The following is a 144179-nucleotide window of genomic DNA, read 5'->3' as shown; positions in this document are numbered from 1 at the left end:
AATTAGGGAAAAAAAAAACCAAACAAGCAAATTTAAAAAACCCCACCATCCTTCTTAAAATTGCTGTGCAGAAAATAAGAACCTTCTAACAGCAAGCAGAACTAATCTTAGGATGACTTTGTTGCAGTAGGCTGTACTCAAGACTAACCCTGAGGATCACTCAGAATCTGCAGTGAAGTCTAAATGTAGTTGCCAGCTGGCTGGGCAAGATGGACTCTTACTAGCCACACAGAGACTCTTTACAGCAACTCGCTGGAGGCAGCATTGACTACTTATATGCTTCTAGATGCAGGTTGGATGGCTGATGCTGACTTATAATGTTTCATTTGAGCACTGTTCCAGTGTGGTCTATCTGCCTGGTCCTGCAGATCAGGGAGTGCTCTTGCAGATAGTCTCCACATCTAAGTAACTTGCATTCTCCCAGTGGACACCTCCCATGATTGGATTTAGCATCCTCCACTGACACACCATAACCTGAGTCTGTAGATACTCAGTGCACCACACAGGGCTCATGCATTTAACTCAACCTTTTGGGTGTTTAATTATGAGGTACAGCAAGGAGAGAGTGCTTTTACTGGAGCTGTTTCCATTTCGTTAGTAGAACCCTAATGTTTTCCAGAATCATATAAGCAAATTGGAACCTAACATTTTATTTGATTAAAACAGAAATCTGAACAGCCTGAAGATAAAATCTTAGCCAGACTGCTCAAAATTATTTGGTTTTTAAATTTAAAAAAAAAAAAACAACAAAAAAAAAAACACCACACCAAAACAAAAATCACTTTACTGCAAAATAGGCATGAGGGAAAAAAAGGTAATTTTGTTAACTCTTCAAGGTTTTAGCCTTGTCATACAAAATACGGATGCAAGCAGGACACTTGTTCAAAGCTTTCCAGTATGCTCAAAGAAACCTAGTCTGCTGAAATCTTCAATGACAGTTTCCTAGACAATTCAGGATCAGCATTCCTTCCTGCTCTTTTTCAAGCTGACAGCTGTTTCTGATAAAGTATCATACTTGCCTTCCTAGAAATCCTGCTTCCCTTGCCTTCCTGTGTCTTTTCTACCTCTGCAATTGCTATGTCTTCTTATTTCTCTTCAGGTTTGTGAGCATCCCTCATGCTCTGCTCTTGTTCCTCTTACCTGTATTGAATCTTATCAGCAAAATTATTCAACTAATAATTCAATGGATCTGCTTATCCTCTTCAGACCATTACACTCCTGTCCAAATGAATACCTTAGCCTGTCTCTCTGACATCTCTTTACTCATGCTGACCCTTCTGTTCAAGATCAATACAGCAAGAATTAAAGTCTTAATAATTTCTCCCTGAGTGCTCACTTCATATTATTTACTCAATAAGGATGGACTGCACCATTTTTCGCATCCTTCAGGTTCATGATTTAGGTATCATTTTCACCTGTGGGCACTCCCTTTTGAGCTCTATTGAAGTCTTGTAGATTTTTCTCCTGTATGATATCTAAAAGCTTTTCTCACCATTCACAAATTCTGGACACATCCTAATTCTTAGCCTCCCAGTCACTACAGTGCATTGCTACCTGGTGTTCTCACTGGCCTGTAATGTAGCTTTGCCCTCCGTGTGTCCACACAAAACATGCTGCCAAGATCCCTTTTTCTGCCCAGCATTTTAACTTGAAACTTTCTCTTGACCTCTCTCTGCCTCTCCCTCCTGTCCCCTTACTTCATTCATCCACTCAAACATGGATAAATACTTTGGTGTTAGTAGCAGATCAGTCATAGCCTGTCTGTCCCCCATGCTGAAAATGTCAACCTTCACCTTATTAATTAATTATGTGAGTCTAATCATTTGCCTGCTCAAGTCAAAGAAGCACCTTTGTGCTGTTTCCAAAGTCATCCTCCCTATGCTTGCGAGGGACTCCAAGAAAACATCCCCAGAGTTACTCTTGTCTGGCCTTGTATCACTCTGAAGTTTTCTGCTTTGATGTAGTGCCCACAAAATGGTGTCAAAGTGCAGTGCCAAGACCACTGCCTTGCACACTGGCTCTCCTGGAGCCTTTGTACTCCCTTTCCTACCAGTTGTTTCTTGCCAGCCTCTTCAGGATGATCATGGCTAGGGCATCTACACCCTAAGATAAAACAAAACCATTACTACCCATGCTTATTGAAAATCCCACAAAGGTGGTGATTCTCCTCCCCCTCCAAACCTCCCAAGCTTTGGTCTCTAAAACATTCATCTGCTCAGAAGTCATGGTAATCTAGTGCTCATTACCAATCATGGGATAAACTCAGAGAAGGCAGAGATTATACATTCGTATCTCCTGTGCAGGTACAACAACATTATTCATTGTTAATGAATTAATTAAAAACCTAAAGGTAGAAAAGACTTATGAAAAGCTCTCTCTATACATTACCCGTAGGAGTACGTTTGAACACAGGATCATATGTTGTAGGTGGACAGGCAAAGAACAGAAGGCAGTTGACTTGGCCAAGATTCCCTTGTGTCCACTTAACTACTGTTGCAGTAATTTGTTTTCCTACTTCATAGTTCAATCTCCTCCTGCTTATTTGGTGTCATAAAAATCCAGCAACTGTGGCAATTTGCACAATTGCATGCTATAGCTTGTGTTCACATACCACAAATTCAGCATTCTGGATTCATTCATGACTCAGATTGGAGGGGAAAATAGCTTGGGATGGCACAAGCCCTTGATTAAAGCTTTAGGGCCAAATCAACAACAGCTGAGGATCCAGCCCATATGGCCTGAGATCTTTAGCTGTGTAAAGGCTGCAGGAATGGGCCCAAATAGCTTTGGTAATTAGCAACTATCGTATAAAATAGATTGAAAGTCTTTGGCAAGGAGTGTGTATTGAGTAACATTTGAAAATTATTCATAGCATATTATATACTTCTTTAGAGATAAAACTCAATGGCATAACAATATTTTAGAAGGGGCAACTGTAGTCTATTACACATCCAAGAACAGGCAAACACTTTCTGGGATCAATCAGTATTTTACAGCTACCTTTAGACAATGTTATGAAGGGAAGATGCGACCTGGGATCTGATCCTACAAGCAGTTCTGCCTCTGCAGAAGCACCCTGGCACCTGCTGGCATGTCTTTAGCCCCATGTGTGGAGAACTAATGTTCTTGGGTAGGAGTTGCATGTCACCCTGTATTCCTCAGTGCCTTGGTCACTCAAGAACAACCACAACAACACCTAGGGATGCCCACGGAAGCAGGACTCAGCCTGCTCCTATCTGGATGCACCAATTTTCACACCATGTGGAGCAGTAAACAATAACAACTATTAATCACCCTCGTGTAGCCGTAAGAGCTCTTTCCACAGATTACAGTAAGCAAGCATGCAGAGGGGAATAAATCATATTTCATGCAAACTCTGAGGAATGGCATGTTAGAAAACCACTCCTGATAAAAATCTAATGAAAATGTAAAACGTCTCAGTGCAGTCTCCTGGGTAGAGTCAAAATCATATTAAATCATTGAGAGACAGCGGTCAGGGATTTCAATGCGAATCAAGAGACAGTTTTCCCAGTATGAGCTTGTTAACCTGATATAAAGACATGATACTGATTTGATGGCTTTGCCTCTTTCACTGTTTCTTTCATGCAGCCTATTTTTAATTTAATAATCTTTCATTAATTTAGTTAAAGGCTTTATTAACCAGAACAAAATCTTTATTATTTTTTCTAAAAGCAAATGCTGTTGAAGTGCTGAGAGCATAATCCAGCATAAGGAGTAGTACAAGCAATGCAAGTTTGTTGTCATTGCATTTGCAGGAGTTTTTCAAAAATACTAAAGTGATTAAAGCCACTCTCCCACTCATTTTTAGAGTAATCTGTGACTGGATTTTAATACTTTTGAAATCAGCCCTCTTGCTAAGACACCATGATCCAGTGATCTCAGGATGTTGTCAGTAACAATAACCATTTTTACATGTTCATTAGGATTTACCTGCTGGTGGCTTTATGAAAGGTGGTGGAATTAATGGGACAATAATAGGTACATTCCCATGATCCTTCGACCCTGCTGGTGAGTCTGATAGTCCATTTCCTGTGGCAAGCCCTGGGTAGCTTGGGTTTATATTGTACGGTGAAATAACACTGTCCTCAGGTAATTTTGGTTTTGGCAAAGAATTTTCTGTAAAACACAAAGAACACATTGTACAGTATGACACATAAATTTCTTAAATGGCCCTACATACTTTCAGCAATCTCTTCATTAAATTACTAACCCCAATACAAGAATAGTGCACAAAAATCCAGGTATTTTCCCTTTTAAAGAAATTGATACTTTCCAGTAATCTTCAGAAGTGGTCCATTCTTTTTTCAAAATCAAACTCAGGCTTTCTTTTTGCAGAAGGTAAAAGGTGGGATTATTTTGTCATGCTAGCCTTAGTATGCCTGATATAGTCAATGGTATCTTATTCTTGTACTTCATTTCTACTGTTTGCATGGTGGTCACAGTGTGCTGTGACTTCACCAGTACAAGGAGCATAAACTGAAGAACAAAATAATTCCAATTCTCTATAAATAATACGAGTAGTAATAATGAAAGGAATTTAAAGAAAGGAACAAAATATTGAAATCACAGCAAAGTGTACACAAAATGATGGCAGTTATTGTTCTAATTCTTTAATCCCAAATCACCTCAGGATTCTTATTTGCTCTAATATATCTCAGCCATGGGACTCCCTCTTCTTCCATGTCTCAGAACACAAAATGTGCTTTTTCACCATCCCAAAAACTGCATACACCAAAATTTTCTTCCTATCATAGGCATTCAATATTTGTGGTACATAAAATGTATGATTTGTATCATGTGCCTACTAAAAACGTACGTACAAATTTCATCAAACTTAGACTGGAGTCAGTAATCATTCAGTAAAAGATGTATTTATTAAAACAGAAATAAATTAAGTGCATTACTACACAGGCACAAGTTTCTTCAAAGGTAGCTTAATGACATTACGTTTTCAATGAAAAATAAATATTGATCACCAGTGTTGTTATAGTACTAACAAGCTGCAAACATTCAAAAAAAAACGATTAGGTTGTTTCACCTTACCTCTAATTTCTTCCCCTTTTTTCTAGCCATCTGTCCCTCATCACTGGTCTCTCTGGTGTCAGTACTCATTGCAACACTCACTGAACACAGTGCTGCTGCTAGCTATCAGAAAGAAAACCCCAACATTTCTGCCCACGAACACAGTGAAAAGTAGCACTCCAAGTGGATAAAAACTGCTGGAATCTCCATTCTTTACCTCACCTTTGAGGAATTCCTATTGGATAAGTAAAGATGCAGCAATTTTCTACTTTTCTCCTTACTCTGATGACAAGCCCCTATCCACCCCGAGACTGAGAAGTCAGAAGGCAAAACCTTAATGATCAAACAAGCCAAAAGGCTCTCACCCTTTACATTTTGAATCACAAAGATTCAGTAATTTCTCAAAAAATTTCATCTATGCAAAATTTCTACCATAATGCAGAAGACAGTACAGTACAAACATAGGTGAGAAGCCTTTTGTGATCATTCACACTTGTTCCTACATGTGTGACTATTCCAGTTTAAAATCTTTCAGTATTTTGAAAAGTTGTAGACCAACCAGGCTTAGTAGGTGAAGCAGAAGGGTTCTTTAAGGCCACCCTGGTAAGTACTCCTTCCTTTCTCCAGTTGTGAGTAATTTATTGATATCACAGGCACATGGCTTTCAACTGACACATCAAAGGCATTATTTGTGAAGATATATATCAATATATAACAATATATCAATAGACCAACAGCAAATTTGTTAAGTGACTTTTCTCATAGCCTATGGGCTTTCCTGTACCACAAGGTACTCTCAGGTATTTTTATGTAAAGCAACCAAGACACAATCAGCAGAACATGCTTCACAATCAACACCAATCAGACAGGTTGAGCTATTAATCCTTCTTTACATGAACACAGAAACACAAAGTCTCGTTACCTTTGAGAACAGAAATGTGCTGGCGGCTTTCCCCATCTGCTGAGTAGTTCCTGAATTCAATATCTTCTCCATCTTTCAGTTCTACCTTATCATAACCATACCAGCCAAGGAGCTCATTCATAGTGTTTTCAGCAAAGTTCTGAAAGAGAAAAATTACCTACTTATTTATGTAATCAATAACCATTTGGAAGGAAGGGAGGACTGCATAAATCGAACCATATCTGTGCTACATGAGGAAGTGTCAGGTTTGGCCCACCTCCTCAAAGACTAATGTTCATTTCATAACTCAAGTGCATAAAGTGAAACACATTTAAATCTCCAACTGGCACATGTAATTATGACAGAGACTCATATGTCTGTAATTTAAAGAAAATGAAAAGGAGAGTTATTTATGACTTTTGCTCTGACATTCAATGTCAGAAATACTTTAACATACATTCCTCACACAAACTTCTCTGTGTTGCCATAAAATATTTAAGAGTGCAGCAAGAGAATAACAGAAAACCAGGATTTTTTTTCCAGCCAGCAGTTAATCAATCTTACTGCGTTACAGTCTTTTCAGCTGGAGCAGGTCACTGACACAATTACAGTTCCTTGAGGTGCCCATGAACCAAATCAAATAAAATCACAGCAGACGTTTTTTCTCAGTTATAAGCCCTTGCATAGTCGAAGCACTTAAAGATTCTTCACTGTGAAAGCATTCTACCATCATTTTTCATATAAATGTTTCTTATATTTGTTTAAGAAAACCTTTCCCAATTTTGCCGTATTTATTTTCAAACCAATTTCCAAGCAGCTGAGTGGTTACATTTTATGTTTGTATGGAAATGTAAAGTATGGAACATGACTGTCATAACCCTCAATTTCTATTAAAAATATGTTCTCTAGGTCATGAGGCAAAAATATTTCTGTAGAAAATGCTCATTACTGGGCCAGAAGATTTAGTGGAGTAAGTTAAGAAATCTGCAGCCAGGCAACAAAGCTTTCTGAAACCAAATAGTACCACAGAGCTCCACAGATTACAGATTTAGGAAACTACCAAAGGAAACCAGCCAACGAATTATTGCAATGGCAAAGATCAGGTTAAAGCAGTATGACAACTATAAGTTGAAACAAAAAAGACACACACAGAGCCTTTCTATTTGGTTTTTGCAATTTTTTTTATTAACGCTCTTCTATAACAAATTCCAAACTTCATATTCCTCCAAGATCTTGACATCTAAATTAATTCTTCTGATAAGCACTGCCTCCCAGGACTCTGGCAAAGGAATAAGGAGAATACAACACCAATTCAAAACAAATGGTGAATGTCAAATTTGCAGGTTGCCAGATTTTGTCTAGTAACTGCCCTAGCTTAATTTTTGAGTGGGAGAAAGTCTAATGATAGAACACAGCAATTCTCCAGTCATTTAAACAAATAAATAAAATTAATCAGATGATAATTGCTTTTGAATTCAAAGCTACAGCAGCCGCTGTATCCCAGAACCTCGGAGCACTGCACTGCTCCTGGCTCATTCATCACACCAGATTACATAGGTGTTCCTGTCACTCAAGGAGCGCTGTAAAGCAGCTATAAGCAATAAACACAAGCAATTTGTACTCTTCCAAGAGTATCATCTGTGCAATTATGCTACAAACACATTTCATGAAAAGAAAACCCAAAACAAAACCCCAGAGCAGACCCCTAAAGCATCCATTTCCATTTTTAATTTTCCCCTCTGCATTTTCACCTTATCATCTGATGGAAGTCAAAATTCTGTGGCTGTCCTGTGCAGCCCCAGATTGCTGAAAAATATTCCATCATCCCACCTCTGCTTCTAGACTCAGCATTACAAGTATGATATGTGAATTAGGCCACTACTACAGTTTTCAATGAGTAAAATGCAGTGCAAATGTGGCTAACAACTACCTAGATGATTTGAATGATGCAGTGCTGTTTTAAATACTAGCAAAATGAAAAAATTTTCTAAAAGTAGTTTTTCATTGGTGTTTTTGTTTGTTTGTTTTTTAGCTTTTTAGAAAACTTCTCTCCTAACATTCAAGAGGTCCAATGCACCAACCCTGTTTGTAACCCATAGGAAACCAATAACAAAATGACCTGGACCCGGGGAGTCAGATCTCACCACTGCAGCACACCCAAAATGACCTGAAAGGGCCCATGGTGGTCCAAAGATCTGCCAGCTTCCCCTGTTTTGCTAAATTTCAACTATGAAGACACAGCCCTAGAGACTAATCTAGCAAGGTAGAGACCAATAGACAAAGTCTTACCAATTTAAACCCCATGCAACCAAATTAATCGAGTAGCTCTAAATTTGCCTCCTGTGGATGCTTTGTGCTCTATTTGCACTGCTGATCAACTCAGACAATGAATAATTTCCAATTACTTGTCAAGGAATACATAAGCAAGGCTGTACATATGTTTGTTTTTTCCTGAAAATTCATACATGCATCTGTCTCTTCGAAATGTAGTCAAAATGATGGCTGGGTTTATAATGGCACAAAATTTAAGTACCTTTCATGTCTCATTTAAACTATCCATGATAAGTGATGCACCAAAATGAACACTCATACTGACAAAAAATACATTGGATTTCAAAATCACTCATCATAGAGATCTGACTCTCTTATTAAGTAGTAAATCAATTGTATCTTTTCTACTAACTTCAATACGAGTACAATGAGGTTGCATGCCAGCAATAACAAAAGTAAGCACCTTTTTACACTGATTTCCCAAAAAAGGGTGGCTTGGATTTAAAAAAAATATATATAAAAGAAGAAAACAATTAAGGCACTCTCTTCCATAATTTATCTTACCTACTACAATGATGCAAGTCACCCTTAATACCATTCTCTCAGTGACTAACAGCCAGAGCTCCATTACACCACACTTTATTCACAGCAAACGGAAAGCATGACCCCATCCTTAGCAAGCTGAGTGTCAAACCTGAGAAATGTTTTTTTCCACACTGGCTCTATTGCATAGATGGGTATCCAAAGAATATCACCTTCTCTCAGACTCCTGACTACAACATCCATTTGCAGAGATGTCTAACACCCTGACAGTTGAGATCATGCTGAAGCTACTGCCCTGAAGCTGACCACTATTAATTCATTGTTTTCATGTATTTCCCCTTCTTCCATTTCAGTGATAGACACAAAACACATGGATTCAAGACATGGTAACAAGATGAGAATTGTAAAGACCAATGTGGTGGCAATAGTCGAAACACAAATGATTAGATAATTTTTCTCTGTGTGAATGCAGGGAATGGGGGGAAAGAAGAAAATGAAAAAAAAAAAAGTAAGACAATGACCAGTCCTTGGTGAAGCTGAGGAAAGAAAGAAAACATGTTAATATACAACCTGTACATGCAGAGCAGAACATCACTGAAAGATATACAACTCTCAAAGGCTTAGAGAAAGGAAGGGTGATGATTGTAACTCTGAGGCTTAAGAAAAGCAGGAATGGGGACTCAAAATTGGAGCAGGAAAGCAGAAGCAGCAGTGATCAAGCAAGCTAACCAGGAGTCAGAGGAATTGCAAGATAATAGACCTGCCAAAGCCCAAGGAGGAGATGTGAAGGCAGGTGTGGATGACCAGATGGAGGATGTGCAAGGAGCTGCAATTCAAAGCTTCAGCAGGAACAGGACAGCAGAGGCATTAAGGTAGTCCATGCCTATTTTCAGACTCATTCCCCAAAAGGATGTGGAGTGTCTGCAGGATGAGGCTACCACCCCAACCCCACAGCTGTGCCAAAGGGCTGGGATGATCTGAAAGACTAGCACAGAGAGAAACCTTACTCATAATCAATAAAATCTCAGGTCAGCAATCACACTGCTAAGCTGGGACCCTTAGCCCAAAAGGAGGCCCCCTGCAGGGACCCACAGATTTCATTGCAAATGTACAGCATGGAGCCTAACTTCAGCCAGGTGCAGAGGCAATGCTCAGTCCCCTGCGCAAAAACAGACACCAAGCCCTGGTGCCACCCACAGTGTGGGTCAACATCAGAGCTGAGAAGAAAACCACAGAAATCCTGTTCCACATCCTTCCATGCTCATTCTGCCATGCCATGCACCAAGCAGACAAGCTTTTGAGACCACAGTGGAAACACCAGTCCCCTCTGCAGCTGCCAGTGCACCCAGACAGTTGGTTAACATCCCACAGGAGCCAAACCTCCTGCTCTTCCCTAGCTGAAAGAGCACCATTACAGCTGCTGACTGCCTGAGCACTCACTACGGCTGCGGCACAACCAGCTCACGTCTGCCAAAGAAATCAGCCCGAAAACAGTCCAGTGACCCCACTCACACACCACAGCCAAAGCCCTTCCTTCCCAGTAGATGGCAATTCAGCTTTTGCCCACTGCTAAGTCCCAAAGCACTTATCATCACTGTGGGGCAATGAGTAATTTGTGTGTTTTAACTGTATGATTTCTCTGTTCTTGTACTACTTCCCTCCTGGAAGAGCCAGGATAACTAACTGTTATGTTCATTGGTATTTCTACTTGAATTTACTCCCTATTCCCCTGAAAGATGAAGAAGAGTGTGTTGACTTGCTAGACTGCAGTTTCCCTCCTTTCTGAGTCTGACTTAAATGTTAGGCAGTAAAAACATAATCACGTTTATTCCCACTTTAGGATTCATTTCATCATAACAATACATGTACAGTTTGATTTTTTTTACATTACAATGTATCATTTCCCCAAATCTTTGCTATTTAATACATTCTCAAGTTATGCCATGCGTGTCTTTCCATCTTAGATCTCTTGACTTTCCTCCTCTATGAAACTTATTCACAGGGGGCAAGGCCTGGCTTCACTGAATGAGGCCTGGCAAACATGGAGGCAGGAAACACAGGGGAGCATGAGTCTGTCAGACTCATTTTCTTCTAGGTTTTACTGCTGAATGTTTATTTCAGATCTGGGAGGAAGCATAGTGGCTCCACTCCATTTCCTTGCCTGCATAACCCACTCAGTGCAGAGCTCCACAAACTCACTTTTCACTTTCACTGCATCAAGGAAATAAAAATGTTTCTACAGGCACTATGCAAACTTGGATCTTTTTTCCCAGGCCTCACATTCTTTGCTTGTTTATGCCATACTGAAATCTGTGATTAGACCTTTACACTATCAGAAAGCACAATTCCATTATGCTTTACTTTCCTTTGTCCTCTCATGTATGTTTGGCTCTGTATAACCCAATTTGTTTGGGGAAGCACTATTTCGGCAGTGCCCTGCCAGGTGAGGCTCCCTGTGCAGACAGGCAACCGCTCTGCAGCCATCCCATAAAACTTCCATGCATACTCCACAGAAAAACCTTGGTCTCCTGAAATAATGCAATTGATAAAGTCTGTCTGCTTTTCCACTTTCCCAAAGATATTTTTTTGCTTTTCAAGAGAGAAGGGAGGAGTTTCCTTGAAATCTTCCGAGTGCTCTGAACAAACTGGCTTGCTCCAGGCACAGGGCTGCTACGCCTGCTTCACTGCTTTCCCCCTTCTGACAGTAGTACTTTCAAATGCCAAACAGGGACTATTTAAACACTAAACTGAAAGATATTCTGATGAGTTTACTATTCAATGATAACAGATGGGGCTGCCCTAAGCTCTAGGCACCAGGAACAAAGCCCAGTTTTAGATACAAATTAGTTATTGAGAATATTTATGGACAGCAAACTCCTTGGGCACATGAAGCAGCCCTGTGGAATTACAACACAAATTAATTGCTTACCTTCCAACTGCTAGAGACACATGGATACATTGCCTCATCTGTACGGGAGAACTTCCAGTGCAATTCAGTACTGGATGTAATCTCACCTCACAGCATTGCAGAGCACCTAGCTATTCCTCCTGAGCAGCACTGCTTCCTGGCAGCAGGATGGCAGCTGGAAATAAGGCAAGGAGGGATCGATGGGGGATCCACCACTGTGCCTAGACAACTGCTTTCATCAATTTTATAGATATTTTGGTCTTAAAACAGTAGTAGATTCCCTGATGACAAAAGGTTTGGATTTATGAGGTGTTCTGTTATTCACCAGCAAATGAAAATGGCACCAAACTGAATTTCAGAATAACCATTTTCCTCCAAGGCACGAGGTGAATGCTACCTCTGGAAGAAAAACTTATCTGGAAGAAAGTCTTATCCGAAGGAGGACAAAAGAAAAAACAACTAGAAAATACAAAAGAGTGGCTGTAAAGGTCACAGTGTAACAAAACAGTTCCTCATGAATATATTTTTCATTGAAACGTAATATCAGAAAACTGTGCAGAGTCATGTACTTTTTGCATACAACATTGTATCAAATTAAAATTTGTTATAACCATCGTGTACATTAGGTTAGCGATAACAAAAACGTAACTCAATATCTGGCATAAGGAAAGAGCGAGCAACATGAATATCCATCCAGTCATGCTAAAACCAAGCTGTGACACTACTGTTGGAAAACACTAAAGCAAGCAGTTAGGTGTTGTGACCCTTCTCGAGTAAATATCTGACTGTATCAAACATCAAATCTCAAAGGAAGTCTCTGTGATGAGGTAATATTATTGCTCATTCATAGTGCCTTGGATTTACTGTACTTAAAATAGACACTTGTACCAATGGCCTTTTTATTATCCAAAGTGTGTGGGGGGGGGGGGGGGGAAGAAATCACATATACACCAGTCCTTTTTCTTTCTGCTAGCAAAGGGATGCAATTTGATCCAACGTGGGCTGAAACCTGAGTAGGTCACTGTACACCATGATAAAATTCCCTAACCCCTGAGCCAAATTTCCCTGAGGGGGCCCTCCTACTTCTCCTTTACTTTCCAAGCTGACTTTTCCATTCCCTCTCTCGTCTTTTCCTCCCCTTCATCTCTTTCATTTCCCCTACCTTAAAGCCTTGATATCTGATCTGCTGCTGATACTCAGGTTACAGTTTTTACAGCTTAGGCTGTCTATTGCTGTATACATTCCTTTCTTTCTGCTCTGCTGTGATTACTTACCAGAGCTTATTTTACACTGGTCCAGATGAAAGCAGTTCAGATGAAGGGAAACAGCCAGCCTGTTTGAACATTACAGATACAAACCTACACAAGGGCACATTGTGCTCCCTCTGTCATTTCACTGCAAACATTTTGCACACTGTAACCAATTTGTTACATTATTGTATTCTCTGGGTTTATTAAGAACAACTAGACATCTTAGTTCATCAGTAAAGAAAAAGGGTAAATGATCACCACAGGATTTTAACTTTCTCAACCAGTCAAAAATTCAAACTACTTCCTCCTCCCTCTTTTTCCCCTTCTTAGATGATAGCAGCCAACAGCCCTACTAAAAATGCATAGCACATATAACATAGTTTATGCTGAAAGGTGGGCTGTGGAAGGTTCTGCCATCAGCTGTCTCACTCTCAACCAGAAATTACACGGGTTCAAAATGTCCTTTCTACACACCTTTAGTTTTCAAGTCAGCTGAAATCTCGGGGTTCCTAACCTTAAGCAGTTAGCCATGATTAAAAAAGAGAAACTCTCTACATTAAGGTTAATGCTAGCGCTTAACACCAAAGCATTAGTTTAAAATTGTGTAATTTTTCTCCTTCACACAATGTTGTTTTTGTTTCTTCCTCACCCTTTCAGACAAACATCTGTTATACTGTAGAAGAACAACTATCTCCCAAACCGCTGAGTGTGCCTGCAGCCAAAGTAAACAAAACAAACCCAGAGGATCCAGCACAGTCAGCCTTTATATCCAGCCAGGATAACATTTCACATGTTTTGATTAAAATTAGCTAATTTGTAATTCTAGAACCTATGAAACTTAAAAGCTGCAATCCATATAGATCGCATTAGGCGATGCTCTGAGGGGCCAATGCCCTGTACTACAGACCTCTGCAGTCCTCAAAACTATGTGGGATTACAATGAGCAATGACTCTCTGGTGGCTGCACAGAGCCCTCTCCGAAAATAGGATGTGTCACATATCTCACAAAGAAAGCGGGAGCTCCTCTGGACTTGAAGCTACTACAGTTTGTTTCCAAAGAGATGCACCGACACATTATTTTGTTTGTGCCCCTAATACTACTCTTGCCCACATTTACACTTGAAGTGCACGCAGAACCATGTACATGCTCATTACACAGGCAGCAAGAACAAGAATGCCTGCCTTGGGCAGGGGCACCTAACCGAAATTAGTGGTGTGCAAAAGAGGGGACAGGGGAGGGGATGGCACATTCCCGTTTAATTTTATATGGGGAGATCAATATTCCAGAAAGCAAAGATATTTTCGCTAGGCATCATGCATATTTATACACTCGCCTATACAGTATACATACTATGTGAACGAGTGACATTTTCCAGGCAGTCTTCCACTTATAATCAGCCTTTTAATAAATGACATATTCAAATTAAATCTCAGCAATTTTATCTTGTAGCCAGACTATGCTGTTTTAGTCACTTTATCTGCGCATTCAACAACAAGTTCAGCTGAAGTCTAGCAATACATTGTTACCAACTTTGGGGAATTAGAGACATCAAACAAACAGACAGGGAACAGACATGGAGCACAGGCGCAAAAAATAGGACCGGTCCAGCCTGGAACAGCGACCTAATGATAAAAGAAGTTCCAAAATCGCGCGTTTGTGCCACCGCAGCCATCCAACATTTGGAGCGGCCGCCAGAGCACAGCTGGAGTGGCACCGGTTCCTATCAAGCAGGACAGCTCTCCGCGCGTAAATACACTTCCATCAAAAGCAGCCCTCGGACAAGCCACCTTCCAGCGACACCTCTGCGCTGCCGCGAGCCGCGGAGCGAAGCGGTGCAGCAGGGGAGGAGGCGAAAGGGGCAAGGAGAGAAAAGGGGTCTCGCGCTGAAGCGCCAGGCTGATGCGCGGCTCAGACCGCAACGTTTCACTTTGACAATTTAATTACACAGTTGCAGCTGGCTACTGAAAAAGGACAGAAATACAGTGTTTAAATACAGTGTTTAAAACAGATCCCTTTCTTTCCTAACTTTAAGGGCTTCGCAGCTACCTGAGGGGTGGCTATAGAAAGAAAGAGGGGGAAAAAAAAAAGGCTCATCATTGGCACCCGAGGAGCTTAAAAGCCGAACGAGAGAGTTATTTTTAAAAAATAAATAAGCTGGTCAATGAACAGGATTTGCAGCCTGTGAATTCGTCTCTGTTTGCAGCCCAGGAGGCGGAGTTGAGACACATTCAGTGCATCCTACAAAAAAAAAAAAATGACAAGAGATCCTTTCTTATTTCATCTCCATGCTCGGAGGCGGGGGTTGCGGGGGGGGACCCCGGTCCCGTCCCCATCACAAGCACCTACCTTCATCTCCTCGTTGATCTCCCGCTTCACCGGGTGAGCCGGCTTCCTACTCCTTTTATTTTCGGGAGGTCTTCCTTCTTTCTCCATTTCTGCCATTTTTTGCGCCTACTTGGTGGTGGTGGTGGTGGAGATGAAATGGCTGCTGGTGCTCTGGGGGGGCCGGGAGGGGCGCGGGGGGGCGGCGGCGGCGGCTCTCAGTGGTGGCAGGCGGCGCCGCGGAGGGCCCGGGGGGAGCGCGGCGGCGGCGGCGGGCGGGCGGGGGGCGCGGGCGGGCAGGGGCGCGGGTGCCCCGGCGAGTCAGCCATCTTCTGCCTCGCCGCCGGCCCGCATGGGAGCGGCGGGGCGGGCGGGCGGGAGGCAGCGCGGAGCGAGCCGGCCCCGCGCCTGCTGTGGCGCTGCTGGCGGGCTGCCGCGGAGGGGGCGGCGGAGGGAAGGGGGAGGCCGGCCCCGGACCGCCGGCGGGCGGGGCTTGCCGGCACCGAATCGGCCGCCGCTGCCCGCCATGGGAGCCGGGGAGGGGGGAGGCGCCGAGCACCGGGCGGAGCGGAGCGCGGCGGAGAGGAGGGGCGGTGCACACCCGCCCCCGCCCCCAGCCCGGGATGGGGAGGGGGGTCCGGTGCCCCCCACGAACGCCCGAGGGATCCACTCGGCCTGTGCCCCCCTCGCAGCCAACTCGTCCCGTCCCGACCGCTCCTGTCCCGTCCGGTCCCGTCCCGTCCCCGCCGCTTTCAGCCGAGGCTCTTCCCCTGATCACTCCTGGTTTTCCCTTTATCTGCGGCGGGGAGGTGCGGATGAATGGTTTGGTGGGACGCGCTTCAGCGAGGAGGTGCCGGATTACAGCACACACTGTGGGCGATACATTGATTATTCCTAGGCTCTGCTTTCCCGCTTTCCCTGGCAGTCCCTGATTACTCGATACAACACATTACGGCACGGGGGTGTCCATTGTTCCGATAGTCAAAATTGTAATCGTACGGGGTTTCTCATTACGACTGCGGTACACCTTAAAATGATACTGTTTTATATAAAAACACCCAAACCCACAGTCGAAAGCTAAACTGCGTTCTGTGTGGGCATGAGTAAGCTCTCCATAAGAATCTCTGTTTAGCCTGTCAAAGACAAGTTCAGTTTGCGTGCAACAATGTTTAATTTACATTCTCTGTTTCCGAAGCTTTAAGTCAATGGCACTTTTTAGCATGAAAAGTTGAGCACAACTTTGTTCGTTTCGTTACTAAAATGAGCCTTGCCTGCCTGCCTGTCAGAGCGATTTCTAGAGTCACGGGGCACATTTTCCCCCGTGACTTTGAGAATAAGAAGAAACGAGGATTTTGCACAGTCTCAGCAGTTAGAGCATCGAGCATCAAAAGATGAGATAGCAACCAGACTGAGCCTGTAATATCCTAGAGCACATCCGCAGTAGTAAGGTCACGGCCGCTGCAAGGCGAAGGTGCTGCCACTCCCCTCGCTGCCTAAAAGAATCAGGCAGATACTGGAAACAACCCAGCCCTGATCGTTTGTTTTTCGCAGAGCAGCGGGACCTCGCAGAGACCCTCGAGAAGGCTCTGCTGACAGCAAAGAGTTGCAGGAGTTCAACTGCAGCAGGGCTCGTGCTGTGGGCTCGGTCCATTCTGCGTACCCCAAGAACACAAGGTCTGGGCTCAAACCCACCAAGCAGCAAGCATGAGAAGAAAGCAAGGTTTTGTTGTTTTTTTTTTTTTTTTTTTACTTGCTTGTAGTATTTTAAAATACAGTGATTTCTCAAACTTGTGGAAACTTTTGACTACAGGTAACCTTCAAAGGATGGTGCTTAGTAGCAAGGTTTCCCTCCTCCTGTGCCTCACCACCACTACCACCAGCAGCAGCCTCACCTCTATGTTTTCCTTACCATATTCTATTACAAACAAATCAGTACAGTTGAGCTCTCATTAAGTACAGGAGATATTCCCAGAATCTCAGTGTATTCTTTCACACAATAAGAACAAGACAGACAGCACAAGGGGAAGTTGCTTTGAAACACAGCCTCACATAGCTCTTTGAAACCTTTGGCTGGAAAAAGCCAGCCAACCTCAGACAACTATTCTGCTTTGAGCAGCCACCACCTTGCTGATACATTAAGTCATTCTAATGAAAAAGACAAAACTAGTTATTGCATTAGACATATGGCTAGTTTCTCTTTAGAGAGGATGGAAGAATTTTAAGGAAAACCTTAAAATTTCTTGCTAGAGTATTGCCTCAAATGGTTCTTGTTCAGTGAAACATCAGAGGACTACTTCTCAACACTTACTATGTGTATTGTAATAAAGCCCTACACTGTTTCATTAAGCACTGCATAAATTTAACGAGTTTGAGTTGACAATCTGACAAAAAGATTAATCTCGAACTCCCAGCATAAACAGAACTTCCTTTAATGTTGGAAGATACTTTGCAGAAGGTATTTGCAAGCCTAGGTGATGTGACTACAGCAGGTTACAGTGAGTAGACCAGAATGAATTTTCTTCAGGATCAAGTCTGTCATTCCAGTTCTCCTGACTAGCATCTGAAGGTTTGGCTGCAAATTGAAGCACTTCCCACCCCTTTTGCTACCAGTTCTGAATGCTGATTCTCACTTCTTGATCACCAAAAGCATTCAGCTGGGGTTTTTTCACAGTATTTTTCTGAATACTTTTGAATGGAGACATGAACTTATTTCTCCTGACAGTAGGCTCATTTTCTCAGCTACTTCTGGTAAGCTCTTTAAAAAGAACCTCCAGTCCCCCAGTACCTTGTCAACCACCAGATGAAAGCCACAGTCTTAAAACATACTCTGTTTTTCTCAGTATTTAATGTAGGACCAGGACAGATACAAAAGTTCTACCTCTCTGTGCCCTAATAATAATATCTCCATCTGACAGCAGGTTATTTCTGCAACTGTCACGATTCCTACTTTTCTAGAGCTGTTATTACCTTTATATATTGCATATTATTACACTGCATATTCTTGGGAAGTTGTTCTTCTAGTGGCAGCATATGGAGGACCATCAACTGTCAACACAGAAGTTCATGCATTTAGAGTGCTCAGATGTTATCTGACATACATCGGAGGTACTGAAATAAGTTTTGGAAACCATCTAATTATTCTACTTGTTACTGAGCGTGAGGGAATGACTAACAAAAAGGAACACTTTCAGGTTTTAGTGGTAACTCGTGAATTCATAAGGGGAGGCAGAATATCAGAATCTATGGAAGCCACACATTTGTCAGCCATACAGTGGCATTGATCTGAACATCTCCAAAAAGTTATGAGAAAATAAATCTGCTATTTACATGACAGGCACTCTAACATTAAACACATTTACTGAACTCTGGCAGCACCACATATTTTTTGTATAAAAACCTGTATTTTTGGTAAAGAATCCTGGTTCTGTAGTTCTCGATATAGATTCTGCAAACACCTTATACAGGTGAATAAAGGTGACATATTGGATGAATAGAACTGCTCAGACTTATTTTAAGAAACAGAGATACAAGGGTATGTGGTATCTGTAAGCAGCTTGAAGCCAAAGATGAAACCCTGATTGTGTGGGAATCAGTGAAGAGTTTACTCCTGCATTTAATGAGACCAAATTCCTTGTGAAATTTCCAAGGCGATTTAAAATCAATCTATTAGAGTGTGCTCTAACTACAGTGCAGTAGAGAAAGTCTCTTGCTGTCATGATGGTTCAAGGGCTTGAAGCTGCTTGGTTTTTTGGTCACTTTTAAAACTGAGATGAAACTATGGGATTCTGCCTTTAGGTGGTCTCTAAGTCATGACAAGAACCTGGGCTTTTACTTCCATTGCTCAAGCACATGCTCTAAACACAAGGCTCCATGTTTTACCAAGCTCCTTATTTTTGTTTTATCACAGATTTGCTTCCAGCTCTGAATTTGCACTTGGATTTGCAAGCACAGTAATGTGGACTTCTGAAAAATAAGTATAATTCATAAAAGTACATGCTCAAATGAGTTGCTGAAAATAAATCACCCCAGGTTTAATTTATATTCTATTGTTCATAGTCCTATTTATTAATGTTTAAATGTTTTAAAAGGGGACCTATCCACATACCAGAGCTGCTTTTTAGGTAAAAGAAACACTTTGCTCCAAGTACTTTATTTTGGCCTTTATTAATGCATAAGTCTCTTTAATATTATTAATGAGCTATTTCTTCTCTGTTTTTTCCTGCTGGGGGGAATGAGATAAACAAGCAGGCCTGATTTTTCCAGCTGCTAAATATGTAAGCAGCACGACGGCTTCAAAGCGAAAGGTTTTAGAAGGCAACAGCAACAAGCGAACTGGGGGCAGTCTGGAAACAACGTGCCGGTTTTCAGAGGCAAAATCGGGACAAGCGGGATCATCCCCGGAGCCGCGGTGCTGCCCGGCGGGAAGTGGGGACGGCGGGCGGGCGAAGGGGTCGCGGCCCCGCCGCCCCCGGCCCGAGGAGCGGCATCCCCGCCCGGCGGCTGCGGCGAGAGCTCCCCCTCCTGTCCCGCTCCTTCCCAGCACGGTGGGAAACGCATCATGGAGCCTCGGACACCGAATCGTGTTTAAACACCAGTCTGCGTGCGATTATGCACGTATAAACCCACACGTCCACCCACACACACAGGAGCAAAGCTGAAGGTAAAAAGGGATGCTGTTGTCTCTTTTTTTCCCCCCAAGTAACAGCCCCAGACGTCGCAGGCCAAAGTAAAGGTGAGGCTCGTAACTGGGTTCTCTTAATATTGCCGATAATTTACCTTATTATTCCCTGCTTGCCAAGGTGTTGTCAGCTCTCCATCAGGTTGCTTGGTAATGCCAGTCACCGTGGAAAACATATGTCTATGCAGTCTTTCACCTGTATCCGAGGGGAAGCCATAATAAACAGCAATTTAAATTCAGGTATTTGGTTTGCTGAAGTGTTTAATTAAACAAAGAAATTCATTATGTGAGTTCACAGAAAAGTTCCATTACGTTGGTTTATTTTTTTTTTTTTTGGTTTGACTTGAAGTGGAAATGTTCCTCTGACTTTTTGTTTGGCACGCTAAGATGATAGATTATTTATGCCATCAGAAGCAAATGAATGCAGTGAATAATTAAAATATTGGCTCACAATATATTTTTTTAATAAGTAGACAGCCGTTTTCATAAACATGGAAAACATATATATGAGTTCTCTCTTGCTTCAGTTCCACCCAAACCCCACTTCCACTTCAGTGATGTTTTTTCACCCATACCTTGGAGAAGGGGTACATTCCACTCGTTCCTGAGCTTGGACGAACGCCCACAGCTTTACTTGCACACAGTAGTGTCTGTAGATTCCTTTCTGCTGTGGATACTAATCTCAATCCAGAGCTTCCTTAGACGATTAGAGGCTGTTCTGCAAAACATCAAGAGGTAGCTTTTGCAAAGCAGGCTCAGTATGGCAGTTGAAATGGGAGTAGTGGCGGCTTTCCAAATACAAAGGTCTGGAAATGTTTGGAGATATTTTAACATTGATGAATATGATTTTTTTTCTGCTTTAGGATATCAGTGTCAAATCTGTATGAATGGCAAGAGAGTGCCTTAACACTGTTAATGCTTCTTGAAACTTCTGGCAAAAAGGGAGAAACTTTATTTAACTTATTAAATTATTAATAACAATTGCTTTTTTGGCCTGAATCCTCACATGATTTGATAAACAGAAAGAAAAGTTAACTTGTTTCTATGATTCTTTGTTAAATACTTCCAAGTGTCCTGTTTAAATGCCTTTTTGTTTCTTGTTTATTTTCTCATGTTCCTTACAACAAAAGTAAGCAAGAAGAAGTCTTTAGCAAAAGAGAACACCCATGCTATTAAAAATCAATCAATAATAAACCTTTTTATAAGGTAGCAATGCATTAAAAACAAATTAGTAAAAAATGTGTCCCGGACACCAGTATTGACTGTGGGGAAAAATCTTTATCATCTGTCTACTGCTACACTCTATCTATCTACTCAGGTTATTCAGTGACTCTTCTTTGATGCTTTCATATTGAATGCAATGCCAAAAATCAGGTAGAAAAAAATAAAGGACCTATGGAGGACCAAAAAACTTAGACACATTATACCAGACTTGAACTTGGCTGTGACTAACTATGGGTTTGCATCTTCATTACAGCTATAGTCTGTACCCCAGAATAAAATTAATCTTTTAAAAAGAGATTTTGCGAATTTTTGAAGTTTCACCTGGTCCAAAATGGTGCTCTACTTGCTCTGTCACACAGGTTGGTAAGAGCATATTCTAAACCCTACTTTCTTGAGGGTTTCTTCTTTCATTGGGGCTGACACCTAAAATTCTGATCTCCAAAGGCTGCTTTGGAGAAGGTCTGAGGTACTGAGGCATCCTCCTAACCCGCTGTGTGCTGTGCCTCTGTTTTTTTCACACATCAAAAGCAGGGAACTGTCAAAATTGGAAGCAAAACCGGTGAGGGTGGAGGCTTGTGCTTGCTGCAACAGTCCTAAGCTGTAAATCTCCCTCTAAGGTGAACTGAGAATATTTATAGCCAAGGTATGTTCATTTCTTCACCTACCATTTCTTGACAATAACTGTTTCCTCCCCTTCTGATTATTTTACTTCTCTTTACAGAACAAGGCAGGAGAGAGTCTTCTTGGTTTTACTTTAAAAAACAGGCAATTCTTCCAGATGTACAAAGGCAGGAGAAAAGGGGGAAAGATCGTGTAGGATTGGGATACAGCAGAAAGTTCTCCCTTCATTTTAAATTTACTATTTTTTTTAACAGATTCATTTTGCTAATTCCTGAAAATACTGGTACAATACTCTACATCAAGTTCTTCCTAAAAAGTATCCTTACTCTTTTTATCTCTCTGTGTAGAATAAAATAATTTTTTACAATAATGATAGTGGTTTATACATTTTCTCATAACCCTGTATTTCCCCTGTAAGCTTTGTTGCATGATATAGTATGTCAGTTTAAGTAACATCTGTCAAGGGATGGAAAGCAATTTCAGGTCCTTTTCATTCATAAAGTCATTCTGGAGTTTCTTCATCCTTAATTTTCTTGTCATGTTTTCAAAAACATTACATCATTTTGTCCAAATTACCCCCTGCATTGCATATACAAGATACAGTGGGTTATTCACTTATCTCCAAGACCAAAAGAAACATGTCAAGGGAACTACACTGTTATATACTAAATGATTTAGAGTTGGTAAAAGTTGAGCTTTGACATGTCATTATTTGACAATTACTCTTCTACTGCAATGCTTGTTTTCCAGCATCCCCCAGAATCCTACATGACATGTGATTCAATCTCTTGATCTTCTCAGTTATATTTACAAGATTTTACACATCCTAATATACAATGGCAATGCCTTCACATTGATGTGGTGAGAAGTCTGTCAAAAATCCAAATGTATCTTGGGCATGCATAACAGATATATTCAGGACTAGAATGGGACATGTATTTAGCAAATCAAAGAATTGCTGAGATTGGAAGGTACCTCTGGAGATCATACAGTCCAACCTCCCTGCTCAAAGCAGAACAGGTTGGTTCTGTGTCCAGTCATGTCTTGAGTAAATATGAAGGCTCCATAGCATCTCTGGGCTGCCTCTTCCAGTGTTTGACCACATTCATAGTAAAAAAAAAAAAAAGATTTTTCTTATGTTTACATGGAATTTGGTGTACTTTGATTTGTGCCTCTTGTCCTCTCACTGAAAAAAAGCCTGGTTCTGTCTTTTCTACTTGTCTTCCTCCATTCAGGTATTTATACACATTGATAATATGTGTATAGGCCCCATATCCCTGGGCCTTCTCTTCTCCTTGCTAAACAATCCCAAATCTCTCAGCCTCTCAAAGATTAGATGCTTCAGTCACTTTATCATCTCCATGGCCTTCCTCTGTCCTTGTTCCAGTGTGTCCATGTCTCTCCTATACTGTGGAGCTCAGATGTTGACCCAGCAGTTCAGGTGTGTCTCACCAGTCCTGAGTAGAGAGGAAGGATCACATCCATTAACCTGCCAGTAGTGCTCTTCCTAATGCACTCCAGGAATCTTTGCTGCAAGGCTGCACTGCTGGCTCATGTTCGGATTGTTGAATACCAGGGTCCCCAAGGCCTTCCCTGCAAAGCTGCTTTTTAGCTGCTTCCCCAGCTTTGTTACCGCAAATATTGTTCTGATCTGCATGCAGGATTTCACATTTCTTTGCTGAAATTCATGAGTTTTGTGTCAGCCTTTTCTCCTGCATCTTATTAAATTTGTTTTGATTTATGATCTTTTAGGTAATTAGTAATACTATTAGCTGGAAATATTTTCTTTTCATGTACTGTGTGGCTTTTCCTAATTAAATCACGTATGTAACATTAATGATAATAATCTATGTCTCTTACCATAAGTAGATTTTGCTCAAAGACAGTCCTGAGAATCCTTCTCTACACAGGCAGGATCTTTTGCCTCAAAATATGACCAGTGTTTGTACCCTTCTTCATCCAAGATTCTTGAAGTCAAGTGTAGTTACTGATTTCTTTTCACAGTGCTACTGGTTAAAGTAGAATTGACATGTTCTCACCATTTGTTTTCAGGTCACCATAGGGTGTAGATGGGAAACAGTCACATACAACTTCTATCCACCTAGGTGGCTCAGCAAAGACTTGCCATGAGACTTTGGCTTTGGACAGCTTCTGGGTGTAGAGGGTCAGGAACACCATGCTTATTTTCATTAGCATGCACTGAAATCCTGTTCATTCACGTGGCAAACCCTGCCATGCTGGTGTTTATTCTGAGTATCACTGGAGGTCCCCAGGTGCACGGTGGTTCCTGCAAGCTCAGGCAGCAGTGGCTTGCAAAGCCAAGGCTCTGTATTATTTCTTCCTCTCAGCCTTTGGGACAATGTGAGAAGTTGCCTGCTGCATGCTGTGTGTCACAGCTGATGTCTCTTGAGTCCTGGTGTGAGGAGCTGCAGACTGAGGTTCACTGGCTTTGCCCAAACTGCCAACACTAAAACCAGGTCCAAGGCCAACACCAAAACCTTGCCACCCATATGATTAGTTGTTGTCTTCTTGTCTGTTGTTAACTAATATTACAACTACCAGCCATTAATATTACAGCCGTTTCACAGATGAGAAATCATCAGGCGAGAGATAAAGTGACAAAACACATGTATTGGAAGAGAGTCATAGCCTCAACTAGAACTCAGCTCTTATGTCTTGTAAGACAGTCCTCCTGTCACCATTAGAACGTGTAAGCTACCCTTCTTGGAAAAAAATGAAATGTGAGCCTCCCTTTGAACCAGCTTGACTTTGAGCTCCCTCATGAAACACCAATAACATTTGAAAGAACACGGGGATGGCACCATTGGCAGATTTTGCCTCAGCTGGCTGCAAATAAAGTTATTTGAAATAACTGCCAAAGCTTTAATTTATCAGACTTTTTCACAGATTCCACAAAAGCAAGGAAATTCAAAGTTGAAAGGCTTTCTCCAGGCAGCACATGCCAGGCATTTGTGCGTGAATTACAGGAGGGGAAACGATATGTTTCCTTTAGAGCTGTTGTTGCCATCATGGAAAGCGAACAAGCATCTGTGCTTTGGAAATCAGTGGATAGAAGGTGTTCTGTGAAAGGCAGCATGTGGGAAAGCAGCTTAAAATGGTGAGAGTGTATGAAAGTAGCAGGAGTTCTGAATGCCACCGGGGAGAAGAAGTGGAACAAGGCTGACACATAGAAAGGTGGCAAGAAAGCAAAAAGAAATGCAAAGAGGAGTACACTGAAGAGAAAAAAACCCACCCACTTTTGGCTAGAGAATAGGTCTGAACAAGTTCCAAGAGAGGAACAGAGAAAGAAAAAAAATTATAGGGTAGATGGAAAGTGTATCTATTAGATGATTGTGCAGGTGAAAATATAAGTTGAAGTTTTGGTCTTTTACTGTGGAAACAGATACAAAGCTGAAAATCAGATGTTTCAGCAGGACTCCTGGTATAGCAAATATGTACATTTATGGTACGTGAAACCTGTAGGATGATTCTCCTCTGTAGCATTTGCCACTGATCCTGAAAAAAAAAATGGGAAGATTCACATTTAGTAATATTTAAATAAAGAGTACTACTTAGCTTAAATCACCATAAGTAAGGGTTGTACTGCCAGTCCTAAGGTTCTTAATTTCACTCCAGGGCTAATGATTTCCTGTGTCACTACACTGTGAAGCTGAATCCAGAGTAAAAATTTAATACTTGAATGCCCAGAGTCAGGCAGATGCTTTGCATAAAAGTGTTCTCTTGTGCTTGTGGAGTGCCTGCAGCTCCCTTGGAGACCTGGTGGGTGCTAAGCACCTCTGAAAATCAGGTCACTGTAATTCAAGAGTTCAGAAAGCAACTGAGACGCCAAAGTTCAAGACTAAACTTACAAGTAAGCGACATCATTGCAGAAGACTCTGTCCCTGAAGGACTGCTGTGCTTTCAATCATTTGAATTTTGGTATGTGATAGGCATACATCTGTAAATTAGATGCCTCTAGAGCTTTTGGCACCCTCCAGAAATTAGGAAAAAAAAAAAGAGGGCATTACAGAGGAAAGAAGGAAGATGAGGGGAATTAATAAAATAGAAATGAATGGCGATGTTGTTCAAGATTTTTTTAGACTAGTTTGGGCATTCCTCATTGGTTCTGACTGCAGATAGGAAGCTTAAAACAAATGAAATGAAGTGGGTTTCTTTCACATAACACATTTAAAAAAACTGGGGAACACATTGTCCACAAGATGTTTGAAGGGAAATAGGTCCAAAGAGATTCAAGAGCTTGGAAAAGCCAGACTTGGAAGATCTGAGAAATCATTCAATTTTCATTTACAAAACATGATAGACTTGAGCATCTGGCTCAAGAAGTCTCCAAAGTGCAGTCAGGTGTAAGTTGGGTGGATATACCACAGAACTTATTTCTCCGTATTTGCATCATTTCTCATCTATTGCCGTAATAATTTCATTCTGGCTCTTGTGCAAGACAGGCTGTACTACTTTAAATGTTCCTTTCATCTGACTCAATGGTCTCATATTCTATTTTGCATTAGTAGCTTATGTTTTTCCTTCCATAGGTTACTTAGCTGTGCTGGCCTAAGTCAATTGTTCTTCCTCTTGTCCTCCTGCAGCAGTAACTATGATTGCTGTGATGTCCAGATAGAAACTATTTTAGAGCACATACTGAAGAGGCAGGCAGGCATTTTAATTACAGGGATTAAAAGGAGAACAAATGCAAGTAAGTCGAGTGCTAGGTAAATATAAATGCATCACCCTTTGTACCCTGAGAGTCATCATTCTTTGTCTCCAGCAGATTGACATCAGGATAAATTCAAAGGCAGAGGGAACAGTACTGGGAAATACCTATTTTTAACAGAAGCGTTTACCTAGACTGGGGTAAAGCATACAGATAGCACAGTATATTATAGATGGATAGCTTTTTCATTTTCTTAAAGCTGTTTAGTCAGTGCTACTTAAAATGCATTATTCTGTTCAGACACTGAATTACAAGGATGGATTCAAATGGTTTTAACTTGAGTTTTCCAACTCAAATTGAAAAAAACATTTTCTGTATTATCCATGTTCACTTTTACATATAGAGCTTGGTTCCCAGACTGGCATTACTCGCCACCAGGTAGCAAGGCAGTGAGTGGGCACAGAGAAGTCCCTTAGAAAACTGTTTCCTCCAGTGCTCTGGGCTTTAAAGTTGATCAGTAAACAACAAGCCAGTGCTGAGTTTCTGGTGCAGAGTGCTTGTGCTGTGCAGCTCTGCTCAGAGAGTGGGTAGTGACTTTCTTGGGAACTGGATCTTTCAGGCATGTTTCAAAGGGAGCTCACAAATAGAAAGGTACAGAAACCCAGGTGGAGGTAACAAAGACACTGATTTCTTCTACAAAGTTTACTTCAGAGGAAATGTGCAGCTAGCCTTAGCTTTCAGTCTAAGTAATAAAAAAGAGGAAGACAGAAAAAGGTGTCCAAACACAGGACTACTAGCAGAAAAAAAAAATATTTAGAATTGTATCTATGTTTTGATTATGCATGTGAATAGAAAGCAGCAAAATATAAATAGCACTTCATAAATTATATATATTTAATCCCCAAGAAGTAAGCATTTTAACTGAGAAATCCAGTTCCATTTATTTAAGTCCCCATAAAATGTGCATGTTGTGTATGTTTGCCAGTTTCCTGTGACTATAACCCCTAGTTTCTATCACTACCTCATAACTGTTCCATGATTTCAAAGAGTTTTTGAAACCATTTTTCACCTAACATAAAAATTACCTTTTTTTTTCTTGCAAGACCCATCCAAATCACATAATTTTAAGGGATAAGGAGATGGAACTAATTGAAAATAAATCCATAAAATATCTAGAAATTTGTAGGGTGTGGAATTTAATAGAGGGTACATGGGTAAGCCTTTGTTCAGCATAGCTGTCCACTTTCTCTTTGCTGCACTTCACTCTTGTCCAAAACATGAATTCCTTAGGCAGGGGACCATCTCCTTTGTTCTGGTTCTGAAGTGTGTCTGGTTGGAGTTTTCTACTACTACTGATGTTCAATTAAATACCAATAATAAATAGTTAATGGTTTGCTGAGCTGCAGAGGTGGGGCTAATCAGCTGAGACTTCATGGCGTGGTTAATGATGGATTAGGAATGGGGGAACTGATAAAGCTGAATATTTAAAGACTAATATTGTACAGGATGATGGATGCTTTGTCTGCTTTGATTGCATATGAGCAGAAACTAACAATGCGCTTATCTTCCTCTTCCTTCTATTGTCGATTACTAGCTCCAAAACGTTGCTGTTCTGAGTGTCTGTCCAAATTCCCCTGAGTGGAGCACTGCCTATCAGAGGAGATGGCCTTAGAGGCTCTTACAATGGAAATTGGGTGGGGAGGTGAAAAAACAGTGGCTCTACAAAGGGGGCGCGTTATCAAGCTGCACACTCATCTACTCGTGTTCATACTCAGCTTGCTGAAATGGAGGGATTTAAATTGATTTTGCTTTCTTTTGCAGTGCTGACTGATGAGGCAGCTGCGTTCTGAGGGCATGTGGCACAGGAGGGGTTTGTCCCACTGCCTGTGTGGCACTGCTGAGACCCAGCGGGATCTTTTGCTTTCCCATATCCCTGATGAGCTATTGAATCCCTGAGCCTGGTGTGCAGAGTGAAAAGAGTTACATACACCTTCTCTGTCAAAGCATCCGTACGTATACAGTTATTTGTTTTGAAAAAAACTTTTGCATTTGTTGTCATTTATTAACCAGCAACTTATCAAGTTCTGATATTGGTATTACAGTAGGTATAATTAAACTTAAAAAATAATACTTCTAAGTGTCAAATTCTGTCCAAGGGATGTGACTCCTACTGAAACCAACTGATGCTAAATAATGGTGTTTTTTCAGCGTCTAACTACAGGATCAATACGGCCTTCGCCCTTGTCAGTAGTTCTGTCAGCTGCTAGGAAGACAGGCAGCCTTGCAGACAAGACACAGACAAGGAGGTCAAGAGAAGTGGATTCTTTTCTCAGTTTGCCTTAGGGCTTTTGCACAGCCTTGGACAAATCACACAACCTCTCTGTTAAACCTCCTGACTTCCAAAATGGAAATGATCATAACTCTGTTTTCCCAGGATGCCATGGAATAAATCAGTTCTTGGGAGGAGGGAAAGGTGAGTGGGGGGGATAGGTGCCTGTGCTAACAACTACATGGGTGCTTTGGAGGGACAGACATATTTCTGTTCACTTTTATTTTTGTAAACAGTCTTAGAGTGCACCTGGGATTTAACATATTAAATAATTAAGCAGCATCTAGAAGATTTGGTTATGCAGACAGGTTACAGCTACTACAATGTATAACATTGCTGGTCTCATTCTCCTATAGACATTGTTTATTTTGGATAAGGCCAGGGTAACTATGAAAAATTGAAAGTTCAAATGTTCCCAATCACAAGAGTGCTTTGTAATTGTTTTAGTTTAGATGGCAGTCAGGAAAATATTTCCATGTTTCATTTGCTAGAAAAGAGATCCAGAGTTGGCATTATTAGTGGCTTTGATGCATTCTCTGGTATGTTGGTCCAGAGTGTGCTGATGTAAACAGAAGTGTCTCTTGACCTGTCATCTTTGTTCTTCAACTTTGATATTGGCCCCCTCCAGTGGCTTCTTTCTACTCCTGGGGAGGCTTTAAAAAGCAAATTGATACAGAAAAAGAAAAAGAGTTTCAGTTTTCTTCTCTGCTAAAGACTCTAAAGAAATAGACATACCTATTGTACAGTCACTGAAGCTCTTGCAAGAGTGCTCATTTTTTTCTCTCCAATCCTGTGGGGAAATGAGCAAAGGAAAAAAAAGCATGTGGTTTTGTATACAACTTATGATATGGTAAGTACATCATACTTTTGCTTCTGATGGGGTTTTTTTGAGAGAAAAACTGAGAAGCTCTGTTTCAGAAACAGGCAGTGCAAACAGCAATGCCTATGGGTAAATAGGCCCATCATTGCCTATTATAGACCCTGGTATTTGATGCCTGTAACTGTCAAATATTAGCTAATTTGTAATGATTTTTTCCTGGGATTGGTGTGCCAGCCTGAAGCTGATTTTTAAAATAGTCCGCTCAGTTTGAAAAATGAGGTTAGCAAAAAAATACATTCTCCTTGTGTTAAAAAATATCATTGGGTTGCATGACTGAGAAACTCTCCAGTCTCTAAACCTGAAATTTGGCAAAAGATTTGCCAAGGATTTGGAGGGTCCCACCCATAAAAATGTATGATAAAGGAGAGCCTATGGGTGCAGGCTATGCAGACAAGAGGGTTATTGGTGGTGAAATGAGAAGGCTGTGACAAGATTGAAAGAACTGTAGCCTGTAGGGATAGGGTGTGACATTGAAGCAAAGAAGCGAGGAGACTGGGAGAAAGAAATTATGAACTTGGACCAGGAGTCAAAAATGAAGTACTGAAGTAAGACTCTTAGGTTGCTAAGAGTAGGGAGGGGGATGAAGGCATTGGGCTGAGAGTGAGAGTCAGAAAGTCCTTAGGTATTACAGTATGATCTTCTTAAAGACTCTCTGTGGTCAAGAAATAATAATAAAAAAGCTGGAAAATTACTGAAAAATATTTGCTTTATTCCTCTAGTGACTGCTACTTTTAAAGAACATCAACCTACTGATGGTGAATCCTGAGGAAGCCCTAGTGATAGTGTACAGTGTTGTGGATATCAAGGGTCTTGCCCTAGTTCTAAACCACTTGGACTTAGAAGAATTCTACATAAAGAGTGCAGAGGCATTCAGATTTTTAGAATAACATAAAGAACAGCAATTTTAAAAAGTTAAAGTCTCACACATTAGGAGATGGTGGGTTTATTGCCCACAGAACCCTAATTCTCCCCAGTTTATATGTATTATTTTAAGCAGACTTTAATTGTATAATCATGTTAAGCTTTTCACAGAACACTAACCATATTAAGTGCAAGAATGGATATGGTTCAGAAAATGAATCAAGGAACTTGTCACTGTTACAGGATGAGGTGCCTTAGTAGCTCCTCTTAAGTGCATCCCTCCGGCAATTTTCATTAACTTAGGCTTTCTGCACAGAATCATGCCACTGCATTCTGTCATTTCTAAACTGTGTTTATGAGCTGAAACTCCCTATTTAGCAACAGTTTGTTCTGTGACACCAGCTAACTAAACTGCCTCAGTGGCAAAGCTTTATTCTCACAGAGACAGACAGCACAGAAAGTAAAGATTTGACACCAGAAACTTAACTCTTAAGTTACCTTTCCAGTTCTCACAGGTTTTGTCTATTCTAGTTTTTCCCCTCTCCATTGGGAGAGGCCACTTATGAGACACCACAGGCAAGTCTAGGTGTTGTTGACTCCACAGTCAAAGCCCTTCCTTAGGATAGTACTTTTTAGAATTTTGGAGTTGTCTCAGGTGTCAGAACAATAAACATCTTGTCATTGTTATTGAAAAACAGGTAAGGGTGTTCCTCTTCAGCAGCTTCTCCCTTGTATCTGCAAGTGTTATGTTGTGCTTTCCTGGACATCTTCCTTTGTGATGGGATTGTTTTCTATTTGCCTCTTCTTTTACAGTAGTATCCTTCAATGTAACTCTCCTTAAATAATGCAAACAAAATAAAGTGATCCCTATCTTGCATTTCCAAAGATAAGAAATGTAACATCCTCATTTTCAACAGGAATGTAGTCAATAGAACAGTTTTCTCCTCAAAGCTTTGCCTGATTGGTTGCAACAAAGCCTTGAAGATATAGAAGGAATGGATGTCAGTGATTGTAAAGATGGAACACATCATATTCTTCCTTGTATGTGAGGAAGTCACTTGAACCTAATTTCTGAAGATGGCCAGTGAATTTTTCTCCTCTGTTAAGTCTATTCTCTGAAATAGAATATCTATTCTCTGAATTCACAAAAGTTTTGGGGGCAGGTACCTGCAAAGAGGCATTGGTGACGGCTGTGCTCAGAATAAAGGAAACACTACACAATATACAGCAGACCCCACTGTGGAATTGTGGGACCCTGAAGTCTTCACTTGGGCACGCAAAATTAGCTGCTCCTTTGTATGTTCACTGTTTGGTTGAAAGTACCTCCTCAGCTCACAAGGAGTCTGCTCATAACCCCCTCAGCTGGCTCACAGCAGAGCACCCTACAACACAGCTACAGTGCAAGAGCATGCAGTAAATAAGGGCTGGTGGTGCCACGCCCCAGACAACTCCAGGAAGAAGCAAAAATGTATGCCCATACACTGCAATTACAGAAGTATAGGACCATCAAAATTGGAAAAGACAGTCTCAGAACATCAGGCATCAGACCGAGCATCAGACCAGCACTGTCGCCCCTAAACCGCATCAGTGACAGATCCAGGTGCCTCCTGAACACATCCATGGTTGGAGTTTCCACCGCCTCTCTGGGCAATTTATTCCAATGCCTGACCATCCTAACAGAAAAAAAAAACAAAACAAAACAAAACAAAAAAAAAAAACAAAAAAAAACAAAAAAAAAACAAAAAAAAACCACAAAAACAAACAAACAAAAAAAAAACACAAAACAACAACAAAAAAAAAACCAAAACCAAAAAACCCCCAAAACCCAAAATCCAGAGAAATCATGCCTGTGTAGCTAAAGACTACAGGCCGAACACTTTAGGTGGGACCCTGACCTCTCTTCCCCGCTGGCCCCTGTAGAACCGCGGCCACAGGCAGAGCACATCCGCTCTGTGGGGCACGCGGGAGCCCGGACCAGGCGCGGGGAGCGTTCCCCCTCCAGCGGGATCCCCCGCCACGGCTCTGGGAAGGGACAAGTGCAGAGAGGGCAGAGAAGCGGAGACGCTTCATCCCCGCGGAGTCTGAGGGCGGACGGCACCGGGGCGCGCGCCCGCAGCTCCCGCCCCGCCGCCCTCGCTTTACGGCGCGCCGCGGTTTGCGACGCCCAAGATGGCGGCCCCCAGGGCACAATGAGCCCGCTCCGGCCGCCGCCGCCGGGGGGAACGCGGGGCACGGGCAGGGCCGGCTGGGACACAGGCAGGGCGCTCCTCCGGCAGCGGGGCTCGTCCGCGACCGCTCGGCGTGTGCGGCCCCGCCGGAGCTCGTAGTGGGAGAGCGGAGCGTCCCCGGGGAGGCGGCATGTGGGGTGCCCTGCTGCGGCGCGGGGTGCGCGGCGCCGGCGGGCTGCGGTGCCTGTCCTCGGGCGGCCCGCCCTGGAGCCAGGTGGTGTCGGAGGCCGAGAAGATCGTGGGCTACCCGACGTCCTTCATGAGCCTGCGGTGCCTGCTGAGCGACGAGCTCAGCAACATCGCCATGCAGGTCCGCAAGCTGGTGGGCACCAAGCACCCGCTGCTGGACACGGCCCGGTGAGCGCTGCGGGGAGCCGGGGGGCACGGCGGGGCCGGGCCGCCCGCGGGAGCCTTGGCAGAGCTCCTGGGAAGTTCTGGGCTTCGTGCCGCGAGTGGGGCGTCCCCAGGGCAAGGCTGCCTCCAGGGGCGGGAGGTTTCGCCTCCGCTCCGGGATCCTCGTTTCCTCGCCGCGGCAGGTTTTCCCTGCGGTTATCCGCTGTCATTCGGAAGTTGCTTCCTTGTCACGCCACGTGCGGCGCTTCCCCCGTGCGGTGCGGGGCGGGCGGGGAAAAGAAAACTCCTTTGAAATGTGCGGCTGCCTCGCTAACAGTTTTGTATTATGCTATAATTAAGAACTATATTGCAAGGAAAGCAAGGGAAAAAGCAGAGAGGCTGCTCGGTTTAAAAACTCGAGATGACCCTGCTCGGAACTGTGTATTTTGTTACCAAGTGTTTTGGAATATCCAGCTGGGGACTGCGAGTTTTTGTGTATTGTTGAGAATTTTAGGGTTGCTAAGCTGTTTATCTACGCTTTCATTCTTAAGGCAAACTAATGGAAGTCTTGCATTCCTGCCAATAAGCACAAACTGGGATTGTTGAGCAGGGTTTTCTCTGACTGTAAAACAAGAACTGATTTGCAGTGGGTTTTTTATACAATAAAACTCCAGACACCAAAATTAAGGAAGAAATAAAAGTGCAAATTTCCGAAGCCTTTTGGTTGTGGATTTGAGTGGTTTGGTTGTGGGTTTTGTTTGGTTTTAGGGTTTTTGGTGTTTTTTGTTTGGTAGATCTGTGTTTGCTATAACTGCAGCTCTAGCAACATTAATAGAATCCAAGTTTAGTATGCACAGTATTTTTTAACAGGTGTAAGACAAAAATGAGCATTTGTTTAAAGTGGATGTTCAGCTTTTCCTTCAAGGAACGGAAATTGCAGCTCTTTAGTGGTCCTTGGCAAATCCACAGTGTTGTAATGATATAAAAACAAGATTTGTTTTTCAAACTCTGTCTCTAAATCTGGTTGTCTTGAGTGAACAGAAAGTGGGGCAAATAGCTTTTTTAAAGAAAAATAATTTTCAGGAAGGGGGATTTAGACATTGGCCTTGAGTAGACTTTTCTGCAAGAAGCAAATGAAATTGCTAATAAAAATGGAAAATACTTGACTTTAGAAAATGGTGGTAGAGGGGATTTTGTTGAACTTTTTATAACTGAAGGTTGTGATACTGTGATAAAGAGGAGGGATGAGATGAAAATGGAGGGAATAGGAGGAGTGAAGCACAATGTGTTTGGGCTCTTCAGTTTGCACTGCAGTCACAGAAGTGTCACAGAGACATGCAGCACTAAAGTGCAACTTTAGAGTGCCTGCTCAGTGTGTAGTAGAGTTGCTGGTTTGTTTGTGAATCTTAAATGCAGTATTTTGGGACATGGTTGGAAATTTTGTGGTGGAGCTGTGATGTAAGGGTTTGTTGGGTTTTGTTTTATTATTATTTTAAGTGGGCTGCTTCAGGCTTAATTCTGCAAGCCTGTGGCTTGTGGAAGACCAGTAGGAATATAGTCATGCCCAGGCTCAGCAGGATTAAATACATTCTTTTTAAAAATTCATATATGTTTCATAATACAGTACTAAACTGCTATGTTGTGCTGGAAAGAAAAAGTATTTACTCATATAAAACTGAAACTGTGCCCTTACTTTGGATCTTCTTTTGTGGTTTCACTGATATTTCCAAGGGCTTTGTTCCGATGGCCTTGACCTTTGTGTTGTAAGAAGAGTTAATATCCTGCTGACAAGTTTTAGTACACCTACAGTAATGTACAAATTGTACCTTGCTCACCTTATTTTATGATGTGATATTAAAATAAGGTGAAATTTGACCATATTATTTCTCAATGATCTTGATAATTTGTTTCTGAAATTTAAGTGTTGTATGTTTCAATGTAAATGTGAATGATTTTAGTTTTGAATCAGAGATCTATGCCCTGACTTATCACAGCAATTTAGGAAACAGGTCATGATTTTTCAATACTAAGATTTTTTTTCAATCCTTTTAAATGTGTCTCATTACTCATTCTTAAAAAGTAGCAAAGGTTTCCTGTTGTGTGTTCAGACAAATGTTTTAAAGTGTGGGTATCTAAAATACTTTATTTGGTGATTTTTTAAAAAGTACTTAAGTGATTGATACATTCCAGAACTCTAATCTCTGAGACTCTGAGTGAGTAAATGCTATATATACCTAAGAAGTACTCCAACATTTAAGAAGATTTTTGTGTTTGTGGAAACTACTGAAAAATATGTGCTGTAAAATTGATTAGTTGCATGTGCTGTTTCTCAATTTTCTACTCATTTACTTTTGAGGTTATAGGTGACAATCAAATGTATTGCTTGCTGCCACGTCTAAACAATTTTCTTTAACTTTCATTGACTGGTGTCATTTTGTCATCAGTGGTTTTGTGTCTATCCTCCCTTCCTGCCTAAAGGCTTTGCCAACTTTTGAAGTCTTCCTGTGACCATTAAGGGTTTCTTAAAGTAGAGAGTTCTCTATCAATGTTTGTCTGCATAGAATAAGTTCTGAGCCGAGACAGCAGAGGACATAATTGCCACCACACAGAAAGCCTTTAGTGTAACCAGAGTGTTGATGAGTATTTGTAACATTTTTGCCAAGCTTTGGCTCACTAGGCTGTTGCATTGCAATGCCTGTGCTGAGAGCCTTGAAGAAGGCAGCTGAAAGGTATCTGTGCATGTGAAACAGGACATGTAGAGAAGCAGCTGTTGGGCCAGTATACGTTTCCCTGATGATCCCATCCATTTCTTCCTCTTGTTTGGATGCAGCACTGGCAGCTCCTGGGTGTAAGTGCCTGCTGTGAATCAGGACTGTAGCAGGTGTTCTTCTGGGATGATGTGTGACCCTGATACCTCCCACCAAGCTTGTGCCTGGCCAGCAGCTTTAAATCTGAGAGCTGTTGCTGACCCTCCTCTTGGAAGGGCAGAGACAGATAACTGAGCCCTGCAGTGATGGATTTGGGAGTTCTGTAGTCTGTATGGTAAAGTTGAGCTTATGTTTATTAATTTTTATTTCTAAGATTTTGGCTTCTTAAAAGTCAGCCACATGAAGTGAACAGCCCCTGTACTAGCTTTGCCAGACTGGTTAGAAGGAGGGCAAAATGTGAGGAAAAAGTTACCTTTAATTTTAGCAAGGCTAATGTCTAGTGGTTGATGGATCATTGGAAGTTGGGGTATCTGGATTAGATTCACAGCTGTGTTTTTGGCTCTCTGACTAGAGCAAGTCACTTAATTTTTCATACTTGCATTTACTTATCTGTGAAATGAATAATGTAGCATCTGTTTTCTGGAGATGTTGCACTTCATTCATTGCAGCCTGTATCGATCACTGTGATCTTTCAGTGGAAAGTGGTGTATAAGCAATATTAACAAAGAATACTTTAAAGAAATGTTTTCATTAAGAAATATTGCCTCTAATGGGTACTCTGGGAACAAAATTGCAATCTGGCTACTACTGGGTCTTTCTGTTTGTAGTCCTGTGAGTCACTGTATGGTTTTTCAGAGCTTTAAGATTTGCTATAATGAAGTGTCTTCAGCAGCCATTCAAAAGTAGCATTTCTTGGTTTTTTCCTCTTCAGGCTTTGCTGGACTAAAGCAAAACTTTTTCAATGCATGATTGTATGACCTCCTTTTCACTTGAGAAGCAAACAAGTCTCTTGTCATTTCTCTTTCCAGTCTCCTTTCTAGGCTAGCATACATCCTTCTTAGTATAGCAAAGAGTCTGTAATTGGCACAGTGATCTATTTTTCTCAAATACATAGTGTGAATAACATTTTCTTGATTACTTAATCTCCCTTGAGAAGGGTATAGCTTGCTGCAGATTGTAAACAGTAAACATTATGGCCAATGCATCACTTTTATAATATCACTAAATGAAATGGAACACTTCATACACGTAAAATTATTATGGGATACCATTTAGCTCTAGCCATTCTCTCATTAGCCTGCGGGAGGAATGATTATATTTTAGTTCTGTCAGAATTATTTGTTGGTGATAAATGCTTAAGTAGACATGGTTACAGTTTTCCTGGATTATTACAGAAATATAAAGACTGGCTAAAAGACCACATTTTGTTCTGTTGCAGCCTGCTTGGTGTAGATCTCTAGACATTTTAAGGTCCAAGAATGTGATACAGAGCACTTTCAAGATGACATGCTTTTTGTTTAAGATGTCGGATAACATTGGCGTCTTTATAATTCTGTTTCTTTATCAGCTTGAGATAGCTTAGTTCACTAACACATCTTGTAACTCCAGGTGTGTTGTGCATCTGCCTTCCTATGTAGGTGACCAATTTCAGCGTAGACATAGGAATTTTTCCAGCCTGTAATTGATGGAATTGTTATTGCCAATTCATATTTTGTCTTAAGAGAATGGTGACCTTAAAATTGTCCTTCTTTTGTAATTGAAGGTGCTCTGAGTGACTAGGAGTAGTTTTTTAGCAACTTTTTTCAAAAGTTAATTAATTTTTATTTTCTGAGCCAGAAAAATGATAGTATCTATTTACTTGACAGTGCCTAATGAGGTACCTTTGTCTGAAAACAGCAGGCAGCTGGACACTCAAAGTGATAAGCAGAAGGTCTGGCCAAAGTTTAGCTTCTACTATAATCTTTTAAGTTTTACCGAGTTGCTTAATCTATTGCAGGCGTGGGGTCATAAAGTCCTTCTCCTGCAAATGCCAGATTAGAAGCTAAAACACATTGGCTTTCACTGAGTTTTATTCTATTTTCAGCCTGCTATAACACTTCGTAAAACATATTTTTGCAGTAGAAAGATGTGATTTTTATAATTGTGGTCAGAATGCCTGTGAAGTTAGCTATGATGTGGCAGCAGTGTCGTTTCCTGTGTTCACTGCAGAAATCCATTTGACTTCCTGGAAGCACTGACCACCATGGCTGGCATTCTCATCACTTCTGCAGAAAGCATTAGTAGTGATGTTAGAAAGGCAGAAATATTTTTCCTAGTTGATATGTTTGATAGTATTTGCAAAACGTACTGGTTATAGGAAGTGTGGCTTTGTCCAGGAAGACTAGCTCCCAAAGCATTTTGTATTGCTATTGGAAACAGTTTTTTTCAGGAGTGCTCCAGTTGATTGAAGCACCAGAGTTAAATTCTTGGTTTGACTGACCCTATCAAGAAATGTTTGTCTTTCAAGGAATGCTGGCCTCTCTTAGGTAACTTAGTTTTTGTATCGCCCAGTCAGTTGTGATAGACTTGAAAAACCGTCGTCATGTTGCATGACTTTGAAATGTTGGTACTCCCTAGAGTTTTCTGTTACTATACTCACCATCAAGTAAACCTTTCTTAGACACCCAAACCAAAAGTTTATTGTGTATTTTGGCTGAATGAACCCACAGAGCTATTGTGGTAGAGTTAACTTTGGAAGGTAAAAAGACGTGAAAGAAATTACATTGCAGATTCATATATAGACTGAAATTTTCCTTCTGATTACTTCCATATTATTCCTTGTCCCTGTGGCCTTCAGTATGGTTCTCAGTCAGCCACCACTGTCTTGTACAGTTAAGAGGAAGAGAGAATCTATTTTTGTAGGTCCCACTCTCCCTTTATGCTGTAATCAGGTAGAATGGGAGTAATAGATGTGTGCTGTTTGTTCTCTCTTCCAAATGTTGTTTCATTTCTCATCATGCATTAGTTTCACTAGTGTATGTTTTTTAATAGTTTTCTCCACTAACAGTAAATATTACATGCATATGCTTAAATGCTCATATCCATCAGATATTGCTGCTTTTTTGAAGAGTTGTCAGTAGATGAGAGTTGCATCAATATTTGTACATTTGGGTTTCAGGTTCACAGTTCATGTTTAAGGGATCTTAACATTTTTAAATTTTAAACATTACACTTTGTTGGGTTTGACAGTGGTGATCTCAGTCTAGAAGGTAAAACATATTAGCCAGTTGTGTCTGTCTATCTATCTATCTATCTATCCACACAAAGCCATTGTATTAGTAAATCCTAGCTCAAGAAGTCAAGCTAGCCATTGTCAGGATCATGGGTTTTCAGCTGTAGTGGAGCTGAGGTCTTGTCATTCATTCATTCATAGTATTTGTATGGAAAAAAATATGTAAAGGATGTTTAATTGTATGTTACAACACTTAGTTTTGCTAAATATTTTCCCACCATAAGCAAAGTAGGATTGAGTAGGAAATCTGCAGTATGAAGGTGCAAAAGCGAGGCTGCTAATTAAATTCTCTTGCACTTGAATAATTGGGTTTTTTTTGCAGTGATTCTCATTTAAATATCTATGTTGAATTCAGGTTTTTGTGCTTATGAAGAACGTATTATTTCAGCATGTAGGGTGGTCTTTGTAAACAAAATGTACTCAAAGTAGGTGGCGATTCTGTTTGGGATTTTCTGATGGAATTATTTACAGTGAAAACTAATATGCTTTTGTCATATTGATAATTTCTGGTATTTTGCATAGGGAGTCTGAAGGTTTCAGTAGAACTTCCAGTACAACTCAGTCTGCTTAAATAAAAGACTGGGGAGTTCTTAAGCTTGTTTTCTCAAGCATGTGACAGTGAAACTGAATGTATAATGCCCAGATCCAAGTGCCAGTCAGCCTTGAAAAGATGTAGTATGGCACACCTAGAGAACACTTTGCTTCACTTTGGGCACACAGTAGCCTAAAATGAAGGTAGTTCTTAAAGTTCACATCTGTTCTTTCCTGCTTTCAAATACAATTGATTTATAATGCATGTGAATATTGAATACAAAGTTTAATGTACTAGTGAATGACTGTTAGGTCAATGTTTGCTCAACTCAGGAAAAGAGTACTGAATATGTGGAAATAGTTTCAAAATAATTCCTTCTGTAACACTGAAGAGAGTTGCCAAATATGCCTTTCTATAAAATGAAAATGAGAACCAATGTCAAAGAGTAATCAAAATTAATATTTGGGTTACTGGAAGTGATTTTCACTCAGTGAATCTTCTATTTGGCAATGTTAAGTTAACCTCTTTACCTTACAGGAATAATGGAAAAAGTACTTCACCCTGGGCTTTTTCTCTCTCTGAGGTCTGTGTTTTGTAGCTTACAAATAGTGTTCTTCCCTGCTGTGCTGCCTCTTTTGTTGATGCAGCCTCCTGGTTGATTTCTCTCCTTGTTTTGGAGGTCCTGGCAGTGGCAGGAGGTATCATTAACCATGAGCATTTTCAGAGCTCCTCCAGAAAACATGGGTAACACTGTATCCTCTGCAGCACTTTGTAAATCTGTTGATTTATAAAATACAAGTTCAGGGAGGACTAATGTGAGCTCCGGAGTTAGATGTTTCCATACTTACACTATTGCTTTGTCCTAGGGTTGCAGACCACTGTCTTAAATTATTAATATCTTTCCTTTACCCCACATCTGAGTGTCTTAGTTTCCCTCAGGGTAGGCAGACTGTCTGCAGTGCTTGCCCTAAAGGAACTCCTGCTAGAGACAAACCTAACAGACTATAAAGGAGCACTGTGAATTTAAAAATCGTATCTATTACAAAAAATAAGTTTAAAATCTGTAGCAGCTGCTTTGCTGTCCTTGAATTGTCCCTGCCAATTGTCAGACATTGACAATCACTTTAGCTTGATTTTTTTTCTCTGTTGCTGAATGAAAGAATTACATTTAAGGAAAGAAAAACTGATCATATAGGAGAACTGTGAGACTCATTATATATGTAAGCTTTTATCAAACACATGCTGTGAATTACCTGGATTTTGCTTATAATGATAGATGAGGCTTAGAAATTTGCCTCAATACTTAATTTAACTGAGAAACTCTAGGACCTTTTCAGCTGCTGGTAGTTCTTCAGGTGAGCCATAATTATCTTTTCTTCAATCCTCAGCTACTCCTAAAGAAACATCAGGAGCTCCAGCTTTTGCATTCATCTTTCTCATTTCTTTTCCACAAAAATTACAAGTGATGGTTGTTCCCAATTCCTGTCTTGTTCCCCCAGTTCCTTTCTTCAAAGTAGCACTAGTTGGTTCTATTCTATGGCAGCTCTTCCATTTTGGGGAAAAACAAAGAAAGTCCTGAAGGTAATCCTCTGTTTATCAATAAAATGAACATTTATATTTTGTTACATCTAGTTTGTTTTGTTCCCCTCTTTTTTTCCCAGCTAGAGAAGGAAGTCATACACCATGGCACCGCTGATTTAGGTTTATTTTTCTAGTTAAAAATATGAACAAGCAAACCCTTTAGCCTTCATTTCCAATTTGTTTCAAAAAGTACTGCCTTTAGAAGTAGATTTCTTCAAGATCAAGTGTAAATTATTTTTGATTATTTGTTGGTTAAATGATCCTATAAATGTGAACTGATTGATTTGATAGCTGCCACTAAACATGTACAATTAATTAATTTTATTGAATCTGTACTTTTTAAAGAAAAATATAATTCTCCCTAACAGCTCCCATTATTTCTTTTGTAGATCTTCACACTCCTGGTACAAAGTTATTTGTATGACAGCTGTATTTTTCATTAACTGCCTGTTCAGCACTCTCCATTAAATAATGATAATCAAAGGCTCAATACATCTATATGTTGCCATTGCTTCTGGAAATAGATTACCTATTGCACCTAAAAAAAAAAAAAAAAAGTAGAGAAAGAAAGATTCTGTGTTTCAGTCATAAAGTAGGACTGGGTTTGTAGCAGGCTGTGCTTCTGTAGACCCATCCTGCAAATGCATAGTCCAGATTAAGGCAATTTGAGGGTAAATGGTCCGTGCCAACACTCTTTGTGGCTGGTTGTCATATGAATGATTAGCCAGTAGTAAAAGCACCATAATTAGCTGATTTGATAAGACTGCTTTTAATCAGACTTAACAGAAAGTTCAGCTTGTTAGGAGCTAAATGAAAATTGTTAGGCCAAATACACAAGCAAAGCCACAAGTGGAAAAATTGCCTCTTTTGCACATTTGAAAAAATTACTGTGCTAGCATACGTTTGTTAGTGGATGGGGGTTTTTCTCCTAAAGATCCATTGTTTTCCTATTAAATTAGTGTTGAACTTTGAGATTGAATATGACAGAGCCACTGTGTTTTTCTATTATGGAAATTCATATATTTTCATAAGCTAGAAATTAAAGGTTCCTTTGATATACCAGTGCATCTGATGCTCATGCTTGTTATAAAAGGGTAAAGTTTATACCCCAGTGACCTTCCAGTCTCTGATGCCCACATGCTTTCATTAAATGCTATTTAATGTGGTTTGTGAAGATGAAGGTATACTGTGTGCATATTTTAAAAGGATTTGGGTGATTTCAATGCTACATTATGAAGTTCCTATTTTTTTTTTTTTTCAAGTTGGCTTCTGAATGTGATCTGTCTGGTATGACTATATTTCAGCAATTAATAATTAATCTACAGGAAAAGCAAGTCTTCCCCACACCTCATGGTTTCCTCATGGAAGTGATGCTGAAGCATTAATGGGCCAATTCATCATCTGTTCTTCATCCCCAGTTGTTAAAACCAGAAATACCAGAGAGGATTTGTATTCCATGTTTTATTGTCCACTGGAAGATTGTCACTTTCTGATTATTTGTAAGTTTAGATAGTATGGAAGTCATTGAGAGGCTCTGCAAGAAATCAGATGTCGTCTCTCAGTAGGAGTAATAATGTGAAAAGACCATTTTCAGAAATAAGGCTCAGAAAACTTTAGAAAGCTGGAACCATGGAGACCTTTAGAGTAATTGTGGGGAGAAGTCCTCCTTCCAGTCCTCCTTCCTTTATTCAAGGAATGGAAGGCATTAAAGGAGTTTCTACTATTAGAATTTATAGTATATTTTATGTGTCTTTTGTCCATGATATAACTTCATAAAACTGAAACAAGTAGTCTTGCCAGTTGGAAAGTAGGAAATGAATCCATGTAATGACTATAGCGTGTTGTAGCAACCAAGTTTAAAATAGTCAGGTTCCAAAATAATGTTATAAGAATTACATCAGAGGGAAGAAACAAAAGTACTGTGTGTTATGTTATAGCAACAGAAACATGGCCTTATTTGTTTGTTTGTGAATCACTTGGGATCACGTTTCTGCCTGTGGATTTTTGTGGGGGAAAAGGGCTGGAGCTTATGTCCTAACACACAGTTTTTGTTTGAGGGGATATGTGAGTTTATACTTTTTTTTTTTGTCATCGTCATTCCTGTGACAGTTTGAGAGGGCTGAAGTTAATTTTTCCTGGTTTGAATTTATTTTCAAATAAAGCACCGACTGAAAATTCACCTTCTTGATTGCTTTTCTACTTCTAAGACTTTAAAGGTTCCCTTGAATCTCTCCAAGTCTTTTACCAGGGCTTGTCAGGAAATGATAAAATTTTAGTAGCTGAAAATCATGAATGAAACTTCAAGAGATTGTTTTTTTTTTTTTCTAATTAATGCAAACATGGCAGTGTTGGTGGATGCCGTCCTGCAGCACAATGTTCTGATGCTTCCCAGAGCAGCAGTGAGATTCACAGTGGGAGCATGCATCCCTCATCCCTCCACTTCCTTGCCATGTGCATGGTGATCCAGGCCTAGAGGAGCTGCTCCTTGGGGCCGAGCCAGGCTTATTCTGTTAAGGAAGCAGCTCACAATCACAGTGTACGTCCATAACTGTGAATGCAGGTGGTCAGCAACAGAGCTCCGTGTCGGATTCAAAGTGTGGACACAGAAATGGGATGGGCTGTTGTGCTCTGCACAAGTGTTCTGCAGTTAGCTCCTTTTGAATATGTTTTCATTTGAGGGCTTTGATTTCTAATGTTCACAGGTTTCAGCCTCAGTCCCCTGTGTTCTTTCATATATAACATCTTCCTAATAGTTAATTTAGAGAAAACTTTTTCAGGTAGCTGCTAAGATGTAAATATGCATTGCAAATAGGAGTTGAGGTGTCTTCATGACAATAAGTGTTCCCTTCTCTTTCTTTCTTCTGTTATAATTGCTAGGTGATTTACTTCCTAGAAATATCGAGTTTGGATTAATATATTGTCCCTGGGTGGTACCAGAGCTTCAGATTACCTTGGTGTGCATGTAGATATTAAATATTGAGAGCTGTTTTCATGTTCACACGTGATGAAGCTCTGGGTAAACAAGTCCTGCTGAGCAGTTTGGGAATTATGTACACACTGGTTTGCCTTAGGAAATCTGCCATTTAAGCCTTTGTCCTGATTTTTGATGGCTATAGTAATAGGAGTGGTAGACAAGGAACCATAGCAGTGAGTGTTACTGAGAGGAGGAACCATTGTCCTGACATGGTGAAGAAAATCTGTTTAAGCTCATGAATAACTGAAACACTTACCAACTACTGTCACTAATCCTCATGAAACAATTTTCAATTTTCTTTTTTTTTCCAAAGGCATTCAAAAGCAAAAGGCTCTGATGGTGTATAGTGTCTTTGCTTCAAGATTTGTTCCCCATGTGTTCAATCTGGAGACAAACAAATGTAAGCTCTTCTTATAAATGTAAGCATTAGAGAAACAAGAAAATACATTTAAGAAGTTTAAAGACGAATTAGTAGTTTAAATCTACATATAATTAATGTTGCCATGCAATGGAGTGTAATGTAAATGTGAAACCTGTGAAGGTGTTGCTAATATCTGGGAGAGTGTAGTTGTATGCTTTAAAAACCCCAGCCAACCAAAAAAACCTCTAGTTCAGGGGGTGATGTTGTGCAAGTTTTATCTGTTTTATAATTTCAAATGTGTATTGTTAAAGACAGGAGATTCTCAGACCTTATACATGTTTAGTCTTAGCTTTATTATGAGTAATTTAGAGATGTTTTTTACACTTCCATATCAAGAATGGAAACCCCTTTCCTCATTTGTGTGCTAAAGAAACATTTCAGAGCTAGTCTACCTCTAGACAGTGTTAAAGAAAGAGTGGGCTAGATCACTTTTAGCTTTAAATTTCCCTTTTATGATTTTTATGAATTCACAGAATGTTGAATATTTATTTTTGCTACTGAGACACAAAAGACAGAAGCCTGCAGGCTTGTTATGGTGTGGGTAGCCTATTGTGTTTCCATACCTGATGTGATTTTATTTTAAAATTGAATTTTGCATTAGATTACCTCAAAAACTTCATCATTTGTTGATGTGAAGAATTTTAAATTCTTCCCCTGTGAATGATGAATTATTCTTTCACAAGAGATCGAAATTATTTTAATTAATAACTTTAGGCTTTAAATCTTTAAATTTTAAATTAAGTTACAGGTGAGTTAAGCTGTTCCCTGAGGAGCTTTTACTATGTTAGCAGTGGAGAGGGATAATATTTGCTGCATAATTCTCTAATAGGCTGTTCCATGTCTGTATCCTGCTCCATTGAACAAGTCTGCTATTTTGCTTTTGATTTCTGGTTTGTGTCCAGCATTTCAGGGATCAGCTTGGACAGTTAGAAGATATCACCAGAAACATATTTTCCTGTCTGCTGTGAAAGAAAAAGATTAGGAGCCATTGAAATATGTTGCTTTCTGAAGTTGTTGAGGACCACAGAAATTTAATGTAAAACCAAACAAGGCACTGATAACTGGATGTATGAAATATTGTAGAAAATGTGCAAAATACAGAGCCAGGTTTATTGGTGTTAATTTCATATCCTGATTTCAGTATGAATTCCCTTTGCTTAAACTGTTTCTCATGTATGTGTATAACTAGATACAATTACAAGAAAGTAACCTAATCGCTGGCTTGTGGGCTGCAGGGATTGAACCAAGTATGATTACTTGTTGAAGATGTGATACATTTAGGTCATATTTGGCATGTGTTTAAACTGAGCCCGGGACTGATTTATGAAGAAGAGAGAGTAACAAACCGAAATTGTGTTTTCCCATGTGTGACTATTGTAGCCAAGGTGCAATATATTTTGTAGTGTCTTAAGTTACAATAAAAGATACATTCACAAAATAAAGTAGGGTAAAGAGTTCAGCCATTAAGCTTTTTTCCCCCTTTTTTTTTTTTACTTTTTTTTTTTTTTTTTTACTTTTTTTTTTTTTTAAGGTAGCTTTCATCATTGTACCTTTAATTGTGTTAATTACTTGAAAGAATTTTTGGAAAGCTACTTGAAGAACAAGAGGGAGGAGAAATTGCCTCTAGCAAAGATTTTTTGTGAGAACATTCTTACAGTATCTTATGGGAGAGATATCACTAAAAGAGTCTCTTTTAAAATCCCCATCTTCATACTTTTTTTAATATGCAAGTATTTTTAGTTTTCTAATAATCTTACAGAATACCAGATTTCAGTGCCTGCAGCCAATGGGAGAGAGCAAAATTATCCCGTAATTAAATTTTTATAACATATTTTAATTTTTTGTATCTTTTGAAAGTGGGTTGCTAAGTTAGATTAGTTCAGTTGTTGTTGAACTTGTTGTGCTCTCCCAGTGATTCAAGTGCTGACTGCTCATGTGAGAAGCCCAGGCTGGGTTCATCATTCTGTCTATGTAGCTGTTGACAAGTCTTTTTCCTGGGCAAATTGTGGCAACTTGATATGCACAGTGCCACACAGGGGTATGGACTCAGAACATGGCAGGAGCATAATGCCCCAGATACCTTGAGGTCAGAACATGTGTTCATGTTCTGCTTCCCAGTCCATGTGTTGTGGAAATGCCCCTGGAGAGCCAAAAAAAGTCAGTGTCCTAGCCTGGAGCCTCTGCTTACCAGGGTGCAAAAGCTGAAATATTAACTGAAGAGCTCATGAAAAACTTAAATGTGGGTAATTGCATGCGACTGGAACTTAACCATGATGTTGTACAACTGATAAACTTCAGTTTTGTTGTGATGTTCTGGTGATTTTTTTTTTTTTGCATTTTTACTATCTGCTATTGTGAATCCCTCTAGAAGTTAACTCAGAAAATGCTTAATTTTTTCACTACAAATGATATAAGATGGTCTTGGCTATTACGAACTCAATATTACTTGGTCATTAATAGAAATGCAGTTTGGGATGTAAAATACTGGAAACATTATGGAGATGTTTAAAGTCAGTGCTCAGTAAATGGGAAGTTTTTATTGGCATCCTGTGAAGAAGAAAAAAATAGTATTTTTTTTTTATTTTGTATGTAAAGAAAATTGCATCCTGCCTGATTTTTTTTTTGTTGTTTATTTGTTTTTGTTTTCTTCATGCACAAGTGGTTTTAACACATTTTCAAACTGAGGCAGAAGGTAATCTCCAGGTAACAATATTCTATGCTATTTTAAGGAAGCATGCCCACTGATGGTTTTTAAAACACAAAATAATGATGACATACCATGCAGAGGTCTTGCTTGCCTGAGGCAAATAGTCTGAATGCACTAGATGCAGACTTCTGTTTGCTGATGAAAGTGTTGAAAAGGTGCTTGGTTTTATTTTTGTTTGGTTGGGTTTTTTTGTGTTGGCTTTTTTTTAAGTGACAGTTATCTATTTTGCTATTAATTATATTGCTTTCAATGATCAGCTGAAATCTATTATACAGAGTAAGAAAAAAAACATAAGGTCCCCTGGGAAAGAAGTTTGATGCTCAGCTTTGGCAAAAGTTGATTCAGTTGATTGCTTGATAATGGCAAAAAGAACACCAGGCAGCTTGGCTGAAATGTGCCAAGCCAGGGGCAAAGTAGATTTTCAAGCACAGGAAAAGCCTCCTGACAGGTTTTCTAGCGAGTGGGGGATTGGAGTGTGACCACAATTATTAGAGAAACAGGTAATGAGGGAGGAGGGAGTCAAGAAGGCTAAGAAACCCACATATTTCGGAAGGAAAAGGAAGAGGTGTATGTTACAGAAGTCAGATTGAAGAGGAGTCAGGGTGGAGTGTGTGCACACTGAGGGCTCATCACAGTGAGGTTATTAAAGATGCATGAAACAATTCCAGTTTGCATCCAGAGCATTCCGGTGGTTGCAAGAGGGTTTTGGCTGTGTAGTGCTTTTGAAAGCTAAGAATCATATATGCTCTTTTCATAACTTTAAATTGAAAATAACAGAAAGATGTAGTTCAGTGGACAAGCAACTCCCCTTATGGACAGCAGTACATGAACTTCATTTGTCTCCAGTGCATGTCTGAATTGTGCATACACAGTCTGACAGCCTTTATTCAGCATCACCATGTACCTGTCAAGTAAAGCTGGAAATACTTAGTGTTTTTCATACTAATCTTCAGAGAACATATGATTCATAAAGGAATGCCATGTAACTTTTTAAATTCAAAAGGAATATGAGTAATATGCTAGAAGAACTATAGGGGAAAAGAACCTTTTAATTAAAAATACGGAAGTCCTGGTAGTGCTGAACGTGCAAATGACCAAGCATTAGCATGCTGCATATACACTTTTATGCAGGAATTGGAAGTGCTTTCCTAGTTGGTTGGGACTTAAAAATATTTAATGCATTAGCTTTCTATTTTGTAGCGAGTTGGTTTAAATTTTAGACTCATGATTTGCTGAGGGATTTAAGACTTCATCTGAAATCTTTTACTGGCTCTTGTAAGAATTCTTTCACTTAAAACTTTTGCAAAGCTTTTCCTTTGGCAAGAGAAGTCCTTGGTTATAGTGGGATCTGATGAGTTTTATTCCTTTTTCTTTTTGCCTTAGTTATTACATTCTTGTGTATCAATCTTCTGGTTCAAAGGAACTCTGGAAGAGGAGAAATGGGAGAGAGCAAGAAAAACACAAAGAAATGTAATTTTTGTGATCAACAGATGAAAGCTGTACTGAAATAGAGGATTATTATGGAAAATGTTGTTTGTGACAAGCCATTGTGTCTATCACTGTGTCAGTGACCCATATAGACATTGAAGTTCAGAAATAAACCAGTTTTTTTTCTTTTCTCATTTTAGTATCAATTCCATTTGTTCCATATAGGATTAATACATAAAATATATTTATTATTGCTGTATTATTGTTTGAATTTTAATTACCTCTTTTGGGAAGAAAAATTTTAAGGCAGAAAAAATTATCTTTGCATCTACAAGAACACGATTAATACTTTTATGAGCTTGTTTTTTAATGATTCAGGAGAAACTTGCAGATAAACAGTTTTATTAATTGAAAATCTTTCTGGATATACTGCATAGAAAGCATGCAAGAAATCTTTGTTTTGGTTGGCTCTTAAGTGATGCAGTAGGATAGTTTAACAAGAGGCTTAAGGCTCATTGTGTTGAATGCAAGAAGTAGAGTTGGCCAGAGAAGTCTTGAATTGTGGTTTCATGAGTAGCTGAGTTGGTCTGCTGGCCATTGCTATTGGAAGGGAGAGGTGATGCTCTTTTCTTCCCTGCTCTTGCCTGTCCCTCTTGTGCTTTGGCTATGTATGTTGGTTTGATCTTTCTGTGAACTACTGTGACTCCCTAATCCAGGAGAAGAAAAAAACAGGTGTTTTCTTCATTTTGGGTGTGTTTTCTGTTTGATCTAATTCGCTGATGGTGGTGGTTTATTGTGCACTCTCAGTACATATTTAAGTTCCTTAGCGAGGCTGGCTTGTTCTGGAGAAGTGACTACTTTCCTTTGTGCTGGAAGTTTGTAAAGACACTCTTGTCTCTGCATCAGAAGTAGCAGCTGAGCTTCTAAACTCTGGAGCACCACCTGAGGTTCCTCCAACTCTGCTGGTTTCTCTTTTAGGTGAAATGAAAAAAGCTTCTACAGTTCTTTGTTTTCCCCCTTGATTCCAAAATATGGGTAAATGGCCTTGGATACTGTAGTTGTCCTTTGCTGTTAATACACATTGTTTTCGTTTACGATGTATTTCTGCAATCAGCCAGTGAAGAGAACTTCTAAATAATGAGCTCAGGTTTAGATGTTCTCTGTTCACCCCCTCACTCGATGATTGAGACAGTAGGGGAGCTCACATGTTGGCATCTGGCAGGAGCAATCCTTCTCTATTTCATGATCATTTCATGTTAATGTAGAGATCAGTGTAGGAAAGGATGTGTCTGTCTTTCACAGACTGTCTATCTAGCATTGTGAGTTGAATAGGTGTCAGGTATGCCTTGAATATCTTAGCAACTGGTTTTGTCTTGGCCATAAAAAGAGAAGATTACAGATCTATTTTCTTTTTAAGAATAGCTGAGGTCACGCTCAGTCACCTCTATATGTTTTATGAAATTAATTTGCCTTAGGAACTGAATGCATTTCATTGCTCTTTTTAAAATACTTTGTCTGAAAAATCTCAGATAAACTGAGATGAGAATGGCTGCCCTCCTAGATAGGGTAAGTGGGATGCTTAAAATCTTCCAGCTGTTTGTCAGATACTTAACTTTCTGCTCTGAAACTGCTGTACCATCTGTCTAGCTAAAAAAGGTGCTCTGAGCAAGAAGAAAAGTATCTTTCCAATTCAGATGAGTCTGCTGCATCCTGTGAGATAATCAAGCCACAGATGATTATGGGAACAGTGAATTTTAAATTTTATAGGAATAGCTTCATAGAAAGCATGGAAGATGAAATTTGAATTCCTCTTCTGGGTATCTCAAAGGCACAACAGTGCACCATCATAAGTTTAAAGTCACATTTCTCTCTACTATGTGAGTTTATTTGTTATTCAGTCTTAAGTGTCAATAATAGGCTTTGTTTCCTCTGTTAAATATGCCATTTTACTTACATTACTAGTGTTATCCATCCATTATTTTATTTTTATGCTATCTATTACAGATGCCTAATATCTGGTGAATAAATGGGTTTTTTTTCAGAAATTTCTTAAGAGATCTTAAAGGTGCAGCAGGAGCATAGGGTAATTTTTATAGATTTGAAGTAATCAACATACTTACAAGATGAGTTCTATGGTACAGTTCAATGAACATGAAATGAATACAAAGTAAAAGACCTCCGACAAGAAAAATATGAAAGAAGTTTCTTAGTCCCTAGTGCCATCTGCAGGATTACTACTGGAACAGGCAGGGAGACCAGAGGAATAGAAATTTGAGTGACAGTTTGCAGTGTTTTGTAAGAAAAGAATAAAGTGTCACCTTCAACAAAACCTGAAGAAATACTATTTCTTTGTCATGCTGAGTTACATAACAATGTATGTGTCAATTCGTTTCAGCAGCATTAGGTTTGGTGAGAATACACGGTGTCATGAGGTTTCTCCACACATTTTGTTTTCTGCTTCTGCAGTAGCAGGTGGCTTAACCAGGTTTTCTTTCTTTGCACTTCTTGAGAGAAACATCAGTTATGTAAAAACACACATCCATCAGGAACCATTTCTGGAATGACTGGCTCTTTGGCCTTGCTTCCTTTTTGAAAGCTGTCTCTTCAGAGGAGTGGTAGATCCAAAATATTTTCCTAATATTCCTTCCATCAACATTTGTGTAAAGGTGCATAACAGAAATAAAGATGTAAATCTGCAGCTCCCTTGCTAGATCTCTGGTATTGGGGAATTCTTTTCTCTACAGACCAGTAGGCAAGCTGACTGTAGATGTGTATGTTGGCAGTAGGCAAATGATGTATACATGAAAGGATAGGATATAAATTACAACCAAGAGGAATCAACATTGAGGTTTTGGGAAAGAGGGAGTGTAAACTGAAGCCTAATGTGGGTAAGATGGAAGTGTAATGGTGATGGTATCTGGAAAATTGTTAAGCCCTACAAAGTTGCCGTGTGTTTGGCATGTGACTGTGTCAGGAGCATCCCCATCTGGCCTACAAGAGCTTAGCATTCACAAAGAGTGTTTTCTCTTGCCTCTCGCTGACAGAAAACTCTCCCTTGTCAGAGGCTGACCTGACCTCAGTTACTTATCTATTCATCACTTTTCTCCTGACTATTGTAACGTGATACTCCTGGGCACAAAGCCTGCAGTTCCTCTGGAGCACCAGCTGGTTTAGGGTCTTGTTGTGTGTCATGCCGGCAGCACTGGCTGCCCACAAGTTGAATCTGATCTTTCTTTCTTTGCTGACTTTCTGCAACACACCAAGCTAAGTGTCTGTTCTTAATCTTCAGAGTGCTTGCCGTTTGGGGTTCAGCATGTGTAAAATTTTGGCTGCAGGAAGCTGCAGAGAGAAAGCTGTGGCTGCTTGCTGTGCTTTCTTGCATACTGGAGCCCTTTGGAGTGAAAGTGGTACATAACAGAACGTTCCCCAGGACTGGTCTCAGCAGAGAGGTAGGTCCTTTTGGGCCTAAGGACTTCTTAAGCCTTCATTGGCACTTTTTTGGTAGATATCTGTTGTACACAGAAAATGAATCATGTAGATTTTTGGAGTATCATGGACTTGGGAACAGAAGCTCCAGCCTGTGTGTTAATTTTTACTGTGTCAATGTCTGTATCAAAGCTTGTTGCTGTGGACAGCCTTTCTAATGAGCATAGGGAATGAATGCTTCAGAAAGCACCATCTGTGGCATCCTGTGATATGTAAACTCAATGGTTGCCTTTTTGAGGAGCTATGCAGGAGGGGGATGAATGATGCGTGCTGACAGTGTTTCAGGTGTGCAGGCATCACTCCTGAATCTTAAGTTCCATAGTCACTTTATTTGTATTAATGGATAATTTTGGATCAGTGTAGGGAAGTGGATTTGAGAGGGAAATACCAGAAGTCCATTGATGACTTTGCTGTTACAGAAGTTGAGATCAGACATAAGTCAAGCTTACAGGGTTGGTCTTGTAGTCTTGTAAGAACTTAAATTGAGGGATTCTCTTAATCTTTCTCTTAAAAAAAGAGAGCAGATCTTTTTTCCCATATACATGCACCACCACGAAAGAGACACTAAAACTTGCATAACCAAAGCTGCGTTAGTAAAGTGGTTTCAGCACTGAAAGAGTATCTTTACTCATGAGGCTGTTCTGATGATGAAAGTCAGACACTCTAGCACTCTAGCAGGACCAGAAAGGAGGAAAGTCCTTACTTTGTAAGGACTTTCTTCCTAAGTAAGCTTTTGCTTGCTTAGAGGAAAGAAGAAAGCTGTTGTAGAGCTATATGTGCATATTAGTGAAGAATTATGCTTCTCTGGCCTGATTAACCTTAGTATTATATTTCAGAATTCAAAGAATTTTGCAGTTCTGCATCAATTCTTTTGCTTGGACTAGACTGAAAATGAAGTCCTGAAGTGAATTACTGCTCCTACAAGCCACCAGGAGAAAGTAAACAAATAGAAATCTTAGCTGTATTGTGTGTGCAGTCTTTGTACTTAATGTGTATTTGGATTTGAGTTCTTCAAGGAATGCTATGTGTTTGTATTTTGCCCATTTTTTGATATAGAATAAAACATGATAAAATGTGGAAGTGAACTTCTGATGCATTATCACAAAGCAAAGATGTGTAGAAATGGTGCTGATGGTAAATGGACGAATTACAGAAATGTTGCCATTGGGCACTTTGTCATTCTTCACATTTGAGAAGCAGAAATCTGCTTATATGAGAGTAGGTGTGATGAGATGGTTCTTCACAGAAGCACAACTCCATTTCTTGTGTTTGTATATTTTAATCTGCAAGATAATGCTGACTCTCATTGTCACTTGTGTCCTGTTTGTTTTGATTCCATCTTTGTTTAGACTTACTGGTGTTTAGAGAGCACGCAGGGATAAAGAGCATTCTCAAACAGCAGGTTGTAGTATGTGACATCTGTTCTGCTTCATTATAGAAAGAAAAGTCCTTTTGAATATTTTAAAATCCAAAAGAAATCAGTATTTATTTGTTGTTGCTTATTAGATCTAAGGAGAAATCATAAATGGTTTGAGATCAGTAGAGCAGTATGGGCATAGCAGAAGATATTTCCTGCTTAAGGATATGTGTACTGTTCTTTGCTGGTTAGTAGCTTTATGTATGCATGTAAGCTCACTCTCAATTTATTTCCAAGGGCTTGCAGAGAAGAGAATAATTCCATTAGGCAAGCTCTTGTAATGAAAACAGATGTACTTTTGGCCCAAGTTCTCCTCTAATTTGCATGATTTTTGGGGGGGGAAGAATTTGCCTATGAGTGTGCCTGTGTGCATACTGAAAAGCGAGGTTAGTATGAACGTAAAAGCAGATGCCAAAGTTGATCCTTAATTAGAAGAGTTTTCCTCTCAATTTTAAGTGATGTAATTAGTCCTGCACAGCAACAGGGTGGGGAAGGTTTTCAGTGCAGCCTGCAAGAGTGCAGCAGTGAGTTAGTGTTCACAATGGGAATTGTGTAGTCAAATCCTCACATGTTGTGCTAAATGTCTGTCGCATCATGTCAGTTATTAAGGGATGAACCTACTGGGCAAACTGCAAGAATTTCAGAGGTAGCTCTAGACATTATTAGGACAAATAATTAGTTTTGTAAGTGAGCTATACATGTACAGTCATTACTTGTTCTGTGCTCTGCTTGGATTTTAATGAATGAAGTGGCATTTTAAATAATCCATGCAATAGGGTCCTTTTGTAGCAGCTTAAATAGTCAACATTTTGATACTTTTCTTCCAAAGCAAGATGATAGAGGGAGATAAAAGATTTTTCTCTTCAACTCTGGTGAGATAGTTTGACAAAAAAAGAATTATTCTTCCTTTCATAGCTAGAATGAAAGAGACTACCTGGACTGAGTTCAGGGTTTTGGTTTAATCTCCTAGCTTCTTTGTGTCTTTACTCCACTCTTTGTCTTTTGTTGTAAAAGAAAGAACTAAGTGAAGTGACTCTTTTATTATCTTTTTCTATATTTTGAAATCTTTTTTTTAACTCTATTCATGTGGGAATCCTGCTAGTAGTGAATATCCTAAAATTGAATTTGTTTTTCTAGTGTAGGGTCCCTCTCCTGACACACAGCTTTCACTCAGCCAAAGAGGGAAGCACCAGCTGATAAAAGTGGAAGATTGCTCTGTGGCCCTGGAGCCAGAGAGACAGGGGGCTTTCCCTGTGTTGATACCTAGTTGAAATGTAAATTGAGCCACTCTCATTTCCTCTTACTTTGTCTAGAACCCTCCAAGAGACCCTGTATACAGAATTGTGACCTGATGGGGTGGTGTTTAAAAGCATTTTTGTAAGAAGAGATACTTCTTTTGGAGACAAAGAACCAACTCCCTTAAGACACTTTTTACTCTTCATTTTTTTTCTCTTCTCCCATTATTTCTTCTTTTTTTTTTTTTTCTGCAGCACTTTCTGCTGTTCAACAGCTGCATATTGTTCAAAAGGTTTCTGCAACAGCTTTCCAAAATGAAAAAAAAATGAAGACTTCTGACCAGGAGCAGAGGAGATTTTTCCTGGTTGTGGACTACTGAAGTCACCTTGGGAACTCCAAAGACGTGTGAATTCATATAGAATAAAATACTTATAGACTGGACATTTGAACCTGGTAGAATTGAAGGATGCTTTAATGGAAAAAAGTCTGTTTTCTTTAAATAAGTGGAACTTTCCAAGCTGTCATGAAATTAATTTCAGTTTTCATTTGGGTGCAGGTTGTAGGAGTATCTCACTTGAAATTATAATCTACACTTACAAAAACAGTGTCAATTTTTCTACCAATTCAACAACGAAGTAAATTTAAATCCTACATGAGAAGAGGTGGGCAGATGTTAAACAGTCTTCCAGTGGCACTTTCAGTGGGAATTCTGTTCATTCCTTCCATGGTTTTAGCATGTATTTAGTGGTAGAGTAACGGATTTTTTTTTCAGGACCGGGAAAGCAAAACTGCATGCTAAATTTTCAGGGGCTTGCCATTGTATTGCCAGTGGTGTGTACTGTAACCCTGTTTTGTCTCAGCACACAGGATTGAGTCTTAAAACCAGAATTGTCTGATTGTTCCTAAAGGGTGTGCAGTGAGGTTACTGCTCATAAGATGAGCTGTGAACACTGAATAATGTGCATTCATCTAGCCCAAAGCAAATGCAAAATAATGCAATGTAGCTTGACCTTTTCTCATTGCAGGTTAACCTGAGTCTAATTAGCCTACGTTTGCCTTAGGCTAAAAGTGGACGGGAATCACAGCTTGGCTGAGTAATAACTTTTTAACTCTTTATAACTTGCTTTTGAATTTACATCCTGTGCTGTTAGGGGGGAAGCAAGGAGCTGGAGGTAGAACAAAGGAGGACAAACCAAAAATGCTTGTTGCAGCAGTAGTAGTCACCTGCTAGAAATTTACGCTGAAGCTCAGCACTAAACATCTGCTCAGTGTTGTGCAACGGCTTCACTAACTTATAGTCCAAACAGTTTTAAGAACAATCCCCAAAATAAAAAGTGGACCAGTAATTTAGTATCAACAGCACAAGGGCTTTTTTTCTTTTTTCCCCTTTTGACATTGTGAGAAAATGAAGCTGAATCTGAAGGGTCAAAATTTATACTAGTGTCTAAAGTGAAGTTCTTAAGTTTTAATTTTGTTTGCCTTTGTGGTATTAGGTGAGCTACATCTTAAATATCACAACTATTTCTTTAAACTTGTTTAATTTTTATTAGCTACTTTCAAAGTTATTTCAATTCAGAAATCTGTTTCTCACTGACTCCAAATAAGGTCACTGAATTGGGGATTCGGTACTCTGGGCTTAAAGTTTAGAACAAAGAAATAACCAGTTTTGAGACATTTGTTTTTTCTGTGCTCTGTAAAATCACAGATTTGTTAATTTGCTCTGAAAGTACTCTAGATAGGCTTAAGAAATAAACTGTCAGTTTGTATGCTGAAGTGGTTGTTGTGGCATTGCACTTTTGGAACTTTCCTTTCAAAATGTGAGTAGAAGCTTTTTTTCTATTTTGCATGGTATGTGCTTTCCTTACTGCGTGTTCTGCAGTGAAAGGTCATTGCCGCTTGAGATACCAGTTGGAATATTTGTAGCTTATACTGTCAAGTCACATCCAGAAGTTCATGCAAATTTTTGAAGTTCATTTTTCCACCAGTGTAGCTGAAAAGCAGGAATTTCACTACCTTGTTTCAATTAATGTGTAACATAATGAAACTAAGAATTATACAGCTACATTCTAAATTCTAAATTTGCAAAATGACATGTAGCTAGCATGAAATTTGGTTTCACAAGTTATTAAAAAATTCCTTATGTGAAGCTTTAAACCCCACACTTGCAAATAACTTGTTTAGCTAGTGGTGGTATGTGCCAGGTAGTCTCAGTATGTTTATGCCTTTGAGTGTGGTTCAAAATCTCCAACACTTCAGTCTAGTTTTTGTAGCTAGAAATAAATATACCAAGTAAACTGCTTTCAAATGGGAATGGATTTATGCCATAACTTTTCATGCAGCCATGACAAAGTGAAAAGTGAGGTAAGAAAGTCTTCACTGGTAACTGGACTTCAAAACTATGTTAGCAAGTTAGCCATGAATTATTTGAAAATGCTTTGCATCTCTGGACATATAAGATATTTCATAATGTGATATGGATGATGTAATGATACACTTGCTCTGTGTGCAGCATCCCTGAGGAATTATTGAAAACATTCAGGAAAACATTCTAGCTTTACTGTGAAGTAACAGTAGTTTTTGGGGTTTTTTTTTCTTGTTAAGATTATGGCCAGCATCCCATCCATGTTCTCCTGTTCCTTGACTTTGCTTTGAAAACATAGTTTTGGTCTGGAAAATAACCAGTTCTACTCTGAAGAAACACATTTATGTAAAATTGTGGGTGAAGTCTGAACTACAGAACACTTGTAGTTTTGTAGCAGTTTTTTTACCTTTTAACTCTTCAACCTCTTGTAGCAGTTTTTTTACCTTTTACCCAGCCTTCTGTTTTAATCTGAAACAGCTTTGCTTGAAAGTATTTTCAGCACCTCTTGAGACTCATGTAGGGTGTATAGCTGAAGAAAAAGCAGTGTAAGCCCATTCACAGAATAACAGAATCAACTAGGCTGGAAAATACTTTTGAAATTGAGTCCAACCTATTACTGAGCATCCTCATGTGAAATACACCATGGCACTGAATTTCACATCTGATCTTCTCAACACTGCCAGGGATAGCAACTCCATCACCTCCTTGGGCAGCCCATTCCAATGCCAAATCACTCTTTCTGTGAAGAATTTCTTCCTGATGTCCAACCTAAACCTCCCGTGGCACAGCTTAAGGCTGTGTCATCTTGTTTTGTCTCTTGTAGCCTGGGAGAAGAGACCAGCCCCAGCTGGTTACACCCTCCTTTCAGGTGGTTGTAGAGAGTGATAAGGTCACCCTGAAACCTCCTTTTCTCCAGGTTCAACCAACCCCAATCTCCCTCAGGTGCTTCTCACAGGACTTGTGCTCCAGATCTTTCTGCCAGTCTTGTTGCCCTTCTTTGGACATGCTCCAACACCTCAACATGCTTCCCAAACAGTGGGATCCAGAGCTGGACACAGCATTCAAGGTGCGGCCTCAGCAGTGCCAAGTACAGGGGAAGAACAACCTCCCTGCTCCTGCTGGCCACACCATTCCTGATACAGGCCAGGATGCCATTGGCCTTCTTGGTCACCAGGGCACACTGCTGGCTCATGTTCAGTCTGCCGTCAGTCAGCACCCCAGGGTCCCTTTCTGCCTGGGCACTGTCCAGTCACTCTCTCCCCAGCCTGTAATGCTGCAGGGGGTTGTTGTGGCTTGAGTGCAGTACCTGGCTCTTGGTCCTGTTAAACCTCGTGTTGTTGGATTCAGCCCATCTATCCAGCAGAGTCCTCCTATCCAGCAAACTGGACAGTCAAACCCAACTTGGTGTCATTTGCAACTTTACTGATGGTACCCTTGATCCCTTCATCCAGATCATCGATGAGATATTAAACAAGAGAGGGCCCGACACAGATCCCTGGGGACACCACTGGTGACTGGCCACCAACTGGAGGCAGCACCATTCACCACTCTCTGGGCCCAGCCATTCTGCCGGTTCTTTACCGGCAGAGTGCTCCTGTCCAAGCCATGGGCTACCAGATTTTCCAGGAGTATGCTGTGGGAGACATGGTCAAAGGCCTTGCTGAAGTCTAGGTAAACAACATCCACAGCCTTCCTTTCATCCAGAGGGTCACCTGGTCATAAAAGGAGATCAGGTTGGTTAGGCAGGACCTGCCCCTCCTAAACCGATGGTGGCTGGTCCTAATCCCACAGCTGTCCTGTAGGTCCTGTCGGTCCTGTCTGTTCAATCACACTCAAGATATGTTCCATAATCGTGCTGGGCACCAAGGTCAGGCTGACAGGACTGTAGTTTTCCCAGATCCTTCTTCTGGTCCTTGTTGTGGATGGACATCACACTGGACAGCTTCCAGTCACCTGGGACCTCCCCAGTGAGCCAGGACTGGTGATAAATGATGGAGAGTGGCTTGGCGAGCTCTTCCGCCAGCTCCCTCATCGCCTTAGGATGGATCCTATCTGGTCCCATAAACTTGTGAGCATCTAAGTGGCTCAGCAGATCACTAACTGCTTCCTCCTGGATTACAGAGGGTCTGTTCTGCTTTCCATCCCCATCTACCAGCTCAGGAGGCTAATTGTCCTAAGGATGATCTGGCCTTTTGTTGAAAACTGATGCAAATAAGGTGTTACATACCTCAGCCTTTTCCTCATCCTTAATAACTACATTCTCCTCTGTATCCAATAAAGAATGGAAGTTTTCCTTGCCTTTCCTTTTGCTATAAATGTAGTTATAAAAACATTTTTTATTGCCCTTTACAGAAGTGGCCAGTTTAAGTTCTAATTGAGCTTTTCCTCTCTGTTGTATTCATCAATACTTCCAATAACAATTTTTTATCCAAATTCTGCTCATTGTTTTTTACATCGGGAAAAATTTCTGTTGTATTTAGCAGCTGACATAGCAGTGTACAGTGCATTTAATAATACACAGTATTTTTCCCTTGGCCTAGGAGATAGAAGGATCAGCCTATTCAGTGCTTAAATGAATAACTAACCTATTCCAAACCCCTACTGCCCACATAAAACTAACACATAAGACCATGGGCATGCTTTGCTGGCAGTAGAAGTTGGATGTGCTTTTTGGTAGGAGCCTCCATAGCGGTGGTGCTTTATCTATGCACATTAGTTGCTTGGCATAACTATATGCAAGCAGCTATTTTGGAGTAGGGTGTAGACTCTCTTACAGAATAAAAATGGTTTTATTCTAGACTTATTCTGGTTAATAATTATTTAAAATTGCTCTCTTAAGTGGTGTTTGCCTATAGCTGCAGACATGAGTAGTTTAAAGACCTGTGTCTGTGGTCCTCAAAGCAGCATCTTGTGAACATCTTGCCTTTGTGGTTCTTTGTAGCCCTGGGAAAGGAAAAGTCAAAACTGATGCTGCCACTGCTATACTGACATGGAGAGCAAGTTACTGTGATAACACTTTGCAGGCCAGCTTGCTGAACATTTTTCCTGGGTCAGCAAATGTTTTGTATCACTGCTCTTTAGCTCTTGGTGATAAACTTCATCTTTCAATTTACTCCATTTTCTTGTAAGAGAAAACATTGTCATTTTTTTAGTTGGTGCCTGATGTGATGTGTAGTTTCCTATGCCTGACTGAATTAATCCTTTCTGTATGTCTTCCAATATAAGAAGCCCTGATGAATAGAGAATTCTGTGAATAGGGGTTCAGGAGGAAAGCAAGGAAAGCCAGTGCAATGTCAGCTGTGCCTATGTGTAATGGATGTTTTGGTTTCCTCTAAATAAAAAAATCTCTTTGCCTGATTCCTTAGTCTGGATGGTGACATCCCATGCCACCAGTAGGGCTTAAGAACACACTTACTTACTGCCCACCACTAACGTTTTAATTACTTTGCACAGAAATGAGATTGCTGATCACTGACCTGCAGTGGCTTGTAACATTAGCCAACACCCTTGGATATTCATAACCCTTGGTTATAAAGGGCACTTTCCTAGAGGCAGGAAAGAGATTTAGGTTGTGTTGGGAAAGATCTAATTTGAGTTGCTGTGTGCTTTACTACATGTTATTTACAAGAACAGTGTCCTGTTGATGTACAGTTAAGTAAGTCTTTCCTCTCCCTTTTTCTCTGTCTTTACCAATTCAGGCAAATCCTGTGTAATTTTAATTTTTTTTTTTTTTTTTTGTTAAAATTAAGAAGTAAGATACATGACTGGACCTTCAACATTTTAGGAGTTGCTGGTGTTGTGTGTGTAGTCTTGTGTATATTCTTGGAATAGTCATGCTGCCCTCTTAGATGAAAGAATAGAATGCAACAAATCTTTTTGGTATTCTTTTTAGCTGCAGACTAACAACAGGATTGTAGCAGATCCCCAGGAACAAGACAGTGTGCCAGAAGCACCAATCCCTTGCTGTTTGAGGAAAGAGCTCATTTTCTTTCATTAATGGTACTTTATCCTCCAGCTATATCAGTCCTGCAAAGAAGTACAACCATACAGGCTTCATCACTCTGTTAGAGTTAGAGGAGCAGCTGCTATCTCTGCAAAACTGGAAGGAAATAGAAGGTTAGCAAGGGAGTATTTGTTCCTGTCTCTGCTCATCTCGTAAGTTACAGTGAAAACTTCCCTATAAAGAGAGAATTCTAAGAGGCTGTCACAAGCACTTCAACCTCAAACTGGAAGATTAGTATCACTATAAACAATTTTCTTTTGAAGTTGGTAGAAGATCATTGACTCAAAGGGAGAATTAAAGTCCCAAGATCAGTTATTTTTGCATTAGCACACTGTATATTTACAACAGTGGTTTAACATCAGAATATAGGACAAGAGTAAAATTCTATTCTAAGTGTTTATATTCATGGCTGCTATTATCTTTGAATATAACAAGTATAGTCTATGTAGATATAAAAATACTACATAATTTCTATATAATGAGGAAGGGAACTTATGTAAAAAGAAAGAGTTTGTGCTGTTTTATAAATTGTTCAATTGAAGTAATTTAAGTCATCAGACTCCGACATTTTGATGATCCTGGATATACCTGGAATTACGTATTATGTATGTTACTTGTAATTTATACCAGCTCATTTGAATTTTCTGCTTGATGTGTTCCTCTGCTTCAAAGTGAACTCAAAGTGTTACAAATTCCAAAGTCTTTGTTTTTATAGTTTTTAGATGTGTGTGATAAATTTCATGCAGCATTACTGACTAACAAAAAAGAATTGACATGTTCCATATTTAGATGTTATAAATGCTGTCATAAGCTTCTTGCATTATTTTAAAGAAAGAATACTTTAAAATTTTGGGGTTCTGGTGCTGCTGCAAATATTATAGACCTGATAAGATTGGAACACCAGTTCTACAAAATCATTGTGACTCATGGTATTTGCAAATATAGGTTAAAGGTGGTAGGCTATTTCACTTATCTTAATATGAAGTCTCGGAAAGAGAGCTTGTCCTAATGCATGAATGTGCACTGTAACTCTGGTCAAGGGCAGTATATTTTAGTCAATTTCATGTTAAAATTAGCAGATATAACACACCATGAATTAGAATGTCCTCTCTTTTACATTAGAAGCATTTACATTAAATCAGGACGTTGTCATTTGAGTCTCTAGATGGCATTAGAAATTTTCTCTTAACACAGGCACCTCATTTCTGTCTAACATGAAGGACTTCATATTATACTTCTTTTATTCGTTTAACAAAAGATAGGCTCTATGGAGTCAGTTCTAAGAAGGTCAATAAGGGGAGCTAATTAAACTTTACTTGTTGAGAGTTTGCACCAGGATTGACATTTTCTATACACAGTCTATTAACATTTGCAAATTCTTATTTTTAGATGGCTGACTTACCTATAGCTGTCAGATGCACCCTTGACAGTTGAATTTTCATTTGCAGTCATTAAGTCTAGAGCAAGAATCGGATTACTTAAAGACTACACACTTCAATTTGATCCCAAGTTCTGCTCAGTGAATATAGCTGGTAACCACTGTTGTCCTTAAATTGTTTAGTGTTCTAGATGGTACTATAATGTTAAAGTGCCCTCAGAAGTTACTTTGTTTTCTAGGCAATGGGTGATTCTATTTGTATTTGTGGTGGTTAAGAATGTGAAATATTTTTCTTTAAGGACATCATTCTTCTGTATGTTTGTTCTATGTAAATTAGTGTAACCATATAGTTTTCTCTGTGATATAACAGACTGTCAGTAAATTGAAGTTTGTTCTCTGCCCAAGATGAGAAAAACTGTGGCTTTCTCCAAGGATGTTATTGTTGGGAGTTTTCCTGCTTATTGAAAAGTGTTACCATGGGGCTTTCATTCTTTTCTGTAGCACTACTCAGTAGAAGTGTATTTCTGTAGTGAAGATGTGGGTCTTGCAAAAGTGTGCAAAGCACACCATGGGTCTAAAAGATCATTTGATTTTTATCTGCTTCATTGTCTTGGTCCAGTCCTGAAAGAGTAGGAGACCTGACTAGTAACTGATTACAAGGTTTTGGGGGGGTTGAGGTTTGGTTTGCTTTTTTTATATTTTGTTTTGTTTTTCTTGGGTTTTTTTTGTTTGTTTGTTTGTTTTTGTTTTTGTCTTGTGGCTTGCTAAAAGCCTGCTCTTCAGTATTTTATTATGTGATGAAAGAGGAAGTAAGCTGGGGAGCTTGTCAAAACTTAGCAGACACTGCCTAGCTTCTCTGGTCTGCTGACACAACAAAGCTCTTGTAAGTTTGCTTTGGGAGTGGAGACCATTTGGAGTGAATGTGTGTGCAATGAACCAGGTTTGTTCTTTGAATCTGTAAAATTTGGGAAAGGTGAGAAGGATGGTAATCATGAAATCTGGAATGAAGTTTGCAGTGGTGTTATCAGCCTCTCATTAAAGTTGTACTAAAGTACTTTTAGATTGTTGGGGTTGAACTGAAAGCTCGCCTTGCCACTTATAATGAAAAGTCAGGCTAAGCCTCACTATATAGTGAATAGCTTTTTTTTTAATCCCTGGCTTTTACAGGTGTATCTAAAGAATTATCTGGGTCATAGAAAACAATTATCTGTGTGTGTTCTTGGGTGTTTTTTACAGGTGAGAGACTGAATAACATTTGTAGCAAGAGGCTCTTGATCCACACTTGTCTTTCCACATAAGCACCTCTCCAGAGGCTCAGGTGTTAAGGAAGAATGTAGAGGGGTGGTAGTGCATATACAGACATTGTTGTGAATTATATTTTGTGTTGGGTCACACTGTTCATTGTGTCTGGAGATACTTTTTTTTTTTTTACAGTTTTTTCTTTCTTCAATGAAGTAAAAATGTTTTCCATTTCCTCACTGCATGTCTCTGCAGAACTTTGTCATGAAAGGAAGGACATTTATAGTTCTTACTATTTTTTCTAGAGGAATGAGTAGCCAAATTACAATAAAGCCTAGAAACAGATACTGGGCTTTAGTGGAGAATTTAATATCTTCGTTTTCTGCCTATTCTTTGTTTCTGATCACTCATACTTCACCACAAAATACAAATAACATTTCATTTTAGAAACCTCAGGATCTGCTGTGGCTGGCCTCATCTGCAGGAAGGAGATGTCTCAGCACAGTCCTAGAGGCACTGAAAGGTTCTAGCATTCTAGCTGGCTACCTCCTAGTCTGGTGAGGGGAGAAAATGAAATCACTGAGATTTTTTTTGGACTGGCATCTAACAATGCTAAAAAGCAGTATTTGCCAACTAGCAAAAGCAAAGTTGATAGGCAAAGAAAATTGTTGAGAGCACTGTATGCTATAATGTTAGTGGTACTGGGTTAGGGTTTTTTCTTAAAAGCTCTGTATAATTCCAGTGGCATGCTTCTTGGATATCTGTACATTTTTCATTTACATTTTGACATTTAAATTTACGATCCTGTAATTTTGCAGCTCATCTTACATACGCTTTTTTCAATGGCAAATTGAAATCACAGATGAAGTGAGCTTGAGTACAGAAAAAATGTTTAGTGGGATGGGGGAAAAATGTTATAGCACACAAACATATTCCTTGGCTGCAAGCTTGTATGTGCAAATTAGGCTCACTTATGAGAACGACCTTTTTCATTTTTTTCTTGTGCTAACATATCCCAAGGAAAGTGCATATGGTTCCTCAAAGTATTAAAATGTATCCTGCTGTTGGCATGGGAGGGAATACAGTTACCATACTCAAGAACTTGCCAGCAAACTGCAGTAAAGATATAACTGGACTATTGGATTTGTGGTGAAAGCTTAGCAACTTTGCTAGAAGTTCTTTGGCTATGGTCCAAAATTAAGTTCTGTCCTTCAAATGTAAGGTAACATAAAATGAAAAAAGTTCTTTTACCCCTTTTGTCATGCTCACTCTCTTTATTTTTTTAAAGTATATTGTTTCTAAAAGTCAAGTGTATGAAAAGTATTTTCTGCTGAAGTATTTGCCCTGATGTTTGTGTTCTAAAAGAAACTTAGTAATTAGACATCTACACATTAGAGCTAATAAACAACACTATTGCAAGAAGTGTAGTGCTAAGAAAATTATATTTGAATGCATGATATTGTTTTGACCAAGGATAGCCAAATAGAAGACTAGAACAGGCTGGCACCCATCATAAATTCAAAATTTTGAGCATGCAATCAATGTTTTTTTTTCCCAGATTGAAATTATGTATAGAGGTTTTCATTCATCATATCAAGCATAAACTCAGTCAAATGATTTTATGTGTAAGCAGCACAAAATGGCTGTTGATGAAATCTTACAAAAGGATGTAGAAGTTGAAGTAGGAGTTTCAAGGCTGTCTGGTTGTGCTGAGATGGTAGCACTCTCAAATTCATTCATACTTACAGGAACATTTGTAGTTGCATGTCATAAGCAGAATGTCGTTAGCATCATTGTGGTGACTGATCAAGTCACGGCACGTCGCACAATGTGTGTATTGGATTTTGTCTTCTTTTCCATGGTCTCACATGAACAAAGTGAGGTCAGGCATAGTTGGTGTTTAACTAAAGGAACAGCTGGAGAACAGGTGGAGGAAAGACTGATTTTAACAGGTAACTTGTTAACTTGTTTCTGCAAGTCAGCACTCTATTAATATTGACAAAATATCATTTGGGAAAAACTGTTTCATAGTACCTGATAAATCTGGGGTGGAAGTTTAAAAAAGATACTGAAATCTGACATTTATGTAATTTTTTCCTCAAAAAAGGAATGAGCTGAGATGTCGCACTGCCAGATCTGTGCCACAGTTGTTTCAGCTTTTTGGAACACTTCTAGTTTTACAGAAGGTGATGGGGATTTATCTGAACCCCCTTTTTATTTATTTTTGTTTTCAGCTTCTGCTTTAACTTTTTGAGAGTATTGCAAGAGGTGATCATGAAAGAGAATTTGTATTTCATTCTAGAGGCAGCTTATGTAACTGGAAAACCCAAAGATAAAATAATGGAACACTGGAAATCATTGTGTCTTTTTTTTTTTTTTTTTTTTTTTTTTTTAATGTCAGTACACCCAGGAGAATAAAAAACCAGGAAAATTGTCACAGTTTCAAATGAGTTATAGCTTTACATGGGTGCCTTTTGTCATTGACAATAATAACAGTGTGCTTTTGATATAACTAAAGAATATGTAAAATACATACAGAATTACTTTCAGAAGATTTGATTTCTTTTGTTGGTAGGGTGTTTTAGGTTTGGATAATATTATATTACATGACTGAAAGCAGCGTTTTGTTGATCTTCATTCCAGAAAAATTAGAAATCTTTTAAAATTTAAGATTCTAAGAGTTAAAATTAAGTATAAAGAAGCTTTTAGGTATTTAAAGAAGAAATAGATACTCTTCAAAATAAGATGGACTTCCTGTAGCAATTTGAGTTAAATTTTTCATGTAACAAATTCTATCATCTTTTAAGACTTGTTTAAGCTACTGCTTAAAATGCAGGTCCTATTCTGAGTTACTGTTTGCAGAAGCGATTACTATTGTGAACTACATGGCATGATGTGTGCCAGGTTAGAGTAAAATAGCTGGATAATCTATGTAATAATACAAAACCCACATGTAAACTAAATGTACAAAAAAGTAGCTATCTTTGTGCACGTCTCAGGTTTCTCTCTCCTGAGTACCATTGTACTTTGTCTCAGCAAATATATAATATCAGTGCTGTATTCCTTTGTCATAACCTGCCAGTTTGTTTTTATTTGTATCTCTCATAGGCAGGATCAGATATGTGACTAAAATTTCCTTCCTTGTGACTCTCAATTCTGGAACAGTTTTGCTTCTGGCAGTTTCACCTTGGGCTCTCTAGTTTTCCCTAGGTGGTGGACCTTGGAAAATCTGTATTTTCAGATTACCTAAAGAAGATTCCTCTGTTTTCACCTCTCCTATTGCAATGGTTACTTGGAGGTTTTTCCAAGGCTGTCTGATATGTATAGTGAATAACAGTTTTTCTTGTACTGTAGGTAACTGAAGTGGTAGATTTCCTTCTTTGAAGCAAATTGACAATGAATGGCATGACATTGATTTTTCATTTTACTTTTCACTCTTGCTTCTACTCTAAGAATGACATTTTAGTAAAGTATTCTCTTTTTGCAGTTCTAGAGTGGTTCTTTTTACACCTCTGTTAGCAGAACTGCCTTCTACTGGTTTGCCATGCTGTCAAAATCGTTGGGAGCTGTGGGGAGAAATTAGGTTCCTGCTTCGCATTCCAGCACTGCTTCCTCTTGCCAGTTTTTTCTCATGTACTCCAGATATTCCTACAGACTTAAGTTTCTTAACTTGCCTTCCAGACTCTGGCACTGGGCAGTCTAGGAAAAGCTGGGGTGGACAGTACCACCAACACCTTTCCTGAATAACTTCATAACTTCAGTAAAGCAGCTCCTACTCTTTGTGTCCATGTTCTGTCTTAGAATCTTTTTGTGTTATGCCCAATGCAAATAAAGCAGTTGGTGTGAGGGTTGAGTTGTCTTGTATTACAGGTGAAGTCTGTTGTCCTTTTGAGTGATAAAAACATGGTTTTGCCTTTCGCTTCCCACCTCATTCTGAATTCAGTGTTGTTCCATATACTTGCTAAACTGAAATTGAGGTCCTTTCCACAATGCTTGTTCTGCACTGCCATGCTTTTTGAAAGGGACTATGTTGAATTGTAATGTGATTTATTTGGAATATTAGTTAAAGGTTTTACCCTACCTGTGTACTTTTAACTGTCTTTGTAGCTTTCCAGCTTATTTCTTGCCCTTCTTGAATGTAGGAGTGAATCTTTCTTCCAGTCCTTGGGAACCTCCCCTGATTACCATGACTTGTTAAAGGTCATGGAGTGACCTGGCAATAATTTTAGGTAGTTTTTCCAGCATTTGTGGATGCTTGACTGTTGATGTTGTTGACATCTGATTTGTTAAAAAGTTCCCTAATGTTACCATCATTCACCTGCTATTGACCAAGTTTATATATCAAAGATCAAACTAGATTTATGTTTTATGAACTTTATTTAAGTTTTATGAAGCATGTGGAGCATGGAAATGGTGAGTTTTGTTCTAGCCAGCAGGTGAACAACAATATCCTAAAATGACAAAGGTGTATTGGGATTGCTAGAATGTTGACCATAGCAGTGGCTAGTGGATTGATCCTTGAAGATGTAGGGACATAGGGACTTCCTGACATCTGAATGTGTGCTTCTGAACAGGCTGTGCAACCAAACCACCCTAGGAGTTTTATGCTAAATAGCATTAGGTATCTATAGCTTAAGCACTGGATGGACCTCACTCTTAGATTGTATTTATGTATGGTTTGCCTGGTACCAAATAGAAAAACATACAACTACAACACAAAAATTGTGTGTGATTATCTATCTGTGGAACTTATTGCTTAATGCAGCCTCATTTGATGTACAGGAAGATTTCTCATCCATACCCTAGCACATTTCTGGCTTCTCTGTGCATACTGAATGCTTGTTATCCTCTTGATCTTTACCAAATATAGTTACATCTTTAGTAGTTCACACATTTCCAAAATGTATTATTGGTTGTTTTATGAAGTTGAGTGGGTTTTGAGAAATTTGGGTTGTGTGGTGATTTTTTTGAATCTCACTTATTAGTGATAGCTGGTGTGATACTGGGAGCAGATTGAATAGGAGTGGACCTGGAAATTTGTGCTTGCCATAAAGATAAGTTTTTACATATTGCATTTCTCCTTGAGATACTGCTGTTCAGTGAAAAAAACCCAACCAAATCACAAAGTTCCCACAAAGTGGTTAACAAAATTAAGTAATAGAGAATTTATGTGCCAGCCCTCATGGAAAGGGCATGAATTTCAGTGGAAGTTGGATTAAAATACTGATATTTTTATCGTATTTTGATAATAAAATAATTTCTAATCTGGTTAGAATACAGGGGATACTTTGATCTGAAATGTGTGATTTGGGCTCCTGACATGCAGTCAAAAAACCTGATGCAAGTTCTGCTTATACCTTTCCCTCATTTTTGGCATGAAATGTATTTAACAACTAAACCACTGGAGGAATCAGCTGAATTCAGTAGCAAAAATCTATGTTAGCTTGCACTGCCAGCAGTTGGTACTTCAGACTTTTCCAGAGAAGTACCAAATTGAATGCTGTACCAAATCAAATTCTCTTGATACTACCAACCATCTGTGGAAAAGAAACCACGTGTATTTTGTGTGTCATGCCTATACATGAAAGATTTAAAAGCAAAGAGATCTTCTTTCTTTTACAAATCACCTGCAAGAATAACCTCTACTTATTATGAAATAATGAAGATTAGTTTACAGTTCACTATATCTTCTCTGAATAATTCCAAATGCAATACAATTCTGAAGTACACTTTAGTGCCAGTGGATGTAAACAGACAGATTTCTATTTCTTGTTTGAATTCATTATTTTAATCCCTGTCAGATTCATATTTGTGGTAGTTATGTACCCTATGTGGCGAGTGCTGAGAAAACATTTATAAAAAGCTTTGCCAAAGAAATCTGCCTATATAGACTACAATGACTTTACTGTTGAGAGTCTTCATGTGTTTATGGAAAAAACCCATAGTAGTTGAACAAGTCTAATTTGTAGATTTTGTTGCTCAAAGACCCAAGTTACTTAATAACTCTAATACAAGAGATAGAGTAGTACAGCAGTTCTATTGATATGTTGGCAAAGAAGCAAACATGACTGGTCTTTACCATCTGTTTATAATGCTATATAAAGAAGACCTTACTGGTTGCCATGGAAACCAGCATTTCCAAAACCACAAGTGTTTGCTTAAAATCTCAGGCCTTCTGAAGTCTTGCATTTTCTAAGGAAAAAAAAAGAATTGAAAATATCTAAAGTTTTCCAGTGATTTATATTTCCTAACAATTGTTTTGCTGTAAAATACTTCTGGTATTTTTGCTCTGTATCTTCTTTCAAGATTTGAGAAATTTAAAACATGCTGCTGGTAACTTCATGAGCTTATTTGATGCTTAGCAGTCATCCACAAAAAGGTGACAGATACTTGTTGGGTTTTAGGTTAATCTTTGTTAAAGGAAGGGTTTTAGTTCAGATGAACAAGCCCAATTGTGATATTGACACAGTGGAGTGACAAATATGGAATTATTAATCTCAAATTTCAGAGTTGGTCACTTGAGTCTCACTGAAAAAAAAAAAAAAGACTCTCTAGAATCAGAAATCTAGAGAAAAACAGCAAATGCAAATAACACTGTTAAGAGTTACAGTCTAAGTGTGTCTGTGGTCTCCACACTTGGCTTGAAATTGTTGTTTTTAAAAAGTTTGCTTTGATTACTTGAACTATTGAAAAACCCATAGGTATAGTATTTAGAAGTGTATAAATTTATCATAGTCTGAGTGTGGGTTTTTTTTCTCATTTGAGACTACATTCATATTGCTGCCTTCCACTTTCTGCTAATTATCCACTATGTTTTAAGGTGTTTTTCCCCCCAACATTTTCCCCCCACTTTGTAAAGAGAAGCTTACAAAAGGCTTCTGCTGTATATAACCACTCTACTAGGTAGTGACAGTGTAGAGGTGCTGCATTTGGAGTAATGCTGTTGGTTGGGTTTCAACCACTTAATTTCTATCTCTACCTGGAAGAAAGCTTTTTGTTTATGACACTCTTGGCAGGTATTTGGCTTGAGCTACTTGAAGGGAGACCAGTCCACTGAAGCACAAAATTTGGAACCTCTTTCTCACTCCTAGTAAAGAGCCTTCAGTGTTTTTAGGGAAGAAATATTTGTAATTAATTCATCTGAATGTTGAAAATCAGTGAAGTTGTTATCTAGAAATCTTATTCAGTATGGAAGGTTAAAAGACCGTTTTATATCATTCCATCATGGTAGTACATAGCCTAACACTTTTGCCTTTTTATATTTCATCCATTTGTAAAACAAGCTGTGAGCATTTTTCAGTCTGAGATAATGGCCCAGAGTTGACCTATTACATTGTTACATTTTCCTAGTAAAGTTTATTTAATGCAAAATACATTTTTATGACAGGCTCTACAATTGCTGAATATTGCTGAAGTGACACTAAACCTCCAGAGGTGTCTGAATTCATTAGCCTTCTGAAGCCAATCATCTTTCTGTCATTCACTGAACTCTTCCAAAATATTTTTATTCCTTTCACTTAGCAGATTATTCCTGCATCTGAGAGCCGGTTCCCAGAAAAGTAGTCTTGTGTTTGAGTCCACCTGTTGATACTGGTTGGCAGTGGGGTATTAGACCTCCCACAAAGTTTAAATAAAGCAAATATTGATGGAGAAATCAGATGCACAAAATGTAGGCTTCTGTCTAAGTATTTGTGGTTAGAAAAATAAGGGTGCCAGTCCTGCAAGTTACTCCTAGTCAAAGTAATTGCACTCAGATACTAACTGCATTTTTTGATGTTAGCTTGCCTGCCATCCACATCACATTTCAAATCGAGTCCCTGACCAGGCAAAACAGTGGAGACTGGCAGTTGGTTTAAAAATACATTTTTTTGGTTTGTTTCCTGTGTGGTGCCTTTATTGTCATTCTTAAAGTGGTCCGTTTTGCCCTGCTTCTACCGCTCATAGGATCTCATGAATGGAGGGTAGAATTACTTGAATTAATAACAGTAGTAAATAATTATTTTTTTTTACTGAATAATCAATATCTTTGAGACAAATGTCTGATTATAGCTGCCTTTTATTTTTATAGTGCAGATTTACAGTGTCCATAGTAGGTATTTTTCAACTCTTAGATGACCATGTGACTCAAAACAGCCTTTTTTGCACTTAAGTGTCAAACTGTTCCTGTGCATTTGGTTCTCTTCTTCTCACCAAGCAAATATATTTCCTCTTTGTGTTCATGTCATAAGTTTTGCAGCAAAATAGGAGTTAAGTGTGGGCTTTTTTGTTGTTTTTGAGGTTTTTTGTTTGTTGGTTTTTTTGGGCTTTTTTTGTTTGGTTTGAGGTTTTAGTTGGTTTTGTTTGTTTATTTATTAGTTTTGTTTTTAAAAATAACTCATCCCATTGATCCTAAGGAATATCCTTCCGTAAAGGAAGTAAGTGCATCAAAATCCCTGTAAGTAATATGCATTTATGTAGCTGATCTTCATGGGGGAATGATTTAAATAACCTCAGCCTTTTTGGGAAATCAAATATACCTAGAAGCAGTCAATGGTAGACTAATACAAGTGTCTAAATAGGGTTCTACAGACTCCAGGGAAAACTTTGTGGTTTTTTATTTCAAGAATTTGAAGCCTATATTGATTTCTAGGAGCTACAAGTGCTCAGTTACAATTAACTCCAAGTTACCACGGCCAAGTATCTCCCTTTTTTTTTTTGTGCCTGATTGAAAGCCTGTAGTTTCCTAAACTTAAGAATAAGATTTGGGGTTTGTGGGATCTTGTCTATTTGAATCTCCACAATTTTATTTCACTTTCTGAATTTCATAGTTTCATGGAAGGCTCCATCTTTAAGATCATCATTGTGTTTTAGAAGCTCTTGGAATTTTCTTCTCAAAAGTAGTGCAGTATTTGGTATCGTTACTAAAGCCTGAAGAAATTAGTGCATGTAGCAGCTATCGAAAGAGATCAGTCTCTCTTCCAATCTTAAAGGGTGCTGTGGCTTTTCCTTGAGATTCTTAAAAAAGCTATGTGCAAGACTTTATCTTGTGATAAATTACTTCTGGGAATGATGCAATTGACACTAAATTCTGTGCGCCTCCTGCCTCCTACCTGGGACTGCAGTTTTCCATGCTCCCGGTCCCTGCAAAGATCACATTTAATAAACAATACTGTGATGAAACTTTGGATGGAATTTTTTCCATTATTTAAGAAATATTTCTCCTTGAAAGCAATTCCCCATGTATATTGAATAGTTGGAGTCATTTGAGTTGTAAAGGACCCTAGGAGTTTTCCTCTAGGAACTTTCTGTTCTAGGATCAATACTGTTGCAACCTTCTTCCAAGATAAAGCAACCAAGACACCTTTGTTATGTTTCTGTTCAGTTTGTGAAAAATATATATAATATTTTAAAGATTTTCCGGGACACTTGAACACCTGAATTTTGTACAAGCTGTATTTTAAATGATCTTTAGTCATTCTCTCCAGCTGAGTAGGTGTCTGATGATTCTTAAATGGAAGAAAAGGTACACAAATTTATACAGTTCTTTGCATCCCCAAAAATGCTGCAGCTGTTGTGAAACAGGCCTGTTTTTTTACTGAAGACCTTGGTTGCAATTCATTTCCAAGTATTCCTAAGTCTAAGAGTAGCCAAGTGAAAGCATAGAAACAATGTTTTCTGTATTAGTTTTGCAGTGACTCTGCCTGCAGATGTGTAGCTATGAGCCCATAAATTTCAGGCAAGTACTTCCTCACAGGACCACAACCATTCTTGTTTTCACATGACTAAGTTACTGTTTTGACTTACTCTTAACTCTCCAAGCATCACACCACATAACCATTGAAGTTACTAAAAGGTTTCCTTGTGTCACAAGTAAAAGCCACACTTTTAAATTACCTTTTTAATTTTTTTGCCTTTGGATAAAAAGCTAGTGCAGAGAAAGGTCCTGTCTTCTTCACACCAGAGTTTTGTTTGTTGTTTGGTATGTTAAATCTTGTCTTTCTTTGTGACTAACTTCACAAAGCTAATGGAGTGAGACCCCCTTATTTCTGAGACACAGGTGGAGCAGGGGAGCTGTTAAAGACCCCCTTGTAACCTGGTCTGAGAGCATATTCCTGCAAAGTGGGACAGGAACATAAATTCCTCCAAGCCTGGCATGACTCACTGCACAAGTCTGCCCTTACTGGGTAAACCCTTTAATTACCAGGCACTTACAAAATGGTGTTGAGCTCCATCCCATTTTTTACAAGACTGTTTTTCAGGTAAGGAAATTCCCCAAACCTCAATAGTAATTTTCCCTATGCAAAGAGATGTTTATTTGTCCAAACACAAAAATAAGTTTCTAAAACACACATTCTCATCTGCAGACTCTAGTGGGCTTTCGAGTTGAGATCGCATGTGGGTGGCAGAGCACCCCCCTTCTATAATTTCCTGTTAGCTGTTTAATTTTAATGCCATTTTTAAACCCTGTTCTCTCCATGTCAAGTGAGTTTGTCTCCTCTCCCCTTCTGAATCATGCTCAGAGCAAATGGCATGACAAGGCTGATTCCTCCTTTGCAGACCTGGCTGTGGAGGTTGGAATCGGCCAGGGTTTTTAATGTGCTCTGGAGAGATATGCAGAAGGATGTTTAATAAATACTTGAAACTTGAGTAGCAAGTGAAAACAAGTTGCTATAGATTGTTGTTAGCATATACCAAATGTATAACTTTAAATGTTCTCAGTATTTAAATATATGCATGGTTGAGTGTGATCATATGGTCAGATGGTGAATCCTATGATTCAGATATGCACATCAATAATACAGTGGTTTAACATCCATTTAAAAAATGAGTATGTCAGATTTTTCTCTTATTTACTTCTGACAAGTCATTAATATAGCAAATTGGATAAAAGCCCCGAGGCTGGTACTTCTTACATTTCTAATAAGGAAGCCAAGAATCTTGCCAAGTAGCTCCATGCCTTACCTCTAGTGATAGCTATAGAATTGTCTGTTATAATTAATTTTGACAAAATGGGTTGTGTTATTTTTAAAAGGTAACTGCACCTGTAACTATGAATGCATCCTGATAACCCTTCTATATTGAGCAAAATGAAGGGTACTTTCCTGAGAGGTTACAGACTGAAAACTCTGTTTTTATTGTCACATCTGAGATGTCAGTTTGAATTCAGGGGTTTCTTTTTCAGAATAGTTTGTAATTCAGCCTAAAACTAGCCTGGGCTTTCAATGGCACTGTCCTGTGCTTATAAATCTTCTTCATCAGTGTAATTGATTTTGGTTGTGTTATAGACTTTCCCAGCTGCTTTTTATTAGAGCTGTGTGGACAGATAATTTTTCCCCCCTCCTTTTGTTTGACAGCTGAACTGGGAAGGTAGGGGAATGGAATTCCTCTCTGTTTTCCTTCCCCTTGTTAACTACAAGGGGCTTGTGTATGGCCTGAAACAAAACGCTTGGTCTTGTCAGTGGGACACCTTCCACAGAATGCATGGAAAGGAAGGGTAAAGATCACCGGAGGAGGTGAGGAGAGCAGTGATCTGTCCGCTTCAGCCCCTGTCAGCAATCCCGTGGCCGCCAAACACGCCTGGCTGGGGTGGAGGGGCTCCTGTGGGTAACTGATGAAAGGGCTGTAAGCCCCACCAGCTCCTGCTTGCTTGGGTCATGAGCAGAACTTTTGGCAAATACTAACAACGTTTAGCTAAACATTTAAAAACACCCTTTTGTCCTTCCCAAAATACCGTATCACATCAGTTTTGTTAGTAAATTTGTTCTGCGTGCTTCATAATTAAATTTGGATTAGCACTAGTAGCCACGAATGTGGGTCTTTTCTGCTACACCCAGTTGCAGAGTCAGTTGACTTTACAGTTGCCTGTACAGGGTTTTTTGGCTGCCTTTAGGTACCGTGAAATTACCCCTATGTCCAGATCTTCCTTACGGTCACTGTTACAATTGCCATGTTTCCTCTCTGTTGTTTAAATTCACAGTTTAATATAATGAAAAAAGGTGCTAGGAACGTGGTTGTGTCTCATGCAAATAATTTAAAAATCCTTATGGTATGTGAATACAAATGACGCTTGCAATGAATAGTAAATTTTTGTTCTAAGAAAAGTATAAATTACCGGTGGAGTTAAACCTGACAGATATTGGAGGTTACAATTCTACTCAAATAGCTGCACGTGTGGAGCAATACACAAAGCTGTACTAAGTGAAGGGTTTGCTCGATTTATTCTGTGCAGCAGACGGACGCTGGTAGTGGGAGGTGTAATTTGCAGCACATTAGCTATTAGCCGGTGTCACTGCCGGAGTGGGCGGTGTGAGTCTCCTGTGCCTGTGCACTGTCACACCGCGCATGTGTCGGAGCCAGGCGCTTCTCCCTTGTGCTGTAGCTTGGAATTTTTTTGTAAACGCTGTGCTGTATTTAAAACTGTGAATCTGCCAGTTTTCAACCGGGTTACTCTGTCACGCGGATAATATCTAGAGTAAATGCCTTTCCCTCCCTCAAATTCTGAATTCCAAAACGGAATCCTAGAGGTGTTTGACTTTCCTACCTTTTTCTGGTAGACAGTCCCCCGGGGATGAAGTATGTCATTTGCAGATACCCAGCCTGTAAACTTAAGAGGATGCAAAATTGTGCTAATGATTGAGAGGGTTTTTTGGGTACCCTATGCATGCACTTGTGTTGTTCAGCAGAGGTTTTCCAAAAGGCTGTCAGCTTGATGTATCTTTTTCTGTGTTCGCAATTTCACTTGGGTTGCTTTTAGTTCACTTTTTTCCCTGGAGGCACCTGTCTCCTGCCACATACCCATCAAGACTAATTGCACCATCTGGAAGACTTTTGTGTTGCTGTTACTTGTGCAGGGTATCTCTGGGGAGCTTAATTCAGAATGTGAATGTGACCCCTGAAGCCATGTCAAGTAGCTGCAGTAGTTTCTAGTGTCTAAAGGATGATCACCGGAGGCTTTATTTGTTTCAAGTCTAATGCGGTTTGCTTTAGTGTGGATATGTTACATGTCAGTAGCACAACATGTTTTGAAAATGGAGTTAAACTTTGACTACTGGTTGGTAATTCATAGAAAATCCTGTCTAAAATTACATCCAAACCATAAGTAACACAGAGGCTGTATGATTAGGTGTAGCCACGATAGACATATTGCTCCTTATTACTTGATTTTTTTGTTCTGTTCTTCCCCTCACCCCGAGTTGCACTTTTCATTAACAATTTTCTGCTAAGAATGTAAAGTATTCATTGCTAGTGGTGTTGGAAACCCCTGAACAGCCCATTACACTTGCTTTTACTATTGCTACAGACTGAGTATTTTCAACACAGGTTATTTCCTTCTTCTGTTCTCTACCTAGTCTGAATCAGGTAAAAGTATTTCACTTCTAGTGTCTGTCTAGGCAGTGGTTTATTTAAAGGCCAGTGCTCCATGTTCCTGTGGTGAACACGTTTTATATCTACTTCTATAACATCCTGTCACTTGACAAGCTGTAGAGCACTGGGCATGAAAAAGCAAGGTGTTCTGATTGTTCAGGGTATCAGTATAATTTGCTATTTTATTAAAGCATTATTCATTTCCCACAATATCTCTGTCTTTAATAATACACTCTGACTTTACCACATACATATGTGGAAAAAAGCAATTTTTTTCCTAAAACCGCATTTCTTTAAAAATGATGGAGTTTTAAATCGTGTTGAGGAAATATATTTTAATTCAGTTGCATCATCTGTATAATGTATAATTGTGAGTAATGTGGTCAACGGATGTTCAAACCAGAGAAGTACTTAGGCTACCACAAACAATTATGAATGCTGTGTACAGGATGCATACACACTATGTATTATTCATTATATGTATTTTCTGTATTTTTCCTGGGTAGCTTAATGTTCATTGTGGCTCTGACTTTGAAAATCTATAGAGTTTTAAGTGTATAACTACCGTGGCTGCATTCTGTTAACTGCATATTGGAGCATGGTAAGAAACAAATAATATATTTTTGTGTTTTGTGAGAATAGAAATATGCAGGTTACAGACTCACAGAATGCTAAAGGCAAGCAGCTCCTCCTTAAAATCCCTCAGTACCTGTAGCCAGTAAAAAAAAAAAGGTGCATGCCACATGGCCACAGTGTGCCCTTGAGCAGAGGTCTGAGCAGTGCAATCTTTCATGGGTTTGAGGGGCTGAACTAAAAAAAAAAAAATCTGCTTTGGCAAGTTATATAGAATCTCCCTTCTATTGCTTTTTATGCTGTTATGGTCAGGGTTGCTGTAAGCATGTTGTATCCTGAGCTGCCAGGCTCACTGGGTACACCTGACTTGTACATGACGTGAAATGCAAGAGACATGCTGCTCCTTGAAAATAATGAAGATTTAATTAATCCTAAATACTTGTTTTTCCCTGCAATAGTAGGATTTCATTGTAAGTGTCAGGTAAAGGATGACAAAAGGTCATGATTCATAATTGCAACTTATTTCCTGCTAACATGAATATTAAAGACATGATGAATGGATGGCAGCCTGAGGTCTAAGTCTTTTTTTCCATTTTGGTACAACCAGTGAACATGGATTGTGAAAATATGTCTTTTTTTTCCTTCTGTTTTAGGGGTTTTGTATATGATAGCCGAAACAATTTACAGATGCGAGGTCTGGTCATACTGCTTATTTCCAAAGCTGCTGGACCCAGCACAGCAGAGCTCTCTTTCCAGCATGACATGGTCAGTGGAATTTATTCCAGGTATGTAGTATGATATCAAAGCATCCTAAGTGGCCTATTCACCTGTTAAGGAAAATCAGTACTTACCTAATCACACAGCTCTGTTCCTTAAGTTTACTGTAAGCTTTCCACAGTGAAAACCATTACCATTTCCTACTCTTTGTATAACTCTTTCTGTATCTTAATTGTGGGTTTTGGGCGCAACCAAATTGAAAACACTTGGGTCAAGATAGTTAGTTGAAAGTTTACATTAAGAGGTACTCAGAATAAAAAAAAATCCCAATGCTAGAAAAAAATGAAAATACTCTATTTAAAAATCTTATTTCCTCCAGTGTTATTTGGGTACACCTGTTTACTAGAAATTTCCGAGTGATATGCCAGCCTTGTGGGACTCCAGTTGGTCTCATTGAGCACAGAAGTTTTTGTATATCCTGTTTGAAGGGAGGGTGTTTTCCCATGCAGCACCAGTGTAGAATCAAGTTTTTACCTCCTATGTCACAGCAGATTTACTGAGCCTACCATTATGGCTCCTTAGGCTCTCACCGAGATATTTCAGATTCATTGAGTTCCCAAATATTTTTTAAGCTTTTAAACTTAATTTCTTTATGCTAGTAACAACAATAATGAAAATCAGTGGTTGCTGTCCTTTGTATATTTAATAGTGAAATATTCCATTGAGGTAAATAATGAGATCTATTGAAAAATTGTAAATTTTGAATTTTTGAAAATAATTTTGAAAATTTGTTTGTTGTTTGGTTGAGGAAGCAAGAGTGTTGTATATTTGGTAATTGTGTTTCTGACCTCTGTAATGCACTAAAGGAAGATGCACCAGCTTAGAGGTATGTTTGCATTGTGATTTGTTTTAAAATGCAGAGGTAGTATCACAGAACTGGAAAGACCAAACAAATAAAAATTTTGAAATCTACATAGTAGCTTAAAATAGCAGACAAGGAAAATATATATTAGTTAGTACAGGCAGAAATAACAATAAATAAGAAAAAGGACAAGGCTGTAAAGCAGGCTTGTTATGGAGAGCTGTGTTGTCCCTTTAGCTGTTTAAATCCATTCTTTTTTTGTTTCATCTGTAATGTCCCCTTAGGGTTGTAAAATTTTTATATTTATATGCAAATGATGCTGCATGAAAGCATAATTCTAGTTAGTTAATTATGGCACAGGAGGTATTTCAGTTTGTTTTGTAAATGATTAAAAAGTTTACCTTAAGTATGCCTCACAAAAGGAGAGAAAAAGCTTTTTTTTTTTTTATAACTAAGTTCTTGAGTGTGATGATTCTGACCATGGAGGTGAAGTTTGAGCATTTAAAGCTGCCATTGGGAAGGTGACTATTGGAAGTATTCATTAAGGAGCAAATAAGACCTTGAATTAATAATGAGCCATTTGGTGTAAATGGACATCATTGGAATGATGCCAGTTCAACCAGCTGAAAATCTAGCCTAATAATCTAAGTTTGAGCAAGTCAATAGCCATTATACTATCTAGTTCAGAGTTACAAAGGTATGCCGAAAACAAAGCAGTTTTGAATCCATTCACACAGGTTCACTTAAGGTTCATTACTGTCTGCAGAAGTGATGACTGTGGAGTTGTTAATTTGAATGGATTTTCAATGACACTTTAAGTCCTGCAGCATGGTGTAAATACAAGCAAATATGCCACTGCATTTTTTTCATTTTCTGTCGTAATGGTCAGTTCTTGCCCTCTACTGAAGTTGCTGTGGGCTTTGGAATTCTTTATTTATTTAAGGTACTTCTCCAACTACACTTATTTAAATGTGAGTCTAATTTCTGATTTACATTTCTCCATTGTATATAGCTAATAGAATAGGAAGCTTGTAAAATTGTAATCTTAAAGGATTTTTGTGATATTTTTAACATGTATTATGAGCAGTGTTTTACAAACTGCCCTCTCCTGAAGACGAACAAAAGGTTGTTGTTTTCCATTAGTGCATTTTTGTCTCCTGTCTTGGTTGCAATGTAATTATATATGGTTTGTGTATATTTGACATATATATCAAAGGCAAAATATATCCCTCAGTGATACGAAGTGAAGAAATATGCTTAATCCTTTATTGCTTATATGTCTCCAGTTTTGGATAGTATTTTTTGGAAATAGATTCTCACAGATTTTCAGCTCAGCTGTAATCTATACAGCTCTTTTTGTTGCCATGCCATATAATTACTTCATCTTTATATATAATGTTTTGCTGGAAATATTATTTCTGGCACTGTAATGAGCATCTTCACTGCCTGATACTTACGTGCTGTGAACATTATATTGTGGACTATTAGCTGGGATATGGCTGACTTGATTTTAGTATACTTAATAGTGATTAATTAATTGCATTTCTGAAATCTGAGCATGAGCTAAGTTTTTCCAGTACTTGTCAGCAACTGCACCAGCCCAGTCTTTCTTTTCCCAGTGTTTGTGTTGGAACCAGCTCTTGTGCTGTATTTAAATATTCAGTCCTGCAGTAGATAGCCAGGTTACATCAGTGCTCTGTAACTGGTACTACACTAAATGTACAATCTGTGACCAGGAGGATGTAACACTGTGACAACCATTTAATTTTAAAAACCACAAAAAACCATGGTGGACTTTTTCATTCTGGAATTTGGCACATTCTGCATAAGCTCTTCTCAGTATTTAATATTCTTAAATCACAATAAAGCAATACAAAAATTAAAACAGAAAGATACTGAAAGCTGAACTTGTAATAGGAAAGAAAAATTATCGTTTTCTCTTGTTCTCTAGATATGTCAATTCAAAGGACAATTGACCTAAATGTATAAAAACAGATAATCTAGCTTCCTAACTGGCATCTGTTTTTCACTGGTACACAATGGAACAAAACCAATGCCTGCTACCAGAGAACAATCTTCTCCAGAATAATGAGGATTAGAATTTAGGTAGTTACAGGAGCAGGACTAGTGCAGTTAAATGGTGCTGTCTCTGGCCAGCATTGCCTTCAGCTTTAGCACTTCATAATTTCCAAGAGTTGTGATCTGCTTGCATTAATCCGGGGCCGTGGGGGTCATTGTGTGCAAGGGTATCATAGTAACTGCTGGTTGCCTTATGAGCCATGCTGAAGATAAGGGAGGAAGTGTTATAAAAGCCTGCCTGGCATGCTTTACGCTGTACAGCCACCTCCCTGTCGAGTTGGCAGCAACCTGACTTTATTCCCATTGGCGAGAAAAAGAACCTGGCTTTACTTCCAGCTCGGCACCAGTGATCCCAAAAGAGGATGAAGAGAAGTAGCAGCATGATAAACAGCTCGATTTCAGCTGCTGGACAGATTTCCTAAATTAAAACTTTCTGCTGGTCTCTTAGCATTAAGGAAAATATTTCCTTGGCTACAGAAGCATTGCAAATATAAGGATCAATTGTAGTGCTCACTACAGAGTATGTAAACAGTATCATGTAAGAGTTGATGTTGTTGCCTGTGCTCAAGCAAAGCATGCATCCCATATTCCCTTGAAAGTCCTTACTCCTGTGCTAAAGAGAAAGAACTCACATTTGGGTTTAGGCAGCATCGAATTAACAATAATTTATCATGCTAATAGTATCAGAGAGTACCTCAGATGTGACACAGGAGGCTAGAACTTCATGAGGGCTTTGAGATCCATTTCCTAACTGGTGATTATACTAGAGTCTGACACTGCATTGCCTTCTCTCAGAGCAAAGCTCACTTGGATAGTGAAATATGCAGCTTGCTGTTATTTTACTTTGCTGCTGGAAGTGTGGTTTGTAATTGAAACTCCAGGATCATGTGGTTTCTGAACACTGACAGCTTTATGCTTCATGGTGGAGCTACATTCTCACAGTTGAAGATACCAAGACCGGCTTGATTCTCTCTCAAAGTACCCAAAGGGATATCTTTTTCTGTTCACATCTGGCACTGCCAGACACTACTGCCTGGGGACTGAGGGATCTCCTTGTCTTTCTATTGAGTAATGAATCGCTGACGTAGCCTCTGTATTGTGGCTTAAAATGCAGTGACACCAAAGAACAAACTTGAGCCATCTCTTCAGTCCTCAGTATCCTTGGCTCTAGTACAGCAAGTTATTTTCTTCTCTCTGTTTTGCCTTTTTTCTTTTGTCTTTTCTTCCCTATTTGTGCCAATTTAAAAAATACTCCCTAGTATTTACATCCATTGAGTCAGCTCTGCAGATTTCCTTGGATGCTTGTCAGAGGTTTAAAACAATTTTTTTTCCAGTCAGGTCTGGGCATTCACACTGGTGGATCCTATGGGCTTTGACAAGCAAAGTCCTTTTAATCAATATGGAATATTGAAGTTGGAATATAGAAAATACTATTTCAGTTCTGTACTAAAACCTGGTAAATTCAGCAGATTATTGGATTTGGACTACCAATACTGGACTCTGTCCTTGCATCTTCTTTCATCAGGATGATGCAGTTGACTTCTACACCTCCAGGAATTCATCACTTTGCAAGCTGAACATGCTTTACTGCAAGAAGCTACTCACTGGATAAACTTGTTTCTGCATTAGAATTCTTCCTGCTGCTTGGAAGAGTGGTGGCAATACTGTAGAGACAGGAATCGTGAACATAGATTCCTTTTCCTTAGTGTTTTAATATTTATTTTGGAACAGCATTGATGCTGCTTCCAAGGAAAGCTCAATTTCAGAGTAAGCTGGCAGCAGATGCCAAGTCCTTGTTATGGTGGTGGGTCTTTTTCTTGTTATGTTCCAATACTAAGTTGTCCTGAGTACCCTTTTTTAGAGGTGCACACACACACAGGGGTTACAGAGTGATTTCACATACTCTTTGTCATTGTAGCCATATCACAGTAATCTTGTTTTTACCTACTCCAAGGAACACTTAAATCCAGATGTTAACCAGAGGATTCATTCACCCTTAGCTTTCTTTTTCTCTGAATGTTTCTTTGATTGAAAGAAGTCAGAGGGGTGGGTGTCTTTGTAAGGACTATATGGACAGAGGACATAAAGTTACTGTCACTCTGCAGTCTATCTAGGTTTCTCCCAGCTTCTTGTTACATATGAAAACAAAGCTTTACTTAACTTAATTTCCTTTCCTGTATTCCAAAGAGCTTTATGCCATCTTCAAAGAAAGTTTGACCTTCCATTAACTTCCTTCAGGGTTAACCAGATTATTCAAGTCGGAAGGAATATCAGGAGGTCTCTAGACCCACCTCCTTCTGAAAGCAGAGTCAGCAATGAGGTCAGACTCATCTAGCTTTCTTCATGAAGGTCAGAGCTTTCAAGAACAGAGTCTTCTTCACAAGGTGATAATCAAGATGTGTTTTAAACAGATGAGTGAGAATTCTACCCCTGGACTCAGAAGAGCTCACAAGAGGCTACACTGATGTTGGCATAATTTAGCTTGTTAGGTGTCTTTATGGTCATTTGTCAGCTGAAGTATCCAAAGAACTTTCTATCCCAAGATTTTTAGAATTGGAAATGGTGACTGCTTTAAGGACACAAGCGTAAAGGTCTTTTCTGTCTTAGGGATATGCCGCTGTGTATTAGGGACAAATTGCTGTGCATTAGTGGGGACACTGGGAATCTCTTCTATTTCTCACAGGAGACAGCCCACCATCTGCAGCCTTATCTGTTCTTCTCCAAAACCCATGCCATGACTGCCATTGAAAGGCTGGTGCTGTGCTTGTTAGAGTAGTCTTTAACCACTGTAAGCAGGAGGAGCATTCAGGCTGCCTCCAGGGAATTCAACCTTATGTGAATGATGGTCCTTGGACAACTCCAGTCTGCAAAGATAAATATGGACTAGTGTAGTCAAAAGCTCAGAGGTAATATGCTGATTATAGTATGCATTTAAGTCTGAAAAAATATGCACAAATGAACATTGGTTGGTTTACTTTACTTATGCCAGTGGCCTGGACTGCTGTAGGACTAGGATTTTATGGGTGAGAAGGATCTGAAATGGCAATACTCTGCTTTATGTATTTAGCATAACAGCATATGAGGTATGAGCACACCTTCTATGGAAATTGAGAAGATGTAAAAGGTGTTCCACGTTGAGTGAAAAACAGAATAAATGCTGCATTAGGATATGCACCTTTGGCTCTGCATTCCCTGAGAGCTCCAGTTATTGGCAAGTAGCTTTTGTCCTGTTCTTGTGAATGCAGCCAAACAGCTGAGAGATGCTGATGCTCTGTTAACTCACATCTCCAGTCAGAGTTGATGGCTCCAGTAGCAAAGGGCTCCCTTTTGCTTTAGGAACAGGTCAATGCTCTCTGGGAAAGCAGGTCTTTTACTATGTAACCTGTATCTTCACTTGTTCAGCTTACCTATGAAGTTTTGTCAGCAGATTCTTTCTACTGTAGACAAGTTTAAAGTTAGTTGTAATTTTAAACAGTTGTTTAAATACTTTCTAACTGGAATGTGTCTCCACATTAATCTACATTTGATTATCTATGGAAAGAAATTAGATAGTCCCTGTTTAAAAGAAAGAAAGGAAAAAACAAATCCATTACAAAGCCTCCTGGCTAATTAGCCATGGGAAACATGAGTAAATTTTGGTGAAGGTAGTGAGGTTTATTGTGTTGCTGAAGTAAATGACACTTAGAGGTTGCTTTAACCTGCTTGCTATTAAATTTTACAAAAGCCTTCTTTTTACCTTGCATGGTGTAGGCGTCTGTGGACAAATTCTCTTTGCGAGTTACTGTAAAAAGAAAAACACAAATGAAATAAAACCAAAGAAAGACCATACAAATTATGATTTTGGTACCTACAAAAATACAAAAAGCACAAGTGTGTGACTCTTCACCTCATTTCAAATCTTGCTTTTCTTTCAATTTCTGTACTCTGAACTGCATAGGGTGTTAACTTCAGAGATTGGATTTGACTGTTTCTTACCTTCATATGTTCAAGTAAAAAAATTATTCCTTAGTCTACAATGGATTTCTATCATGTGAAAAGTACTTTCATGTTTGTAAGAACTTGGGTTTTTTTTTCCCGTTACTACTTTTCTGGGTTTACTAGTAATGGGAACTAAATTAAATTTACCTTGACCTGGTGCAATGCAGAGGGAGTGGCTGTGAACCAAAGTTTGGGAGACATCTTGCTCCATTTCACTTATCCCCATCAATGACTGCTAAATCGTGGTAGAACATGTTTAAACAAAATAAAAAGTATTAAATTAGAAAAACGTAGTAAGATCAATAGTGTGTGTAGGAACTCAAAACTCAAAGAAAGCAGAGGTGTTCTCTTTTGTGTGATGTAAGTATTTAGCCTGGAAGTTTTAGTACAGTGTAGCTGTTGCACTTTAAATTCACACTGGCTTATTGCACACAAGCCCTGGGTCTCAGCTGCAGATATTGCAGAGATTAATCTTATTAATGGAACTGCTAATTGGTGTTTGACTTCTAATTATAGTAACAATAGGCCATAACAATCAATCCTCACCTTTACTGGGGCACATTAGGACTCTTTATCATAAAAATGATTTCCTTTGGGATTTACTGTTCTTATTTCTATCATCTGGAAAGCTGGCTTTCAGCAAAGGTACAGTATCCCAGCTAGCAAGTACTTTGGAAGCTTAGCTAATTAACTGGTAGAGACAATGCATGGTCCTAAAATATTAAATATCTAAGTACATTAAGAAGTACAGTGCTCTTGACAAAATTATTTGAAAGATAATGGGAAAAGTATGTCAAAATATGAGTAGTGATGTCTTTTATAATCTTAAAGAAATATGTAATTTTGTCTCTCAGTCCCTGGTAGCTTTCTCATAGCTTTTAGTGAGAGGAAATCTGAGCAGTTATTCTAAATTATTCTATTTAGTTTTTTTCTCTCCAGGATAAATCCTGTGAGATTCATCATCTCATTTACAAGATGAGTCTCAGGAGATGAAAAGCACATACAACTTGATTACATATTCCTATTGATCATCTTCCATCCACAACAATAAAAATCAACTCCAAATACAAATCTAACAATATTACTAATTCATTACAACCAGTACTTTTCTTCATTAACTTTTATTGTTTTCAGCATACTTAGCATGTGCAAATACAGCAATTATATGTTGAACAAGAAAATGTCTTCTCCTTACATTGCAGGTTAAATAAAAAGGCACTGCATTAGAGCTGATCAAAGCCTGTTCAGAAATATAGCTCAAATCTTGTTCAAAATAAGTTTTTAGAGCACTAGATAGCTGAGCAAGGTAAACTCAGCATGTACATCACTAAGTGTGTTTAGTTTCCATTTTAAAAAGAAAGTAATTTTCAGTATCAGAGAAAGCAAGGCAGGTATGGCTTACCTTGGAAAAGTTGTAATGGCGCCTTTTATCTGTCTGTCCAGCCCTCCCTTTTCTTGGAGCTTCTTCCTCCCACTGCTTGTGAAGTGAGAACTGGACTGCCACGATGTGCAGCATAGCATTCAAAACCAGAGGAGCAGCACTGGTGGAATTCTGCAGTGAGTCAGGAGCAGCTGTGGGAGCAACAAAGCCCTGCTTTCACCCCACTGGGGGCTTTTCAAAGAAAGGCCAGGTGACCTGTGGGTAACAAAGCATGGCACACCCTTCCTGGGACATGGCATGGCCACACACCAGAGCACTTCACTAGAACTGTGTTTGCTGCAAAACCTTGCCCTTGAAACAATTTCCTACTTGTGAACCTTCACATTTCCTTTACAAAAAATATAATAGTATTTGTGAAGAGAAATTTCCAACCATCACCCAAGTAAAATCTAGTGCTGTGATGGAAGCACACGACAGCTTTGGGGACTGCTTATCCATCAGAACTATGACATCAACGTGACCAATTGCTTCACTCTAAATTCTTAAATGAGTGTATCTATATAATTTATTTGTCCTACAGTCCCAAAGTATTTCCCTTGCTTTTCTATCTACTGAAGTACCACCAATCATCTTTCTGTCCTATTAACATCTCTCTTGACAAATTTTGCAATGTAGTTATCCAGTTTCAAAACACATCTCTGCAATTCTTGGAAAATTATAGCAATATGAAGTTAAGTATTACAAGGCATACTGCACCAATTAATTTATTTTCTTAGTCTGATTTGGTCAGTATTCTGACATAAAGTAACTGAAAATATTAAATATTTTTCATCTGCTGGGGTGGAGTTGAGAACTCCATGAGTATATGTATATGAATATGAGACTGTATAAAGATTATGCAATGTTCTTTCTCTTCCACTTGAAATAATGGCAAGTTCTGGACCCTAATCACATTAAGTGAATGAATATTTGTTGTGGCTTCATTGGTATCTGGCCTTTAACCTTTAGTAGATTTCCATGTGCAATTTTACCGCTCTGAGATGCTTCTAGAGCAAACAATAATAAAAAAGAAAAACAGTAATAATATGCTGGTGGTGTAGTCAGGGCACTGTGTTCCTGGACAGCAAAACAGTGGGTGTACAAGTACATAGAGTACAAGAGTGATTGATGATTTGAGAAGAGGAATACGGAGCTGGAGACCTAGGGATAAAGATTTCAAGAATATGAATGCAATATGTGTTGTATTTGAGAAGGTGCTTATTGCAGTCAAAAGAGAAATCAGAAAGACAATGGTTTTTTTTATAGGGTTTGTAGCAATTCAAAACTTATGATCAGCAGTGCCAGCATGATTATGGAGCATGTTTGGTATATATGGGATTTTGTGAGCTTGATTACCCAGTTCCTGGAGTTTATTTAAGTATTTGGAGTTGTAGTTTTTAATTTTTCCAAAGACTTGGCCAGATTTTTGTACATTGTTGTGGTAAGAGAAGATGCGGCCAAATAAATTATGCATGTGTTATTGCCAGAAAGGGAAGAAACATATACAAGTTCTATTTTATACTATATAGTATTTCTGATTTCTTTCTTGTAATTGCTATGTTTCACCTAGACATTGCTGCATGGAAAGCTTGCTTTAGTCTCTTATAGCTGAAATTTCATTCTGGCTTTTGATATCCATGCAACAAAACCAGTGCCAAAAGTCCAGCTACATTCATAGTTGTTCCAGTAGGCAAATTAAATTATAGCAAAACTGCAGTCAGGAAAGGATCCTATTTTGTGGACTCTGGTAGGAATTTTGCAGAAATAAAGTTTGTTCTTGAAGATGGCTTGTTAACATATAGCTGTCTTTCCATCATCACTTGCTTGGGGTTAATGTTGCTTGAATTGGTTGATGTCATTTTATCCCTTCTTAAAGTGTGTAGATTGAATCATTCTGGGATAAAAGAACCGAAAAATGAAAGCATGAAATTTTCAGATACCTTATATTTTAATAAGGTAAAAATAGATGGAAATTGTGCCAATGATATAGTAGTAAGTCATTTTTTTAATCAAAGGACACATTTTTCTCAATATCACATTGTATGTTATTTGCATAAAGTATATATGAATAATAATGACAAAACTTTGCAGACCTCAACAGCACCAAATGCTTGTTACTATGCTGATATGGTCCCAGAAGCAGCAGTCGTTGCCTTGCTCCAAAAGGTTTATTATCCTTTCCCTGCTGGCAATTCTGTCAACACACCTGGTGTAAGGAGCAAGGTCTCTGAGAAGTCTGCTGTCTCCCTTTAGCTATTAGTCTCTTTCCCTCTACATGGCAGGCAATACCCATCTGCTGCATACTTCTGCTTTATGAAAAGCGAAAGTATTCCTATAAAAAAAAACATTTTAATGTATGGTAATAATGTCCCTATCCAATTCTGAACACTGAAGGTTCAGGAGTGGAGAGGAGAGCACATGTGATAACCATACTTTTAATTGCTGATTAACAGAAATGTCATTACAGCTGTTCAGAATACAACAAGTTTACTTTATAGTATGAGCTGTCTGTGGCTGTGCAACCAGTATGTTTGGATTTTTTTAATCCCCTCTGTATCTTGGATATTTATGGGTATTTCAGAATTCACAGTAATTGTTAAATAAGCATGATAAAATATATATATATATATAGTTATAAAATAAACCCCAACCCTGGTACATTCTATTCTGGTGATTCACATTTTATTTTTTAATGCCTTTTTCTTGCACAGTTAGACATATGAACAATCTATTCTCTTAACAGGACTGCTCATTTATCAAGTGTTCATTCTTCATGGCATAAAAAAGGTTACCTTCTTTTTGCTCTCACATAAAAAGGTTCCATGTATTTCAGGTGTCATTAGTACTAGAGATTTAATGTCAAGGTTAGTGCACCTTATCTTTCAGCTACATTGAATACAATTACAGACAAACTCTTCATAGAGATTTCAGAGGAAAAACTGGTAGTAATAAGTCAAGCTGGCAGTCTCAGGATAGCTGACAGTGCACAGGAATGGAAGTTTCTGTTAACAGTGGTTCCAACTGTCTCCCATAGTAATTGCAAATGAAATTATAGACATGCTTCAGTCTTGCAGAGCTGAGGAACAACTAATAAAATGTAGGGAAAACTATGTTCATAAAATTAATTGTTAGTAGTCTGTTTCTTGCATTTCCCTGTGAGACCTTTTATTTCCCTTCATATCTTTTTAGCTGATTTTAATGCAATTATTCAAATATTTTGACTAAATAAACTACAGAGCAGTTGAAACTATTTTTAAACCATGATGTGAAATTTCTTATGGAATAGATGCATGAGATGTAATTGGAGAATACATGTTGTTGAGGGGCTATAGAGCAAATACAGGTAATCCTTGATGGATGGCCACCCTGGGTGTTGTCCACAAGCAGTCTGGCTGACACATGCTGCCATCATATGGAAAGGAATGTTGGTCATTTTCATAACAAAATATGTGATTTTCTCCATCATCATGTTCCTTTTGGTTTCTGCTGTGGTGATAGCAAGGTCATTCAGTCTACAAATGAATCCTTTGGTTCATACCTCATCTTTCGAGGGTTTTGGTCAACATACGTTATTCAGTTCTGAGTCTGTTGATATTTGCATCGTGTATCTTACTATCACATTTTTCCAAAGCTGTGTTACAGCAGCTGCTGCCAAAGCTTTTGATCACCTCATATCTTGCCATTTTTTGACGCTTGTTTACAATACCTAAAATTTGCTCACTTCAGTAAGCCAAAAGGAAGGCCTTCATTCTAACTCCATTGTAAACACTTCTCTTGGCTTGCTTTTCTTTCACCTCATCAGTTTTAAATGTCTTATTTTTATCTTTGACTTTTAGAAATATAATACATTTGTGTTAAGGAAACACCAGTTTTGTTGTTTCTAAACCAGTTGCAGTTGTACAGAGGTGGGCTTTCTTGTGAGCAGTTTTTTTGGAATTGGCTGCTGGTGTTCATTTTTTAATTAATATTGCAGAATTTAAACTTAGTCTGACTTGTCTAGAAACTTAGCATAGAAATAACTCTATAAAACTTCTGTATGATGTTTTCTGTGTTCTGTTTGGACCTTTAAATTAGCCTGATGCCCTTAGGGTTGTATAAAGAATCAGGGGCTTGCATTTGTTTCACATTGCACAGGTTTAATATTTGCTTTATATTTGCTTGGTTTCTGCCTGCAGAAGTGCCACCTTGTTTGGGTAAGTAAGGTTTTGTCAGTAATAAAATGAGTTGTACAAAGGGCAGGTAGTAGGATGACCTTTTTGCAAAATATTGTTGTTAACTAAATGCAGTAAACATTTTTTTTACCAGAGTACCTGTTCAGTTGTCATAAGACTGGCATTGCCTGGAATTAATGGAATTCTTTTTACTTTTGTAAACATTTTTTTTCTAAGACAATATTAAATAAAATTTGCTTTTTGTCTTTCAAACAATTTCAAAATGCAGATAAAATTTGTTGGTCTGTTTAACTAGGAAATTTTGTAAGTAGATTGTCATATTGGAGATGTGCCATTAACATTGGTTTATGTTCTTTAGCCAGTGGCTAAGCATTCACTGAGGATGCGAGAAGTCTAGGTTTAGCTTTCTTGAGAATTTGGAAGGATGTAAAAGTACTCCTCTGTCTGAATTTTCAGAAATTTTCTCTAAATATAGGGATGTAGGATTTTTAGGTCAGGAATGCCTGAGTTAGTAATATTGTTTCCCTCCCGGTAACTAACTTAGAGGAGCGGGATTTGGAGTCCAGCTGTCCCACCTTTCTCTCCAATAATCTCCTGCATACTGACTTTTTTCACTCTTTTGCCATCTGGCTGAATGAATAATTCAAGGTTTTGTGTAACAACAGAGTAACTCGGCAGGAGTGGCCAAGGAAGGAGGTGTGAGGATGCCCTGGCCTTGAGAGCTCGGTGGCTTCCTGATGGGAGACCCAGATTTCTGAGTGATGCACTGCATGCTTCAAAAGGGGTGCTTGGCCTGGAAAGACAATTCTCTGTAGTTGGGTTGTCAGGTGGCATGTCCAGTACTTAAGTTCTTCCTCTCTTTCACAGTTTTATGACTTCCAAATGCTGGCTCTCACTTGGACTTTGGGGCACATTGACATGTTTTTAAGCAATAAAACACATCCTTGCTGATAAGTTTTCACTTTGCCTTGTTACAGCTTTTCACTCCTATACCATCTATAAACACAAAAAGGCAGGAACATAAATGTCTCCAACTCTAATTTTCTAACTGGAAGTCAACACATGCAGCTGACTAGAAAGGTACTTTATATCATCTTATAGGTGTTTTCTCAGTGATGACACTCTAGTTATTTGAGACAACTGTTTTTTCCACCTGCTGTGAAGAATGAGTTGCCTTTTGGACACTTAAATATTTCCATGCTATTAAAGTAGCAGATTGAAAAGCAGATGAGAAAGTTCAAAGCCAAGGCTGAAAGTTCAGTTTCAACTTTTCGTTTTCTGACTTTTGTCACTTTGTGTTACAACCTGTTGTTTTCACTTAAAGTTTTTAATTAAGAAGTATCAAGTTTACCCATTTAAAATCCGTTATCTTTCTTCACAGCAAATGAAAGTGAATTTCATTCCTTTTAGTATCCTGTGTTAGATAATAATTGAGAGAATAATAGATTCCAGGGACCTTTGATCTACCATTACTGTAAAATAAAAATAAAACTTTATTTTTTTTCTCCCACTGACCATAATGATTTTAACCTTGTGTACTAATTTGAATGGGCTTGTGGGGGCAGAGTCTTAAATGAGACACAAATGAAGGAAAAATTGCTAATGCTGCCACTGTATATCTAATGAGCACTGTGTAATAAACCATAACCTCTTCAACATTTCTGTGGAAAATGGTGTGATTATTTTGGATGGCTGGCCCTCTGTGTATGGCTCATTACCATCTGGCATAATGTGTATTGATATAGCCTGTAATTGTCAACTCTTATTTGACATGCTGGCTTTAATAAATGTGACTTGCATGACTAGAACCTCCTAATGGTTATATGGAAAACTGTAATTAAATAAAATATGTATACTTATGTAAAACACACACCCTTATATCCATAAAATAATTTTGTAGAAAATCTGTTTTTATTTATCTCCTGTTCTTAGTGGGAATATTTGTATGTATTCCCAGGTTAGTACTGCATTACTAGTGTGAATACCTAAATATGTGAAGACAGACATGAATCTTGAATGTAGGTTGTTTCCTCTTGCAGAACTTGCTTCAAATATATTTTGAAATATTTATTTTCTGTGCACTCTAAGACAGAATTAATATACCTGGCATAATAGAAGAGTTTCCCTGCCCGATGACAGCTGTGTGTGCTCGTGCACTGGGAGTGGGAGGTAACTAATGGGCCGAATGGTTCTGGTTTTGGTGTTTCTCCTGAAGAAGGTGGCTGAAATAAATGCCTTTGTAAATCTTAGTGCTGAAAGTATTTATACCTCCTTAAAGGAAAACGGGCTTCTGGCCAATGGTAAGTTTTCAGATAGAGGAACCAACATATGCTGCTAAATCTAGTCATCTTCTGTTTATTTTCTGAAAAGTTGCCTTTCCTTGCCTTCACTGTTCATTCATATATGAATAACTAAGAGATACCATTCTGGTAGTCATGTTGGCTGCCTTACAAAATATAGGATTCCCCCAACTTTAATAAATTTTAATATTTGTGCAATGGGTGTTCAGGTGTTACCTTCAATGGCACTGTTGATGGAGAATCCATTGCTGCTCTTTGTAAGAGATTTTGGAAAGTGCCTTCCCTTTATTCTTTTTGGATTTCCTTAGGTTCAGGCTATTGGATCTTATTTTATGTTTGCTTGATAATCAGCATATTCTGTTTTCTGTAATGTAGATGCTTTGTTTTCTGTAGTGTAGATGCTTAAACTTTCTTTGAATATCTGTGACCAAATCTACTGATTTAATATCAGCCTTCTCCATGCATAAAATAGGTTCTGTTCCTCACTTCATCTGTTTTCTTTGCTTTGATTGTTAGGACAAAAACGTTGGGAAGTCATACTTTCTCAAATTCTTATTGACTGAAGTTTTCAAGTGATAATTTTTACTGGCATCAGAAACTACTTTTACTAATATTCTTCCCTTAAATCATCTGTGGATCCTACTGGTCTATTTGACCATATTCTGTATGTTGTATGTATGTCGTTGAATTCTGTATCTTAGCTGATTGTCTTGGATGGCCTATTCCTTTACCTTCCTTCCACCCTTTTCCAAACTTTGGGTGCTTTCTTCTTGAAAGAGTCTCTCGTCCTGCATATCTGTGGTCTGCATTGAGATCTTTTGATTGATTTTTTTTTTTTTTTGCATTGCATATTTTAACTTGAATAAAGCATATTGAACCAGCTCAACTGAATATGTATTGAGGATGATTCACTCTCTTTGCTGTTTATTAGCTGTGTTAATAATTTTCTGTTGCCTTGTCTGCTAAGTTCTCTGGACATGCTAACTGTAAAATCTTACCCACTGCTGCTGTTCATGACCAATATTCACTTCTGGGCTGATATAATAGGCTTTTATAGTGCCTTACCTTTATGCAGTTTTGTTTCTGCCTAACCTTACATAATGGACCAATGCAGTTCTTAAAGTTGTTCTTGGTTTTGAGGCTTTTTTAGTATATCCATTTTTAAATTGTTGTTGCTCAGCTCCCTCTCCATCTCTGCATTTTCCCATCCAGTTCTTTATCAATTTTCTTCTTTGCTTAGTTTCTCTGGTTTGTGTTTGTTCCTATCAGTTTGTCTAAGCTAGATAGAGAAGGAATTATAGCTGATTCAGCTTTGTCTAAACCATGATTTTTTTGCTTTTCGTTTTAGTTTTTAATCAGCTTAGTCTTTTTAATTGGGGATTTGTGGCTCTTTGGTCATATAGTGAAATATTAATAACGAGTTTCCAAAAAGTATTCATATTTTTCTTTTTGATTTATCTAACTAATTCAACTTGTTTTATAATTGAAAGTATTGATCATGTATAAGATATACCTGTGAATATTATCTGTCATATTTATAAAAAATGTTTGTATACAGGTTTAGATTATATTGTTTTCATATAAGACATGTATTGAACTCACGTTCACTTGTACCTAGATTTTTCTGGTATGAGGTCTTTGTAGCAAATAGAATCTTTACTAAAGAGAATTCAGGTTAAATGCAACATTTCTCTAGCTAGCAAAATTCCTTTTAGAAATTCAACTAGTGTCAGTACACTGTCAATATACCTATGTATTGCCAATATACATTATTGCATGAGCATACTGAACACTGAATATATGCATCATTATTTACAAAATAAGAGAAGTAGGTCTCTGAAGAAGTAAACATCTTAGCTTGTGCTGTTACTTGATTAAGTACTTAATATAGTCTACATAGCTGTTCATATAGTCTATAGGAGATACCAACTGGAATTTCAACCTGCCTTTTATTAGAAGTTTAAATCTTGATAATTGCTTTATAAAAACACAATATTGTATTTGACAGCTTTACTTCTCTCTAGAAATGTGACCCTTCCCATAGGGATAATCACTGATTTTAAAATGTGGTTATGATATGTGATTTTATAAGTTTGACAATATGCTTATAAATTAGTAGCTCTCAATTTTATTATTGATTTTTGGCATCAGTGTTCAAGTAATCCAAGAAGTCTTTTTCCAGAAAACTTATTAATTTTTTCTTTCTATCTTTAGGTGAACACTCATGGTTTTTCCTTTAGTTAGTTAGTTAGGTTAAGCTAGCCATCCTTCCTGTAAAAAATAAAAAAGCCATAAAACCTAAGCTGTAAAGCTATTTTTTTAACAATACTTACATAAGTACTGGCTCATGTCTCAAGTTTGTTTCTTCTCTAGCAGTGTAGGAAGGATCTCCAGATCTCTGAGAACAGGAAAAGTAATTGATATCTCCCTTTCTAACAGTTTCTAGTGCTTATGAAATCTGTAATAACTGAAATAAGATCCAAAGCTATTTAAGTTTCACATGTCCTGGTTTATGGGGGTTAAAAAACATACCTAGGCCTGCCACCACATTTCACTGATCTTTTAATACCTGTCCCTTGCAGAATGTCCTTTGTATCCTTCTTGCTAATGAAGTCCCAACATGACAAGATTTGTCTGTACAGCAAGTGCATCTGGATTCTTAACCATGTCAGCCCAGCCCACCTGCTCCTCACTGTTCACACAGCTGCATTGTCAGTGGTTTCTGGATCTTGCAGTAGCTAGGTATTTCTTACTGGGCAAGTTTCCTCTTGATATTCCCTCTATTGGTCCCAGCCTGCATGCCTTCCTCTGGGAAATGGAAAATATCAGTTTGACTTAGTGATTCTGGTGGTATTTGCCTTCTGACTTTTCAGATTAACACTTTCCTTTTAAACCGAGCTTGAGGTAGTAATCCTTACCAGGTCTTTGTCTTGATTCTCTCACCTATTTTCCATAATTGATGCTTTTGTTTCCAGGCTGGGATTATTTTTCTTTTGGGCTGTGTAACTTGAAAAATGAGTTGCCATGATAAGGCCACCCAACCCAAGGACAATGTGCTATAGGTTGTGATCACTGTTCTTTGGCCACTGATGCTGATTATAGGAGCAAGCCAGACACAAGTTCAGCATCTAGGGCTTCGATTTGCTGGGGATGGTGGTGCAAGTGTGGATTCTTGCAGGCTGGTACGGGTAGCTGGCTCCCAGGCTGGAGGGCTCCTGGCTATGCTGTGGTGACACACTGGTGGCCGCGTTGGCACATCAGTGGCACTAGTCAGAAGCTAATACAAATTGGTTCACTTGCATATTGCTGTCTGGAGTACAAAATGGGAATTGGTTGTTCTGCAGTAGCCCTAACAATGAAGCCAAGACCTGCAAAAACCCTTCTTCAAAATTCCTACGCTACGGAAGGGACCAGGACCCTGACTTCCAGTCAGGCTTTTCATTCTCCACTGCCAACCACCTACAATACTTAGGGAAACTGGCTTGCCAAGTTCAAGTGAATGTCTGCTCACTAAAAATCAGAAAACATTTTCAAATCCTATAATAGGCTGAGGGAAGATCTTACTAAGACAAGTTATAGAAAATAACCTAAGCAATAATCAGTGGTGGGGGAGACAGAGAGTGAAAAGATATTTTCAAAAATAAATTAAGAAAAATACATGAAGGAGCATTGATAGAAATTTTACTTCAAAAACTTTGTGATACTAGGAAGGGAAGGAGATGAAAGAGGTAGGATATGTAGCCAGTTTAAAAATAAACTGGTTGTTAGGAATGCAATAAGACAGCATATTCAACAAACTTCATAGACTTGATGTCTTTAAACTTGATTTATCCCTCAGGTAGAAGACAGTCCTATGTCTTAGGACCAGAGAAATCCTGGTCTCTAACCTTGCTAAAGGATAGGAGTTGGTAGATGTTTTCTGCTTTTAACAGATACGAGTCACGGTAATGCAGTGAATATTTGGTACTCTTCTCAAATCTGCCACTTTACCCTGAAAATTTTCCCTGTTAATGAAATCACAGCATCTGCCATACATGTTGACTGGCCTAAACACCTGCCCCCACTGCCATTTAATTTCTTATGAAAGAAACTATATATACAGAAGATGGGAATGAGACTTTCCATCACTATGATGCTATTTGTTACTCACTATGCATTGTTCTTCTAATCATGGTTTATTTACCATGGCATTGACTATGACAGGTGAATGGGAAAAAGAACTGTAAAAATCACTTCGCTTTCTTGCTGTAACTAAGTGAACTGTCTTGGTGCAGCATCAGCTAGTACCCAGACTATACAGTATCAACTTGAATGTAGTTTAAGCACCTTCTTGTCTTCATAGAACTTTTCTTTCTGTTCAGTGTTCAAAAAAAATGTAAAATTGGATACCAAATGCTACCCAAATACATAGTCAGTACCTGAAATAATTACTTTAATTCTTTAGTTAATGCTTTTTCATATGTAATTTTCTATTAAAGACACAATTTCTTTTTATTTCAAATTCATAGGTATGTGTATATAAAGATTATTATAGTTGTCACTGAAATGGAATGGATACTGATACTTTTAATTTTTTTAAAGTCCTGAATGTAAGGCTTTTCATCCAAATCAATCCTTTTTGTATTGAAGGGAAACTGTTGAATTGACAATCACAAAGAAAATGTTCAAATCTTGAGTGTGTACTGTTAGTCACTTTAATTCAAAGCTTCAATGATAAGAGTTCTTACAGTATTTTTGATCTATCAGTTTCATTATCTTTGTTCATTGTGGTTGCCTCAAAAATTTTTAACTACGGTTTTTAGTGGCTAATTTAAGTCTGGCCCGTTTCTGTGAAAATGCCTAAAAATGACATTTTAAATTATTAAATATTTCTTTTTCATAGCTTGTCATCCCTTGAGAAGCCTGGTGTAGTTATGATGGTTAGCTGATAATGAAAGGTGTACTAACTCAATTTCAATACAACTGTACTATTTAATATGTCTCTTTTATCATATGTTTTACAGAATCTTATTATTTCTTTTTAGAGTAGGACTTGAAATTAGGAACTTTGGTGGTGGTTTGCAGGGAATTCTTGCTTCAGTAGTGAAAGGTACGGAAGTATGGTAGCATTTGGTGATAAAGTTTTCCTGATTCTTAGCATGCTTCCATTTAGGAACTTTGTGTGTTTAGAAATGTTGACTCTTTTCTCAGTACTACCTTGTACCAAGGTAAGTACAGGTAATTCTTGCGGCACCCACTTCTTTTTTTTTGTGACTGTGGGCTCTGGTGTGACAACAGGATGGAGGCAGTCAGAGTTTGTCATCCCATTGCCCTCTTTCTAAGTCCAGTATTGCTTTTTTTCCCCTTGTATGTTGGGATTGGCTGCTTTCAAATACAAAATTTTTTAATCACTGAATTGTATTCAGATGGAGAAAGCTGTGTATCATATTTCTTCAGCCATTTAGCAGCAATTTCATAACAGCAGTGTTTATTCATTAGCTACTGGTCTTCACAAAGTCACGTCAAGGATCCTCCTGTATCTGCAGCATTGTGCACTTGTTATTGTTCCTGGGTATTCTAGGGATTATCACAAAAAGCATTAAAAAATGCATTGCCTGGGATTTCTGCAATAGCATTGATTCTCGTATTTTTAGTCTGCTAGGGGGAGAGAGTGGAAAAGATCAGAATTAGACATAGATTATCTGCCTAATATTATTCTTGTTAGCACAAATAATGCAAAGAACTATTTGAAGAACAAACAGATTATGGAAAAAGAAATTAAAACATCCAGATCCTGAGCATGTGGAAAGCATGATACTGATGTATTTGTGTAACCTTTTCATGAAGAGTGATGCTGAAGTCAAAGAGGGGATTTTGATTTCCTTCATTAAGAGCTTATTAAATGAAGAAATAGGACAGTCGTTGTTTTGCTTCAATAGTTGGGGGTCACAGAGGCGGGCCTGGTCTCCTCAGGATATTAATGCCTGCTTTCAGCTGGGGGAAATGAGCCGTCGCCTGAGTTAGCTGCAGCTTTATGTGCTCGTCACTAGGGATCCCCATATGTCCTGGGATCTGCGGCAGTCGGAAATGGCAGAGCGCGGCAGCGGGAGCGGAGGGCTCTCATTGCTATTCATAACAGGTAGCTCGGCTCAATCTGCCCAGAGCAAGTCTGTTTAATGTTGATCAGCTGTCCATCTGATAAACCGAATTGATACGGACATTTCCTCCAAGGGCTGCCCTGACAATGACAGCAGGAGCATCGGGATGTCTTGTTAGTCTTTTTCTCCGAGCTTGAACATTTATTAACCCTTTGTTAGAGCCGAGCCAAGCGTGATTACAATACTGCGGCTGGGTTGTGCGAGTTTCTCCCTCGCGTCTTTGAAAAGCAGCCTCAACCTTCAGATTTATTGTCTACATGGAGAATGACTGGCTTTTGAATTGGTTTTGTCTGCATGGAGCCAACAATTTGCAAATTATAAAGGCAGCTTTTAAATCAGCTTCTTTTTTTTTGTGCATGGCAAAATACATCGGGAATCTCTATTTATCCTCTCCCTCCATCTCCTCTGCCTTTTGTGTGCTGCCCAGGCCATGTGACCGGCCCATCTCTTCTCTCTTGCTAATTGGCACGGACCACTGCCCTGAACCAGTTGCTGCTGGGGCTGTTCACAGGCCACATATACTTGGGGCAGAAGGTTACTTTAGATTAATATGGTTTGGGGCAGTTGGAGCACGTGTGCACTGTCCAGAGGAAACAGAATTCATTTGCTCAGCACTGTGCTGCGGCAGAATCTAACCTGAGCATGTACCAGCAGGTATCTTTGTATGTAAAGGTATGGATCAGTTTGGTTACTCAATGAATCAGTGCTTGGCCACTTCTGAATAAGCATGGAGAGCATAAGATGCTTTTGTACTATGTTGTAAATAAATAGAACTTTAAGGCCTTTAGTCATCTGTTTAGCTGCAGACATGGATTGCATTTTGCTCATATATGAAATCTCCATGGCAGAAAGGGAACTGCTTGAGTCAGAGAAGATGTGTATGTGTGGGAGTTTTTGTAAGAGTGTGTATGTAGCATTAAAAGGATGCTCCAGTGCATTGCTCTGTTTCCCCCGCCCCTTGGCTCTGCTCAGTTATTTTGTCTGTTCAACACCCCATTGTTGTTCTGAGCTAAGGTGACATCTCTGGGCTTCTTAGTGACAGTCACTTTTGAGGGCTACAGGGATGCATTGTGGGAGGATGGGGGAGGAGAGGGCTACTGACTCCTTTCTTGCATTTTCCAAAAAATTAGAATAGAGAGCAAACCTCTGTGGAATAACCTCTGTGGCAAGCCTCTCATAGGGATTTGTAACCCCTAAACCCAGAATGTATTACACCATGTATTGGACTAAGAAATTATTTGTAAACCGATCCAATAAAATTGGCCCCTTTGCTAGACAGTCACCTTTGCTGTTTCTGACTAAAACCACCAGAGAAATATCATTAGTACATGGTTCTAAAACATTCAGCTGTTTTTCCTCTCCTGCCTGAACCCATCCCCTTTGGTAGTATTGAACTGCAAGGTATTCTGTTATTAATTTAACTCTAATTTGAGCAGTCATTTACTGCAGCATTCTTACATTGTTTGGATTGGCTTGCTCAGGACTCCCCTGCTGATATGTCCTTTGTTTCTTTCCATCGTTGCTTCCTGCTTGGCATTTTCTTCATGTCAGTGTCCCTCAAGCTTCTGGTAGACAAAACAGAAAAAAGAAAGCACCATGAGGACTATATTGATTATTTTGCTTTATTTTGTGAAAGAATTCAAACAAAGGGCAGCATTCCCCCAAGTGGAGCCTGTGGTACCTGTGGTTTGCCTGGAAATACCTAGTGACAGTTTTCTGTGTGTAACACCTCTTGGCTGTGGCTTCTAGAAGTACATAGAAGAGCTACATGATAATTAATAAAATACCTGTTTAGCACATGCAGTTGTTTGGCTTTTTTCACTAAGAATCTCTGTTCTTTTCATAGCATCAAACGTAATTGTGCTTTTTTTTCCTTTCAGTCAGAGAAGTCTGGCTGAGATTACGGAGCTGATCCATACTGCCTTTCTGGTGCATCGTGGCATAGTAAACATTGGTGAGCTCAAGTCCTGCGATGGCCCACTGAAGGATATGCAGTTTGGGAATAAAATGGCTGTTTTGAGTGGAGATTTTCTTCTAGCAAATGCTTGCACAAGCCTTGCACAGTTGCAGAATACCAAGGTAAAAAGAAAAAAAAAATCCTCTAGTGCCAAAGCAAGTAAATATTAACAAGTATTTTGAAAGAGAGGCCCCCTAAAAATCAGCAGTTACATATGTATATGTGGCGCATCATTTAAGAATCAGCATGCTTACTGTTATGGCTGTAAATTTGAGAGGCTGCTGCTGTGAACATGTTTAACAGTCTCCCATAGAATTACTGTGATGATGTCTTTAGTATACGTTCTGAAGCACTGTTGTAATGGATGGGTGGTCAGTTTGGTGGATTTAAGGCATATACAGTGGCATCTTTATGACATGTCAGGCTACAACACCTCTGGTAAACTCACAGCTGAAAACATGCTTGATTTATTATTTTCTTCTACTTTGTGCTTTGTGAAAGATTTTCTGTCTTAGATAATTTGGGGGGCAAAAGGCTTTACTGCTTTGTCTCAGGTGACTTTTTGCTTTTAATATTTTAGGGATGTGGATACACCTGAATGTTGGATTGCCCTACTAATGTGGATGTACTGGCTTCTAAAGGACAGCTGCAATCCAGCTGCTTAGCCCAAACCATTTGAAACTTTACAGGGAGATGTTTTTGCTGAGAAACAGTTTGTGTATATGTATTATCTTAGAAAATGAGACTGATGGAGACATTGAGATCCTCTCTCTAGTTGGTTCTTCTTTTCGCCAGATAGGATCAGCTACACAAAATCACTCTTGACCCACATTTATCTAGCTTGTGCTTAAAACTTCCAGTGGTGGAGAGGGATTCCTGGGCATCCCTGTGCCAGCCTAGTGTAGCACCTAACTGCATGTATTGTTGAAGTGCTAAGTGGAAACAGGAAACAGTACATTTCGCAGAGGTGCTTTTCACACATTTGAAGATTGCTGCCATATTGTAATGTAAAATAAATGTTTGTCATGTGCAATTGTCAATAATCAGCATTGTTGTAATTGTCAGCTTAAGTAGTCTATTTTCTTGGATTCTCATGTAAAATCTCCTTGTGGTAGTTGAGTATTTCTGTGCTCCTTTGATCATGAGTATGACAGTTTGTCTTAGAAGTAGTGTCATTTTCTAGCACAGAGCTGAGATTCCAGAGAAGAGACAGAAAATTAGATGTCAATCTACCGGAATAGTGTGTTAAGCCATTATGGTGCTAACTTGGAGTAAGTATTAGAAAAAAAAGTTTATATAGTGCACGCCATAACCAAAATGGGGTGTAACTGATTTTAGTGATTATTATTAATTTCTATCAGTCCATTTTTTTTAGTACCCTGTAAGTTTCTCAAGACAGACTAAAGGATTTAACCCTACATCAATTTTCTGTTTCAGCATAAGAGGAAACTTTTACAAAATGTAGCAACTATTACTTTGCATTTAGTACATCATTAAGTATTGCAGCAGGAATGTATAATCCCTGAAGACTTGCCAGGAAGCAAGCCTACAGTGAAATGAAGCACAAGTGCAAAGAAATACTTTTCTTTTTTTTTAAAGCAATCATTATACTGCATGTTGGAAAATTCTGCCAAAACATTTTAGCACTTTTTTTCATTTTTCTGACATCTAAATACTTTCATAGCTTCTACATACGATAAGTGGGATGCCATTATGGAAACTGATTGACTTAGTAAATTATTCTTTTTCATACGTCTAACCCTACTAGCAAAGTTAGAAAAATTGAAATACAAGCTATAGAAATCTCTTGACAGGTGCAATGATTTAAACATACTGTATTTATTCTTTTGTAAATGATGAATTTTCAAATCTGGCATCTGTTTTTTAGCAGTGTGAAATAACTGTGACTTTTTTCCTTCATAATGTTTTGTGTTCTTTGATGTAAAAAGTAAAAATCACAGTACTGCTTTTTTTGCTGGCATTTAGCAAATTGGCTAATGAAATGAGCAGCATTTTATCATGCATGGTACTGACCATGGTAGCCATTGCCTCCATAGACATGCACAGCTATTGTGTAGACCAGAATTTAAATTAAAGGGGTTTTTTACATAACTGAACTCACTGCTACCAGGATAATTTTATTGTCTGTTAAATTCTTGTGAGCTTGTGTATGATGCATTTATCTCTCTGCTTCTCTCGGGGCTGACAATTAGATGTGAAATTCTGTAGTCGTAATGAAATGCAGAGCTATTTTATAATTGCCAAGGGTAAAATTAGCAAAGTCAATTATTTTCCCTTAGGCTTTTCCCTGTAGATATTAAAAGGCTGCAAGGTAATTGCCTTAGGTAACACTTTGATTTTTAAATAACATTAAATATAGGAATTGTTGTTGTTAATTCGTAGTAATTTTCTTCTTCTTGCTACTGTTATAGAATATTACTGTAATGATGTTAACAAGAATCCAGGCTCAAGGTTTGTGGTTTTGGGGTTTTCTTTTAAACTAGAGCTCATATCTCTGATTAGTTTGCTATAGTTATGCTAAAAAAGGTTTTGGGGTGGTGTTTTGGGTTTTATGATTTTTGGTTTCTGAGGTACAAGGACTCTAGATTGCTTTAAATGTCAGTTAGAAAGCCTTCTGTAAGGTAAACTCTGCTGTTGTGCTACTACAAAATCATTGCAAATTTTGTTTTTTGAATACATAACAATTCAGAAGAAAACATTCTCATTTTCTGCTTTGTGAAATCATGGCACATTAATTATGAACACAAAATTGGTATCAACTGAGGCTTAAAATATTGAAGGGCAGATGCAAGTGCTACATTTTTGTAATCATGGCAAAGTTATACATCTTTTAAGTTAATAAAAACTGTTGAAAATTAACACTAATTTCTTCAAAAGCCTTTACAGTACAAAGCATTAGATTGGTCAGATCAGATGTGTTAACAATTCTTTTGTACATTCACGTTAACTTTTTGATCACCTTATATAAACTACTTGGATGGTGGCTCTTCTTGGCCTGCTGATTGCTTTGATAAATCATGTTGTTGATAGAAAATTATATGGATAAAACCTTACTTCAGCACTGCATCCTGTAGCAGGTTGTTTATTGCTAATACATGGATTTTAGAACAGAATTGAGCCCAAAGATGAATTGGTTTAGGATCTTTCAGTAGTTGTTATGTCAGCAGTGGAATGGTGAACCTTTGGCAAGTAAGGGCATGCTTGTGTTTTGCTACTTAACTAACGATGGAGTAATGTGTGATGATGTGCTGATTTACTGGATTAGAGTGTGTTTATATGGGATGACAGGGTTATTCTGATAGGTTTTCTCATTTTGACGTTGCAATGCTCTGATACTAGGATTGTGACAAGATATATGTAATATATATGTGGAAGTCATTGTAAACATGTAGGTGTGGAAGTGATGGAAAAGTAAATTATGTTTGCCTAACAAAATAGGGTACCTCCCAGCTATTCTGTGGGATATGTGACCATAAGCAGTTTTAAATAAATGTGCTAATAAATTATTAAGTGTAAAAGAATCTGTTTAATGGATGGTTCTTTGTTGCCTCTAAAGACAATATGTCTTTAACATTTGTTGTCTTGCTTTGCCTAGCCAAGGATGTGGAGATGAAACTGCTGAAAGCAAATCTTTTGAATAGAAGTCCCTCTTTGACTCTGATAGCAAAAAGTGTTTGTTTTGTCTTTGATTTCTGCTTAAGTAACCTCTACTTCCTATAATATATTTAGGCTGGCATTCAGATGCAAACATAGCAAAAGTGAGAAACATTAATTGGCATTTTTGTCACCTGTCACATGGATGTGGGATATGGGTATTTTACCACAAGTGATATGTGGATACTGACCAAGATATTATCAAATAATGTGCTTTTTCAGTGTTTGTAACAGAAGTTGGAAGAAGTCTGTCACAGCATTAAAGCTGGTGCTTCCTTGAGCATCTGAATTGTCAGTTGTCTTACGAAACTATAGAGAAGGTGCTTAAAAGACATAATTAAAACCGAGAGTGATGCGTAGAACTTTAGAAGGCTGAAATGGTGCATTTTAGTGCAATGGCTGGAAAATGATTAAATAATCTGCAAATGCTTTTCCTGTAACTTCAGAAACTGATAAGAGGGCATCCCTTTGTATTTAAAGAAAGAAAACCCACAAACCAGCCAAACAACCAAAACAAAACCACCAAGACCCAACATATACAAGACAAAAAAATAAACCTCCCCAAAAGAAGAAAAAGCCTACCCCAAAATAGTGAAGTATGTGTTATGGTAGTGTTCTCTGTAGTTCTTACTGAAATCTTAAGAATTTACTCAATTTTCCCCACTGTAATTCAGTAAATTCTTTTGAAATTATTAAACTCTTCACAGAGACACTCCAAAATCTACAGCCTGAAAGCTTGGAATTAGATTTAAGAATCTTATCTGTCAATGCAGAGCTCTGCCAGAAGACCACATTGTAGAGCTTTGTTTTATTAAGTATTATTTGTTCATAAATAAACAGTAACACAGATGTAGTACTTACATAGTGGATCAGTTTCCTTATGTTAAGTTTGTGTATTCCTAAAGGCATAAGTGTGTTGTTTATCAAATAAGCCTTGTGTTTACATAAACATCAATAAGTTACTAATTTAAGTCCTCCTATGTCTTCCTGTTGCAACCACCTGAAGGTGCCCTGCACTTCAGATAAGAACTGTTTATCATGAACTATGGTTTCTACTTCTGTATCATCAATTGTGGTCCTATGGGAAAGACTCAGGTTGGACCTTGAGCAACCTTGCTGTACAGTGCAGGATATGGAGAATACCCTCTTTCTGAAATTATGCCAGTTGCTCTTCTGATGTAAATCAACATTTTTGAGCATTGACAAACAAGCCAGGTTAGAATCTACAATTTTAATTTTTGTCATTTGTCATTTTTGTCAATTTTGTCATTTAACAAAGGTGTTACTTGTAGCAGACTTTTTCTTTCCCTGAATGATGTCAAGAGAAGAACATAAACTTTTAAAAAAAAAGAAACCACCATCAAGAATCTGCCAAGAAATGCCCTTTTAAAATAGAAATTAAATGTTAATAGTTGCTAGTGTAAACGCAACCATTAGCAGCTACTGACTTGTAGTAGATTCAAATTACCATCCCTCAGAACAGTGCATTTTGTTTGAGGTAAGTAGAAGGTCCTCCTTCTTAAATGTAGTGGAGATGAATTATTTTCAGGGCAATGAAAGTTATTTTGAAAGAGATTCTTCTTTGTTATCTCTAGTGGAAGATTTTAACCATAAATATCTACTAAGTATGTTTACAGCATATATTATTATTATGTTTTACATAACATAATCAGAGAACTCTAAAACATGAATTTTCCTACTGGGATTCAGTAGCTTTATTGATCAGAGAAGGCAGGATGAAAAAATCATGGAGAAACATTGAGAACCAGAAGTAACATGTTTGCTCCCAATTACAATATTCATACAGAAAACTGAAGCTGGTGATAAAACCATTTTGAATATTTTATATATTTTTAATTGTTTTTAACTCTTTGTCTTTGCTCACATATTGAATTTCTTTTTCTTCCCTAGTATAAGCTGCTGTTGGAGATGAGTATCTTTAAAATTATCAGCTTACAGAGCAGCTGGGTGACAGGAATTTGGTGAGAAGCAGAGATCAGATTGTATCAAATTAGATTAACAAACAGTTTATGAAGTTTGAAAATTATGTTGTCTTCTTGAGGGAAAAAACAGAAGAAAAATAAACCTTCCAATTTTTATGTAAAGAGCTGATTAAAGAGCTTTTCTGAAGCACTTTTTCATGTCTGTCTTGGTGTACCTTCCCCTGAGGCACTGTTTGATGACGATGTACTGGACAAGATAGGGAGTAGGATAGTATCTGTATTGTTGAGTATTTTTGTTTTAATTTAGTATTTTAGAGTGCCACAGGGGCATGTCTCGAAAACAGACACTACTGAAAAATATAGGTAAGTTTAAAGAGCTCTGAACTGATTTATGGAAAAATACACTTAAGAAACACTGCTTTGTCTGGATACTCGTGGGGGAGAAGAAAACCAAGAACGAAGTCCAATGCTTTTGAACCTTTAAACTAATGGGAGATGACACAGGAAAACACAGCTAACATGATTGAATTATTACATAATAAAACTCTTCTTTAGGTAACCCTAAATGAGCAGTTCTATATCTTAAAATATTGAGATACATACTGAATATTGTCATACAACTTAGCATAAACTTTACTGGAGAATGCAAACACACTCAGTACTAAGAAATACATAATAATTGATAATTACGTATTAATCATAATGAAGAAAAGTGTTATGTGTTATAATTATTATATTTAGATGGCACCAAAATGTACTAATTTGCATATCCTTTGAGAGGTAAAATTAGATTTCATTTACTGTAAAGTAAAACATAAAAGAGATGGTAATTGAAACAAACTTTATGTTCATTTAATGAACATGTATTGCTTTTTCTTCCAAATGTTCTCAAACACTGGATTTTTTAATAATATTTATTTACTGAAGTTTTATTGACAATCATGTGAAATTCCTTTGTTAGGAAAAAGGCAATTTTTGTAATAGTTGGTGAAAGTATTGAGCCATTAGGAGAGGGAGAAAAATCTTGTGTGTTAGAGATAAAAGGTTAAAATCCATTGGAATCAGTACCTGGCAATCAAATTTTTCCTACTACTGCTGTAAAACTTTTGTTGAGCATTTCTGCTGTCCTTAGAGGCAACAGCTTTTATGATATTGATGATGATGATAAAACTGTGGAATGATGCTAGTGAATCTCCTAATTACTGCATTGTACTCTTTTCATTGTCTCTTTTGATGCTTGTGTCTGTGGAACAGTTTCTTGGCAAGTGCATCTTTTGCCATTGTTCTCAAGAAGTAGCCCTTGAAATAACACCTGAGCAAATGAAGCATTCCATTTTCTGAATATTCCACAGGATATTTTTTATTTCACATTTGCTATGTATAACAAGTAATATAATTAATATTTGTAAAATTTCATTACCTTAATGGCTGTGGTTATATTTTTGAAAAGTAATCTTTTAGAAAAGTTAAATTAGAGGATTAGGTGACACAACAGCTTATTAACTTATTAATTCAATTAAAATTCTAAAAATTAATCTGTAATTGTGATAATGTTAGAAACAGTCTCCTTTTAGATCAGTAAGGGTCCTGTTGCATTGCAATGAATGCCAATTTTGAGATTAAAACTGCTTAACTTTGCCTTTATTCCTAATCAGTGCATTCCTCAAACAAAATGCACTTAGTGGTCTCTTGCATCTGTACTGGTTTTTAAAGCTAATGCTTATGTTAAGCTTTCCCAAAGTTAGACTCCATGGGGGTTAGTATATGACTGCATGGAAAGAGTGTATTTTTCTGATTCTTTTGCCATAGCACTACTGGAAAATTTTATGTTTAGATTTCAATCTGTTTTCTGTCCTCCCACTTCTACATGAAAAAATACTTCTAAAAAGAAAGAGTGATTTCTGCCACGTCCCTCATGGGTGTCTGTGACTTACAAACAGTTCCTTGTAGCAGAAGGATTGCTGCAGAACATGGAAAGACTGAAGCTCAGACTGATAGCAGAATATGCCATCATAGGTATGGTTGTACCATCAAGTCTAGATTAAAGTCTTTCCCAAAAATACACTGCCAAGAATATTTTTAAAGCATCAAGACATAGTGCTGTTGAGAAAGAATTGTGAGTTTGAGATTCTGCCTCAGTGTCAGATTGACCAAGTGACTGACAGTCTCAGGAAGTTTTCCATTCAGTTCTGATGAATTTTCAGTGGCCTGCCAAAGATTTTTACACCAAGTTGCACCAAGTCCATGCAGTATTCTTGCCTCTGAATCATCTCACTAACAATTTCCTCAACTTACATCTGAATTCACCTACCTCATAGTAGCAATCAGACATGTCCTGCTTCTCTGGTCTGCCCAGCAGACCGAAGTCAATGTTTACTGCTTGAGTTCATTAACCAAATACCTGTCATTATTCCAGGTAAATATTGTCTTCCTTGGAGATAAACTGCACAGCTGCTTCTAACACCTGGTTTAGTAACTCTTTGTCTTATAGAACTGCTGTCTGCCTCGTAATTAACAGAATGGTCTGGAAAATACAGATATGCCATCTACATGAAAGAGAGGTCTTTTCAGAGATGACTAAACATCAATGAAGATAAAAATGAAAGAAACTGAAGAAAGGCTGAATCTGATGAAAGTCAAAGGTTATTCAACATCTCAAGACAGTCACTAATGAGTTCTGGGTAGCTAGGGTCTGTTCCTCTTACGTTTGCTCCCTTAATGTACAGCACTGAATTGGCAGTTGTCTAGTGGTGAACACAAATACTTCAAGAGTCAGAAATGTTTACATGCTTGAGATATATGTGTGTGTGTGTGTGTGTGTGTATATATATGTATAGACATATAAATTTAATTGAATGTTAAAGTCAAATTTTTGAATTTTTCTTTTTTCTAAAGTCAATCCCCCTCACTTTTCAGAAAAATTGCCTTTGGAAGATTTAAGACAAGCATTAAAAAATGTCTTTAATATTTCTGTGACTGTTAACAAGAATATGTATCCAAGATCAGTGCCAGAATATGTAGCAAATAGATATTCAAAAGAAAACAAAATTTATTCTAAGAAACTGAAGCAATGAAAATTTTTGTGTATATGATGTTTTTTCTGCGTGAGATGCATACTGTGGGAAAGGGCTCTCAAGAGCCAGCAGTTCTCCTACTTCATTCACCACAGATATTGGCACTGCCTGCATTTCTTCAACAGAGATGTTTGTTACAGCTGTTTCTTTCACAGCTGTGAATAATCATAATGGAGAAACTCATTGCTAAATAGCTTTAACCCTTACACAAATTATAAAATGAAAAAGAATTTTCACAGAACAGGTATATGAAATGAGAGTACCAGTGAAATTTCTTCAACAAAAGCACTGGAAGGGGCTGCACAAGGTTGAGTCACCATGCGTGGAGGTCTTTAAAAGAATTGTAAATGTGATGCTTAGAGAAACAGTTTAGCAGCGGACTTAACAGTCCTGGGCTTAGTTTGGACTTCATGATATTAAAGGTCTTTTCTAACCTAATGATTCTAAGGTGATGTCCTCCAGAAATGATATTTGCTATGTCAGCTTCATTCTCTTTATAGCTGAAGAAGTGGAAGATTGCAAGTTTTGTTTTCATGGCTTTCTTTGAAATCTGTTTCCCAAACATAGTAAGATTCCTATTCAGAGTGCATAGGAGGATAAAAAGCAATCAGATCTGTACTGGGTGAAATACTGTCCCAATATTATCTGAAACAGACTTTTTTTTGTTTGAGTATTTAATATATACTAACTTTCATCTTTGTGTAGGGTATTTGGTTCTAAAGGTGGATTTTAATGACAAGGCAGTTAATATACCGTTTTGTAGAGCTGGACATTATAGTGGCTGGTATATAGTCAACTGTACACCTGGAGTATGACTTCAACAGACAATACATTTTTATAAAGTGAAAATATGATTTGTGATTATTTGGTTGCAATTCAAAGCTTTTAGCAATAGTGATAACAATCTAAGATTAGTCTGCATGGCCTTTCTTAGTCTCCCAAGATTGTTGCTATTTATAATAGGGAAATCTATTCCTAGTACAATCAGTAAACTTAACTTTTACCTAAGAGAGTATTTGTCACCAGCTCTGTAACTTAGACTGTATTATTTCAAAGATGAGGAAAGTTGTTATTGGTGCTGCAGATGTAAATAATGTAAAATCAGCTGTGGTCCTCCTCCAGCAGCTGCTGGTGTTACAGAATGGTTCAGGTTGACAGGGATCTCTAGAGATCTTGCAGTCCAAAGCCCCCATTCAGGCAGGGTCAGCTAGAGACAGTTGCCCAGGATTAAATCAAGATGGATTTTAAATATCTCCAAAAATGGAGACTTTGCAACCCCTTTGGGCAACCTAATCCATTGTTGGATGCCCTCACAACAGATTTCTTGCCTGTATCCAGGTTGCATTTTGTGTTTTCATTTGTGCCTGTTGCCTCATCCTATCAGTGGGCACTGTTGAGGAGAATTTGGTTCCCTCTTCTGCATTCCTTCCCATCAGGTGTTTATACTCATTGTACTGTAGGAGAGCCTAAAATTGATGTGCCATGTAAATAGGGCAATAGATTGTATATTTTCCCTTCTCTTTTCACCACTGTAAAGCTTGTCTTTGAAATGAATCTTTCCATGGTAAAATTTTTTGTAAAAGTGCCTTAACATATGGAGTGGTTTCAGTGTAATAATATGGTAAAATGTGTAAAATTTTAGCAGTAATATTAATGAGTTAATTGTATTTTTAATCAAAATGCTGATGTATTTGACTTCTAGTTGGCTAGCAAGAATATTGAATTTCTAGATAGTGTGACTGCTTGTTAATATCAGTGTTTTGAAATTCAACAGCATGTCATTTGGAGTCTAGAATCTGATTGCTACTACCCCTGGTAAAGGAGGATGTTGATTGTTAGTTTAACAAACATCTTCAGCTCCATTAAGTTGATTCCATCTGTCAGATGCTAAATGATCTTACTTTTGATTCATGTTTGTTCAGGTACAGACTGTTTGAAATAGTAAATGCTACTTGCAGGTACAGTTTTTGTTATTCACTTGAATCCTCAATTCATTTGTGACCATATTCCAGTTTAATGCCAGTTTGCAGCAGCGTGACTGGCAGCAACCTTTTATAACCATGCTCTCCTGTATCACTTATGGATGGGGAGGGGTTTATATCTACAGAACCCTGTAGTCAGTATACCTTCTTTATTCACTGTTTTATATAGAAGAAAGTTGCAATGAAATTACCCATCTAAAAGGGTCAAGCTGAAGTAATCAGGTATTTCTCTAACCTGAGTCACTCAGCAACAGCTGTTGAGTACTTTAGTGCAAGGGTCTGCTGCCATGGATCTGCAAAGGTATTATGAAATTGTGTAAGGTATCATGTGGAAGTAGACAAGGAAAATTGTATTTCTTCTCTTGGTTATGTTTTCTTTAAGGAAAATGACTGAATTATGCACTAAATTTCTTTACTCTGAAATCCAATTCTGTATGTAGTGCTGTATCAGCATAAAAAGTGTAACTTAACACTGGAGAAAATCCCTAAGGCAGACTGACCTTAAGGTAGATATTTAACAATATATAGCAATTTTCAAATTGATGGCTGCTGATTATTTTTTATGCCTTAAAAACACCTTTTTAACAAATAGTGGGGCTTGGGTGATGTGTTTATACTGTATTACTATATTGTAGTTTGCTACTAATTCATCATTAACAGAATGAAGAAAACCATAACTGTGTTTTCCAAGACCACTTAAAGTATGCTAGAAAGGCAAATAACTGTTCTTCCTGTGCGTTCACTACTGAGAGAGACATCCAGATCCAAAAGACAATAAAGCTCAAGACGATTTCAAACAATTAATCCAGTAGGATTCAATAAACGTTAAAAACATTCTGTAGGCTGGCACACTTGGTTGCCTGTATAACTAATGATGTTTGAGGAGATTACCAGGAAAGGAGATTGAATTTCACTGTTCTTGGAATTGTTTGTTTTTCACTGTTCTTGAATTTCACCGTTCTGTTCTCTTACAGTTTTTGCCTCCCCCCCCCCCCCGCCTTTTTTTTTTTTAAAGGCATTATTGAACAATCAAAATCCAAAATCAACTCTTGGCTGAGTTTTGTCTTCAGCTTCCTAGTATTGCAATGTTTTTGGGTCAATTTCTGTGGAATTACTGACTGTTGAAGTATTTCTCAAACAAATGCTTCTTTGGGGAGGGAAGTGTGAGCTGAATGGATTTTTATCTGTATATATAATAGTTCATGACCATCTAATTTTCTTCTTTATTTCTGTGGAGAAGTCCTGCTACCTTTTCAAATCTACACATCAGCAGCAAGGATTAAGGTCTGTCAATAGCAGATGTGTGAGGAAAGGATACTGTTTCAACATAAGGATGGAAGAAATTACTTGTGGTCCTTCTTGGAAGGAATTTGGCAAAGCTAAGGAAGTTTGTCAAATAGAAATTGTGAGGGATGAAGAACAAAGTTATACCCATTGCTGTGTTCTTCCTAGTGCTGCTTCCTGTCTTCCCACAAGAGCTTAATCCTTTCTGTGGTGTTTCCTTTGAAAACATCCTATAGAGTCTGGAGAGACACCACATTACTACTCTGAAATTGAGTGGTCTATGTAATCAATTCCATTTCAGTTGTTGAATTTAAAATAAAATTACCATTCCTTGAATGGAGTTCAGATTCATTCCTTTTGTAAACTAGAAGAAAACCAAGGAAAAAAACATAAGTGGTGTTATGTTGCAGTAAACTTTACACAAAGTATTTTGAAGATGAGTGAAGACAGCAAAATGCTTGCATTGATGAGTTGATGGCACCAGTGTTGTCTTTTTATCCAGGCTGTTTAAAAGCCTTGTGAAGGATGAGGGGCTCAGAATCCATTCTTTTTACTGCTCTTGATAGAGTCTGAATCATATATTTTAACTCTGGAGAAAGTAGTCTACCAAAATGTCTTCTATTCTGTTATTTCCCTGCATTCCTTCTAGCATTGAGCTTCACTTCCATTAAAATACACCTCTTTTTCTCTAGACAGAGTTGAATCTGCCTTGACAGTCAACTGCAGTATCTGCAACAGGGAACATGTGGCCCTATTCTGTGACTTGCTTGGGATGATGCTTTGGGAATTCTGAATTATAAATAAGTCCTCAGGAAACTACACAAAATTCTGATTTGAGGAAAATGAAGGAGGGCATTCATTAAGTGATTGGTTGGATGTCCTGAGTAATTTTCTGAACTAAGTGAATTACCAACATTCTTATTTATTTCTTCAAGTAATACATAGAAATTTTGATCTTGAGTAATTAGACTCAAAGAAAAATTAAAGAGTCTTGAAGGGCTAAAGCTGTGTCTTTTTGATAAACAATTTATGACACCAGAAAAGGGTAAATTCACCAAATTTCTAATCTGTAACCCTACAGAGCTCTTCTGGGAAGAGCTCTTCTGATACACAGCTAGTCTTTTGAACTATTTTATACTTGAATGTATTGGAGAGGTCAGAGCATGTGTTCTAGCTTGCTGTGGAATGAGCAATCAAATGGTTGTGTCCAGAATTTACATCATGTTATACACTTTATCTGCCTAAATAGTAGGAGAGATTTTAGCTTTAACAATCCACCTATTTTCCATGTATTCATCCTGAACAGATGGCCTTTGTGTTGACTTTTTAAAAGCAGAACACATCCCTACAAAAAGTGTTGACATAATACATCCTTAGGAAAAAAAAAAAAGACACTGCAGAACTATTGCAAAATGTGTTTAAAGGGCGTGGAATCACTTGCATGTGCATTTGTCACCTGCAAGTAATGGGTCATCCCCTGGGCAGTATCCAGTCATGGGGATGCTGAAGGAGCAGAAAACAGCACTTTGGAAGATGCTGATGCAGAGTGGAAAATGAAAAATACAGTGGAAGTTTGTTTTCTCTCAATGTGTGGTTGCTCCTGCTCATCCCGAGTACCTATGAGGAACCAGGCTTCTCAAAAACATGGTGAGGAGTGCAAAACAGTGGGAAGAGAGGTTATGAATTGTCTGCCTTTAGTCTCTATTGGGATGCTGTTTTCAAGCACTAGTTCTGGCAATCTTTTCTTCTCTTCCCTCATCTTTGAACCTTTTTAAAATGGAGCTCAACTGTCAAAAGAGAAGAGAAGCAGTTGAGATCACTTCATTTTTCATCTAACTTTCTTTCCCCTCAGATTTACATCTCGGAAACGTCAGCGCTGGTCAGGCAGAAAGGCAGCAATGAGAATGAAGACAGCTCGGATAGTGTTTGCTGCTCTCACGCTGGCAGACTGCATGATTTTCTGGAAAATCAGTTCACTGTTGCCATTTTCCCCCTTATATAAAACAGTAGGGAATAAATTTAACAGGAGATGCTGATTGCTTTCAAATTTTCTGATGAAAAGTGCTACCTAAGAGCTAGACACTGTATCATATCATGAATACTACTGAATCTGTAATAATTTTTCTTCCTCTGTCACTTTGGGATGCAGAGGAAAATTGCCAGGTTTCCTCATTTCTCATTTCTTTCCCCAGCGCTCACGACTCCAGGCCACTGATGTTAAGCAGGAGGTGCTTTTCATAGATCAGATTAAGGGTTGGTGAGGTAACAGAGCCTCATGCAAGCATCCCACTGTGCTCTTGAAACTGGAATTTCACTCTTGGTAGTGATCTGTATAGCCTTACATTTACCTTTAAAGTATTTATATATATATATATATTTGGAAAGAAGGGGGGAAATATTAATACTAAATTCTCACTAACATGTAATGCTCAATATGTCACTTAATGGTATTTAATATAATAAGGATTATATAAATAGTTCTTGTGTCATTCTACTAAGATGCTTTATAAACTCTCAGATGAAGAGGTACAATTGTTCACAAATGTTTCACTAAGCTTGTATTAAGTCAGTTAAAATTGCCTTGGAGAGTAGAGTTGCACTAAAAAGAAGGAGGAGAGGTGGAAAAAAGAAACCCCAAAACAGGGTCCTGCTCAGTCTAGAGTTTCAGGCAAGAGAGGAAAAGGTCTAGTTATCCAGAGCCAGCTGCATTGTTAAAAGTTCATACTATCACTTTGACATTTAGAGTAGGACTCTGTGTCTTTGTAAATTCCTCTTCGTATTACCAGTGTAGGTCTCTGAGCTCAGACCATTTCACAAACCATAACATTTTTGAGTGAGTGATTGATCTGTATTATGTGTCTTAGCCATCAGAAGAATCTTGGGATGTTGCTTGTATAAACTGTAATACAATCTGATCCTGGGCATTTAGTTACAGACTTTCATAGACCTATTGGCGATACTCAGTCCTCCTGGATTTGGGAATAAGGCTTATCTGATACCTTAAAAAAAAAACCAAAAAGGCAAGGAGGGTGAGGGTTGTTGTTTAAAAAAAAAAAAAAAGAGCCCCTCATTTTCTCTGTTCCCCCCATTAAATAACTCAACACATCTGGTAACACTGTAGGATCATTGTCCTTTCCGTTCCTTCAAAGCTCATATTGCTACAATATTTCTTCGGTGTCTAGTTTCCTAAAGGGCAATGTGATTTTTTTTTTTTTTTCAGGCTGTTTTTGTAGGTCTTGCAAATTAACCCATATGCATTGCAAGAAAAAACATGACTTTTAATCAGCACCATTTCTAAAGTTAGCGCTTGCTGTGTGTATATGAATATGTATATGAGCCAGTGTTTAAAAAAAAGAAAACACAACCTTTCTGCTTGTACTCAAAACTAGCATACAAATGTGGTTTTATTATCAAATAAAGCATGCCTAAATGTTAGAATATCTTTGCGTTAGGGCTTTTATCATTTTACTTCTTGTCTTCAGTTACAAGAATGATAAAAATTGAAACTAAATCTTTTAATTCAATAAGAAATACATTGAATTTTAGGAAGCAAAAAGAGGAATCAGATACAGACTCATATGCATAGGAAATTAAACATTCAAGAAATTAAAACTTTGTGAGCAACCAGAGGTAGCCTTAAGGTGTGTTTATTTTAAATGCCTGCATTTAATTTTACAATAAATCTGACTATTTTGTTCCAATTAAGACAGTTCATGTGCACAACGTCAAATTTTACAGTAGTTCCAGGGAGACTGCGGACTACTTGTTTTACATTCTGGATCAAGTTCAGATTTTTAGGATTTGCTTGAATAAAATAAAAAGCCTGAACCCTGAAGATAATACAGATTGATAAATCTGATTTAAACATTCCCGTGTTGCAGACTTTCAGTGTATGTGGTACAGCTGAGCCTCAGGCCATGCACTAAATACATCCACAGTGCATTCCCAGGGCACCTGAATACCAAATGATCACGTTTGAAAGGTTACCTTTCTATGGGTTCTGACTTTTCTGTATTAGCCACGAAGATTAGAATTTTAACAGCTCCCAAGGAGAGGTATTGTGAAGTATTTACTTGGCAGGAAAAAAACAAAACAAAACAAAGCCCAGATGAGGTACTGTCTCATATTCATGAACTGGGATTTATTAGTTCTGTGAACGTCCTTGTGAGAATACACTCTATAGTTCACACTGTAGGAAAAACAAGTCTTGTTTTTCATTTATATTAACTTAAAACTTTGATAGAAGAGTTACTGTAGTAGAGGTTTTAGCAGAGACGTATCACAGAATATATCTCAGTAAGTCCTGAGGTCTTTCACAATTAGCTTTCTTCATGGTTTATCTCTCTGGAAATCTGGCAGTAGCTTTGTTAGTCAATTTGGTGATGATTAAAGATGTAAGGCTTTTTCTCCTTTTCTTTTACAGGTTGTAGAACTCATTTCAAGTGCTATTGGTGACTTAGTTCAAGGGATATATTATGAAAACTCAAAATCATCTGAGGTAAGAATTTCACTGGATTTATGTACCCATGGCATTTGGTGATATTAATGTGTGACTACTGTAAATATGATGACTTTCTCACCTGTTTAAAAGGAGGGAGAGGGCAGATGAGTTGTTAGTCCTAGTGGGTTTCAGCAGTAACATCATTATGACACCTGTAAACTCTGATAGAAATTTCTAGAAATGCTCAAGGAAGAACTATTTTGTTTTTGTGAGTGCTTAATAGAATACTGTCATGTGTCATTACCAGGAGCTCTCGGCACATCTTACTATAGGATTTCCAAATGCTTCCAGAGGTTCCTAGCCAAGGTGCAGTTAGAGATATTCATTTCAATGTTGTCTACATCATTCATATTTTAATGTCAAATCTATTGTTTCCAAGCCCAAAGAAGTTTACAGAATGCTTCTTTTTGAATTTATAACATGTCCCGTCTTCTGAGTTTTGTCCTGGAGTGCTAAGAGTATAGTCCTGTGTTTTTCTCCATCAGAAGTCACTGTGCACATATTTCAGAAGTCAGCATGGGCCAAGGTAATAGCTGCCAGCATTTCACAACAAATAATCTTGTATTTTGTCAAAGGCAATTGCAGATATTCTGTGTTATTGTTTAGCAAGAACAGTAATGAAAATTGGTCAAATTAGATGTAGGTATTTTTATCTTACTAGAATATTTAAGGGAATTTCTAGGGGCCATTCTTGAAGTAGGCTTGCATGTTGGAGCAAAAAAGAATTTTTTTTTTTCATTTTGTCATTTACTTTCAAACTAGAAAATGAAAATCTATTTCATTTTATTGTATGTCTTAACACATGCAATAAAATCAGTCATTTAAAGTTGCAGTGACCACTACAGGTTTTATCATGGCAAATTTTCAGCCACTGGTGAGCACTGTGTATATGTGAGTATCGATCTTGAAGTTCACTGAGGTAGATAGATTCACTTCTAGTGGTGCTGTCTCACATGCCTTGGAGACCTGAATCTTATGGTTCAGCAGGTGTTGTGTACTGAAACTGCAGCTCTGGTTTATTATTGCTGTGTTGTCATACGTAACAAAATTGATACCATGGTAAAAGGCTGTTCTCATGGGCTGCTGCTACAGTGGATACCTGCTGTGATGCCTCTGCACCAAGCAGAGCGCAGTGGGCAAGTGGAGAGTGCCACTGGATAACAGCGCTGTGTTCGGAGGGTGCTGCTCCCCTGGCCACTCTCCGTCCCTCCTGCTCTGCAGCAGCAAAGTCATGTCACTAAAACTTGCTGAAGTGTATCCCTGTCATTTTGACTGAAACCAGTTAGAAAGGAATGATCACACTGCTGAGCTGGGTGAGAGCCTCCAGCAGGACTGCAGTAATGCACTCGGGAGCTGCCTGGGCCCACGGCTCCCTGGGATGCATGGAAAGGATGGCATGCCTGGAGTGTCCTCCGGCACCTCTCAGGAGTGGATCCTGGGTGAAGCATGGCAGAAGGGCAGCATTGGGAACTTCTGCACCTGCTTCTGCACCTGCTGTGTTCAACCTGTGTATAAACTGACCTCAGCCTTCAGTGTTGCTCCCAAAGACTGTGCTCAGGGTTATATGTTAAAATAGATTACATCTTTGAGATTTTTGCCAAGAATAGTTGAAATGTTGTTTTCTGTATTCCAACAGGTTTCTAAATAAAGTAGATTGCAGATATATTTAAAAAACACTCAACTTGTTTCTACTTTTTCATGTGTAGAGGTAAAGTTCTACAGGTTCATCTCAGCAATGAAATTGCATTTTATTGAAACCATGGTCCCTCTGTAAATGAGAAATCTTGGACTCATTTGGGTTCCTGCCACTGCAGAAGATCTTTATCTTTTCTCTCTATCATTCCATTTTCTGATGCCTTACTGAAGCCTTCCACGTGTGTGGATTGCAAGGGGAAGTGTGAGATAAACTAAGCTCAGCTGCATGACATTTACCCTGCCCTGGCCCAGTTACAAATAGCAACAACTTATTTTGTTTCAGTGACTATTTCTGTCTAAGGAGAGTTGAAAGTACACTGTACCCTTCCTAAGAGGAACCCAGTTAACTCAAAACACAATTACTGTGGTGGTGTAACAGGGACACTTACATGACAGTGTCTGAAGTTCAGCCTTTGTAATGGGTAGTGTGTGGCTTCTGATGAGACCTACAGTAAGGTGTGGCATCTGCTTTAATTTCTTCTGTCTAGTTCTCTGAGAAATTTAGTTCCATGTTGTACTGAGATATATCCCTTCAGCTCTCCTTGCACTATTCTGCCAAGGCAGTGTCCCATTCATGTCCTGAACATTTCTTTAGCAAAGACTGGCAAATAGACTGGTTTAGTTTTGGTCTGTCTTATTTGTGTCCTTTGTTCATCTTCCCTCCTTCCCTAATTGCAATTTGATTGAAACAAAATTGTGAACTGCATTTCCCAGAGGTAAGACAAATGCTTTAATCTGTTCCACAACTAAATCTCAAATGTCAAACTTATTTTTCCTTCTTGGAATAGGGCATAGGGATGCTAGTAATGGTATTTTCATTGCTGGGAGTGTCTTAAATTTGGAAAAGCAGAAGGATGTCTTCTCACCTTTTTTTTTTTTTTCCCTGAGGCAAGAAAACTCTACTTCATATGTTAAATGTCCTTAATGCAGTTGTTTTAAAGCTCTTTAGTACCATAAAATAAACTAACTTAGGACCAAGTTGTTTTGACCTTTGCTGAATGGTAGACAAAAATACAAAAATATCTCTGCAAAGTTGACCTTTGTTCTCTGAGACCCTAAGTTCGTGTTTGCAAAAAAAAAAATTCAGTCTTCTTCATTTGGATAACCCAGTAGGAAAGTTCAAAGAATTTTTTGACCTAACAAGACTGACCTGGTTTACTCCTGAATACATATAATGGATATAATTATTTGACAGCTCCATTACCACTTTTTGTCCTCTGCACAGCCAGGTACAATCCTACAGCTGCCCATTTTAGTACATTCTGTTTGATCATGCTTCATGTCCTTTCTGCATAGGTAAATCATTAGATCTGTGTGAAAACAGGAAAGAAAAAGTAAATATTTAACTTTTCATCATTATTTGAAGCGACAATACAAACTACAAAGTGTAGGCTTTGACACAGCCTGAAGGTTAAGACTTGTCACTCATGTTCAAAGTAACAACCAGCTGCTGTGGTTTAAGATATAACATTAGCAATATTAAGCTTATATGTTCGACTATAACTTGGAGCTGAAATGGATGATATGATAAACTGTTGCAGTTTTCTGAGCTAAATCCCCTCTCAGCCCAAAATTCTTCAAGTGGAGGATGTTCTTCCCAGTTCCCATTTTCCTCCCCTAAATCTAGGTCTAATTTAGGAGTAAAAATTTTGTCTTAGTAAGTGCAAAGTTGAAAATCGTCTAGTCTGGCCTTCAGTTATGATTGTTTATCTGTTTTTAACAGAAAAAATTCATTGCTCTGCGTCTCTGTTTCCAACTTTTAGAAGGCTGAAGGCTTCTAAAATATTTGCTTACTCAGAGAATACTGTCATATTTATAACTCCCCTCTGTTTTAATATTCCAGATCATTTAACAAATACTAAGGGGGGTTGCTTTAATATTCCTGTCAATTCACTGAACAGGGGAAAGAGATACAAGGAAGCTCAAGGCCAAACAGCAGAATCAAGAGAGGGACTTCACTGTGTTGGCTTTTGTGCTTAACCTTCTAGAATGCTCTTGTAATCTTAAAGTACGAGGGACTTTCAAGGGAAATAACTTTGGTGCGTTTTGGCGATTTTTTCTTTTCTTCAGAATATGTAGCTGATGATAAATATGCATTAGCAAAGCTCATTATAGTGTCAACATTGGGCTATTATATAAGACAGGACCATTCCCAACATGTTCCACTGATGGCCAGAAGAGATGTTAGGAATTTTTGATGCAATTTTGTGAAAGTTTTGCATAACTAGTATGTAAAACAAGTTTAAAAAATAAAGGCATTAGTAGCAAATACTCATTGTTCCAAATAGTGAATTAACTTATTTTAGACCACTGTAGGGTTTTTTAATAAAAATTAGTTTATTTTCTGAAAAAGGATGGGCTACGTGCAGTGAGCTGTGCCAATACTTCTTTGATGTTTGATCCCTGGCCCTGCTTTGAGGAGTAATGTTTTGGAATACTGCACATATCCATCAACTGACTGCTATGAGTCTGTATTGTAAGTAATGGATTCTTTTATAATTTTACTATAGGACTTAAATATATTTTGAGTTATGAAAACCACCTTTTAGCAGGGCAGCAGAGCCAGGGTTTTCACTTTTTTTAAACAAATGTTTTTGTTGCAAGACTAGAGAAAAGCATAAAATATAGAATTTGAGTAGAGCATCTGTGAAAAGAATAGGAAAATGTGTTGGGGGAAAAGGAGCATAGCTAGAAAGAAGGCCAATGTTATATATTTACTGCTTTTGTTCTTTTAAATACTAAGTTTTTCCAGAGAGATTTAAAAGTAACAGATGTGAAGAGATATTTATCTTTATGAGAAGTTCACAAACTTTTCTTTTAAAACCAGGTGGTGTTTTTTTTACCGTGTCATGATAAAAGTAGTCAGTAGCTTGCTTTATTGACCCATTTGCAGACACCCTTGTTCCTCCAAAAGCAGTGAAGACGGATATTAATAGACCAATAAAACATGCCCTGTCATGTTCAGCAAGCATGAATACATCTGCTGAAAGCTTATGTGAACCATGTGTGAAATGTTTTACAGGGTCTTGCTGCTGGTAGAGTGATACATAGTTGTGCTGGATTTTATTTATGCAAAATAGAAGTTATTGAACTACCTGATTTAAAACTTTGAATATGCAATGTAAAATTATTTCTATGTGTTTCTGTGGATTATTTGCCCACTGAGAGATGAACTAATGTTTGATATAAATGATTCAGAACGTTTGGATCATTTTGTGCAACAGCAGATGGCTAAGAAAGAGCTACCATGGTATGGAAATAAATGATGGGCTCTGTTACAAACTATAGCTGAAGTTTAAAGTCTCTGACTTCTGCTCCTTCTTGGTTTTGCAAATGGGTTTGTGCACTTTTAAGACATGTTTTTCATTCATATTTCCTTAATACGTTTTCAGCTGAGTCTCATATAAGAATCTTTTTTGGTGAGATAAATCAAACTGTGCTATTGTAAGTGTTGATTTTGTATTGGTGATCCTTGGTACTGTCACTGAGAGCTGCCCTTCCCACAGTTTAATTTTCTAAAAGTTTTTTGTTTCCTGAGGTGATTGTTTTAAACAGAGTTTAACTTATGGAAGTAGTTTAATAAAAGAAAAATCTCAACTAGACAATTTCTAACAAAGCACTAACTGACCTTGCCAATAGTAAAATGGGAGCATCCCTCAGCTGTTCTTCATTTCCCATTGGAAATGATGATCGACAGAGCTGGATTTGGATATTTTCCCTGTGCACTCGTGCTGACATTGTGCAAACTGTCTCTGGAGTTGGCTGTTTTCTTCCAGTGATGGTGAGGGGCTCAGCTCTCTTCATCCACCATTTCCTGCCCCCCGACAGCATATCGGGTGCTTGTGACCTGCACCCATTTCTTGGTGACAGAATTTATGGATGAGGTCAGTTCACAGGCATTAGTTAATCAAACGTCTGAGCGCTGTCAACTACAACTAGAATTCATTTGACTTTAGAGAGATTTTTATAAGAAAGTCTTAGGAGTCTTCTGGGCTAGGTAACATCCACTTTTATACTCACTGCTGACAAAGCAAAACAAAGCTTACAAAGCAGAGAAAACTTCTCTAAAAGTAGTAAGAGCTGTCATGATATCAGATTTTACAGCCTTTGCAGTCTAGAAGTAGTTTGGGTTTTCCCTTGATGTTTTTAAAATATTGTTTAGATACTGTCCTGCATACCCTTGTAAGAATGTGGTGTGGTTGGCAGATACATTATGTATAACATGAGAGTTAAGCTTGGGAAAAATGTCGTTGTTGGAAAACTTTGCTGAAGAAAGGTTGTGTCTGCCTCTGTCTTAAGCAGCAGAAGCTTTAGGGGTATGTGGTCATAAGAAGTTATTTAATTAAAATCAGCTATATTCTGGCATGCAAGTTCATATGCTAAAGCACATCCATATGGACATAATACTTTTTTACAACTGGCTTGTTTCTGTAGCCCAGAGATTTACAATACTTATGTTTTTAAGATTTCAATCTTCAAATATATGTTCAATTCTTGTGGGTTTTTTGAAGTCACGTGCTCATTTTTGGTGCTTGAAACTTTTACAAAATGTTATTGTAGTGGACAGTAACTTTTTCTGCCATAATTTTCAATCCTGTTAATGAAATTGAAACTTGTTTAGGAATATAATTTTGTAACAAATCATAGAATTAATTTTCTTGTGTACATTGAGTTGCAATGACTGCTTAAGCTTCTTCAGTTCCTTCACTTAATATTGGATAATGTCTGCACTTCTCTTGCTGCTCCAAAGGCTACACAAAGCAATAATTTTCAATTTATATGTCTTCTGAAACATTTTGTTAATTTCAAAATTGTTTCAGGATACCTTTCTAGAGTATTTTTTTCTTATTTGATGTAAAACAAACTATTATAAAAATCACTGCCAATTTTCAGTGTCATCCAGTGAATTTTAGTAAGTACTGTTTTCTCACTGAGCAGATTGGTTGTTAAGGAAAAGATTGTGTTTCGTCTTCCAAAAGCTCCTGATTTTAAATTTAAAATAAATTGACCTATATCTAAATGGAAAAAAAAGAGTCTTGATATATGAGAAACTACTTGAATTAAATGCTCATTTTGACATTTTGCCAGTCATGGGAATTTGCACATGCTCTGGGCTGAGTTAAAATATTAAAACAAAAATACAGAAAACAGAGGAAAGTTTAGGCTTGACTTTGTAAGTTGTCATATGCATAATAGCAAACATGTGGTTTCACTGTTCTTCACTTTCCTTGTATAACTTAATAGTATGTCTGAAAGCAAAGGCATTTTGATACAGCTCTGTGTTACTTGGCATTGCAGAATTCTCCTACTTTTTCCATTAGTCTCAAATTATCCTCTCCCTTGTAACACAGCACTTCTGGGTGATATCCATAAGGGAGGAAAATTAGAGCTGAACGGATGGATTCTATTTCATTTGTTACTGATTTCATGACAGATAATACCTTGCTAGAAAACTATAGGGTCACACAGAATTACTTCTTGCTCAATTCTAAGTAATTTAATTGACATCACTTTGAGGGAAAAGCTTTGTTGTATATGAGGGGTTTTTATATTACTCTGTTAAAGAATATCTTTTGGCTTAATATATGTTACAGATTTAGCTGAACTGAGAAATTACAAAATTTTAAACATTTTTGTGCTTTAATTTTTTTTTCTGTAGCTTCTCATTATTGATTTTATTTTTTCTAAGCAAAACAGCTGTGATCTTTTCTGGTTTTGGGGGTTCCCCCCTGCCCTTAGAGAGTACCTAAAGGCATGACAATATGTGAGACTAAATATGTGAGATTAAAGTAATGTCTAGTTTTGAAGACATGAGTGAAATAGTGGCATATTAACACCTTATGAGTCAAAGGAATGGCAGCTGAATTTGGATTTTGGGAGAAAGTATTTGATTTGTGTTAATTCAAACACTGTGGAAAGTAATCCAAATAAATACTTGGGTTGCAAAAGATTTTTGAGACAGGTTGAGCGTCTCTGACCTTACACTTAAGGTGGTAAAGTTCAGTAGAAGCATAACTGACATGCCTCTATCAGCCCCTGAGAAAGTTGATTAATCCCTAACACTTCAAAATTTCAATTTCATTTATTTTTTAATACTTTCAGTTGCCCCTCACCCTTAATATGGGAGCAGAAGAGGTACAAGTCCTCTCTCACAACCCTTCATTTTTTTAGTGTAGTCTATAAGAATTTTCAACACCTATTATAATTAGTTTTTGTCTTGACTACTAAGGAGAAATTGTAGGGACTTCTCAAGTTTGTTTGGGATTGTTGGTTCTTGGTAACTGGGAAGGGGCTGAAGTGCAGGTGTACTCTGGGGAGAGGTTTTGGTTTTTGGGTTTGTTTTGGAGTTTTGGTTTTGGGGCTTTTTTTTCTCCTCAGTCCCTCATGAGGATTATAGTTGGCTGTTCATGTTCAGTGTGATGATACAGTAATTTAAAAAATATTTATATTGAATCTGTTGGCAGCTCCACATATTTTGTGTTGTACTTTTTGAGAAGAAAATGGAAAATGTTTTTGTTTGAAACTGCCAATATATTTATTCTGATACTTCCCTCTATTAATCCCTAAAAGAATTTATTTGGCACCATGGCACCCAGAGTTTTGTTTGCTTTGTTACATACCACATGTTACTCACCCATGCCACACTATTAACTTCTATGAGCTGACACGTGCAGTTTTGGTGTTTTCATGTTAGCTTTTGTTTCATTTTCAGGAGAACTGCCTCACAGATGACATTGGCATATCTAGGTGGAAGGAGCAGGTTTTCCTGTCGCACAGTGCCTTGCTGGCCAAGAGCTGCCAGGCTGCAATGGAGCTAGCAAAGCACAGCGCTGAGATCCAGGACATGGCATTCCAGTATGGGAAGCATATGTCTATGAGTCATAAGGTACACTTTTCCTTTTGTTCTGGGAGCTTAAATATAGAAAGAAAGGCTTGTAAGATGTGTTGCTCATGAGTTTTGCATATACTGCATGACTTATACTGTAGACTTTAGCCAGTGGGTGAGTGTTGAGAAATTTGACTGCTGTATGGAGTGAGATGTTTGCAGAACAGGGAGATGTTTGATATGAACAGGGCTTGTGAACTACAAAAATCACACTCCTGGCAATGGAGCTCATTACATTAAAGGCTCTGTTAACTTCCTTCTAGCACATCTTTCTGCACCAGCTTAAAACTTTACCTTCTCTGCTCCTTCATTATTCCTAAACCCACTGTCCCATTAACAGGAGTTGCAGGAGGAAATATGTCGTGTTTGAATGGAAGGGATCCACATCCATATTGAATTGGAAGGGATCCACAAGGATCATGGAGTCCAACTCCCAGCCCTGCACAGGACCATCCCCAGCTGTCACACCCTGTGCCTGAGAGCATTGTCCAAACACTTCTAAGCTCTCTCAGGCTTGGTGCTGTGACAGCTTCCCTAGGGAGCCTGTTACAGTGCCAAACCACTCTCTGGGTGAAGAACCTTTTCTAATATCCAACCTAACCCTCCTTTGACACGACTTCAGGCCATTCCCTCGGGCCCTGTCACTGGTCACCACAGAGAAGAGATCAGTGCCTGCTGCTCCTCTTCCCCTCACAAGGATGTTGCAGACTGCAGTGAGGTCTCCCCTCAGTCTTCTCCAGGCTGCACAGACCAAGTGACCTCAGCCACTCCTCATACGGCTTCACCTCAAGGCCCTTCATCATCTTTGTAGCTTTATTTGGACACTCTGATAGTTTAATGGCTTTAGTATATTTTGGTGCCCAAAACTGCACACAAGACTTGAGGCCACCCCAGTGCAGAGCACAGCAGGAAAATCCCCTCCCTTGCCCAGCTGGCCATGCTGTACCTGGTGCCCCCTGGGACACCACTGGCCCTCCTGGCTGCCAGGGCACTGCTGGCTCAAGCTCAACTTGTCATCAGCCAGGATCTCCAGGACCCTTTCTGCAGCACTGCTTTCCAGCCTCTCATTGCCCAGGCTGTACATAATGTGTTGGGTTTTGGCTGCCAACATGCAGAGATATGTGCTGTGAGGCTCAGTTGTCTGCAGCAGCATGGACTGAGCCATATCCCCTCTGAATAACCTGCTGTGGAGGGAACTTCCATAGAGGGCAGCTAAAAGATAAGGAGGGAGGTCACCATATCTGGACAGGAGCATCCTACACCTCTACAGCAGTAGGATTTCCTGGACAAGGTCTCTGACCTCCGCTAGAAGACATTGAGTCTGCAGCTAGAGTTAGTCCAGAGGAAAACACAGATCTGCTTCTGCTGTATTGCATCACTTGTGAGGTTAGATGTAGCTTGAGACAAGCAGACAGACCTCCCATCTGTTTCAGCTGAGTTGATTTATGCAGTTTCTAGTTCCTACAGGAGAAGGAAGTGGTTTTATAAAGCACAATTTTACTGCCACAGGAATGCCACTATGTGCTATTGCTAGGTACAATTCTACCAGTAAATTACTTCAAGTGCAGTTATATCCTTAATATTTTGTATATTCTTTAATATTAATATATTCACCATTGACACACAGTTGTGTATTAAGGATTGCATAATTTTCATAGAAAGCTCCTAGCTATGTAGCATTTGCTTTGTCAGAAGGAAGGTCATCCTGCATCTGCTTCCTCAGGTACTCAAAAGCAGAATGTAGTACTCTGTGCAGATTAAAACCTGATCTTCTTCCCACCAAAGACTGGATCATTCTCTCCTTTATATTTTTCCTGTTTCTTGCCACTCCACAGTCTCCTACCTGGCTGTGTCCCACGGCTTGCCCAGCTCTGCAAACTGTCCTTAAGCTGTGTCTTTGCCGACTCTATGTGCTTCTCTTTTCCACGTCTTTCCACCACTGCAAGACTTTCAACATCTTTCTGTCCCTCCCCCAAACTTGAAAAAGTGCAACCAGAGTACAAGTGTCAAAGTAGGAAGTGGTGAGTAGGTGTAGAATCAGGATGTGGACCTCAGTTTGAGGAGTGGGTGGATATGTGTAGACTGTTCCTGGGAACTGAATGTCTGTGTATTCTTCTTTTCCAGCTACATTCGGACCTGCAGCCATTTGTTAAAGAAACTTCTAGTGACACCATAGCCTTCAGTTTGAATTCTGCCCCTGCAATCCTTCATCAGGAATTCCGTGGAAGGGAGGCATGGCTTAAACAGATTAGAGAGGTAAAATAAAACACTGTTTAGAGTTTCCTGGTTTTGCAGTTTGTTTATTTCTTCCTATCTATACTTTCAATCTACACAGGAACTTAAAAATTAATAAGAGGTTTCCCTATGCTCTGCAGTGCTTAATACCTCTGTCATCTACATTTTAAATAAGGGGAAAATTAGGCACCTGACAGTCATGCTCTGTCAGACTTTTGTATATCAGTGTAGCAGGCAGATTCATTTGCGTGGAGCATATGTGTGTTCCTCTGCACTGCTTGTGCAGTCCCACGTCCTACCAAAGCTACTTTCACTGGCAGCTTAAAGCAGAGAACTTCAACCATCACAGTGGTTGAAAGGTAGGCACACATTTCCTTCTGCCAAAATGATGCTGGGAGTAGTATTTTTCAGTGGAAGGGAAAAGATCTGTGGGGCTTGGCTTTCTAACCACCACAAAATAGTTTTGAGATCTAGCTGTCTGATATCCTTGTTCTTACTTCTCTTGTTTACCTACTTTTTCCCTTTAATTTTTACATGAGGAAGGCAATAAGAATAAAATAACTACATGGTAACTGTCATGTACCACAGCAGGATTCAAGACCATGAATAGCTCCCTGGATGTTGCTGAAGCACAAATAGATATCAGCAAGAAGTGAAAAGGGGAGGGAAGCACCAAAATGGCCAAAATTAAGCATTCTGTTGAGTTCCTGCATCAGTTGGACATGTTTTGTGTGTCTAAACAACAGTGACGACTGCCGTTTGGAAATTCTTGCGTGTTGTTATACAGTTTGTTAGAAAGGCTGCTGCCTTCAATAAGAAGCTGGCCCTGTGCAAGCAAATTCATTCAAGATGTGCTTGCTGATGGCTTCTTTCTCTGCTGGTTTGAAAGCAGGAATCAGGTACAGGACGTGGAGTCTAAACCTCTGGCTAGTTCTGCATTCTAAACTGCCTTCACATACTGCAAGCAAGAGGCATGATCTCTTCAGCCATGAAATTTTGGGAGGTATATGCAGAATCTACAGTCCTACAGTGGTAGGGGTTGGGGGATCATAAAATGAAGCAATCATATTGTCACTTTGAAATTAGGGACTAATAGTTCATAAAGCGTGATGAGGATTTTTGGAACTCAACAATCTCAACACAAGGCTCACATACGAGTTGAATGTAAATGGATTTGGATTATTGCAGTTGGAGAATAATGGTATTTCCACAGCACAGTCTATAAAAGCTTTGACACAATTTCCCATCTGCAGAATCTAGAGGAGGTTGCAGGACTCCAGGAGTGCCGTCTGTCTGCTTACTAAATTTTCATACCAAAAATGGGCATTATGGAAACAATGAAGCAGTTCTGTGTGAAAAGGGTTGGGGTGCCAAGTGACATGCACTATGCAAAAGTATTTGCTACCTACTAGTACTACTGTACTTCATACATTTATTTATTAAACACATACTTTATACATGGTATTTACTATGCCACCACTACTACCAGCTACAATATGGAACACCTAGTCCAGCAGCCTTTCTTGACTTGTGTTGGCTTGGAGAGGATGGTTATCTTTGATTAACTGCATGCTCTTAGAGATATCATCCACAGTCACATTCACTATGTGACATTCAGTGTAGGCCAAGCACTCAAACCAGAGAGTTCCTCGTGTTGGCAGTGCTTGTAAGGATGCAGTCATAGGCCACCCCTCCTGCAATGTCATGTATGGTTTTAACAGGTAAAGCACATGCAGTGCACTCAGGCCCTGTCAGAAGCTTAACCAGTTGAGCAAGTCTGATGTAAAAGGTAAAAAAACCATCTGTGTGTCTGAGATGAGGGTCAGAAAAAGTTAGAGAGCCAAAGTACTACTGTGAGGATAAAAAAATGGGGAAAAGCAATGGTTGTAGTAAAGAAGGCTTAGGAGATGGATTGTATGCGGTTGCTGCCTGGAGGAGCGCAACAGCCATTGACTTGTATGCTTGACAGGAGCAGATCATGAGAAAATATTCTTGCTGTTGGTAATGAGAATAAGCACAGGAGGAGGCACAATGAGCACACCTTCCCTGCTATTGCTGCAGCTGAAAAGCATCTTCCTCAAACGTTGTCAGATTCTCTGCTGCAGTGTGAATCTCCACTTGTTAAGGAACTTGTTTCTGGTGCTCTGATATACAGCTACTAGATATATTTTGAAGAAGCTGTAAGATCCAATCAGGTGAATAAAAATTGACAAATAAAAGAAGATGGGAATATGCAAATACGGAAGCAGTAATTGGCAGTGGTTTTGCTACTCTCAAATGCTATCAGGCTGTCGTCTTAACACGCATTCCAGAAAAGCTGGCTCGTGAGAAGGCTAAAGAGAGAACCAAAGGAGTTTTGTGGATCAATCCCCTTTATCCTTCAGAGGAATCAGTTCTGTTATCTACTGTTCTCCTTCATGTTCAGTTTGTTTAGTCTCTTATCCCTTTTTTTCTCTATTTTATTTTCCCTCCTTTATAAAAATTAATTCATTTTTCAAGTCTGGGCCAGCTTGGCAACATCTCTTTGAAGTTGTGCTTGCCACATAATGTTCCTCTTCAGTGCAGGTCTCAGCTCTTCTTGTTATCCCAGTTGGTCTGCTCCTTTGGGCTGATCTTTGAAGTCCCCACAGAGGACATGGAGAGTGGTCCTAATATATACATCTTTTCAGGAGACACATTGCAGAAGAATTGAGATTTAGGGTCTTCCCTTGAGGAAGCTAGAGAGAAAGAAATGGGTTACTTTTTTTTCCCTCAATTAATCTGGAAAAAGAAGAGCTGGAGTTGGATGAAGTGATAATGGCACATCCAGACCAGAACTCAGGGAAGGGTTTTCAGGTTGGTTAAGTGAGAAAGACATTTTTAGATCACTGTGTGACAAAATTCAGGAAGTTGGACAACATATTTGCCTGCATCTGGGCAAGAAGAAATTTAAAATTTATTTGTATTTCTTTCTCAATGTATTAGGAGTTACAGGTTGTATTTATCTGTCACTTCCTCAAAAGGTGATGCTGATACTTAAAAGCACCTCCAGTCTGGTAGCAGCTCTGACAGGGTCCAACAGCCCTTTTGGGAGGTCTAGACTATTGCCTCATGCAAGCCAGTGTAGGTATACAGAGTTTTCTTTAAAGAAAGTAAATCCTGTTATTGCTGATAGGAAGTAGAGCTTATTACAGAATCTCACGGGAGAGATTAATTAATGCAAACATCAAGATTTCTTAAGACCAAAATATTTTGGATTCACCAAATGTTTAACTACAAGTCATAGTAAAAAAACCTAAAAATTACACTGAGTATCTGCAGCTCTCATCTGAAACAGAACCATGTTGGTAACACATTTGGTTGTATTTTAGGATTTTCTGTATCAGATTCCTAAAGAAAGTAAGAAATGTTCAAAGCAGTAGCTCATTTAATTGCATTCTTTATTCTTGCAACTCTAGTTTGTAGTATGTATTCTCTGATAAAAGATCTCTTTCTTTTTTAGGCACAAGGAAAAGGAAACATTGTGGACTATAAGAAGGTTGGTAAATTACATTTATATCTCATTTTTAATATTTTTAAAAATATTTTCAAGAATGTTCTTGGCAGTCGAGAAAAACTTCCTTATTAAAGCTATATTGTAAGTTAGATGTGTGTATATGAAGGACAGGAGAATGGCTTGTGCAATTTCTTGATTTTTAAAAAGCCATTAATAGACAGCATTGCTGCAACTATAAAATGTAGCTATTTAATAATAGTATTTTAATAATGTATCTAATCATAGTAATTTAATAATGTAGTTATTGAATCATTTTTACTGTCATTTCTCCCATTTACTTCCCCAAACTTGATTTTAAAACCAGGCTTCTGATGGCTTTTGCTGTCTATTTTCTCCCACAGTCACTTACAGATTAGATCCTATCAGTGGTCTCTCTCTATTGGTAGAGTACACTGCTAATTTTTTTTAATCACTTCTTAGTTCCATGCCATCCATTAAAATAATTTGTTTTCTTCCATTCCCCATTACAACTTCTATCTTTACAGCACTGTATTTGCTACTTCCCTCTCATAAAGGCAGACCTGAACTAAGTAGCTTTACTGGAGGTAGCTGGGACACCTTGAAACTCCTAAACAGCTGCAGGAGATGGCTGACAATGTTCCCCTGGTTAAATACTGGAGCACAGCACGCTTGTGGTAGAGAGAGATGACACTGTGTTCCCAGCTCACTGAGCATGGCCTGACTTGTTCTGAGTTTTAAGCAGATCATGAAATCCTTTATCTCCAGCATCAGTAGGAAATAATACATAAATTACTGAGCTACATGCATGATTGAGAATTACTTCTTGAAGTGGGGCCTGAAGAGTGTTACAGCTCTGACTGATTGCTGCTCATATGGAAGGCTACACAAGTATGGGTCAGATTATTGTAATTATTCTGTATTATGAAAAATTGCAATTTGGATTATTAAAAATCCTCTCTGCCCTTCCTTCCTCTTAAAATAGCAGAAGGATCTCAACTTACTTTGCCATTTGAAATAATAGTGTTTTTAGGATGGTCTCAACACCAGTCACAATTGTATCAGTTTTCTTTCTTCTAAATCCCCACTGAGAGCACCAAATTTATTCTTCAGATTTCTCTCGGGGACACTCCTGTGAATGCTTAAGCTAGGTTACTTTTGCAAGTCCAGAATGAGTTTTCTCCTTTTAATTGTTATAATTGTGATCCAGAGTTGTCATTTCCACAAATCCACAGAGTGTAATTTCCATACTTGGAAAAAAAAAAAGGCAAAGGAGAAAGAAAAGCATCTAAATTTGCTTTCCTAAATGTTTGTCAGACTATTCTGTATTTTGACTGAAATTATTTCAGATCTTCGATCCTTCACATGAAATTTAAAAACTTACATTATGCTTAGGCAACTTGGACACTTGAATAAAAGGTAAAAAAGTAGAGAAAGCCCTTCAAGTTTTGTATTTTGTGCAATTGACTTCTGCCAGAACGCACATGATTTTTGCTGGATTTGGGTAATTATCTCTTGTGCAAGCACAGATATTATGAGGTGAATGATAGTGAAAAATTGTGCATGATTTTTGTGAGTTCAAACAACTTCCACCTTTTTTTTTTTTAGCAGTCAGTTTCAAAAGCTTGGCTATCGTGTCCCACTACTTTGCTATGTTTGTTAGTTTAAAGTAAAAGTGGTCATTAGTTATATCTATGCTAAATGAACTCAGGAACCTGCAGCTGTCCCCAGCAGAATGATTTGACCAGCACATGCACACAGCCAATTAGAGGGCATGTTGTGCTGTACAAATTAGTATTTTTCTTCTGCTTTTTTTTGCTTTTTGCTTTTTTGTGTTGTCTTTTCTCTTGCATCACTAGAGCCAGTGCTTTGCACATTGTTCAGTCTTTTCTTCTGAGCATCACAGTCCCTTCTCATCTTTCTATTCAGTTGATGCAGTTACTTTAATGTTCCTAATCAAATCTGGGAGCTTGTTTCTCTTTGAGCCTCCAAATATCTTCTCTTTAATTTTGTAAAATCAAAGATCACCAAAACTAGCTGTAGAACTTTTGAAAATTTTAATTATTTTTCTTCTCTTAGTTTTTATTATGAACTTCAGTGTGCCACTTAATTGAGATAAAAATATTATTCCTTAGCTAAACTCATAAATATACGTATACAAAAGTTGTTAGCCTACTTAAGAAGTTTTACCTTGCTTGCTATGCTTTCAATTAAAATAATGAAAGTAAATTTGAGAAATTGAGATCCACACATTTAACATGCCTTCCTAAAAGGCAAAAGTCTTAATTCAATTTTGAGACTGCTTAAGAATTCTGAATTTTTCTTTTGATGCATGTTATATTCAAATGATACCCCTGATTTGTTTCACGGACAAAAAAATACCTGTATTGTACTAGCAAGTTTGGTGAGGTCTCTGACACAAATATAGATGTTAAATGCTTTCTATTAATTTGATTAGGTCTGAGACAGTCAAGTCAAAAAGGTCACCATGTTTTGCAAAATTTTTTAAGGATTTTTCATCCCAGCTTTGTTGAATCTTTTTATCAGAAGGATTTTTGATATTGTATGTATTCTGAATATATATTTTTTCACATTAGTATCTTGAGTGTTTCACTCTGGTTTTTTCTATGCTATCACACTGCATCCAGAGAAATTATTGATCCATCTTTGTGGTGTTTGAAAGTCTCTTCCAGAGATGAAAAAATTGTTTCAGTTGTTTTTGTGCTGTTTCTCAGATAATAAAAGGGAAAGTACCAATGCATGTAAAGGACAAATTTAAAGTATGTAATTGAAAGAAACAGCAACTTCCCTGTCCCCCTCATTTGTATGTGGCAAAAATGTCAGGCTTCTTAAAATCAAGAAGTTTTAATCCATGTTACACAAACCTTGTGTGCAAGATAAGCTGCATAATACTCAAACAACAAATTGAGATTTTTCAATTTAATTGTTACTGCTTGATAACATTGATTAAAAGCTCTCTGCTAAAGCCAAGGCCTTAATGGTGCTTGGCATTATAGAGGCTTGTTAAAGGAGTGTAACAAAGGCCCAGCTAGTAGAAGAAATGAGTAAGTTAGGAGTAATTCTTGTTTCTGGCCAAGGCTCTAGAAAAATTATAATATAATACTAAATAAAGAAAAAAAATCTTGTATTTTGCAATTGGTGACTGCAATGATTTGTTACTTTTCTAAATGCAATATTCAGAAAAGATAAATTAAGCCAAGTGAGAGAGAACATAGCAAAACTTTTTTTTTTTTAATGTAGCCCTGTCCATTTGCTCTACTGTCTGTTAGAGAGGCCTTTCATCCAAACTGGCATGGAAAGCATGGCATAGTCTGGGTAGTGTGCTGTGACATACTTTCTTGGTTTGTACATGAGATATTGTGGACTACGTCAGCACCAGGAGCCAAGTTTGTACAGTGCTGGAAGGCATGAGTCAGGATGGGGTGGATCCAGCTGTTCATGCACTGCATGGCACTAAAGCCTTGACTTCATGTATGGTAGGAAAGAGAGAAGAAAAATGGGAAAGGTCACATTTGGTCACGAGGAGGTTTCTCAGTGGCAGCCTACTGCCATGCTGCTAATAAATAATAAGAGCATGTTACCAGCCAGAGGGGCCAGCCAGAGGTGTGGGCTGCCCTTGCCCACCCCACTGCCACCTGCCACAGCGAGTGCAGCCATCCTCTGCAGTGCTGGCTGCGGGTCTGCAGCCCCGTGGTGTAAGGGACAGGGATCCCATGGCTTTGTTAACATGCCAGGGAGTCATCATGAGCTGTGTCATGGGACTGTAGGCCACTGGCTGCTTTCCTTCTTGCTCCTGAAATGCAGCAAAGAGTTAAAAACAGAGGGTTGTTGTGTGTAGATGCTTATGTTCCATGTTGGTTTTACATGAAGATTTATCTTGTTTGTTTTGGAGCAACCACTGTCATTAATTCCTTTTGTTACATATAATAAAAAACACAGCATAGTCAGTGATTTAATGAAGATGGGGCTTTTTAGATGTGTTAGTAGTATTACAAAAGCATCCAAAACCATTCAGATGAAGCAATTTTCTTATTTTTTGGAATTAATATCTGAATTATCAAGGTGCATATCCAGTACCAACAATCAGTTGCATCTTTGTTTGTAATCAGTGGGTATTTTCTCACTTCTTTGGGGTAAGAATCCAGCATTTGTTTCACTAAAGCAAATAATATGTTTTAACATAAATATGAAGATGATTGCATGTGTGTGCTGATATGACGATTAACAAAGACTATTTGCATTAGTGGGATTAAAGAAAATGATGCTTTTGGATAAAGATTCTTCACTACTGCCATTGTTTAGATTGAAAAGCTTGTAGGTCTTGTTAAGTTCATTGTGAAAGACATAGAAAGGCTTTGGTGTCCCTTCCAAAATAATAAAGAATCTGTACAATTAATCAATGTCTTAGGATGGTTTGTAATTTTTTGGCAGAGTATTATAAGAGTTGTGTAACAGCAGTGTTCCCTGTAAGCAGGCCATATTTCCTCTCCTCTTGGGGACAACCCTCTCCATACTTGTCTCATCTTATATATAGTGTGGGTTTCAGTTTGAAGTAAAAAGAATTTTTTTCTGTTTATCAGATGAATAAAGAAAATACATTCTACTCTGCTAATGGAGGTTTCTGCAGGGCCCTGTTTAGGCCCTTTGAAGATGCATTTCTTTACCTTTTGTACAGAAAAAGTTTCTCAGAAAATATCTGATAAATAGTGCCCCAGTTTCAGGTGTCATATCATGCTCCATATAGCAAACAAAAGATTAAAAAAAAATAAATGTATATCCAATGTTATGAAGCATTACAAATAAATTATTGTCCAGGGGTTTTTTGAGAAGGAAGAGCTCAACCCTATATCCAGCCACAAGAATGGATGCTGAAACATTCCAAAGTACTTCTGTAGAAAACAAAGAAAAATATTGACAAAATTTATCTAATGCCTATGAAATATGTTGATACTTTTTTAAGGTTAACATTTCAGCAGTCTAAAACACCAGTGCTTATTAAGCATGCTGTTCCCAGAAAGCGGAAAACAAATTTAGGAAAGCCAGTGCAGAACACTGCAGACATTTTGAGCATTATTCCATCACTCAGCCACAGATCAATTTAGATTTTTTCATTTCAGCAAGCACTGTGTACTTCAGAAATTTAGAATGTGTTAGCTCACTTCAGGATCAGAGAGAATGCATGATATTCAAAGATTTCAGTAGATAGCAAATTATCTGGTTTAGGATCATCCTTTTAAAATGACATCAAAAAAATCCGAAGTTACTTTTGATATTTTGCCACTGAAATAATTAATCGGAAATAATTAATAATTGGAAATAACTAATCCTAGGTTGGACTAAGGAAAAAAAAAATCAGGAATTTCAATGCTCTCTTTCTCCTTTTGCCTATAAAGTCTATTACAGCCAAAGTATCCACTACATACTCAGCAAGTCTTCCCACCCTGCCCCAAATTTGTTGCTCCCTACAGGTAGCACTGTGTGAAAGGAATCTTCTTTGCTTTGGCTCATGAAGCAGAAGTGTCTCAGCAGAGAAGATTTGAAATTAGTTGACTTTGTGCTTGAACACCTGCTTAGTTTTTGACTCCTTTAGTTCTTCAGTCTCCAAAATCCAGCAATTCCTAGCTTTCCTCTTTGACCTCTTGCTGCCCTCAGACCAGCTGTTCTGTCCAACAGCAATCCAGAGCAGTTGGTCTGAAAGGCAAATCCTTCACTTCTGTGGTATGGATGAGAAATCCTCTCTTTACCTTTTTAAAACAAACAGACTGAGAAACATGGTACTTTGAGCTCTCTTCACAGAATCATACAGTAATGGAAGCTGGAAGAGACCTTTGAGGGATGTCTGGTCCAGCCTCTTGCTCAAAGCAGAGCCAGTGTGGGTTTGCTCAGTTAAGTTCTGAGTATCTTCAAGGGCACAGATTGTAAAATAGTGCAGACACGTTGTGGAGGAGATCACTTCTCATCTGAGCCTCAGCTTGGCTGTGCTATTGCAAGACTATTCTTTAAGCTGAATTTAAATAACCAAAACCCAGTTGGTGATTTTTTCGGAGTCTTGGCACTTCTACAATGAAGTAAGTCTTTAATGCCAATAGTCTGAACAAAAGCTTAAAAGCAAAAACGCAGTATTCCAGCATATCTAGCAGTTCAACTGGAGAAAAGTGTAGCTAAGCAATCTGTGTTTTGACTTGTATTCAGTTGTAATTACTGAATATCATTCTGAAGAAGATTGTGTGGATTAAATTGTTCCTGCAAGTGAAAATATGCACAAAATTAAATATGCCATATAAGTAGCGACTAAAAGAGCAGATCTTATATTTAGAAGAAATCAATGAGGCAGCTTAAATAAAATTTATAAAGTAAAAAATAAAAGCAGTAAATTTTGCTCTTCTGTTCATTTGCTGCAAAAATCAGCTGCTATATAATGTTAAAAATAATGCATCTATACTGATACATTGATCAGTTTTCTTTTGTGTCCTTAGTTTGTGAAGTTCATTACATAAAATTATTGAAGCTCAAAATCTGAGAGAGAGAGCAAGTCTGAAAATATAACTTTAATATAACCAAGAGTACAACTAAAGCCTTAAATTAGGGGGCTTTTGCTTCAGCAGGACTGCTGAAGCCTGGTTTGTTACAGAGTTAGTTCCTGTATTTCTTTAAGAACTTTCCCACTACAAAAAGCCGAATTTGTAATTCTTTTTCCCTTTTATAACCCCTACTGAGATAAAGCTAGTATGTCAGTCTGGTTAGTTCAGACTGCTTTGCCTCTGCATATGCTTATTTGAGCTGACCAGCTGCTTCTGCAAATGGAATACAAAAAAGGTAAGTTTTGTGGCCTATAAATTGTTTGTTAATGTAGGATGATCTCTAACTGAAAAGCTTTCCATACAAGCAGGTGTTTTCCATTTTGACATTCCTTGAACTTTGCTGGGAAACATTCAACAGCGGATTAGTCTGATTTTTGTGTAGTGATTTCTCTGCCTATAGTTTGACACGAGCTTTGTGATTGTATTGGCTTCAAAGCAGTGCATGTGTCTGAGGGCTTATGCAAGACAGGCGTGTAAATGGATTGTGTCCTTGTGTTAGGATTCTCCCCCTTTCCAGACTCTGCTCTTTCAGCTAAGTCATGGTACATGTATGTGAGCATATATATGGCTAAGCTAAGCTCCTCTGGCTTTTCACCAATTTGAAGACTTTCTAGGAGCTATTTTATTTCCTGTTTGCATCCCAGTATGTACTTCCATGAGTATTAGAAGTTATGCTAATCCTTTGTAATAAGCTTTAGCAAATCAGCAGTTTGCTTCAAGATGTGTGGGTTACACTGTCCCACAAAGCTGTGCCTCAAAGAAGAGGAAGGGACACCTTTGCACGCTGCTAGAGCACCTCATCTCACCTATCCTCACCTTTGCTGCAGAGCCCTCGAAACACGGCTGATTCCCACTCATTCGAAGACATGCTGAATTAGCTATGTGATGCATTTATGCCTCAGGGCAAGTTCCTTTCCAGCACACAGTGCAGGAAAATTCCAACTGAAGAGGAGAATAAAATTTTTATGAACTGGGACTTGAACACTCAAGTGCTGTAATATGCTTTCAGCTAATTTCATCTTTAAATACAGATAATGAATCCACTTTCAGATGAGAGGCATCATTCATTCTGTATGAATGCAAGTGTGTATAGAAAGTGGGTGACTTACAATTTGGTCATATCTAGGATTTTTATTTTAAAGATATGTGTGTGTGTGTATATATATATGTATATGATTTAAACCAGATAGGTAAGGTCATACTGTTGGTATTTTTTCAATAATTTGGGCATTGAGCTGTGTACTGATGAAAAACATGACTTAGGAAACCCGGTATAGTTTGTTACTGTAGGCACCTGTATCCAAGAAAAGCCATTTTTTTAAAAAAGCTGATGCAGTGATGTAAGACAGTTGTGAAAACCATGTAGGGCATCATGAAATGCTGTAATGCTTTTGGAAAAACCAAATCCCAAAGATCCACCTGGCCTTTGTTCCCAGACTCTTGGATGAGGCATCAGGCTGGAGTTAGTCTGGGAACACCTGTATTTTAGAGTAGAAAATAGTGTTATGTGACAGTTTCATGGTGCTGTTAAAAAAAATACTAATTAAAAATAAAAAAGCCCTTAATAGAAGCTGTTTAGAGTTCTGCTAAGTTCAGATATAGGTAAAATAACATGCTTTATTTTGTCAATTTTGCCTGTAGTATTTTATAGGAAATTTAACCCATCATTTACTCAAGTTTTTTAGGTGCCAAATCTTTCCAGCAACTTGCTATGAAATGTCAGTTATTCCATGAAAGTATTTTCTTTTTCATATGCTGTATACCAAGCCTTTGTCAATTCCCTAACCTTATTGATAAGGTGGAGTTTACATGAGTTCAGTATGATAGTTTACCACATTTTACTGACAAAATTTGCTTTTGTCCACTATGACCAATGTAATCACATGGTCTATAAATAGAAACCCCTATTAAAAAACGCAGTCGTTCCACCTGTGTCATCCTATGCTGGTTTCTGAAAGCAGGGATGGAATGGGTATTCATAAAATGCAGGTTTTCACTGCAGAAAACAGGAGTGTGAGCAAATGGCTGGTTTGCCAGTTCTGAACAAAAGCTCTCAGGCAGTGGCCGAGGTATGAAATGTTCAGATGTTTAAAATTTTTTAGCTTAAGTGTGCCCTTTGGAGAGCCAGCATCTTTCAGGTGATGAGTAACGGGTGGTGTAGTTTCCATGACACACAGCTTCGCTGCAGTGGGGAGCTAAACAGAGCGGCTGAGAGGATTTAAGGGCTTTGTCTGATGGCTTTGGCTTTGCCTTTACCTCGGGAAGAGGTGGTAGAAGCCCTGTGCTCCCAGAGATAATTGTGCACGGCTGAAACATTCCCCACACCGATGTGCATGTGTTTTCCAACAGCTGCAGGAAGCGATCAAGGCTGGCAAAGGTGTGACTTCTGCCATCGACCTCTGCCGCTGCCACGGAAACAGAGCTCTGGCAGCCCTGGAGCGATTCCCTCCCTCGGAAGCCAGGGACGCCTTGGCCAACATCGTCTACGCCGCGACCAGGTTTCCCTGAGCTGCTGCTCCGGGAGGAGCATCTCTCCCTCCACAGGTGGAAGCAACCCGGCGGGGACACCAGTGCCGCCTCACACCTCTGATGCCTCATCCCATCCCGGCAGAGGAACGCGCGCTCGCCGCCACCAGCAAAATTCGGGAGAGGAAAGTAAAAAAGGTCACAGACGGTTTTCGCTTGTCGTGCCAGAAGCGCACTTGAGGCTGCACCGGTAGAAATAATTAATGAGTCCCGTTTCCGTGACCTCAGCAAATGGACAGGAAATAAGTCGGTATTGATTGGGCACCAGCGGGGACGGCGCCAGGGCGGAGGCCGGTGGTTTTCCTGCCAGAGGGAGGGATGGAGGGAGGGAGGGATGGAAGGGCGTGAAGATCCAGGTGTCAGGAGAAACCCGCTCCAACCTGCCCAGAGAGAGTGAGCTGCCGAAGCCAGGAATTCACATACCCTTATCCAAGGGGAAGGGCAGTTTGGGGCATTAATGGGGGGAAATCCCTCTCTGTCTGCACACAGTTATGTCTCCTCACACTCTTTTTATGTATTCAAATGTAAAATTACCCTGTGCCTAATTAGTTCTTTATTTGAGAAACTTGCTGAGAAAATGTGTCAAGCATGGTAAGTAGGAGCTTTAAAATATTTAATCAAATATTAATTTGGCTCTGTTAAGGGAACTGAGTGCCTGGAGTTTATACTGTGCCTATGTAAAATGTTGCTCTGGGTCAGAAAATAAGGTTTCTCCAACTTTTCTGGGGGAGGGAATATCCCTCCCTCAGATCCAGCAGTTTGTTTCCACAGAGTCTTACACAAAAGAATTTCCTATGTTGTGACACTTGTGTTAATTTAAGCCAAATAAATGTTAATTTGTAAGGCTAGACATCAGCCTTTGGCAAAAAGGAAGCAAGAATGCTCCTCCGTGAGTAGTCACTGCACTGAATAAAATGCAGAAAATACTGGGGAAGTTTTGAACCTCAGCGTGTTGGATTTTCAAGTCCAATTACAGACGGCTTATTAGGTGTATCAGAAGCCTGCAATTCTAGACCGTCTCTGTTTTGTTCATAGGAGATGATTTTTGTGGTTTGCACTCGTGCAATCTGAGAATGCCGTTGACAAGAAGGCTGAGTTTACATAAATGATCTAGATTGAGACTCAGCTACCTTTCTTCCTTCTGTGGTGTAATTACAGCCCAATCTGGAGACAGCTAGCACAGCAAACAGATTTCATTACATCCCTCACTCAAACACTAAGTGGAGTTATTTCGGTTAAATTCTCTCCTCCCTCATTTTCCCCCTGCTCTCCCTCCCCATTGCACAGCTTGTTTGTCATAGATCAGCGTGTTGCATTCCACCAAATGCAAAATATAAATAAAAACTCTATCCTCTAAAAATATACTGAAAATACATCCTGTGTAATGTACATAATATTCTGTGTACATTCTGTCCACATTATACCATGATATTTTATGTATTATAAGCAACCTTGAGTTATGATCTTTGTTTAGGAGCAGCATCCAGAGCTCAGAATTCACTTTGTTCTGGAGAAAGGCTTCAACACCAGACCCCTTCTTACTTGCACTCTCTGTCTTTCCTGACCTGGCATTTTCTCTCTTCCCGAGACTCTGGAACTTTTCCCTGAGTTACTGTTGTTACTGCAGCAGGAAGGCTGAAGACAGAAGAGAAGCACTGAGAAGTGTGGTTTATTCCAGGCAGTTACCCATTAAGTTCCCTGAAGTTCTAATAAAAAATGTGCTTGAAAGAGCTACCTAAGTTCAATCAGAGTCACATTTCAGCTTTCTTTGGCGCTTGTTTTTACATATTACATGAAGTAAGAGCCATTCATCATCTTTTATTTGTCTTACATCTATGTTAATTGGTTCGTAATGATTTAGGGCTGCAGAAATCTTGGGGTACTGGAGATATTCTGAATCACTTCACCTCAGCTGTGCGTAAGAAATACCAAACATACTGCAGAATTATGTACACCTCACTTATTTTTTCATGCAAGTACAGTTTTTATTTGTACTTGCTACCAATAAAGAGGAATCACCAAAAATTAATTAATTTTTAAAATTTTTTTTATCACCAGAATGTTATGATTGCTCTTAAATAATTCAACCTTAATTTTAAAAAATACCAAACAATGTGAATTGTCCCTTATAAATATTATAAAGTAATCTTATATTTAAGGTATTTGCCTGTAATTCTTCAGAAATTTTTTGTTGTCTTGTGTCGTCCAGGTAAACTACATGCAAAGTATTGTACCCATCTGTCAGACTCCAGGTGAATTAGTCACTGCTGTGTACTGTGGCTCCTCACACCTCATACAGTTTCTGAGCAATAACAACCTTAGGGCTGGTCTAGTCATGGTCTTATTTTTGCCTCCTTGGTTCTTTATTCTCACCTTCCTCTAAAGCAGGTCAGGGAGAGGGAGGCCTGTGGTCTGAGGAAGGCATTCACACCATTTACTTCAGTCACCCAGCTACTCAACCAGACATTCCTGGTGGCTGCTCATCTGACTTTATCACCACTATGGAATTGTTGCACCATTCCACAAATGCACAAAATACAGGACAAGGTTCCCAGCTGCTTTTTAAACAAATTAAAATAAAAAAGTTACCTTGATCTACTGCATCCCATTTGTGATGGCGTTAATTTTTTTAGTGGTATCCTATCCAGACCTGTGTTTTTGGATGTGTAGCTAAAACAGTGTGGCTTACCTGCTGTGCTCAGCAGTGCTTGCACAGTACTAGGGCTTTCTCTGCTCCTCACTCTGATACCCAGTGAGGGGTTGGTTGTGGGCAAGGGGCAGGAGGGGACACAGCTGGGACAGCTGACCTCAGAGATGGAGTGTGCTGTACAAGGTCATGCTCAGCAATAAAAACTGGGGATGGGAATGGGGGGATGTTCCAGGGGTCTGTTGCTTGGGGTCTCTCAATCAACTGGTAGTGATTGCTTTTTCCTTGCTTG

General features: G+C 38.5%; 2 protein-coding genes across 9 annotated transcripts in view; one reads left to right on the top strand and one right to left on the bottom strand.

Annotated features, from left to right (window-relative positions):
* The window catches only part of SOBP (sine oculis binding protein homolog), a 113909-nt gene extending 98384 nt beyond the window's left edge, over positions 1 to 15525 (bottom strand). For 4 of the 6 annotated variants that reach the window (XM_021553789.4, XM_085576479.1, XM_021553791.4 and 1 more), the window contains exons 1-3: positions 15264 to 15508; positions 5966 to 6104; positions 3952 to 4137 (exon numbers count right to left, since the gene is read on the bottom strand). In XM_021553789.4, the coding sequence (XP_021409464.3) occupies positions 3952 to 4137; positions 5966 to 6104; positions 15264 to 15359 (421 nt within the window). In that variant the 5' untranslated portion in view covers positions 15360 to 15508. Of the gene's footprint in view, positions 1 to 3951; positions 4138 to 5965; positions 6105 to 15263 lie in introns of those variants that run through there. The other 2 variants (XM_021553790.4, XM_085576480.1) reach the window with 2 other exon arrangements.
* A 17115-nt stretch (positions 15526 to 32640) lies between these two features.
* PDSS2 (decaprenyl diphosphate synthase subunit 2) lies at positions 32641 to 143843 on the top strand. 3 transcript variants are annotated; one of them, XM_021553811.4, is made up of 8 exons: positions 32644 to 33086; positions 78376 to 78507; positions 101268 to 101466; positions 117726 to 117800; positions 126211 to 126384; positions 128509 to 128640; positions 132101 to 132136; positions 132640 to 136529. In XM_021553811.4, exons 1-8 carry the CDS (start codon positions 32860 to 32862, stop codon positions 132682 to 132684), a joined length of 1020 nt encoding a protein of 339 aa, XP_021409486.2. In that variant the 5' UTR covers positions 32644 to 32859; the 3' UTR covers positions 132685 to 136529. The 3 variants fall into 3 exon arrangements, with proteins under 3 accessions (XP_085432612.1, XP_021409486.2, XP_021409485.2); XM_021553810.3 differs by lacking the exon at positions 132640 to 136529 and adding an exon at positions 141064 to 143843 and having other exon boundaries at positions 32646 to 33086; XM_085576486.1 differs by lacking the exons at positions 78376 to 78507; positions 132640 to 136529 and adding an exon at positions 141064 to 143843 and having other exon boundaries at positions 32641 to 33086.
* Positions 143844 to 144179: the final 336 nt, after the last annotated feature.

The sequence above is a fragment of the Lonchura striata genome, chromosome 3 (assembly GCF_050655825.1).
Source record: "Lonchura striata isolate lonStrDom1 chromosome 3, ASM5065582v1, whole genome shotgun sequence".
Lineage (NCBI taxonomy): Eukaryota > Metazoa > Chordata > Aves > Passeriformes > Estrildidae > Lonchura > Lonchura striata.
Note: the sequence above shows the minus strand (reverse complement) of the source record. Positions and strands in the feature narration are given on the sequence as shown.

Excerpts from the sequence above, each read along its gene's own strand:
- PDSS2 (XM_021553810.3), top strand. The coding sequence starts at position 32,860 with ATGTGGGGTGCCCTGCTGCGGCGCGGGGTGCGCGGCGCCGGCGGGCTG. Across the intron at positions 128,641-132,100 it reads GGCTTAAACAGATTAGAGAG|GCACAAGGAAAAGGAAACAT; the intron begins GTAAAATAAAAC and ends TTTCTTTTTTAG. Across the intron at positions 132,137-141,063 it reads ACATTGTGGACTATAAGAAG|CTGCAGGAAGCGATCAAGGC; the intron begins GTTGGTAAATTA and ends GTTTTCCAACAG.